General features: G+C 40.5%; 3 protein-coding genes across 3 annotated transcripts; 1 reads left to right on the forward strand and 2 right to left on the reverse strand.

The window, feature by feature from the left end:
• The first annotated feature begins 11609 nt into the window (after positions 1–11609).
• On the forward strand, positions 11610–28925 carry Pgk1 (phosphoglycerate kinase 1). The gene is made up of 11 exons (XM_051141149.1): positions 11610–11777; positions 17207–17257; positions 18306–18461; positions 18578–18722; positions 20661–20764; positions 22360–22479; positions 24443–24557; positions 24951–25130; positions 27491–27668; positions 28037–28135; positions 28472–28925. The coding sequence occupies exons 1-11, from the start codon at positions 11713–11715 to the stop codon at positions 28510–28512; spliced, it is 1254 nt and encodes a 417-aa protein (XP_050997106.1). The 5' UTR covers positions 11610–11712; the 3' UTR covers positions 28513–28925.
• Positions 28926–33029: 4104 nt separating this feature from the next.
• Positions 33030–39947, reverse strand: Taf9b (TATA-box binding protein associated factor 9b). The gene is made up of 7 exons (XM_051141997.1): positions 39792–39947; positions 39111–39192; positions 38467–38603; positions 38247–38381; positions 36795–36870; positions 34440–34550; positions 33030–33193 (listed from the first exon to the last, which is right to left on the reverse strand). Exons 1-7 carry the CDS (start codon positions 39840–39842, stop codon positions 33030–33032), a joined length of 756 nt encoding a protein of 251 aa, XP_050997954.1. The 5' UTR covers positions 39843–39947.
• A 14955-nt stretch (positions 39948–54902) lies between these two features.
• Positions 54903–107708, reverse strand: LOC127184976 (fibronectin type III domain containing protein 3C1-like). Its single transcript, XM_051141466.1, has 26 exons — positions 107592–107708; positions 106779–106883; positions 106382–106457; positions 81900–81976; positions 80070–80343; positions 77858–78559; positions 76227–76282; positions 75766–75905; positions 73771–73830; positions 73192–73330; positions 72889–72942; positions 72028–72149; positions 71751–71925; positions 70676–70762; positions 70336–70474; positions 69658–69729; positions 69096–69214; positions 68866–68971; positions 68334–68440; positions 68012–68125; positions 66911–67060; positions 60735–61009; positions 59798–60010; positions 59124–59290; positions 56212–56333; positions 54903–55253 (listed from the first exon to the last, which is right to left on the reverse strand). The coding sequence occupies exons 1-26, from the start codon at positions 107667–107669 to the stop codon at positions 54918–54920; spliced, it is 4065 nt and encodes a 1354-aa protein (XP_050997423.1). The 5' UTR covers positions 107670–107708; the 3' UTR covers positions 54903–54917.
• Positions 107709–144179: the final 36471 nt, after the last annotated feature.

Genomic DNA, 144179 nt, shown 5'->3' on the forward strand with positions numbered 1-144179 from the left:
GCAGAAAATTCATCTTATTATATTGGTAGGTTATAAAAGAGTTCTATTGAAAACTAACTTTCAAAATGAAATCTTTCAGAATGATGGAGTTTAAGGTCAGTTTGAGCCACAGGGCAAAACCAACAAAGAAATTCTTCCTAAAAAAAAAAGCCAATATATATTATATTTTAATGACTATTAGAGGAAAATATCTTACTTATACTGGCTATCTGAACATTAACAATAACATAAACAAAATAGCATAGAATAATTTCTTGGTAATGTCTTTAATATCATATTATTAGTATTTTTCTAAAAATGTGGTTTTCTAATATGATCTTACTATTTTTAATTTTTTCATGATATTGCCTATAATCTGTTTCATCACAACTATATTTTATGCTTAAAATGTGAAATTATAGACATTTTCAATTGTTTTTTTATATAGGTCATAATGTTTGAATCAAGAAATTATTCTGTGAGGGCCTAGCCCAGTGGTAGAGTGCCTGCACTGCTATGCCCTGGGTTTAGTCCTCAGTATGCTCTTCCCACCAAAACAGAAGGGTTGTAGCTTGATGTGGTAGTAGATCTCTGTGAGTTTGAAGCCAGCCTGGTCTACAAATCAAGCTCCAGGACAGCCAAGGTTGTTACATAGAGAAACCCTGTCTCAAAAAACAAAAACAAAACTAATTCTACAGGATTAGCAAAACCTGTTAAATGGGAAATAGTCTCAATACTATATTTGGATAGAAATATCTAAATATTTCAGCTTCATTATTTCACAGGTTCTATCACTTGTGAATTGAAGTCCCCAAGAAAAAAGGCACAACTATGTGAAAGTTTCTGTCGCACCACTTGATAAGCTTCCATGATGTGGAGTGTTGAAATGTTACAGATTCAGGCACAAATGGTAGATAGTTTCTTAAGAGCCATATTTAAAAGCCCATCTTTGTGTCTGACCTAATGTCCTTTCAACTATCAGGTAAAACCTTTTTGTATGTATTAACAAATATTAATAGAACATTATTGTTACCCAACCCAAAAGTTTAGAATGACTAGGCAGGCAGTGGTGGTGCATGCCTTTAATCCCAGCACTCGGGAGGCAGAGGCAGGTGGATCGCTGTGAGTTTGAGGCCAGCCTGGTCTACAAAGTGAGTCCAGGACATCCAAGGCTGTTACACAGGGAAAGCCTGTGTTGAAAAACCAGAAAAATAAAAAAGAAAGAAAGAAAGAAAGAAAAAGAATGCTATCAGTGCCTGGAATGGTGGTGTATGCCTTTAATCCCAGCACTGATGAGGTAGAAGTATGTGGCTTCAGGGCCAGTTAGACCCTGTCTCAAAAGAAAAAGCCACCAAATAGCATTTGAAACCTTTGGCAGAGACCATATTTATTACTTTCATTTGATCTTTAAGAGTTCATGCCGAGTCTTCCCCTTTTTCCTTGCTATATGGCCCTCTCCATAGACCCTTTCACAAAATGGGGATTTACTTCAGCGCCATCAAGGGAGGTTCCCTAGTGCATACTAGCAAGATGGAGTCCTAGGGCTACCTGGCAGTCTAATCACTGATATGGTATCCCATCACTTCTGATCGATTCTGTTGGGTCCAAGCAAACAATTGATTCATCTCACATTTAAGGGGAGAAAATTATGCAAACATGTAGATGGTAGAATGAAGAGAGCATTGGGTCATCTTAGAATCCTTTCTAGGGTTTATTGGAAAATAGTAGCTGAAATTTATATGGCAGTATATTGTTGGGACCTTCTTCTAGGAACACAATTTGCTTTTGTTTTTGTCTTTTGAGACAGGGTTTCTCTGTGTAGCCTTGGCTGTCCTGGACTCGCTTTGTAGACCAGGATGGCCTTGAACTCACAGAGATCCGCCTGTCTCTGTCTCCGGAGTGCTGGGATTAAAGGTGTGGGCCACCACACCTGGCAGGAACACAATTTGTAAAGGAGCAAAGAAATAATTACAGAGAGGGAAATGTCACATTGGAGGGATCAGCCAGGCCTATAGACAATTCTGACCCACACATGGCATTAGGATTTACTGGCTGGGTGGGGCCAAGTTGTCCACAAAGAGATCACACCACAAAACAGATCTCACAAGAGAGAATTATCTGGGTGGGGGAAGTGAAAGGCCTATTCAGAGTGGGAACATCACAGAGATATAGAGACTGACAGACAGGCAGACAAACAGATCAGAAGAAAGAGAGAAAAAACAATAGAGTGATCTGGGATGGAAGGGACATTTGAAAGAGTTGGTGAATAGTGATGACAAAGCCTCTGGTGTCCTGAGTCCCTGAGGGCAAGCTGGCAAAGTACCTGATTTCTAACATGTTGGCATTTATACATGGCCTGGAAATGAAGCACATAGCCAGGCCTTTGTGATTCCAATGAACAATTGTTTGGTGGATGCTCCTGGGAATGAGGCCACACTGGCAAAGTTGTGCTCTTTGCAATAAATAGAGAATTGTAACTGTGAGCTATCAGCAAGTAGTATTCTTGAAAATTAAGACTTACCCAATTCTGAGCAACATGCAGCATGGAGATTTTGTTTAGTAAACTAAAATATTCCTTCATAATTACACATATTTCCCAGCTCTATGAATAAAAAAACCAGTTGACAAAATTCACCGAACACCAAATATTGACAGCTGAATCAGTATTACGTGTTAGTGAGCTCCCCATCACTACAGCAAATACCTGAGATAAATAGACTCAGAGAATTTCCACTTGCAATTGACTGGCTTTGTTACTTTTGGCTAATGGTAACACATCATATAGATGTCCCACATCCACTCGAAGGGCATAGCTCCAATGACCTGAAAACATCCTACTAGGGTCCAACTCACAAGTGTTCCACTACCTCCGAGTGGCACACTAGGTAAGACTCTTGCCACAGAGACCTTTGGAGGACACAAGATTCAAATACAGCAGGCTACTGAGAAAAAAATTTGGTGCTATTGACCAGAAGGCCAAGCATAGTGGAAGTGGATAAAGTCTGGAGAATGAGAGTTTTTTCATGCCCTTTTAGTAGCATGTAAAAGACCAGGGGAGGTTCAGGACTAAGACATTAAATCTTTCCACGTGAAGGATATATTTCAATAACGTATACTAGAAACAGAGGCAGGATGAACTTTAATGGATGTCAAGTCTCTAAGGTTAAAATTGTAAAAGGGAAGGAAAGAAGAATCATATCTAAATCACAGCTCATGAAATATATGCCTAAGAGTTTTAATTACCTCAGAGTTGATGAGATGGCCAAAGAAAGTGAGAATGCAACCTCAAGCCCACTTAATGAAAATTTAGATTCTACAAATATCATTTCTATATTTGTGCTACCCTCTTCTCTGCCCGGTTCAAGTCACTGATGTATGAATCATGAATACACAGCTCAGTGAGCTTTCACTCTATGAGCGTATGACTGTTACGGCGACCGACTGTTGTGATTCTCCTGGGGTTGTCCTAATTTTAGCCCTACAAATATATCCTAGGAGACTGCTTGGTCCTAGACAAACCCGACAGCTGTTTCCAATAGCCCACCCAGAATAATGGGATATTTCTGGCATCCAGGAAGCTCTTAAATGGCTGGTCAGTTAATACCCACTCCTCCTCCGGAGAGGCAACCACTCTCTTGATGTTCGGCACCACAGATTATTTTAAGACACTGTATTTTAATATGGGTGATAAAGAGCAAAGGTTACAGCCTCATGGCCCATGGGCTGCATCCAATTGGCACACAGGTTTTGAGTCATATAATACTTGCTTGCAAAGCCTGTTTCTCTCTACTTAATGTTTTAGTTGGTGGACAGTTCTCTGTCTCTGTCTCTGTCTCTGTCTCTGTCTCTCTCTCTCTCTCTCTCTCTCTCTCTCTCACACACACACACACACACACACACACACAGCCTCATGTAACAGCTGGAACACTCAGAACAATGAGATGAGGAAGGGACAGGATATTTATACAAACTCACTGCATCTTTCTGCAAATTCCTTACTGGTTACAGTAAGGTAAAAACAAAAGACCAAGGGCCAGGACATGGCGGAACACACCTCTAATCCTAGCACTTGGGAAGCTGAGGAAGAAAGATTGTCGCATGCTTAGGGCCAGCATGCATGGTCTACATAGTGAGTACTACATCAGTCAGAGTCCTATAGCAAGATGTCATCTAAACAAATTCTGGGTAGTTTCAGGGATTGCCTTAGCCAAATGATCAAAGTTAATATTACTAGCAACGCTGCAGCAAACATCATGTGTTCTCTAATGAGAGTGCAGTGAGCACACATCATATTCCTATAACCCCAGCACTCAAGAGACACAGCAGGCGGATCTCTGTGAGTTTGAGGACAGCTTGTTCGATATAGTGAGTTCTAGGCCAGGCAGGATGACATATCTCAAACCAAACCAAACCAAACAAACAAAAAACCAAAATGTCAATCACAGCTAAGTGCGGTGGCTCAAACCTATAATTTCTGGGCTTGGAGGCTGAAGAAAGAGGATTGACATGAGTTTAAGGTCATATTAGGCTCTATAGTGAGTCTCAAAAAAATCTTAGCAACAACAACAAAATATCAGTGAAGTAGACCTGGTGGGGTATGACCCTAGACCTAAGGAAGTTCAGGAGGCAGGAGGGAAGCTGGTCTCAGCTCTACAGTGAGACCAGTAGCATGGAGATATAGGTTAGTGGTAGAGCCTTCATCTGGCATGTTCAAGACTCTGGCCTTGATCCTAACACCACAAAAAAAAGCAAAAAATCATTTTTGTGTGTGTTCAAGATAAGAGTCTTTCAAAAAAAAAATCAAAATTGAGCACTCAGGAGGCAGAGGTTGGCAGATCGCTGTGAGTTCAATGCTAGCCTGGTCTACAAAGTGAGTACAGGACAGCTAAGGCTACACAGAGAAACCCTGTCTCAAAAAAACCAAAATAAATAAATAAATAAATAAATATTGTGTAGAAGTGGGGGATGGATTTGGAAGGGGTCAGCAATGAATATGATCAAACCACACTGTGTAATTCTAAAAGAATTATATTAAAGTATTATACAACTATGTAGTTATCAGATCTAAAATTTTAAATCAAATATTCAGTCAATATTCAAAAATTTCAATAAACATGTGTATGTGGATATAAGTGGACGTTTATGGATGGCTCGTTTGAATTAGGATAATAACAGGAAACACCGCACCATACTCCTTTGAACTGTTTTGTGTATTTAAACATGCAGTTTCCCCACCCTCTTCCTGGCCTTACAATTTTAAAAACCAGGTGATTTTTTTTTTTCCTATTGGGTTTTCTACATTTGTGATTTTGCCAGTTGTATCCCAGGTCATAGGTTAGTATAAGAATTTCCCAATAACTATAACAACGTAACTATTTTTAATGTAGTGTTGACTGAAAATTCAAACTGAAGCTAGATGCTAAGTGTTAAAAACCATCAAAGGTATTTTACTGCAGAGAAGGTAGGAGTTTAGAGCTGTAAACTTTCCAAAGTGACCAAATGGACATTTTACAATTCTAAGAAATATCAGTGCAGGCGAGACATGCATACAAGTGCAGGCAATGGTCACAGGGACTGCATTTTGGTATCTTTAGTATTCCTTATGCTCGTCTCTTTATGGACCAAGAAATATGTCCCTGCAGGATCTCATCAGATCCAGCTCTCAGAAAAAAAGGGGGGAGCACTAAGAAAAGAGTCTGGTGGTTTTCAATATATGCTCAAAGATCTCTAATTTTTACCTTCAAGAGGTGAAACCCCAAATGAAAACAAAACAAAACAAATAAACAAACAAAAAATAAATTCCAGTCACCCTCCTCCTCACTGGCCATCAGATTATCAATTCATTCCCAATGAACAGAATATGGCTGAGATGATGATTTGAGAATGAGTTATAAAAACTATTGTAATTTCTTTTGCTTTTCATTCTTTTTTTGGTTTTTCGAGACTGTGTAGCCTGGCTGTCTTGGACTCGCTTTGTAGACCAGACTGGCCTTGAACTCACCGTGATCCACCTGCCTCTGCCTCCAGAGTGCTAGGATTAAAGGTGTGTGCCACCACTGCATGGCATAATTTTTCTTTCTTTCTTTCTCTCTCTCTCTCTCTCTCTCTTTCTTTCAAAGACTTTTTTATTTAATTATCATGTATACAGTGTTCTGCTTGCAAGTATACCAGAAGAGGGTATCAGATCCCAGTACAGATGGCTGTGAGCCACCATGTGGGTGCTGGGAATTGAACTCAGGACCTCTAGAAGAGCACGGCTGGTGCTTTGGACCTCTGAGCCATCTCTCCAGCCTGTAATTTCTTTCTCGTTCTACCACTTGGACCAGTCATTTGAGAAGTATTCAACTTAATTCTTACATCTTGAGGACAGACACTCACCAGGTGCCACAGTCAGGACCGTGTTGGTAAGAAACCCAGATGTCTCGCCCAGATCCACGTGAGCACCATGTGGAATAGGCTCTTTCCCTCCAGTCAAGTTGTCAGGTGACTGCAATGGACAAATTAGCTCCTTTGACCAAAACTTCAGTCAGGGTCTTCAATGTTCAGTGTTTGACAAGCCCCAACTTTAGGTTTCCAGAGTCGTCACTTAAGATTCAAGTTTCAGCAAAGAATCCTGCTAAATCAGGTCAGGGAAAATCTCTCAAGGATTTGAGTTGGATCCTTGGGACCCACATATTGGAAGGGTCGTCCTCTGACAGCTACACTGGTACTTGTACACATACCAAACATACACACACATACTCACACTCCCACACACATCCCCCACAGAGAGAGAGAGACAGAGAGAGAGAGAGAGAGAGAGAGAGAGAGAGAGAGAGAGAGAGACAGAGAGACAGAGAGACAGAGACAGAGAAACACAGAGATAGACAGAGAGAGAGACACAGAGAGGGAGACAGAGAGAGAGAGAGACAGAGAGAGAAAGAGACAGATACAGAGACACACAGAGAAAGACAGAGACACACACACACACAGAGAGAGAGAGAGAAAGAGAGGAGGTTTTCAATATATGCTCAAAGATTTCTAATTTTTTTACCTTCAAGAGGTGAAATCCCAAATGAAACCAAAACAAACAAACAAACAAACAAAGAGTCCCAGTGACTGTCCTCCTCACTGGTGATTCCTGTGGACACCAGGGTTCAAACTCAGGGTGGCAGGTGCTTTTATATTGGCTCAACCATCTTACTGAGCCCAGACTTTACTTCTTCTTTTCTTAAATCTTGGTTTACTGCCCTTGGTAGTTTTTCAACATTTTAAAAACATCTTTTTTTCAAGACAGGGTTTCTCTGTGTGACAACCATGGCTGTCCTGGAACTGGCTTTGTAGACCAGGCTGGCTTAAAACTCACAGAAGTCCACTTGCCTCTGCCTTTTAAGTGCTGGGATTAAACGTGTGCACCTGGCTCAAAAACAAAACAAAACAAAACAAAACAAAACAAAAACTAACCAACCAACCAAACAAACAAAAACAAAAACCCACTGTTTTTGCTAAGATGGATCAGTGGGATAGGCCTGTAATTTCACTACTTGGGACAATGGGACAGGGGAATCACAAGTTTAAAGTCTGGTTTGGGCTACAGAGTGAGTTCTAGTGCAGCTTGAACAGCTTTAATAAGATCCTGTTTTTTTAAAAACTGGGATGAAGCTGGGTGCAGCATGCCTGTAATCCCAGCACTCAGGAGGCAGAGGCAGGTGGATGTCTGTGAGTTCAAGGCCAGCTTGGTCTACAAAGCGAGTCCAGGATAGCTAAGGCTACACAGAGAAACCTCGCCTCAAAAAAAACAAACAACAACAACAAAAAAAAAAAAACCAAAAAAAAAAAAAAAAAACCAAACAACAAACAAACAAAAAAAACTCACAAAAGCTGGGATGTTTTCCTAGCATATGTGAGGCCCTAGGTTCAATCCTTGGCATAGCTTCCAGTACCTGTCCCTCCAAAATGCCCAGCTTTTCTATTATTGTTTAGTGAAAGATTCAGTCTCAACTCTCGACTCCAATATTGGCAGATATGGAAATTTCTAGGAAAAATGAATGTGTAGTAAGATTTGTATATACCTGTATCCCAGCACTCATGAGGTTAACTCAGGACAGTCATGAGTTTGAGGATGGCCTGGACCACATAGTGAGACCTTATTATTTAAAAAAACTTTTTACAAAATGTAAACCTGGCTGGGCGTGGTGGCACATACCTTTATTCCCAGCACTTGGGAGGCAGAGGCAGGCAGATCTCTGTCAGTTCGAGGCCAACCTGGTCTACACAGAGACACCCCGTCTTGAAAAAAAACCAAACCTGATCATATGAATGCTATTTAATTGCCCCCAATAGTATGGTGAGATGTTTCAGCTGCAAGCAACACTATCCTCAATAAATTAATGCTGGCATTAGAGGTTTGTTTTTTCAAGTGCTAGAAAGGTAGGTAGTACAATGGCGCTGTGGTTGATTAATTTAGAAACCACTGATGTCAACCAGGACTCGGTTATTCTGGAGTTTGAGTTCACTATTCTCGCTGTCTGGGTGATTATTTTGTCTTACAGAACAAAATCATTTTGGAGACTCTATTAATTATGTATTTCTGAGTGATAAAGTATCTCAAAGCTTAGTACTTCAATACAAAAAATATCTCATCCTTTCTGCGAGTGAGGGATTTGGCAACAGCGAAGCTGGTTTTAGTTTGATGCATCTTCTGAGAGTATAATTATATGTGGCCCTTGGCTGCAGACATCTGAAAGCTTGACTTAGGGACAGTAGAGTCCACTTCTAAGGTGGCTTCTTTACCGAGCAGCAGGCAGCAGGACTCAGTTCTATGCTGGCTGTTGAAAGGTACTCTGAGTTCCTCACCATCTGGGACACCCCACAAAAACTATTTGAATGTCCCCAGGATATGGCACTTGCTGTCTTTAGAATGAAGGATCAGAGAGGGAGAGGAAGAAGAGGGAAGGGGGATAAGAGATAAGGGGGGAGGGAGGGAGAGAGAGAGAGAGAGAGAGAGAGAGAGAGAGAGAGAGAGAGAGAGAGAGAGAGAGAGAGAGAGAGCCTCACAATGCATTTTGTGGCCTAGTGTAGAAGTGTTGTCCATGATTACTTCCAAACATTCAGTTAATTAGAGGTGAGTCAATATATGCACAGGTCTTGCTTTTCTCACTGTTCTCTTTGGTTTCCCAGAACAGCAGGGTTACCTTTTTTTTTTTCTTTTATCTCATTGACCTAAGTTGGATCACTGCCCATTTCCAGACCAATGTGTGACATGGGGCCTGTGGGGGATGGGATCACCAGACTCAGCTTAGGTCAACAGTGATTTATCCTTTGGTGCTAGGAGATAAGCCTATCTTTGCTGAGCACTGGTCACTAACCCAGTGCTCTATTAAATCGGATTTCTGTAAGCAAGGAAGGTCGGTGGGGAATAGCTACTGGTGAGGTAACTGACTGTAATGGCTTTCCAGTTCTGCTAGGAATAAAAATGGGTGTCTTTAACATTGCGATAACACCCAAGGGATCTGGTCCATATTTACTGTGCCTCATACGCATAATTGTAGAGTTATCTATTTTCCGGGTTTTTCTGTTGTCACAGGCTTCTCATCATAGGCTGTCTGTTTCTCTCTGTTATTTCAGGCTAATATTGGAAAAAGTGTCCCAAACTTTATAATCTTCAGTGTTCTTGCATTTCAAATAGATACAATGCCTACTTCATAAAGTTCTGTGCAGAGTAGTGACCCATGTCTCAGGGGATCCGGCCCATCTGGAGGTCTCAGCAGTGCCTGGCAAACAGTATCTACTGAACAATTGGAATGAATCAGTGGTAATGGGGCACACCTTTAAGCCCAGCAGTCAGGGAGACAGAGGCAAGCAAATAGCTGTGAGTTCAAAGCCAGCCTGGTCTACAAAGTGAGTCCAGGACAGCCAAGGCTACACAGAGAAACTCTGTCTCAAAAAACAAACAAACAACAACAACCCCCCCACACAAAACAAAACAAAAAGAAAAAAAAAACAACAACAACAAAAATGAAAAAGTAGTTATGTGTATGGAGTTCAGGCATGCAGTTCAGTACTGCTGGCACTGCAATCTGTGGAATCCCTCTCAGAGGGACATAGCATAGCTACTCATGTGCTTCACCATGATTCAGAGTGACGCAAAGTTAGTTTGTACGTAGGACAGAATGGAAAAATGCAGGGCCAGTGAGATTGCATAGCAGGTAGAAGTGCAGCTCCTCTCTCAAATTTATGGCCTCCCCCCTGTAATCAATGTGTGTGTGTGTGTGTGTGTGTGTGTGTGTGTGTGTGTGTGTGTGTGCCTGTATGTACCTAAACATAGAAGTACAACTTCAGTCTGTATAAAGTTACTGTATGTGTATGATTTAGAACTGACCACTGGTATTGGACAACCAACTGGCTGTAGTTCTTTGTCTCTTCCATGTGACATGTCTTCTGGTTTTTTTTTTTTTCTTTTCTTCCCCGTTCTCTTAAAGCTATTTTTTCCCTTTTGTGGACCTGTATCTACCCTCTCCATATATATGCTTATATAAAATCTGCATATGATAGACAACACATGGTATTGTATTTTTGAGTTACTTCTTATAATGTAGTAACTGCTGGAGGTGGTCTGGTCGGTTACTCCTGGGTGTCAGCGAGTGAGGTGGAAACAAAAACTAGGACGGTAAAGAAGGGCTTACATTTCTCATGTGCCCTTCTACGTCCTAAATACTTGTCCTGCCTCAGACTGTGGGTAAGTGCGTTACCACTGAGTAGCATCCTTAGTCAAAATTAGTGTAGGTAGAGATTTAAAGTTTTTTTTCCCAGTGCTGGAGCCAGTGTCTCTAGTATGCACTTTACCACTGAGCTACACTCACAAATCTAAATCCCAGTGGGCTCAGGATTGAAATGATTACTTAAAAGCGCTGCAGTCTTGATAAGACATGAAACTTTTGTCCGCCAGTTATTTCATCTTTAATATCAGACCGTACTTAGGAATTTTATGAGTGTTGTTAGTTAACATGACACATGCTGCATGTATTCGCCACTACAATAAGTGATATAACCACAGCAATTATATTGTATTTTTTATTATGAAAGGGGAAGGAGGATCTGGCTCATTTTTGACTTCTGTGGGGTTTCCGTTATTAAGTAAGGCCTTATGTAGGCTTCCATTTGGGAGCTGAGAAAGCAGAGGATTCTAAAAGGAGATGGCATTTGCAAAGCTCTTGAAAAGGCCCCTGGGAATTACAATGGGTGGGGGCGGCGTTTTTCCTAAGGCAGTCCGGAGCATGCGCTGCTAAGCAGCCGCGCTGGGCACTTCGGCTGCACAAGTGGCCTCGGGCCTCGCACACATTCCTTGTCTACCCCTCCCCGCTAACCTGCTCTCTTCTTCCGGGGCCCCTCCTTCCCACCTTCTACTCCTCCCCAAGTCAGGAAGGTTCTCCCCCGCTGCTAGCGTCGTGCAGGACGTGACAAATTGAAAGCTCACGTCCCACCAGTTCCTTGTAGATGGACATTTCCTCGGAGCAATGGAAGCGGGCCGGGCCTTAGGCGACAGCCAATGGCTGCTTTGCTGCTTCGTTCAATGGGAGCAGCTGCCGGGAAGGGGCGGGTCCGAGGGCGGGCTCAGGGGTGGAGCTAGGGGCGGGGCGGGCGCCCTCGGGTTCTCCCGCGGCCCCGCATTCTGCACGCTTCAAAAGCGCAGGTCGGTCGAAGAGGTCTCCTTTTTCTCAGCTCTGCGCCTCTCGTGCCCACCGCGTTGCCAAAATGTCGCTTTCTAACAAGCTGACTTTGGACAAGCTGGACGTGAAGGGGAAGCGGGTCGTGATGAGGTAATCTTATACTGCTGCCCTCAAACCCTCGGGGCTCTACCGTAGCCTCTCTGGCCTCGGCAAGCACGCTTTTCCGTGCACCCTAAGTTGCGCTTACTTTTCAGCGGGGTCTTAGGGATCCTGGCTTTGTAGGTCAGGGCTGCTCCCCTCGCCCCGTTGGGGCGGAGATTGTACCCGGATTTGATGCTTCCTAACTGCTTTTCTTCTAGCATAAAGAGCGAGCAATAGTGTCCTTTAGGGAGTGGATCTCACTAAAAAAGGGCTCAGATTTTTAGTACTCAGTCCTTTTCTCATTTCTGAAGTGCAGTTTCGGCTCAGGTAGCAAGATGGGACCTAATGCTTGTCTTGCAAATCTCTAGGCCCCAGTTGAGGGACCTTGAAAGGTCATTTAGCTAATTTCCCTTCCCCCACGGCCCTTGGACCATCCCTGACGAATTCAAGACCGCCCATGTTTCATTGGTCCTGGTGCAAAAGAATTTATTTCCCAGAGGATGTTGCTCAAAAATGCTCAGAAGTGGCGCTCCCTCTTACCAAAAAATTGTGGGTAAGAGGGTGAAGCCCACTGGATGAAGCTCTGTACAGCTTATGTAAGAGGCCTCTGCTATCCTACCTTGCCGTTGGACTCCTGGCCCTGGGGTTTGCATCAGGATTGTGACACATACAGGGTGTGGACGCCCTGTAGTTGGAGGCCTGGAACCTCACCCTCAGAGGTGGGTAGAGAAGCAGGATGTGAGAAGTGAGGAAGGCTTTCGCGCACATGGCGCTCTTAATCCGCACACGTGGGTCCCAGGCCATTTACAAAGTTGGCTTCTCCTTTACCTGGCAGAATCAGAATTACTAAGGTGTATGAAAACTTGTACATTTCCGCTTTTCATAATGTCTACTGTGTGCCAGGAGTGATGGATGATGGTAAGATAACAGAAGTGATGGGCCTGGCTGTCCATGTAACTCTAACCCAAGGATGGTAATTTTGAAAGGCCATAGGTAATCTCAGTGACTGCTTGGTGCTGGCTTGACCTTTTTTTTGGGAAGTGGTTGATTGATTGAACAAAATAATCCTGGTTCTTAGTTCAATTTGGGCCAGTTCGTGTGAGGACGTCTTTTAGATACTAATACACATGTAAGGGAGCCTCTTTACCTAGGAGTTAGAGACTGGCACAGCCACTTACTTCATCCTAGCCAATATTACTTGGCAAGTGACTTTACTGTGCAGATAGCCAGAACCCAGTGTATTATGTTCCTGCAAAAACACTTGATTTGTTACCCCAATGGGATAGGCCTTTATAAGCAGGATGGAGTAGAGATCCCAGGCGATAAAGGGTTGGTTCGAGCTAGCTCTTTATACCTCTCTAAGGATAGAAGATTGACCCTGGGACAACCAAAACAGGTAGACTTTGCCTTGCAACAAGCTTAAAAGGTTTAAATTATTTACTTCTACCTCCACTGGCTTGAGGCTGGCCTTTCCAGATGCATGCAGCTGCTTGCTTAAAGACAGTGGGACATTGTGCTGGTGATCTTCCTGTAACTGTAGTTTGAGGTTTTATGCTCTCACACAGGGAAATTGTCTTAAAGGAATTAACCCTGGTTGGGGGTGAGACCGGAGGAAACGGATTTTCTCCTCTGTACCAAATCAAATTTCATTTAACACAGGTTAACCTTGGGCCTTGAGATGATTGGCTAGTCTAGTTTTGCTGCTGGACAATGACACGCTCAAGGTTACTGGAACTTGTGGCAAGTTTGTGGCAAAGCTAGGACTAGAATTCGGGTCTTTAGCTACTAATCAGATTCTCTATAAAGACTTGGACATGATGACCCTGGGACAGAGGGAAATAGACTTTGTGGAAGTTACAATCTCCTTCTGTAATACAGATACATTGTACTTGTTTTTATTTTTTAGGTCACTGCGGTGTTACTTTGTCTCCTGATTATGAATGCATCTTGAATAGGGAGTTGCACTGTAGGCTTGCTTTTTTTTTTTTTTTTTTTGGTTTTTCGAGACAGGGTTTCTTTGTGTAGCCTTGGCTGTCCTGGACTCACTTTGCAGACCAGGCTAGCCTGGAACTCAGAGCAATCCACCAGCCTCTGCCTCCCAAGTGCTGGAATTAAAGGTGTGCGTCACCATACCCTGCTTGGCTTGCTTGCTTTTTAGAGGAGTCTAGGCAGCCATGCCTGGGTGAGCTCAATACCTTTTTGTTTCCTTGCCATTTTGTGGTAGGTGTTGGCAGTGCTTCAGAAATGGGGCCCCCGGAGCAGAGGCTGCTGCGCTTAGCTCCTTTCTGCCCTGTAGAAGGGCACTCTTGTCTTCTGACTTGTCTAGTGCCTTGGCTGGAATTGGCAAGGGAAGTTGATTTGTTGAGGCAACTTAATTTCTGTTGTTCTAGGGACTCAGACACTAGCCATTTTGTGCTTGAGCACTTTACCACTGAGTCACACCCAAGCTCCTTTTGGAGACACTTAAAAATAGCCAGAAACCCCAACAGGTTCCGCCTCAGATTCTCCTGGCACCTGCCCCCCTTCGCTCCAACCCTAGTTGATTTTACAAGGCCATTTGAGTAAATTTCCTGCTGGTTTTTGTCATGTCATTTCCTTCTTTTCACTCATAGGTTACTAGCTCATCCTTTGCTGGACTTCTCTTTTCTTGTACTCTTTCCCTCCCTCCCCCAACATCACTGGTTTTCTCTGTGACTTGCAAAGCAGCAGTCCTGGTAGAAAGAAGAAAATGGAGAGCAGAGAACATCGAATAAGTGTAATTTAGCAATCAGACCATGAGGCAACAGTGGGCATAGTTCCCCTGAGAGTTTTCAGTAGAACTGGACCTAGAATCCTGAGATTTCAATAGACTCGCTACCTGCTTCTGCCTCCTGTGTGCCGTGATTAGAGGTATATGCTGGCGCCACCACCACTTGGCTTAAAAAATTTATTTTGCAATAATATGTAGAAGATTGCAAGAAACTCAGTTTTTTCCCCCAGTGACTCCATAATTGTAGTGCAATGTCAAAAGTAGGAATCTGACATTGTTATAAGGTGGGTACAGTTGTCTAGTATGTTTATCACAGGTTGATTTGAATAACCACTACCACAATCCAAGATAAGGACTGCTTGGTCACCACCATGATGTCTCAGGTTATTTGATTATAATCACACCCTCCATTTCTAATTCCTGATGATCACTGACCTGTGCTCTACTTGTAAAACTTGTCATTTCAAAAATGTCTATAAACATTCATGCAGGCTGTAACTTTTGGGGTCCACTGTTTCACTCAGCATTCATCCAATAATTATCAAATAGGCACATGTACCAAAAGTATATTCTTTTGCATTGCTGGGTACTTTTTTCACAGTATGGGTGTGTCATAGTCGAAGCATTCATCCAGTGGAGGTTGTCTAGGTTGTTGCCTGTTTGGGGTTTTACAATTGAAACTGCTATGGTTTTTTTGGGGGGTGAGGTGGGGTGCAAATCTTGCTGTAGCCACATGGTGCTGGCTCTTGGGGAAAATGCCCAGGACTGGGATTGCCGCCACCAAGCATCCCATCTTTCTCCTTTCCCTCAATCCTTTCCAAAGGTTCTGCATCATTTCACATCCCTTGCTAGGAGGGCATGAGTCATAAGGCTTTCCGCATTCTCATCAGTAGTTGGTGGTAGTGTAACTGGCAGACATGAATATATATTAAGGAGACAAACAGTGGGCTCTAAGAAATTGGAATTTTCCCCAGGAACCTCATGCTGGGAGAAGAAAAGCTTGGTATTTTCCAGCAGTTACAACCTTAAAAGACAAAGATGGGTCCTTGGTGAGTGGGGCCACGCCTTGGCTTCCAGGCTGTTTAGATGTGGGAGACTACTCAGATGTGTGTATTAGAACTTAAGGTTCCTGAAGATGGATTTGGAGGGTCACTGGATTGCTTTGTCTTTCTTTGTGTGGTGACATTGAGTCAATGTCCTTTTTCTGATTTTTCTTCCCTCTATTCATTGGCTTGTTTCTAATTGGCTTATCAGGGGAAGTCAGTCATGGTAATGGGATACTTGATCTGCTTTGGTCTGCACTTTAGGGCTGGCAAGGGCCTGCTCAGGATATTTAAAGAAGATGCCTCAAGTGCTCGAAACCAACTAGAGTGTATTTCTTTGTTCACAGGCATATTGCCTTTTAATTTTATGGTTTTCTTTCTTTTTTGAAGATTTATTCATTTATGTAGATGGGTGTTCCATTTGCATGTCAGAAGAGGGCGTCCCTGTACAGATGGTTGTGAGCCACCATGTGGAAGCTGGGAGTTGAACTCAGGACCTCTGGAAGAGCAGACAGTGCTCTTAACCACTGAGACATCTCTCCAGCCCGAATTTTATGGTTTTCTTAAATCTGCATCACAAGAACTATGTCCCTAAAGCTCCTTGGTGAGGTAGATTAGTATTCAGGGTAGAGGAAGTCAGTGGTCTGCAGGATTTGTGGTGAGTGATGCTGACAGAGAGGAAAGACTAGGAAAAAGACAAAGGGAAAGATGGAGTTTCACAATCAAGGACAGTAGGAGTCTTGATGCCTTGCTGTAGTTCCTTAGTGACTGGTACTAGATGTTTTTAGTACTGATTTTAGGATGGTTGATCTTTCAACTATCAATTACAGTTTGGGGAGTAATTAGCATATAATAGCTAACTTTTGTGTGATAATAGGTGCCACTTCTAAGCCTTTTAAGCATTTACTAACTTGCTTGTAACTGTCAGCTAGATACTATCGTTTTACAGGTTTAAGATTAAAAATTAAAAATGGTCTGTGGGTGTATGGTATTTGGTATCCATTTAATCTCAGCATTTAGTCAGAAGAAGAAAAAAAGCCATATTATATATAGTGTGTCTCAGATCGTGGCAGACAAAAGTTAGACATTAAAACCAGCCACTGTACAGAAGTGAGTTCAGAAGAATTGGTTCCCAATGGTAAAACAGGCCTGGGGATGTATGTATGAGGTGTGCTTGGGTGCCTTCGGCTTCCCTGGTCTCCTGGACTAGTTCTTGTGCTTTGAGATTTCCTTAAAAAGCATTAGCTACATATCTATAAAGATATAAGTACATGCTCAAAACTTCCGATGAAATGAGTACGTTTGTGTAAATGAGCTAAGAAGTAGACCATGAACCCATAGCACAGAGTCCTTGTCTGTCGGCCTATCCGAGTCACTGCTCACTTGCCAATGACTATTAAATAATTTCTTAAAATGACATTGTGTGTATGTGTACATGCCTGTGCCAAGGGACTAGTGCGGAATTCAGAGGACATCTTGCAAGAGTTGGTTTTCTTCTACCTATGGGTGTGCGGTGTCAGGGTGCCAGGCTTGCTAACAATAACAGATGCCTGTACGGCCTGAGGCAGCTTTTAATGCCTCTTATTTTCAGTGTGAGATTTGGCCTTAGGGAACGGGAAGTTGATCATGGCCTTTTTCTTTTCTAGGGTGGACTTCAATGTTCCTATGAAGAACAACCAGATAACAAATAACCAAAGGTAAGATTCCTGCTAAACCTGGCTCGGGTTTAAGATATGGGATTATATGGGATGCAAATTTCTTATACAAATTTTTTATACCGTGGAGTAGAGCAACTGAAGCCATGATTTTTGTATTCACTAACCCACTTTTCAGTGTGAGAACGAAAATATTCTAAATTTATGAAAAAATATTCTATAAACCATCCTTAATCTCAGCACTTAGGAGGCAGAGGCAGGCAGATCTCTCTGAGACTGAAGACAACCATGTCAGCAAAATGAGTTCTGGGACAGCCAGGTCTATAGAGAGACCCTGTCTTAAAAAACTTTAAAAGAACAAAACAAAAAAACTAAAAAAAAAAAAAAAAACTTGCCGTTGTGGTATGTGCCTATAATCTTAGCACTTAGGGGGGTTGGAGTTAGGACAGAGTGCCATAAATTTAAGCCTGAGCTATGAAGTCAGTTTGAGGCCGTCTTAGGCTATAAAAAAAAATTGTCTCAATGAGCCATTTTTGAGACCAGGTCTCAGCTTCTGCTGGGCTTGAGCTTGATCCAGTAGCCTCAGCCTTCTAAGTGTTGGGTTACAGGTGCATGCCTCAAAGCCTGGCTCTTTATTTTAAATTTTTTTTAATATTGACTTTATGTATATGTAGATTTTTGTTTTGACTGAATGATACCTCATTTTTCTCCATTGGTGGGCAGGGAGGGAAAGCTGATGACCATCTCTGGGGTTTGCACATGCCAGGGAAGCCTGTTACCAACTGAGTTACATTCCCAGCTCCTAAAAGCCAAGGGCTAACCCAGGCAGGTCCTGCTGTAGACAGCAGCTTCCGGTTTGCTGTGTTCTCTGCATGCAGAGCTGATCCATGATCCATGAGGAGACTATATAGTTCCAGGTGCCAGGTTTGTGTCATGCTTGTTTTCTGAATCTTCGAATTCTGCAACTGTCGGACTTGGAGGAGCCTTGGAGAAGAAAGGGGGCTTTATTTTATGAGGTCACCAGTTAAAATAGTTCCCACTAATTCCTCCGAATAACATTGTTCTATCTTCTGTCTTCTCTTGCTTGTAGGATCAAGGCTGCTGTTCCAAGCATCAAATTCTGCTTGGACAATGGAGCCAAGTCTGTCGTCCTTATGAGCCACCTAGGCCGGCCCGATGGTGTTCCCATGCCTGACAAGTACTCCTTAGAGCCAGTGGCTGCAGAACTCAAGTCTCTGCTCGGCAAGTAAGTACAGAGCTGTGGTGCTGGTGAGCTCCGGGAGGTGAGTGAGTCACCATTCTGTCACGGAGTCTTAGCTTTCAGCCTGCTCTAGTCTCATAATTTCTTGTCCCCTCCCCCAGGGATGTTCTGTTCTTGAAGGATTGTGTGGGCCCAGAAGTAGAGAATGCCTGTGCCAACCCAGCAGCTGGGACTGTCATCCTGCTGGAGAACCTCCGCTTTCACGTAGAGGAAGAAGGGAAGGGAAAAGATGCTTCTGGGAACAAGGTAGGACTGGAGATTTTGATTTTATTTGGACCTTAGGGCCTGAATTTGTATGAGGAAGCTCATCTTTATTTTCCTGACCTTTTTTTCAAATTGAAGTATAACATACCTGTGAAAAACAGGTACAAATGTGAAGCCACCGATGTAGCTCAGTGGTAGTGTACAGAAGCCTGGGTACGGTCCTTAGTGCTACAGAAACAATTCTATAAATGCACAGCATGATGTGTTCTCAATTAGCGCAGAGTACACACTGCATGATCATTTCCCAACCAGGGAAGGGAATGTGAGCAGCACTGCAGAGGCTCTTTCCTGTTCACATTTTTGAAATACTGTTGAAAAAATACACATTCTCTTAGATAAGAGTATTCAGTGAATACAGTGGTTGCAGTGAGATCACTCAAGGCATTTCTTGCTTGGGTTGCTTGGGAGTGGTTTGAGGCAAGTTCTCACGTAGCTCATGTGCTTGCTCTGTGGCTCCGGCTGCTCTTGAACTTGATATAGCTTGGGATGACTTTGTACTCTTCCATCTTCCAAGTGCTGGGATTACAGGCTTGTCCTCCCTCCCACACCTGACTCTGGGCATTTTCTTATGAAAATGTGTTTTTGCGTATGAGTCTCTTTAAGTAGGTATAGCTGTCTTCCTAATTTGCTTTAAAAAAAATCTCAGAAAGAAGCTTGGGTTTCAGAAAGGCAGTCATTTTGCTGAAGTTAGTGGTACTGTGGGCTGGGCTCCATAGCTTAGTCCATCAGGTCTGCATGCCTTTACTACAAAGAACCACATGGTAAATGTGGTAGACTTCACGTTATATAGTCAGTCATTTGCAGTTTGTACAGTCTCATAGAAAGGCTGGTTACTAGAGCTGACAACAGAATTCAACTGTTAAAACTATTTTTGAGCATGGTTTTGGATTTACCTTTGGTTAGAAGGGGAGCTAAAGGCATTGCTAATATTTTCCCCTCTTTGGTTCTTCAGTGATGTGAGAACAGGATGCTCTGAGGAGGGTGTGTCATCAGTCCCCCTTTGACCTGACATTTCGTAAGGTCATCTGGAGTGCTTGCTTCCAAGTAGTTTCTTTTCTTAGCACTGCAGGTTCTGAGCTTGGCTCTACCTTGCCTTGGTGTGTTCTCGCTACAGTACTACTAGTCAAATGCTGACCTAAAACTTGGTGCCCTTTAAAACTGAAATTCAAGACCAACAAACTCTAGTGCTTAGAAATGTCAGGAGCAACTGGAAAGTGGATGCAGAATGTTTTATTTAGGAATCAATGAGCTGACTATACCAGCCTCAGACTTTCTTAGCCCTCTAGCCGATTTACTTACTATTCAGAGGCTAATGGCTTAGAATGCCTGAAATTGCACAAACCCAGTCATAAGTTCAAACTGGATACAAACAAGATAAAGACAAAATTCTATTTAAAAAGTTTGTGTGTGCGTGTGTGTGTGCGCGCATGTGTGTGTGCGCGCGCGCACATATGTGCACACAGGTCCAAAAAGAGATACAAAGGTGTTGGATGCTCTGAACATGGAGCTGCAAGCAGTTGAGCACCAGTATCGGTTCTGCAAGAAGAGCAAGTGTTCTTAACCACTGGGCCATCTGTCTACTCCAATAATTGAATGTTATTTAGTGAATCTTCATTGTTTTTAGAATTGTCCTGATTGTTAGTTTCTATTGTATCTTTTCCATGAAAAGCTTTTAATTTATCCTATTTTCCCTCAAACATGAGTGTACACTTATATACAATTTTCATGGGGAGGCAAAGAAATGACCTGGAATATATGAGAGGAAAAATATATCCTATTGCTAGTGTAAGACTTGCTGTATTAACTCAGGGTCTCAAAGATGTTCAAGAGGGTTCTTGGTGGCCTGAAATGCTTTTGGAGTTGTTTGGAGCCATCAACATTTTCTGTGTTGGATTTTCCTTTCTAAATTTTCTCCTGCAGATTAAAGCCGAGCCAGCCAAAATCGATGCTTTCCGAGCCTCGCTGTCCAAACTAGGAGATGTCTATGTCAATGATGCTTTTGGGACTGCACACCGAGCCCACAGGTACTGAAAACCCTGACAGTACTGGGCAGAGTACAATGATCTTGGTTCTTGGGCTCAAATTCCGGGCTGTTTTTAAAGATTGCCATCTTGTCCTTGTTTCCTGTCTATTGTAATTTAAGCAACTCAAAATCAAGCAACTTATGATGGGAAGGAAGAGTTTGCTTGCCTCATTGAAAGAGGCTGAGGAGGAACTCAAGCTCTACTTACTGGCTCATTCACTGCTTTGTTTGGCTACCTTTTTGTTTGAGGCAGAGTCTTTTTTTTTTGGCCCTGGAACTCACCGGTACACCAGACTGTCCTTGAACTCAGATCTACGTGTCCCTGCTTCCTGCATGTTGTGATTAAAAAAAGCATGGGCTACCATGCCACCAGTGCCAGCCAGCTTTATAATCCAGGACCACCAGCCTAGGGATGATATTACCCATTATGGGCTGTGCCCTCCTACAGCAATTAGCAATCAAAATAATGCCTCGAGGCTGGAGAGATAGCTCAGAGGTTAAGAGCGCTGTGTGTTCTTCCAGAGGTCCTGAGTTCAACTTCCAACAACCACATGGTGGCTCATAACCATCTATAATGTGATCTGATGCCCTCTTCTGGCCTGCAGGTACACATGTAGGCAGAACACTGTATCTGTAATAATAAATAAATAAATCTTTAAAAAAATAATGCCTCACAAATATGTCCACAGGCCAGAAAGAGGTTCCTTCTGCCAGGGAACTCTAGCTTGTCTCAAGTTGACAATAAAAGCCACGAGATGTATCCTTTTAACTTGGGTCATTGTGTATCCTGATTCTGTGTGGAAATACAGATGAAACTTTTGGGAGTGAAAAAGCTTTTTCTGTGGAGCTTCAAGAACAGGCTTCTTTAACTTTGGATACCTTGTAGAAATTTCCCCCCTTTGGGAACATTTTATCAAGATATCTGTTGTCATCAGCTGGCTAATTATATATTGTGATTTATTTAACCTTTGGCCTATTAAACTATTAGCTAGGCATTTTTTGGTTGTTTCAAGGAAGAGTTTCTCTGTATAGCCTTGGCTGTCCTGGACCAGACTGTAGACTAGGCTGGCCTTGAACTCAGCGATCCACCTGCCTCTTCTTCGTAGAATGCTGGGATTACAGGTGTGCGCCACTGTGCCTAGCTAGGCATTTTTTTAAAACTTTTTTTGTGTATGTGTGGGGTGTTTGCCTGCATTATTCTTTCTGGCCCTCAGAGGCCAGAAGAGGGCATTCGTGCCCCTGGGGCTGGAGTTACAGAGGATTTTGAGGTGTCCTATGGGTTCTGGGAGCTAAACCCAGGTCCTTTGTAAAAACAGCAGTGATCTTAACTGCTGAGCTGTCTTTCTCACCCCTACCTGGGTATCTTAAATTCCATCTTAGTTCATTGGTTTTTTTTTTTTTTAACCCTTGATCATAAATTATTAGTCAGAAAAGTTATCTAAGGTATAAATGGCCTTACTGCAATTTAGGGAATAGAACCGTGGTCTCTTAGTATCTTAGAAGCGATGAAAGCATCTTAGTGGTAAGGAGACGGCCTCTAGGGGGAAATGACTAGATTTTGAATATGAATATATTTGTTTCTCTTTTTCCCCCTAGCTCCATGGTGGGTGTGAATCTGCCACAGAAGGCTGGTGGATTTTTGATGAAGAAGGAGCTGAACTACTTTGCCAAGGCTTTGGAGAGTCCAGAGCGACCCTTCCTGGCTATCTTGGGAGGGTATGAAGAACACTTTTGTATCATCCTTTAAAGAGTGTTACCGTGGTAGTGGTCGGTAGTAGTTGGAACTTCGGTGCTTTGTGGTCAGATGGCACAATCACATTGGGTAGCTGAGGAGAACTGAATAAAGGGACTGTTCACAGAGGTGAGGGTGGGGTTTAGGGAAGGTCCTGCAACAATCTGGGGCTAATAATTAATAGGCGTTACCAACTGAAGACAACGGGAGAACTCCAAGGAGGCAGTCAATGGGAAAAGGACTTCTGATTAAAAATGTAGCTTTGTTTGTTTGTTTATCTTTTGTTTTTTGAGATAGGGTTTCTCTGTAACCTTGGCTGTCCTCCCTCTGCCTCCCTGAGCGCATGCCTGGTTAAATTGTAGTAGCCCTTAGGCAAGGGTGCAGTGGTGATCATCTGATAGAGGGGCCATGGAGAGATACTTCAGTGATTTCTTTAGTTTCCTGCTGGGACACCTCTTGGATGCACCACTTAGTGGCCCAGTTTATCTTGATGTGATCCATGTAGGTCAGCTTCCTGGGACAGAAGACGGTAGAGAAGGGCAGAAAGTGGTTCTTCAGGGAAAAATGGAGAAAGGCTGGCCTTGAACTTGTTTTGTAGTCCGGGATGACCTTGAGCCCTGTCTAGCATGCTTCATCTTGTGCCACACACTCTACCAAGGTGTTTTCTTAAAACAATTTCAAAGCTACACATACAACCTGGAGGGAATATCTATAAAAATTTCTTCTTTCTGTGTAATATATCATTTAGACTTAATTCTCCAGATCATGTAACCTATTTTATGTTATGGGCAAAGGCAGTGTGTAGGAATCTAGTAGTTTAGCCAAGAAAAAAAATAACAGGGGAGGTTGGGTGGATCCATTGCACTTGGATGAGACAGCTAGCTGCCTTTCACTTGGCATAGCTGTTCAGATAACAGCCTCTTTCTGCTTAGAGGACCATGGCCCTTCTGGGCTGTTCTCTGTCCCCCTCCCTATGAGTAAGCACACACAGCACTTCCTGATGGAAGATTGACTCTGAAAGTGGGTGTCAATTTCACAGAGCACAGTTGCTCTCTAGGCTTCAAGAGGCCTGTTTCAGGCTCTTGAAAAGAACCCAGATGGGTGTGGGGGTTTGTGTTGTCTTCTCGAAAAATGGTAAGTTTCCTGGAAACATTGAACCTTTTGTTCACTGAGTTAAAAGCATCAGCCTCTGGTCATTTGAGCTGTTGTATGGCTTTTTGTTGCTGACCTTTCTGAAGATTTGGAATATGGGAGTGAATGCCCCCTGCTGGTTGTCTTCAGGTTTTAGAATAAGCCTGAACTCTACAGCAGTCTTCCTTTGACCACAGGGTATATACTGCAAGACCTCTGAACACCTGAAGGCAAGAAGAGCCTGAACCCTATAGATAGCCATTGTTCTTGATCTACAGGCATCAGGCAGGGAGAGACAGAAACACTGGGCCTGGCACGAGCTTTGAAATCACCTTAAAGCCCACTCCCTGTGACATGCCTCCTCCAATACGGACACACCTCCTCATCCTTTCCAAATAGTTCATCTGGGGACTGCGCATGCAGGGCAGATATTAATCCCTTCATAGCGAAAGTCTGGAGATCATTTTCATTCAAACCCTCAGTTACTAATCTGGCAACCTGGGCCTTGTGAATTTTGGATGGGGCATGGTTAGATAGGGAGGTTTTTGTTTTTCTATTTTTATGGCACTGAGGATCAAACCCAGGGCTTTACACAAGTGCTTTTATACTTGACCATACCCGTAAGCCTAGAGCATCCTTTCTCTAGCCCTTCTTGCTCTGGAGCTATCTTCAAAGGATTTCTTCAAAGCATGGAGTATTGGAGCAACATGGCAAAGTTAGGCAGCCCTTTGCTGCATTGGGCATTTCCTTGTCTCCTACTGGGGCCCTGACTATTAGCACTATTGTGCTTGTGATGATTCTTGCTTTCTCTTCTAGAGCTAAAGTTGCAGACAAGATCCAGCTGATCAATAATATGCTGGACAAAGTCAATGAGATGATCATCGGTGGTGGGATGGCTTTTACCTTCCTTAAGGTGCTCAACAACATGGAGGTAGGGAGCCAATGGCAAGTGGCTGTGAAATGACTAATGAGTGTAATGTTTATATAAACAATGTGGATCCTATGGACATTTTCTTTCCACCTGTGAAGTCTCTTGTCTTCTGTCCCTGTATTACTTTACAGCAGAGGTTCTTAACTTATGGGTTGCAACCCTTTAGGAGGTGTCAAAAGACCCTTTCACAGGGGTTGCATATCAGATATTGTGCGTAACAGATATTTGCATTATGACCTCTAGCAAAATTACAGTTATGAAGTAGCAAAGAAGATAATATTGAAGGGTTTCAGCATGAGGAAGGTTGAGCCCCCGCTTTAGAATGTGTTGTATTGTCTGTCTTGCGAGTCAGTCATGTTTAGTATGAAGGCTGATCTTTAATCTCTTGTGTAGATTGGCACCTCTCTGTATGATGAAGAAGGAGCCAAGATTGTCAAAGATCTCATGTCCAAAGCTGAGAAGAATGGTGTGAAGATTACCTTGCCTGTTGACTTTGTCACTGCTGACAAATTTGATGAGAATGCCAAGACTGGCCAAGCTTCTGTGGCCTCTGGTATACCTGCTGGCTGGATGGTGAGTCAACTGGTTCTTTGGTTATGTTAAGTGATGATGAAATTTGGTTTCATTCATTCATCAAGCAATTTTTTCTGTAGCATTGGAGATTTCATTGAGTGCCTCGCAGCTAGCTGTGAAGTGCTCTGCCACACTGAGCTGCACCCTTGCCATCCAACAGACATTTTATATTCATCTCTATGGAAACTCTGTCAATGGGGACTACAAGAGCTGCAATGGGCAATTGAGAGCAAATCCATGGGGAAGGGAAAAGCAGTGCTATTCCTGTTTTCCTCAATAACTGGGCAAGCCCACCTTGTGTGGGCCTTTTTCTTTTCTTTGTTTTTTTGTTTTTTTTTTTTTTTTTTTGAGACAGGGTTTCTCTGTGTAGCCCTGGCTGTCCTGGACTCCCTTTGTAGACCAGTTTGTCCTCGAACTCGCAGAGATCCGCCTGCCTCCGCCTCCCGAGTGCTGGGGTTAAAGGTATGCGCCACCATGCCGGGCCCGTGTGGGTCTTTTTCAATGCTCTTTTAGCACTATGTGCTGGAAAGTACTATGCACTTGCATGCTCTGCTCTGAGCTGTTCTGGATTACAGTGCTGCTAGTTACAGGCCAGCTAGGCAAGGGTTCAGGTGGGCCTGATGGCTCAGTGGGTGAAAGTGCTGCTACACAAGCCTGATGCACCTGCACTTGGAAAGAAGAGAGCAGACTTCCAAAAGTTGTCCTCTGGCTTCTCCATGGCATGTGTATGCTCCCCACAATAACAATCATGATCAAAATTAAAAGAGAAAACCGTTCTTACAAGACATTAAGATAATGAAAGTGGGCTGGTGGTGGTGGTCTACAGTTAGAGTCCAGGACAGCCAAGGCTACATGGAGAAACCCTGTCTTGAACCACCCCTCCCCCCAAAAAAAAAGAAAGAAAGAAAAAAAAGAATGAAAGTGGCTGGGCAGTGGTGGCACATGCCTTTAATCACAGCACTTGGCAGGCAGATCTCTGAGTTCTAGGACAGCCTAGTTTATAAAACAATCAGGGCAGTTACACAGAGGAACCTTGTCTTAAAAAAAAAAACCTGAATAATGAAAGTGCACTTAATTGTAAGCAATGTATGAAAAATATATGTATATGAGAGATTTATAATTGACTATAGTTTGCCTTCTTTCATTTTCATTTTCATTATAGTCTTCATCTTTTGTATAGCCTAGGCAGACCTTGGACTTAATATCACTGTGCCTATGCTTACTAGGGTGCTAGTATTGTTGATATGCCACTCCACCTTTAGTTTGATAACTGTATAAAATGATACCATGTTGATTGCTGATGCTTATTACTTTTCTTTTGTTAGATATTTTGCTGTTAAATTGTTTCTCAAGGTGTGGCCCTACAAGCATCATTTTGGGAAGTTGTTTTAAGGAGGCAAATTTGGGGTCTGGAGAGATGGCTTAGTGGTTAGGGTTAGGTTCCTAGTACCTACATTGAATGGCTCACACGGGATCCAATGCCCTTTCTGGCCTCTGTGGGACTCCATATACATGTGGCATATACACACGCATGAAAATAAAAATAAATCATACACACTGGGCACGATGGCACTCACCTTTGATCCCTGGACTCAGGAAAGGGCAGGCAGCCCTGATTTTGATGCTAGCTTGGTCTACATAGCTAATTCCAGGCCAGTCAAGGGTATATTGTAAGATTTTTTAAAAGGGAGACATTCTTGAGCCTTGTTTCAGATCTAGTAAATGAGAAATGCTAGGAGTGGGATCCAACACATTATTTCTGAGCAAAGTTTCCTGGAGAATCCAATACATAGCTGACCTTCAATCTACTGGCATCTCAAGTAATTCTAGCTGTGTAAGGCTTTTGTTATACTGTGACATTTGTAAAGTGCCACCAGCTACAAGGTATCAGTGTGCACATCCTAAGTTGTGACAGCCAAAAATGTCTCAACGTTGGCACATAATACTTGGATAGAGAGAACATTGGATTGAGAACCAGTGATCTTAAGATCTTGACTGTCATAGTGACTAAGAATGTCTTTACTAAGCAACATGGGGTTTTTCCCTTTGATCTTCCATAAAGTTGAATGTTTTTATCAAAGGGCATATATCAGGGTACATTTTGATTCTAATAGAAGCTTTTTGAGATAGCATTTCTCTGTGTAGCTTTGACTGTCCTGGAACTCCATAGACTAGGTTGGCCTCAACTCACAGACCACCTGTTTCTGCCTCCTGAGTGCTGGGAATAAAGGCGTGCACCACCACTGCCTGGCCCTAGTAGAAACTTGATGTTCAGCCTTATGTTATGGTCTTGGTGGAGGGGATGTTTAGCCCTATTAAATGTTCTTGACAATGCATCCTCTTTTTATTCTACCCTCCAGGGCTTGGACTGTGGTACTGAGAGCAGCAAGAAATATGCTGAGGCTGTGGCTCGAGCTAAGCAGATTGTTTGGAATGGACCCGTCGGGGTATTTGAATGGGAAGCTTTTGCCAGGGGGACCAAGTCCCTCATGGATGAGGTGGTAAAAGCCACTTCTAGGGGTTGCATCACTATCATAGGTAAGGGGTCCTGATAAGAGTTATGTTCAGGGGAGGGCAGAAGGGGGAGTCTCAACATTGTTGGGTCTTTTGGCTTTGGGTAAATCTTTTGGTTTTTAAGACAGGGTTTCTCTGCGTAGACCTGGCTAGCCTGGAACTCACAGAGATCTACCTGCCTTTGCCTCCCTGAGTGTTGAGATTAAAGGTGTGTGCCACCACGCCTGGTGGCTCTGGGTAAATCTTGAGCTGATAGTTTGTAGGGGTGTCATCCATATGGGGATTCTCTTGAGACAGGACTGGGGGTATTCATTAGCTATGTTTTGGGTTGGGAAACACTGTTTTATAGTTTTGGTGCCAAAACTTCTTTTCCTCTGGTCTTCACTCAACAGGTGGTGGAGATACTGCCACTTGCTGTGCCAAATGGAACACAGAGGATAAAGTCAGCCATGTGAGCACTGGAGGTGGTGCCAGCCTAGAGCTCCTGGAAGGTGAGCCTGTTCTCCATTTTTTGGCGTACTTGAAAGTAGAGTGAGGACTATACTGTAAGAAGTGGGGAAGAGCGAGCGCTTTGGGCAGTGTTGTCACTAGCTGACACATTAGCTAGGTAGCACAAAGAAAGCTCCTGCATCCACATGGCGGGAGGGGTAGGTAGGAACACATTTTAGTTGACCTGGGACCCAGGACACAGGAGTTTTAAACTCCTGCCCTAAAACCTGATTTAAAAAAAAAAAGAGTTGGCATTTTATCAGTAGGACAAAGGGGGCAGACGTAGCTTAGTGGGTCTTACAGTAATTCTGTGTCTCTATGTGCTCTCTCAAAAACAGGTAAAGTCCTTCCAGGGGTGGATGCTCTCAGCAATGTTTAGTATTTTCCTGCCTTTTGGTTCCTGTGCACAGCCCTTAAGTCAACTTAGTGTTTTCTGCATCTCCACTTGGTGTTAGCACAAGATTCAGCTAGTGGCCGAGATGCAGCACCAGGAACCCTTACACAGTTGCACAGCATCTCAGCTCATCTTTACTGCATCGGGATTTGTCTACATCCTTCAAGATCCCATTTAAATTCCTTAGTGACTAAGACCATTGTGCATTCTAGAGTGCATCTCTTTATGTTCAGCTGGTAAAAGGAAATGAGCTGTAAAAGCTTAGCTCTCTTGGATTAGCCTCTGGTTAGCTTTGTCACTCACTGTTCATGACTCGGCGTGGAAATATGATGAAATTCCAGCTGTAGGTTTGGAGAAGTTGATGATCTATTAAACAATAAAGATGTCCACTAAAACTAGTTTTTTTTTCCTGTCATACTTTGTTAGGAAGGGTGAGAACAAACCGCTATCTACTTTTTGTTGTTGTTGTTGTTTTGATTTTTTTTTTAAGACAAGGTTTCTCTGTGTAGCCTTGCCTGTCCTAGACTTGCTTTTGTAGACCAGGCTAGGCCTCGAACTCACAGAGATCTGCCTGCCTCTACCTCCCAAATGCTGAGATTGAAGGCCTTTATCTACATTTTGAGTGGAAGGACTGGCTGCAGTAGTAGGGTGGGATTAAATAACTGCCTGCTCCTTATTGAAGGCCTTATTGCCTTATAATGGTTCACAGTTGGATACTATGATTTTTAAAAAGCCAAGGCTTATAAACAACCACCCACCCAAAGCTAGGTGCCAGCTCATTCCTCCCGTTATTGATTTACATTCCCATTGACCATTGCTTTGCTCTTGATTCCCATTCCATGGTTCTAAGTACTGAGCATTTCAAATGTGTCCCACTTTCACAGCTTGAGGAATGTCACACACACACTTCATCCTCAGGATTGTTTGGCTCTTGTTGTAGATGAGGTCAGAAGTTGACATTGTGAAGAGTCTGGGCACGGTGTCTGCTTGTAATCCCATCACTGGGTATCAAAGACAGAAGGGCAGAAGTTCATCCTTGGCTACGTATGGGACTTAGGCCAGTCTACTCTATGAGATCCTGTCTCAAGCCCTAAGGCTTAAATTATGACTATAAGTGCCATTTGCCTTTTTAATTTACCTCTTTATAATTAATAATTATCTTTTTATTTTTCTGCTGAGTGTGGTACATGGCTTTGGTTCTAGCACATAGTACTTTCCACACCAAACATGCCTGCAAAGTAAGACGTGTTTCAAAACAAAAACAATTCCATTTAAAAAATTTATTTATTTTTTATGTTTATAGTGTTCTGTCTGCATGCCAGAAGAGGGCACCAGATGTTGTTATAGATGGTTGTGAGACACCATGTGGTTGCTGAGAGTTGAACTTAGGACCTCTGGAAAAGCAGTCAGTGTTCTTAACCTCTGAGCTATCTTTCCAGCCTTGGCTGTCCTGGACTCACTCTGTAGACCAGGCTGACCTTGAACTTAGAGATCCACCTGCCTCTGCCTCTTGAGTGCTGGGATTAAAGGTCTGTGCTACCATGCCTGGCAGACTCCCAGGATTTTCTATTTACAAAGTTCCTTCGATTTTTTTTTGAGGCTTTATTTTTAATGTGTATGGGTCTTTTGCATGCATGTACATCTGTGTACAGTGCCCATTTGAGGCCAGAAGCAGGTGTTGGATCATCTGGAACTGGGGTTACAAAATGGTTGTGAGCTGTCCTGTAGGTGCTGGGAATCCATCCAGGGGCCTCTGGAAAAGCAACCCAGTGTTCTTAACTGCTGAACCATCTCTCTAGCCCCCTATTTAGATTTTTAAGACAGGATGAGTAGAGAAACTCCAGTTTAAAATGAGAAAGTAACTTGGCAAGTAACCAGATATTTCAGTATTATATATTGTGGGACACACTGGAGGGAATATGTGATAGTTGACCTGTAGGAATTTAAAACCTAGTCAAAAAAGATAGCTATAATGAACTATTCCTGGGTATGTAAATTAGAATAGTGTAAGGGTGTGCTTCTAGATTTAATACAGGATTACTAAGTTGATAACATGCTGAAAGGGCACAGATTTTATTTTATTTTTTATATTATTTATTTATGTATACAATGTTCTGCCTGCATGTATACCTGCAGGCCAGAAGAGGGCGCCAGTCTCATTATAGTAGGTTGTGAGTCACCATGTGGTTGCTGGGAATTGAACTCACGACCTCTGGAAGAGTAGTCAGTGCCCTTAACCTCTGAGCCGTTTTAAAATTTTTTTTTAAGGCACAGATTTTAAGTAGTCAAATTAGTATGTTTCCACATAATCCCCATGCTATAAATGAGGAATCCAAATTCGTGTATGTGTAGAACTGCTTTTTCATACCCAATGGCATAGTTAATGGTTTACATGTAATTAAAAAGGGTATGCAGTGAAAAGCTACCTTCCTATCTGTGTGCTGGCTTCCTTCCGCAGAAGCACCCTTCCTTCTAAGACCAGTTCAGTATAGAGCTCTGATTTTCATTGGTTTCTTTTATTTATTTCTTTTAATATTTTATTTTTAATTTATTCACATTACATCCCCCTCTCTTATCACCTTTGGGTCCCACCCTTCCTTATACCCTCTCCCTCTCCTAGTCTTCAGAAAAGGGGAGCCCTCCTCCCCTATCATCTGACCTCAGCCTATCAAGTCTCATCTGGACTGCCTGTACCCTCTTCCTCTGTGGTCTGGCACATGGGTTTCTCTACCATGAGTCCTGGAAAAGCATGATGTGCCCAGATGCTGCATCAGTAGATCAGCTATACTGCTGCTTTAGTCGCTTTCCTTGAATCCCTTCAGAAAATGAAAGGGCACTGATAGAGTTAAGTGTTTATTAAATTATTAAACCTTGGGACAAATCCATTAATAATTATATAGCTCTCACAATCTTGGGACAACTTTCATACTTACACCAGCTAAACCCTCACAACATCCCTGTGAGGTAGGCAGGGTAGATGTTAACTTCCCTATTACTAGTGGGAACAGGGCTCAGAGGTAAAGTAAGGTCACATTGTTGGCAAATGAAAGTAGTAATAGAACCTAGGCCTTCTGATATTCTGCCTCCCTGAGAACATTCAAGTAGTGAAATCCGTGTTGTATAATGCACATTTCTCTTGTGCTATTGATCAGATTACCTTTCCCCAATATCCCTAAACATTCAAACCTGGACAGCATTTCCGTCTTGTTACTGTACTATTTTTCATGTGTCAAACACATGCTGATACTTCCTATTAAAAATTGATGATCCATGGCTATAAAGTCTAAGTAACATGAAAGTTTCAGAGAGTTCTGCTTAATGTTTTTCCAGTGTTGGCTATGTGGAACTTAAAACCAATTCAAACAGTTCTTTTTATGCTCATCAAAAAAGCTTTGCTGACTTCCCCCAATGAGTCTTGTAGGTGCATGTAAAAACACAATAGAAGGTTCTTAGGAAGAGGTTGGGAAATTCTGTAGGGCACAGCTAAGTGGAGTCAGATGATGCTAATCTGTTTTCCCTGTTGCCCTGACAGGGAAGGAGAATCCTTAGAATCTATCTTCAGGTTTGATCCCATCTTAACATGTGACCCCCTCAGCAGCAAGCTAGAATGACACCAACAGAGTGGTTCAAGCTGTAGTGACCAAAGCACACATATATATTAAGAAACACAACAGCAACAAAAGGAATCCTTGCTCTGTGGTTTTGGTCTAAGTCCAGTGTAAGTTACCAAAGCAGGTTTTAAGTCATGTCTGTTAATTATTAACATGAAAGACAGTGAAGCTCTCAACTTGGAATGCAGCTGGATGGAACTGACTGTCAATGAGAAAAGCTTAACAGGCGTGAAAGGCAAGGGCTGAGACCCAAATGCTCAGTTATGGATGGAGTGAAAAAGCAAATGCAGACACTCAGATTCACGGAACTGCAGAGTGCCAGGCATGTAGGGCATATTAAAAAGGCCACTTACAGTCTTCTAGATTTAAGTGCAATGGCAAATGACTTAAGGCAATGAATGCGAGGTGGGAACAGAAAACAAAGGGGATCTCGATGGGGAGTTAGAAGACCAAACCCCAAATACATTCAGAGTGGACTTAGTACCCTTCTAAATGCACTGTGATTAAAAAAAAAGTTTCCTAAGTTAAGACATTTGGTCAGAAAGATGACCAAATGTGAATGGTTCACTAACAAAAGAAAGTCCTATTTTAATGTCAGTGAGACCAGGAACTGAAATTCAAGTGCTGCTGTCAGTGACACAGGGCAGAACTGCTTCTAAAAATAGAATTGCCATGGTGAGACTCCACGTGAATGAAGCTGTCTAGCAACAAGTGTGTGCACAGCTGAAGCCTACGGAGAAAACACTGCTACTCCTTACAAAACCTACCAGGTGCAACTAGTGTGAAAAACACTGCCACGGAACTCCTAAGAAAAAACTTATGAAGACCTAGGCTGTTCAGGCATGATATGGGCCTAAATGCACTAAAATGCTAACGTGTAGAACAGACTCCTTACATAGTGTCATTGTCCTCGTCGTCATCGTGCTTCCTCTTCAGTGGGTTTGACTCACTGGCCATGTTCTGTGAGGAGACCATGTTGGTGGCAATGAGGATATTTTTGGGCCCAATCATTGAAGGATTAATCAGAACATTTTGGACTGCAGTTGTTGCAGGAGCTGTAAACAGAAGAAAACACCCCACCCCTCAGATGAGTTACCCATGATCCAAAAGTAGACAACAAAGCAGAATCTAATTCTGTATACGTGTTTCAATAGCCTAGCGTGTAACTACATCATAGAAGACTTATAATTACCTAGAGTGCATTCAATCTTTAAATATTTTTACCGTAAATTTGCTAATAGCGATGTTTACCAGGCATAAGGATGTTTGGATATATATGTATACATAAATATTAGATCTCCCTAAAGCTATCGCAAAGTTAACAATATTTTGTTTTATTTATTTTTACACAAAAATACAATAAATGTGCCTACAGCAAGAAGAACCACAACACAATCAGGAATTATAAATGTTACATTCATAGTGTTATGGCTATTTGTATTTGGCAGCCTTGAAGAAAACATCTTTTCTGTGTTGGTGAGTCTAAAATTCTGAATGTAAATCAATATCTATCATATCTTGTCATTATCTGCTTAAAACATCTATCTAGACCTAAAAACATCTTACCCTCTAAACAACTAAGCTTAATTTAATTGTAAAACTAAACTATCTGGTCTTCAACCCCATCAGAGACTAGCATTCAGTGCACTGAATTCAAATGCAAGGCCAGGAGACATGATTCTCAAATAGGGCCTTTTTCAAAACAATTGCATGTATGTATGTATGTTTGTTTGTTTGTTTGTGTACCATGGGACACATGTGGAGGTTGGAGGACAACTTTCAGGAGTTGGTTCTCTCTTTATACTATGTAGGAAATCTCCATCCCCGCTGGCCATATGCTTCTCCCTTCCCCTCCAGTCTCTCTTTCTCTCTTCCCAAGAATTCTCCCTGTCTCCCCATGCCCAGGAACCTTAGCCACACCTATCTCATTTGCCCTGCCCAGGCGTGACGGCCTTTTATTAATTCGCATCACACTAACAGAGATATGTTTCAAAAGATGTGCAATCTGTACACATTAGTAAACTGCTGCATCAGCAGTCTATCATGAGGTGAATAAAAGCACATTTATAGTATTTTAGAATTTGATAAGCACACTCAATATACCATGCTCCTGAAATTCTAGGTATATGTAAAACTTCACCACGTAATCTTACAGACCTTGCTCAAAGAACCCTGATTTGTAGCTTTGCCTATCACCTTCGTGTTGTGACACTAAAGCAAAAGTCTTCCTAGAGTAGTACAAACTGTTTTACAATTGAGAAGCATTCGTGAATTCTGTTCCCCCCTTCCATATCATGGTACCTGGTTTGGCAGGTGTGGCTTGAGAAGGCGGAATCTGTACTGAAAATCTTTGGCTTGTCACTGACACTGGAGTTGGAACTTTATTCGGAACAGATACTGCTTGTGGGGGTGCTGTAGTTATAATGGACAGATGGTGTTAGATGACATTTATTTGTTTGCTTTTTAACTTTTTTTTAATTTTTGGTTTTTTTGAGACAGTTTCTCTGTGTAGCCTGGAGTCCCTCTGTAGACCAGGCTGGCCTCAAACTCAGAGTGATCTGCCTGCTTCTGCTTCTCTGAGTGCTGGGATTACAGGTGTGCACCACCATAGCTTACAGGCACACACTGTCAAAATACAGAGGGCTGATGGGAGATGAGAAAATATCAGAAATAAGGGCAGAAGCCCAGCTGTTGGCTCATGCCTTTGAAGCCAGCACTTAGGAGACAGAGACAGGCAAATCTCTGAGTTCAGGGCCAACCTGGTCTACAGACTAAGTTTCAGGACAGCAACGGCTACACAGAGAAGCCCTGTCTCAAAACAATAACACCCCCCCACCCCCAAACAAAAACAAGCAGAAAAGAAATGAGGGCAGAGTAATTTGAAAAAGAACGATAATGAGTATTCTTTCCCAGTAATCCCCCTCTTGGGAGTTTTTTTCACTTTAGTATGTTTACTATGCTAAATAAGTGCTTAATTTTAAAGATTGCATCTTTAATATAAATTTTGGGTTAAGACATACTCTAAAGTAACTGGTTCTTCAAATTCGCTTGCCTGTTAACATGTAACTGATTACTATACACTGTTGTGGTTCCCCACCACTCCATACAGGGTTTCTGTGTAGCCCTGGCTGTCCTGGACTCGCTTTGTAGACCAGGCTAGCCTTGAATTCACAGAGATCGGCCTACCTCTGCCTCCCTGAGTGCTGGGATTACAGGTGTGCACCATCGTGCTCAGCTTACCTTGCTGTTTTTTATGTGAGTGGCACGCATCTGCACAGTCCAGCTAGTCTGGTGGCAGAGACAGGCAGAACAATTGAGCTTAGGGTTCAGGACAAGTCTAGGCATCATAGTTAACTTTCAAAAAAAATGATAATTCACTTAATGTGAACTTACACAGATATTATATGCAAAGCTGCTCACAGGAAGCCGTATGTAGATTACTGGAGCTATACATCTGACTGATTACAGTTCTAAAATGCTAACATGTAAATTTATACCCTGAGACTAGAGAGATGGCTCACACTTCAAAGGTCAAAAGCTAGCTAGGCAGTATCCTGCAAGTGTAACCTGAATGATTAGAAGGCTGAAGTAAGGATACAAGTTTAAGACTATCCTAGGTTACAGAGCAAGACTCAGTTAAAAAAAATAATCAGTCTTTTTTGTTTTGTTTTGTTTTTCGAGACAGGGTTTCTCTGTGTATCCCTGGCTGTCCTCGAACTCACAGTGATCCCCCTGCCTCTGCCTCCCGAGTGCTGGGATTAAAGGCGTGTGCCACCACTGCCCAGCTAATAATCAGTTTTACACTTGAAGTATAATGACACCTTATAAGACTCAAGATAAAGGGAGTAAGAGACATGAGATTAATACAAGTGAAGAAGAAGGGGATTTTTTCCCTCTATAACACATGAAAAAATAATCAGAAAAAAATTAAAACATTCCTGGACACAGAAATGTAAGATAGGCTTGGGGTATTGTATGTCAGAAATGTCCCGGGTGTGATGGAGAGCTAACAAATAGGTTATAGGACATAGCTTGAGGATGCTCACTGACCACTATAGGATAATAAGTATCTTTTTTGAGATATGGGGTCTTTCTATGTTATCTAGGCTGGTCCTTGTACTGCTTTTAAAAGGTAAGAATTAAAAATTATTTTAAGAACCCTGAGCTGCTGGGCATGGTGGTGCACACCTTTAATCCCAGCACTCAGGAGGCAAGAAACCCTGTCTCAAAAAAACCAAAACCACAAACCAAAAACCCCAGAACCTTAAGCTTCTTGTATATTTCCAACCTCTTAGAACCTGTACCCAGTTTATCAAGACATTTTCTTAAAGTTCTTAAATAAGTAGGTAGCTGGCATGGGTGTGTTTGGAGACCTAATGCATAGAAGGTGGAAACACAACTAAGTGTTTCTGGAATCACAGCTAATACCAACAATAATTGGGCCAATGTAAGTTTTCTGTGTCTTTTTTTTTTAAACTGAATCTGATTAAAACAGGTGTTCTTTTGTTTTTACCAGAGGAAGAGTAAAATTATCAATGGCAACATATTGGCGTTTCCAACACACTGACTCCCATTTGGACTTCAGTTATGGTTCAAAAGCAAATGCAGAGACATTGTTTTTATTGTTCAGAAAGGCCATTCCCCCCTTTCACTTACCTACAGTGGGAGTAGTAGGTCTGCTACTACCAGCACCGACACTTAGTCTAGGAACTAGTCTTCCTTGGTTAGGTCCCTAGGGGGTTAGAAACAAGTTTTAATGTTAAGATTTTGACACCTAAACTTGAAGAGTGAAGTTGTAATGTTGATGTGGGTTATTAGTGGATGATCCAATCCAAAAACATTTTTTGTTGGTTTTTTCAAGACAGGGTTTTTCTGTGTAGCCTTGGCTGTCCTGGACTTGCTCTGTAGACCAGGCTGTCCTCAAACTCAGAGATCTGCCTGCCTCTGCCTTCCTGAGGGCTGGGATTACAGGAATGGACCACCACCACCACCACCACCACCCTGGCAATAGCTTGTTTTCAATTATTTTTCTTTTTGTCGTGCTACTGAGGAATGAACTTTTCCAGCTGTGTTTTAAATCCAATATCTGGAGTTTTTGCATGCATGCATACATACATAATTATGGCCCTATTAATTCTGTATAATATTTAAGGTAGAGCCTTACAAATGAAGACAAATGCTCTCTTGTATTATAATACTGGATTTTAACTAATCAGTATCTTAACTCTGCCTAAATTAAAACTGTCCTTACAGCAGAATTTCAGAAAACAAATGCAAGTTCCATTTTCAGTGCAGAGAGACTCTTAGGTTATATGTCTGAAAAAGGTCTAATTACTAATGGAATATCATTCACTTTACTATTGGATCTCACACACAAAAAGCTATGGTAAAGCCAGATGTGGTGGTGCACGCCTTTAATCCCAACACTTGGGAGGCAGAGGCAGGTGGATCACTGTGAGTTCAAGGCCAGCCTGGTCTACAAAGCAAGTCTAGGACAGCTGGGGCTGTTACACAGAGAAAACCTGCCTCAAAAAACTCCACAAAATTTAAAAAAAAGAAAGCATTGGCAAAGTGGAACGATTGTGAGGTACCAGATCTGGGAGTTAGTCCATGAGTTTAGGTTCAGTTGTATGATAAGAACAATTCCCACTGGGTTAGATGAAATAATCAGGTTCCTTCTAGCTCTGAAAATTTTTTTAAAAATCCAAGAATTATTTTAACTTTTACTGTGCCATCTACAGGAATTTTGCTTTTTATAAGTTTACCTATTACTCCCACCTTTTTGTTTGTTTTTTCGAGACAGGGTTTCTCCGTGTAGCCTTGGCTGTCCTGGACTCTTTGTAGACCACTCAAGGTGATCCCCCTGCCTCTGCCTCCCTGAGTGCTGGGATTAAAGGTGTGTACCATTATGCCTGACTTACTTCCACCTTTTAAAAAACATAGGCTAACTGAAACTTCACCCTCCCCCCTTTGAGGTTCATATAGCCCAGGATGGCCTTAATCCTCTTAATTAAGAATTAAGGATGGCCTTAACTCTTAATCCTGCCTCAGCATTCCTATTGTTGGGATTGCAGGCATGAGCTACTACACCTGGCCAGAAGTTCTTACCTTTTTAATTAAGGACTTCAACCTATAATTTGGAGCTGTTAAGCAGTATCTGTCAGGCGGCAGTCTAGGTCCTGCATATGGCTTAATCAGTGGCAGAGGGGTTTGATTTTTTTGCCTTGCAATATCTAGTAAAAACTGAAAGAGAAAAATCCTCATTAGAAATAGAATTTTTAATTTTTAAAGTGCAAGTAAAAATAACTGCAAATAAACATTCGCTTACATCTCTCGGGGGAGGAGAGGTAAAAGACTGGTCAGCTCGACACTGGATGGCCAGTCTCACATCGTCTGCATCAACAGTAGGTTTCTTAGCATGACTTGAATAGATTTTTGCATCATCCAGAATTGTAGTCACATATCCTTTAAGAGCAAAATATTTTTTTTTTCTTAAACGAATAAAGACATCTTAACTAGCTCATACTGGCCTCACCGTGTAGGCGAGGGAGTCCTCGAATTCCTGATCCTCTTGCTTCCCCTTCTCCAGGAGTGCATTACAGCTTGTGCCACCAAGACTGACCTGAAGGCATCTTAGTGTTTAAGGCTCCCTGTTTTAAAAGGGCCACTAATTTCTGGAAGATTTATGAATTTGGGTTTTAATAACTAGTTGCCCTAATTCACATGATACTATATTGAAACAGACTTGCCACATATATATGTAATATATGTTATATATTATATATGCAGTAATATATATATTTATTTATTATATTACTGTCCCTTAACTTGAGCTCCTTTTCAGTGCGTTTCTCATTTCTAGATTAGTAGCAACAGAATTTAGTTGAGATGAAAAGATCATTACAATAAATGATCTTTTAAGTCATAAGGTCAGCTTTTGGGTGTATTTATTTATTTATTTATGTAACTTACGGAAAGCAAATTCCAACATTTGATTTATAACCCTTGGCTCATACTCAGTGATTCCCATATCCTTCAGGATCTGTGCCATCACCTGTGGATTCAAAGAAAAAGCAAAAGCCAGATGCACTATGTAAATGAAGGAAATCATGGCTGGACCAGGGGCATATTTTTATATTTGCTACCAAGTCCCAAGGTGCTCCTCCTGGTGCCTTCCCCAGTGAGTGTCAGGGATCACACAAAATCAGTCATATGCTCTTGCTGAAAACTTTTAGCAAGGGTGCAAGCAAAGGCACAAGAATGGCCTTTACTGGCTTTCCAGGCAGAGGTAGGTGTGGGTCCAGCTGGCTGTCATTTTCAGATGTGTCAGTGAGTGAGGGAAGCTAGCATCTAAACCCATTTCGCAATCAGGGCTCCTAGTGAAGCAAGGAGTCTGCGGACTTAGGGGTGGGGAGGGGGGTCGACCTCGTCGGCCAGTGGGACAAAGCCCAGCGGCAGCGCTTTGGAGAGGCCCACCCGGAGCCGGGACAGCGCCCCAGGGACAGGCGAACCCCATTGCCCTTTCCCGGCCAGGTCGCCCGGCTGCAAACAGCGCGCGAGCCACCCTCCGCCCCCCGCCAGGCTTTCGGTCCGGTTTGCCTCACAGGTCCCCACGCCTCCGAGTGCGCCTGATTTCGCATTCCTCGCGCTTACCAAGGCATCTCTTGGAGCGTTCTTGGGAGGCGCCATCTTGCTAGGCTCCATTTTCTCTAGCGACTTGTCAACCGAGGAAGAAGAGCTGCTAGCGGCCGATTCCAACTCGGCCAGGCTCCACCCCTGTGGGGAAAGGAAGGCGGGCCTAGCGTGCCGCTCCTGCTCGCGGCCCTGGGCCGGTTCCCAGGCACTAGCCCCCCACCTGTGTAGGCACAGCTACCCCAGGGGCTCAGGCAGGCTCTGAGATGGAGAGGTGCAGAGAAGTCGCCCTAGAAACGCTCAGCGCCCATGCACTAAACATCTCCAGTTCTGTTCCGCCCATCCTCACTCCTCTTAATGACTACTAGTCTTCTGAGTTTCCTGGGATACCCACAGAGGCCCTTCCTCCACCCGTCTCAGGGCAAACATAACAGCCCCTCACATTTGGATATTACATTAACAACGAATACACTTCTGTAAACACATTTACACGGGCCATAGTGCTACTACAAAATGATTTGCTACTTAGCTGACATTTGAATTTAGCTGGGCATTTTGAATTCTTTTTCAAATCTGGCAACCCTACCCAATAGGCCTGTGGGACACGACCCTTGGGGGTGTGTTTGTCAAAGGACCCTTTCATTGGGGCCACACATCAGATATTTACAATACAATTCATAACAGTTACACAACTGCAGTTCTGAGGTAGCAACGAAAATAATTTCCTCGTTGGGGTTCACCGCAACCTGAGCAACAGCGTTAAAGGGTTGTTGCTTTAGTAAGGTTGAGAAGCACGGCCATAGACACTGTTTTTCACCAGTAGGGCTTTGGTCCCAGCCTACATAAGCACCATCTTCTTCCCTCTGCCCTTCTCTCGGTCTGAGGGGACTCTAACTGCTAAGGTCAAAGTGGACCCTTCCTTGCCTCCCGGATTGCCCACACCTATTTCCCCCTCCCGGAATACGTTAGGCATAGGGATCTGCAAAGAGAGGGCCTAGCACTTGAAGGCTCTTCCGGGAAGACAAGGCCGATGGCTGGTTCTCTGATGTTTACAAATGCTGCGGGCCTTGAGCGACATGGCACTTTGTCTCCTGACCACCAGAACTAAAAAGGCACTAGTTTATGAGTCTCTGGCTTAAAATGAGTCAGAGAATCCTGTTCCTATATTCAACAACGGCTCTATTATCTTCCGCCTTTAAAATGGTTGCTGTGGCACCTAGATCAAGATGCAATCAGGCCTAATATATGGCAAAAAGTCCTGTCAGGGTGACCTCACAAAATTACATCACATCTCTTTCTGTCCTGGTATTTGGTTCTAGAGCTGCAATGTTAACATATTCAGGGCAACCATTTACTAAGATTATAGAACTAGGCCTTGCAAATAAGGCTCCTTCACTTCCTCACAACAAAGGGATCTGTTAGTTATAACAACTACTTCTTTACTTAAAATTCTCCAGTAGTACCCCCTACACATTACACTTTTGGGGCTTAGAGAACCCTTCACTTTGGGTAGGGCAGTTTACCTCATCAGATATCTCAGATGTCTCAACAACCTCATCAGATACCTCAAAGATCTCGTCGGACACCTCAAAGATCTCGTCATTGGGCACCTCAATGATCTCGTCAGAATCAGTAAACCCCCGGGCAGCCATCTTGAACTTTAAAGTGTTTGTGAGGCACGTACAAACATGGCCCCATGCTCCCCGCCACCTTCAGCGTGCACGCATGCGCCTTTGAAGAGCACTATTTTCCCGTGGGAACATTTGTTGTTTTGTAGCGTCTTTCTCTCACTATTAGAATAGCTAAGCAAGGTTCAAAACTAACAATAAGTAGAAACTAATACATGAGTAGTTTGTACATAGTATATAGCAATTAAAAAAAGAAAAGGCACCGATTGACTTCCACAGTTTTGTCTTTAAAAATTGTCTGTGCAATATACAGAGTACCTTGTTTCTATCATCTTTTCCCAGTGCAATTTATTATACTTTATCATATCCAAATTTCCAAAATTACTAATCTCGGGCCTTGGGGCCACGGTTAAGTAAAATAACAGTTATTTGCTCATACACACTGCAGCAGTTCGTATGACAGTTGAAACAGTTATTGACTCATGGATGAATTCGTGTTTAGCTGAAATGCACCAGACAAAGGCATGGCTAGCTATGGTAGGACACAGAACAGCTTGCAATTTATAATTCAAGAATTGTTAATTTATGGAATTTTTCATTTAATATGTTTGGGCCAGAGTTGATAACAGGCAACTGAAATTGGGGAAAGCAAAAACACAGATCACTATAAAGAAATGAGAGTACTGTTTCACCCTGGTGTGTGTGTGTTCATGCCTGCTCTGAAGCTATTTTATTTTCAACTTGAACTTTCTCTCTTTTTCCTTTCTTGCGTGAGAGTTGTTTCACAACTTATATATAATGTCTGTGCTGATTAGTTTTTTGGCAACTTGACACAAGCCAGAGTCATCTTGAAGAAGGAACCTCAGCTGAGAAAATGCCTCTGTAACACTTGCCTTGAGGCAAGTCTCTGGAGTATTTTCTTGATTAATGATTGATGGCTGAGGGACCAGGCCTCTGTGGGGGGTCCACTGCTGAGCAGATGGTCCTTAGTTGTATAGGAAAGCAGGCTGAGCAAGCAATGGGAAATAAGCCAGCAAGCAGCACTCCTCCATGGTCTCTCCTTCAATTCCTGCCCCGACCTCCCTGAATGATGGACTACAACTGTAAGATAAAATACATCTTCTCCTCCTCAAGTTAATTTTGGTCATGGTGGTTCACCATCTCTTCCAAAATCATCAAGCTTTTGTGGAGAAATAGCATGTAAATCTGTTTGAATCGTGTGTATTCTCATCCCTAGTGTATTTCCGAATTAAACACACTTCTTTATTATCCTCCCTTATTAAAAGTTTGAGTGTATAGCAGACCAACGTTTTTAACATCTTTTCAATGGCCAGTTGTTATGATAATCACTTTGCAGGTACACGTCTTAAGTTATTCTTTCCACTTAGGTAAACTAAAACAATTCAGGTACCTTTGTTCATTTTAAGGAAACTGGGAAGTTAACAAAAACTTCCATTATGAAATCCTCAATATCTGAGGCAAGAAAATCACATTCCTCTTCATCAGAATTGTGTACAAGACTTGCATATAGTACATCTAGTTGGTTACTATCTTGTGATTTTTCTTTGCTCATGGTTTATGGACTAAGTGAGTGGAATATATTAAAATTTAAATTTGTGTGTTATTTGAATATGAACACAACTAAGCTAACTGCCCTTTGTTTTTTGGCAAAATAGCAACATTTGGTTATATATTTTCTACAATTTTATTAATATCTTTATAAGTAGGCTTGAAACTCCACTGTACACCTTCCTAAAAATGACACTGAACATTTGTAGAAAGTATGACTGGTGGTGAAATCTGACCCAGTTGGCTCTGTACTGTAAGAGGCCAGCCCAGCTATTATGAGAAGCTTCCATCTTACTTGCTCATAGACTGTTTCAGTTACACCTTCTTAACCAGGAGCAGTGACTTAGCTACATAGAGCAATGAAAGAAATTTTATAGTAATTTATATATTTTGAACCTCTAAACTAATTCAACAACTGTTCTTTTCTTTCTTTCTCTTTCTTTCTTTCTTTCTTTCTTTCTTTCTTTCTTTCTTTCTTTCTTTCTTTCCTTTTTATAGTTTTATAGTTTTTGGTTTGTGACAGGGTCTTGTTATGTGCCTCAGACTAGCCTTGAACTCACCTTGTAGCACAGGCCGGCATTAAACTTGTGATTTCTATGTCTCGGCTGCTTTATTTTGGCTATTGTCCTTCCTATTCTACTGTGTGTGTGTCCTGAAAGAGATCAGAAGGACTAATCACCATCGAGAGTATTTGGCTAGGAGTTAAACACTATTAGGTAAAAGTCATTGAAGAAATATATTAAGTTTGTATTTATTGTCAGCATTCCTTAATGTTTTTTCTATTTTATCTTTTTAAAGGATTGATTTATTATTTATGTGTGCCTGCCTGCATGAGTGTATGTGCCACCCGAGTGCTGGTGCTCTTGGAGGCCAGAAGACTTTGGATCCCCTAGAATGGGAGGTACAGATGGTTGCCAACCATTTGATATGGTCGCTGGTCACAACCAGTAGCAGCAAGTGCTCTGAATGGCTGAGCCATCTTTCTTTTTCTTTTTCTTTTTTTTGAGACAGGGTTTCTCTATGTTATCTTGGCTGTCCTGGACTTGCTTTGTAGATCAAGCTGGCCTCGAACTCACAGAGATCCGCCTGCCTCTGCCTCCCGAGTGCTGGGATTAAAGGCATGCGCCACCACGCCCAGCAAGCCATCTTTCAATACCTGTTTTCCTTTCCTTTCCTTTTAAGTGACCAAAGGCCTAGCTGGGTGGTAGTGGCAGCACATGCCTTTAATCCCAGAACTCAGGAGGCAGAGGCTTTGAGGCCAGCCTGGTCTACAAAACAAGTTCAGGACAGCCAGGACTACACAGAGAAACCCCGTTTCCAAAAAACTAAAACTAAAACTAAAACTAAAAAAAAAAAAAAAAAAAAAAAAAAAGTGACCAAAGCCCTCAGGCACCAGCAGTTGGACTATTTAATTGGCCAGCTATCTGACTTTTTTTTTTGTTTTGTTTTGCCCTGCCTTACAGGCAGCTTCCAGGGAATGGAACTGGGTGACTAACCCAGGTTGAGGCCAAAGGCCAGACTGGAACGATAGCTGTTTGCCCAGGTTTTTCAAGTCTTTCTAGAAGCACACGCCCATTAGCATGGTGGCAAGCACCTTGACTGCTTGGATGTTTTCTCAGAGGCTGCACAAACTACCAACTAAACACTTGCTTCTTAGGTAATTGCTTCAACTGTCATCCAAACAGCTGTGACTGCTGTAAGCGCCTCACAACTGCCTGGAAAACTGTTCTCATTCAGTCATCTAGGGAAGGTCCTGCTCTAGCTACAGATGACCCAAGGAGAATCCCTGCCAGCAATTTAGACCACTGTATTTGTTGTGGCGGCTACTTCAACATTGGGTTTGCTTCAGAAAAGTTTTCTCCAATCCTGGCTTCATTAGACACCCAGAAACAGATCTGGGAGACCTCCATTGGGTCATGACTGATTCAGGTGATCCTTGTATGTATGGAAAAAAGCAATGGCAATCACTATGAAAACGTAGATCATCTGTGTTGTATTGACAGTAAAGACAGTGTTGTGTATCGCTGTTTGCTTCTAGACAGGAACGGCGGGACCTCCAGATCAAAGGTCCAATTTCCCTCTCAGGAGCAGCTTAGGGGGCTCAGAAGAGGCCTGTGTACTAGGTGAGTCTCCCAGTCTCACCGGGGAGGTAGAAATGAGTTTTCCACTAGGTGTTCCTGTTAGCTCTTTTAAAATGAGATTGCTGGTACCAGGTGGCAGTGGCAACCCGGCCATTCCAAAGACCTGTGGTGACACCAGAGTGTTACAGCTCTTTGGTTATGCTGCCATGCTAAGCATGGCAGAGGAAGTGGGCTGATGCTGAAACCTACTGGAAGGCAGGTTCCATGAAAGGCAGGTTCCATGAAAGGCAGGCCCAGCGGGTGCTTCGCTGTGGTCAGCACTGATCTTGAGGCCATGAAGCAGGCTTCAGCGGCTGCCAAGGCCAGCAGTCAAGCCCAGGCATCCAGCAATGATTCTTTCCCAGAATAAATGAGTCTCAGCTGGTCGTGGTGGAAGAGTGGAGTGAGAGAGCAAGCCTTTATTTTCGTGGGGTATTATAAACCTTGGTCAGTGGAAGGGGTTTTGAGGGCGAATGTGTTTGATTCACTGGGGCTAGGGGTGCCAGGGATACTTAATCCACTCATAACAAAACAGCCCTATCATAAGAGGGAAAAGCAGTACTTAATTATCCTACGGGTGGGGGAGAATCTCCTTGTACACATTTAAAAGGTTGAAAGCAAAGACACCCAGACATCTTATTAGCATAGGGTAGGTACATATCTCCAGGATTCTCCAGTTGCTTGCTGAACAGATTTCTTATCAGGGAAGGTTCTGTAATCTTCCCTTTGGCTATGTAATGCTCCTTAGGGGATCTAGGGTTCCCCATCAGATGACGAGGGAACCCCATTGAGAAAAGGAGTCTGTTGTCATATACCGAGCTCAGAGGCTATCCAGAAATGCCAGCCTTCGACTTCAATAGCAGGATTCCACAAGAAGGCATGATGAACAAGCCAGTAAGCAATACTCCTTCATATCCTCTGCATCAGCCCCAGCCCTCTAGGTTCCTGCCCTGTTTGACTTCCTGTCCTGGCTTCCCTCAGTAATGGACTATGCTGTGGAGGTGTAAGCCAGATAAAACCTTTTTATCGGGCTGGAGAGATGGCTCAGCGGTTAAGAGCTCTGACTGCTCTTCCAGAGGTCCTGAGTCCAATTCCCCAGCAACCACATGGTGGTTTACAACCATCTATAATGAGATCTGATGCCCTCTTCTGGCCTGCAGGTGTACAAGTAGGCAGAGCACTGTATACGTAATAAATAAATCTTTAAAACCTTTTTATCTCCAATTTGCTTTTGGCTGTTATGTTTCTTCACAGCAATAGAAACCCTAACTAGGACACTATGCGGTAAGAGAAGGATGAAAGAGTAACCTGCTTCTACGCTAGATCATGTTTACTTGACACTCCTGTTTGACCAGAACAATTTTGGCTATGTTGAAAATCTGATTATACTGGGTTGAAGTTCTGGGGTTTGGTTTTGGCTAAAAGAAGGAATGGTCCCAAATAAGCATCCCTTGATGCCAAGGGGCTTCTCTATTACGGTAAGTACTAAGTGTTGTTAGGAGCTTGCCTGGCACATAGTGAGGGGTCGTATCATTTTCTTGTTGGCCATAATATCAAGGAACACCAGTTTCACAATCTGCTAAAACAAGACGCCACAAGATCCCTTTATAACTTCATCTAAACCCAGAATAAAACCAAGGTCCGGTGCTGGGGAGAGGCTCAGCAACTAAGAGCACTTCAGTGCCTCACAACTTTCTGTAACTTCAGTTCCAAGGGATCTGGAATCTTTTTTTTTTCACCATAGGCACAATGCACGCACCTGGTGCACATACATTGCAAACAAAACACCCATACACATAAATTAAATCTTAAAAAAAAATAAAAAATCTAAATGCCTCCCTTGGAGTAGCTGCTACTTTACCCATTACAGCTTTATTCTTGAAAAGTCCCTCTTTCCACAAATACAAGATTTGTCATGAATCTCAATTGTAGAGTTGTTTCACCTCTTGACAGTACTCTGGGATCCTCCTATAAGTTACCTGTAGTGTGCGCTTTCCCTCCTTCCCTCCCCCCTCTCCCTCCCTCCCCCCTCCCTCCTCCCTCTCCCTCCCTCCCTCCCTCCCTCCTTCCTTCCTCTCTTCCTCTCTCCCAGCTGGCCCTCTCTATTCCTCCCTCTCTCCCTCTCCCTTCCCCATCCCCCAAAACTTTATGTATATGGCTATTTTGCCTGCCTGCATGTCTGTGCACCACATGTGTACAGTGCAATGAACCCCTTGGGACTGGACTTGCAGATAGTTATGGGCCACCACATATGCTCTGGAAATCAAACCCAGGTCCTTTTGGAAAAACAGTCAGTGCTCTTAACCACAGAGCTATCTCTCCAGGCCCTGCTTGCTCTCTCTTGCTACAAGTACTAATGCAACTTTTCTCACTGTTGTTGTGTTCTTGATGTGCACTGGCTCACAGAAAGTTGGCATTTGCTATCTGCATGTTCTTTTGAGTGAAGTAGTTCATCTTTCTAACTCATCACCGAGTTGTTTTACAGAGTTTAAGAACGCTCTTATGTTTTGGACACACATTTTCTATCAGATTTACAGATATTACCTAGTCTGTGTTCTCAGTTTCATTGTCTGTGCATTTGTATGCACATATGTGTTCATATGTTTCTGAGTGTGCATATGTATATATGTATGTGACAATGTGCATTTCTTCATTTTCTTTCTCATCTGAATATGTATTTTCAAGTAATCCATCTTAAAGCTTCATCTTATTGTTTCCTGTTTTATCTGTTCTACCAGCCACACTGTCTGTCATGTTTTAAGTTTCACTTGGTATATACTTCAGCTCAGGCATGTTTGTAGGTCAGTGCAGTGGTATATACATCCCCTCTATACTCTCAGAAGGCAGAGGCCAGTAGATTTTGAGTGCTTTGCCAGGCTGGGCATAAACTAAGCAAAATTCAAAAAACAAAAAAGAAATGGTTTGATTAAAAAAATCATTGTCTAAGTTCCTCCATTATACTATTGGACTATCTCTCTGTTCTGCTAAACTCATTGAGTTTCTCTTTTCTTTTTCTTTCATTTAGTCTTTCCTCCATCTTCTTCCTTCTTCCTTCTTCCTCTCCTCCTCCTCCTCCCTTTCGTTTTTCAAGACAGGGTCTCTCTGTGTTAGCCTTGTCTGTCCTGGACTCACTTTATAGACCAGGCTGGCCTCGAACTCACAGAGCTTGCCTCTGCCTCCCAAGTGCTGGGATTAAAGATGTGCGCCACCACGTCTGGCTCATTGAGTTTCCTTAAAGCAGATGTTTTGAACTTTTGGTATGAGGCTTTTCAGGTATGGGTTATTGTGTAGTCAATTTCTAGAGTCTTACCTTTGTTTATTACGTGGGGTCTTGGTTCCCACAAAGTACTTTTCGTTCGTTGGTGTATAGCAGTGTGTTCAGTGAAAGAGCAGGCGTTTCCCCACCTAATTTCCATGATCTTATTTTGTCAATCCAGACATTGTAGGCAGTTTTCTGAGTCTGTGCACATTTTTGCTACTTAAGCACTAGAGGACACCTTAGTCTTCATTTGTCCTAAATCTGTAGTTGGTCTCACTGAGAATAAAACTGAGGGTGTCTAAGAATGGTAGGCTGTCCTTTCATGCTTGCACTTGGAGCTACATTAAACACTGGTACTTCTTCTCTGGCAGCTGGCCTGGTGGTAGTCATTGCTTATGGATTCTGCTTAGTCCTGGGATTCATCATTGGAGGCATTCACTTCCCTTTTCTCCCCTGCCTGGTACTGGGCATGTCTCGAGGCTTCATCTTAAAATGTCAGCCTGGGAGACAGGGGCCTTTAGGCCCTGTCAGGTACCAAGTCTCAGTGTAGTGGTCCAGGCACTGAGCTCCAAGAAAAAGTATTATCTCTCTTTCCTTCTCTTTACCTCACTGGGTGGGATGCTGTCACTGCTCTGCCACCTGAGGTTGAGATGGGGCTGGCGCAGGTGGTCACTGAGCTACCAGGCTAGGGAGGGGCCAGATGCCCACTCTGAGGATAAGGACTGGAACCAGGGGTCTGGGGTTTCAGGTCTAAGTCTAGATTTAATTCTCTTTCCCAAATGGGAAGTGTCTTCAGCTGAGCTGCATGGAGGAAGGGGAGGAGTGTCACAGGCAGTTCTTTATTTTTTGCTTCCTTCAATGCTGCTGCTTCTTTTGTTTTTAAAGATTTATTTATTTATTATTGTATACAATGTTCTGCCTGCATGTATGCTTGCATGCCAGAAGAGGGCACCAGATCTCATTATAGATGGCTATGAGCCACCACGTGGTTTCTGGGAATTCAGCTAGGACCTCTGGAAGAGCAGCTGATGCTCTTAACCTCTGAGCCATCTCTCCAGCCCTTTCAGTGCTTCTTTTATAGACAACAACATTTAGGCTTCCCCCTGTCCTCCTGGGAGCCTGAGCAAACAGATCCATGCATGGACCACTGTTTAAATTGGTGTGTTTATGGGGGAGATTTTCAGCAGACCATCTCACTCAGTTGCTGTCTTTCTGCCAACACTGTAATGTATTTCTTTCACGGTTCATTTGACTACCTTCAACTGCTATTTCACTTTAACACTCAATAATTGTATACCGTGATATTTTAACACATCTATGCAGTATACACTGATCAAACCATGTCCTTATCTCTTTCACATTTGTTTTCAGCCTCCTCCTCCTCCTTCTTCTTTTCCTCCTCCTCCCCCTCCCCCTTCTTCTTCTTCTTTTTTGAGACAGGGTTTCTCTGTGTAGCCTTGACTGTCCTGGACTCATTTTGTAGACCAGACTCCCCTCAAACTCACAGCCTGCCTCTGCCTTCCGGAGTGCTGGGATTACAGGCATGTGACACCATGTCCTGCTTGTTTTGAGACTTTTTATTGGCTTTAAAAAAATTGCTTATAGCCTTTGAGCATTTCTCTTGTAATTCTTCATAATGTTATGAATATAATTTAGTCCACTATGCTGATGAACTGTTACTTCTGTCTGGCTTTCAAAATCCTTTAACCAACCTCATCTTTCTTTCTTGTCCACTTCTTTTTTTTAAAGTTATTTTTATTTATTGATTGATTATTTATTTTACATCCCAATCATAGCTTAGTCCTTCCTATCCTTCTGGTCTCAATCCTCCTTCCTTCCTTCTTCCCCATATCCCCCCTTCCTTCTCCCTCAGAAAAGGGGAGCCTTCCTCCACTACCCATCCCAGGACTGAGTGGAAGCCCCACCAGGGGCAAATGATTGAAAAGCATGCAAGAAAGTCCTTGTCAGAGTCTTTTCCACTTCTTAACCTCTAGTGCTCTTCAATCGGACTTCTTTAGGTCTTTGTGTATGAGCTACGATCATGTGGTATTCCTCTTTCTGTGTCTAGCCTAAACATTTTAATTAATAGACTGTTATAGGAATATCACATAGAAATAATAAGAGAAAAAGGGTAGCTTATTGAATATGATTTTTAACTTTGTCATTCTCAAATATATGTGATACATTGGTATAGATTTTATACAACGATACAATTTTTTTGGTTGTTTTTTTGAGGTAGGGTCTCTATGTGCAGCCTTGGCTGTGCTAGACTTGCTTCGTAGACAAGGCTGGCTGACCTTGAAGTCACAGCGATCCACCTGCATCTGCCTCCCGAGTGCTGGGGTAAAGATGTGCATCACCATGCCCGGCTCCTAGTGATACAAATTTTAAGTTATTTTTGATACATAAACATCTAGATGGTTCTACTTCTTAAAGCAAAGAATATTTTATAAACTAATAATCTTACATTGCTAAAACTTTTATATATTGATACAAATTTAAGGCTTTCATTGGTGTAAATCTTTGCATATTGATATAAAACTTAAGGTTATTTTTATTACCACATAATTATGTTTCAACTCTTGTATGGTATAAGGTATTTGACCTTTGCAACTCATTTAAAATACAAGGTTTACTTCCAGTCCTTTTAAAAGCTGCTATTACAAACTGTTTATGATAATTAAGTAATATAAGTTAATAGTCAATCAAACTCATGGTCATGTCAGATACTAATTTAGTTTATCACAAAATATATATCCTAGCTTAAACTGATAGTGAACAGCTAGAAACAAGCAACACTTGCTTATTCAGATATACTATAATGATTAATCACTATGTAAATGTAAATATGATCTTCAAAAACTTCAGAGACTTACAGAATATGACATTTAAAGATGTTTTTATTATTTCAAGGCTTTTCTGGCAATGAGATGTGTCACCTTCTGGTAGCACCACATTTGACTTAGAAGATGAACATCAAAGAATCTCCAATAGGAGATGGCTTCAAATGTGGCAGGCTATACACTGGGAAAACAATGCCCTTACTTCAATGCAGACAAAAATGCCGTCTAAAACAGGCAAAAAATTTGATGTAGGCAAAGTTGACTGTTGAGCTCTGCCAAGAGAGGGTAAGCAAGCCCTTTATAGTTCCTGTTTCACAAATAAGTTTGTCAGTTATACTGGGCCAGAAGGCAGAAGATTGATGTTCCAATATTAGAGAGATTTGGATGAGAGGAAATCCAAGCAGCTAGCTGTCTGTCAATTCTTAATATTGGAAGCTGCTTGCCTGAACTTAGATAATATTTATTTCCTTCTCAAGTCTCTGATGGGGTTGAAGACTAGATAGTTATAGTCTGACAAGCTTAATTGTTCAGGATTTAAGAAGATGTTTGGGTTTAAAGAAGATTTTTTTTAGATAGGCAATACAAATAAAGATAGACAATGATTTAGGTACAGAACTCTGAACTCATCAAGATATGATAGATAATAGAATACTTTCTCCTAAGTTGCCAGATGAATATGGACTGGACATTGTGAATGTAAATCTTACCTAATAGCTTTTATAATTGTTTAATAATTATTGTTGTATGTTAGTTTATTATTCAAAGAAAAAAACTGGACCGAAAAGGGGAATTGTAGAAGGAATCTCTTGTGTATTGTATGGATGTAACACCTGTCAATTAAAAATACCTATGGCCTATGGCTAAGGAAGGAAATAGGTAGGGCATCCAGCAGGCAGAAGGGATTCTGTGAGAGAGCCAGGTAGGAGAGATTCAGCTGGCAAGATGTGAAGAGGATGGACACATGGTACCTGAGCTATGGGACAGAGTATAGATTAGAATAAATGGGTAATTATAAGTTATGAGCTAGTCAGAGAAGAGCCTAGCTATATGGCCTAGGTATTTGTAAAACCATAATTGAATCTCATGAGTAATTATCTCCAGGGAACTATGGGGGTAGGAGGAAAAACACCACAACTTAATACAATCGACTGTCTTTAAGTTCTGACAATTTTTCTACAAATGACAGGATTTTGAGTTTCTTTATGGCTGAGTAATATTATGTATCTACACCAGCCACTCACTCTTTTTCTTTCTTTCTTTCTTTCTTTCTTTCTTTCTTTCTTTCTTTCTTTCTTTCTTTCATTTTTTCTTGGGGGGTAGGTTGAAGATAGGATTTCTCTGTGTAGTCCTGGCTGTCCTGGTGGTGTCTTCCCCATCTTAGCCACAATTTCTTAATAAATCGGCCATTATTGTGGATAGGGATGTAATATTGTTTAACAATCTTTTCTTCTGCAAAATCTAATCTATTGCAAGGGTTTCAGTCTAGTCTCAGAAATCAAATGGAATGCATGTAGAACTGGGTTTGCTGTGATTATCTTATAGACCAACAGTTATTTTTTTTAGTGAAAACCAAATGGTATGTATCACATGATGTCAGTCACAGTGCTTATAAAGAAGCAAGACTGTGCCAATGTGTATCAAAATGTGCTAGTACTTTTATAATATCACTTATCAGTGTCCAATGAAAGGCTATACCATAAAATTTGCCAAAATTGTCATTGTCCATTATAAGTGGTTATCTTCATACTGAATTTAACATATACAGTTTTAAAACATTAATAAAACCACTGAAACAGAAGATAGCATTTTAAACATTTTCAGTGGGGGTAGTTTCTTGACAGATTTTGAGTAAAGTTCCCAGAGGGCAAACTGTGGCAACTGAGGTGAGATGCTTCATGTGTCACTAGAAATGGATGTGAATCCATCTATTGTGAGAGAAAACAATTCTAATACTCTGTGTACACATGAATATATATGATTGTGTATGTATACAATATTTGACAATACCAATGTGTGGGTAACCAGCACAGGGTATATTTTAAAGAGTTTACAGTGGTATAGAATTGTTTTCCATGCCCTCATTTCATTCTCTCTAGTTCCTATTACAGCAAAGAGCTATAAATTACTACTACTGCACTATAAAGCTGTATCTTGGTTGTCAACTTTACTGCATCTGGAGTCAACCAAAAACCCAAGGTGATAGGTACTTCTGTGAGGGATTTTCTTTTTTTTTCTTTTTAACAAATACTTTATTCAAATTTACATTGCATATTAAGTAAAAGATGATCAAGAAATAAAGATAAAAATAAAGAGATGAACAAAAAATATTTTATTTATTCATATTATATCTCAATTGTTAGCCCATCCCTTATATCCTCCCATTCCTCCCTCTCTCCTGCTTTCCCCTTACTCCCCTCCCCTATGACTGTGACTGAGGGAGACCTCCTCCCCCTGTATATGCTCATAGGATATCAAGTCTCTTCTTGGTAGCCTGCTATCCTTCCTCTGCGTGCCACCAGGCCTCCCCACCCAGGGGACATGGTCAAATATGGGGCACCAGAGTTCCTGTGAATGTCAGACCCCACTCTCCACTCAACTGTGGAGAATGTCCTGTCTGTCCATTGGCTAGATCTGGGTAGGGGTTCGAAGTTTACTGCATGTATTGTCCTTGGCTGGTACCATAATTTGAGCAGGACCCCTGGGCCCAGATCTGCCCATCATAAAGTTCTTCTTGTAGGTTTCTAGGACCCTCTGGATCCTTCTATTTCCCCATTCTCCCATGCTTCTCTCACCTAAAGTCCCAATAGGATGTCCCCCCCCTCTGATCCACTTTCCTGGTAAGTGAAGACTTTCATGGGACATGCCCCTTGGGCTAGTGTCCAGATATAAGTGAGTATATACCGTTTGACTCTTTCCCACCCTACATCTGGGCCACACTTTCAGGAAGAAGACCATGTCAAAGGACACAGGAAAATGAAACATTTGCCTGTGTTCCCTCATGCTCCCTGGCAAGTTTCTCTCTCCTGTTGCTATGGCCAGTATTAAATCCAACCTCTTTAGGGTTCCAGTGCAGTCTGTAAACCTGCAGCTCTCCAGGACTCCTCACGGCCTCTAGCACCAGCCGTGTGGATGGAATAACTACTAATTCTTGGCCTTTTTGTCATGAGACTGTCATTGTTGGACTATCCAGACCATATCCTGTCAGACAATCCGATAAATCCTGTCCCACACATTCATTCTGTCAGTTTTGTTCTTTCGATAACCCAGAAATACACACAAAGTATATATCAGGGTAGAAACCAATAGCTGAATACATTTTTTTGAACAAATAAGAGTACAAAAGTTTGGTAGATACTTTTTATTATTTCATATAGATGTAGAAGTGATTTTTACCATTTTGTTCTAAATAGAATTCCAAAATACTGTTATCCCAAAGTTCAAAAAAATTTTGGAAAACATTAACTTGGAAAGTTAAAGCAGGTAATAGTTTCAACAAAAGGTCTTAGTTTTACATAAAAATGTAATGTATGTTGACAAAATGATGAAATTCCAGGCACAGCCGTTTCCTTAATAATCTCCCCTACTGTCATAAAAGTTCTTAAAATGAGGGCAGGTTTAAAACTTTTTTTTGCTGTTACTTCTACCAATAATCTTTAAATATGAGTTAAGATCTATCTAAGGTTTCTAAATTTGATGTAATTTACTTTCTTCCTTCCTAAAAGGATAGGCTAGTTGATCAGGAAGTACTGAATTGCAACAGCACACAAAACAGCAATAAGTGCAAATCCGACCAGAAGGATCAGGACAAAGGTATCGTCACTCATCTCTGCCTTGTACTTTTCATCTTTCTCGCTGTGGTGCCCTTTCCCTTTACCTCCACTGCCTTTGCCGTGCCCAGACTGATGCTTGTAAGTTGAGAAAAGTGTGCTGGGGCTATATGGCCCCCAGAGCTCTTGTATACCATCGGCATCTTCATATTGGCGTCCAGCACAGACCTTGAAGCGATATCGTGTATTGGCAAGATAGTTGGAAAAGGAAAAGGAAGTGTTCGGCCCTTTGTAAATCTAAAGAAAAAGAGATGAAATGAAACTTAGTTTCTTTGCAATTAAAATATATTGTATAGCTTTTTTTACAAGAAAAAATTCATTGGTTTTATGAACATGTTCACAATGAAAGTAAAATTTTATTCAATGTTTCTAATGTTTTGAGGGAATTCTGTATTGATTAGATAGTTTTGTTTAAAAAAGCATAGCAAAACCCTACAACTGTTAACGTTTAATTACAGTATGTATTTGAATCATTGATTGTGGCCAGTGGAATTAAGAAATACTAAACCATTCAATGATAATGAGATAATTAAATGAATAAGCTAGTTGTCCCCAAATAAAGATTATTTACAAAAGTGTTACAAATGAGATGGAACTTTGGGATAAGACTTAGTTACTTTATTTATTTTTTTTTGGTTTTTCAAGACAGGGTTTCTCTGTGTAGCCTTGGTTGTCCTAGACTTGCATTGTAGACCAGGCTGGCCTTGAACTCACAGTGATCTCCGTCTGCCTCTGCCTCCTGAGTGCTGGGATTAAAGGCATGTGCCACCACACCCGGCAAGAATTAGTTACTTTAAACACCATTAAAAATAACACATTTACTCCTTGCCAAAAACTCAAACCTTAGCTGGACATAGACCTATATATATTTTTTGAGACAGGCTTTCTCTGTGTAGCCCTGGCCATCCTGGAACTTGCTCTGTAGACCAGGCTGACCTAGACCTCAGAGATCTATGTGCCTCTGCCTCTGAAGTTCTGGGATTAAAGATGTGTGTCACTACTGCCTGGAAGTTTTGTTTTTGTTTTTGTTTTAAATTAAAGATCTATGAGGTAGCCCAGGCTACCCTCAAATTTGCTATGTAGCCAAAGACTACCTTTGCTCTCCTGCCTTTGTCCCACAAGTTCTGAGTCTACAGACATGTGCTGTGCTACCATGCATAGCAGAATGGTAAATACTAAATTTGAGAGAATATACCTGTTCAGCTTTTTTCCCATTGGTGACTTGAAGACAGTAAACAATGGGATCACCTTTAATTGGATTCATGGAATCCCATTTGATCTCACAACTGTTGTTACTCAGTGGATGAAATTTAGGTGCTGGAAAAGGAAAATTACATTTTAGAAGGTTTTAATTTTTCCTAAATGATGTTGAATACATTGAAATGACTCATAAAACTACACAATCATTATAAGAACATAGACCTAATATTATATATATATATATATATATATATATATATATATATATATATATATATATATAATACCATACTTTAAAAGCTATTTCTGTATTTTGAGAGGGCTTCCTATGTAGCTATGGCTGGCCTGGAACTTGCTATGAAGACCAGACTAGCCTTGAAGACATGGATAGTCTCCTGGTGTTGCCCGCCTTGTGCTAACAATAAGGGTGTGCAATATAATTCCCAAGAGAACTGTACTTGTTATCGGAAATAACTTTTGTCATACCATCAGGCATCATGATTATAGAAAAACCTTCAAAGTTATAAATTAATTGTTTAGATTTTCTATTCATATTTTATAAATTTTAATTTTGTCTTGTTCCTTCTAGAATAATCTGCATGGTATGTATATGGTACATTGCACATTTATAATAATTTTTGTATGGATAAATATTTTTATTTTAGGAGTTTAGCAATTGTGAAGGAGCAGATTCTCTAGTTCATGTTGTTAGTCTCTACATTTTAAGAAAACAGGGCTTAACTGTACTGGGACAGTAGTCAGGAGAAGAAGAAAGAATTATTGGCATCAAAGCATGATTAATTTAACTTGAATTTGTTTCAGTTAGCATTACACTGAAGAAGAATGATTTCATGTTAGTGACTGAACATGGAGCCTGGAGAGATGGCTCAGAAGTTAGGAGTACTGCTAGTCTTCCAGAGGATCTGGGTTCAATTTCCTGCACCTATATGTCAGCTCACAACTGTCTGTAACTCCAGGTCCAGGGAATCCAATACCCTTACAGAGATATATGTGTAGGCAAAACACCAATGTACATATAATACAATAACAATAGTTATTGAACTCATGTGGAAAGATTGGATCAAATATTACAACTGGGAAAGGGAAAAATAATCCTCAAACTCAAGGTTCTGAGAACTGCAAACTTGGGACTTATCATTGGTATGATACATAGTATTTTACTTTTCTGATTGTAACAGGCCCCTAGACACTAGCACAACTGACTCCATTCAAGCCATAAAACTCAGCACATAGACAGCACCACCTGCCAAACATGAAACAAAGGCCCAATCCATCAGAGTCCATGGCTCTGGAAAGTCTCTAGATGTACTAACCTTGCTTTTTGGCTTCTGTAGTTCTGTTTCTGGCTAACTGTTCTTGTTAACTGAACTATGTCAACCCAGGACATATTGTTTTTGTGCTTAAAAACTCACCCTGAGAATGGCTAGGTGCTACACTGGGATCCTGAATGCCCTAATAAAGGTTTTCTACTGGCTAAAACCCAGTCTTCTCTGGTGGATACCCATAACACCGCTAAGGAGAGTAAATTCATAGTTTTAGAAAGAAACTTATTAAAGATTACATATAAATTTTAGCTGTAATATGTATAGCTACACCTATCACTATCTTTTCATGACAAACCATTTGAGAAATATAATGTGTAGCAATGAGTGGATATGACAATGTGGAAAGCACACCTTCCTGGAAATCAAGAGCCTGCAGTTCTGATCTTGGCTCTGCTACGGATTCAAAGATTCCTTTAGCCAGTTGCCTTCCATCTGTGGAACTTCCTGTCTCACATTTTTCTTAGTCTTTTAGATTTTTTAACTTATCTTATATCTGTTCTGCTTGCATATAGGTATGGATACCAGTGTGTGTGCTTGGTGTTCACTGAGCTCAAAGAAGGAATTGGGTCCCCTAGAACTCGAGTTATGAATTGTTTTGAACCATCAAGTAGGTTTTGGGACTCGAACTTGGATCCTATGAAAGATAAATACATGCTTTTAACCTCTGAGCTATCACTTCAGCTCCATGTTTTACTCTTAAAAGTGATAGTGGTAAGGCTGGGCGTGGTGGTGCCCGCCTTTAATCCCAGCACTAGGGAGGCAGAGGCAGGTGGATCACTGTTAGTCCAAGGCCAGCCTGGTCTACAAAGCAAGGCCAAGACAGCCAAGGCTACACAGAGAGACCCTGCCTCAAAAAACAAACAAACAAACAAACAAACAAACAAAAAAGTGGTAGTGATGGAATTAGATGATATCTAAGATATTTGAAAAATATTGCTTGTGGGAGTCTTATTAAACTATTTTCCTTCCTTTTTTTTGAGACAGGGTTTCTCTGTGTAGCCTTGGCTACCCTGAACTCGCTTTGTAGACCAGGCTGGCCTTGAACTCACAATGATATGCCTGCCTCTGCTTCCCGAGTGCTAGGATTAAAGGTGTACACTATCTCAACCAGGCCTGAAGTCTTAATAAATCTTACATTGCCCCTTAAATCCATAATTAAGCATTACCTTTGTTTGGTATCAGTGAATTTTAAAAATTAATACTTCTAGGTTTTTAATATTTAATTTCCTTTTTATATTATTTATTTTATGCGTATGGATATTTTGCCTGCATATATGTATGTCTGCACCACATGTATGCCTAGTACCTGTGGGGGCCAGAAGAGGACATTGGATCCCCTGGAACTGGAGTTACAGATAGTTGTAAACTGCCTCTTGGGTGCTGGGAATCAAACCCTGATCCTCTGAAGGAGCATCCACTGCTCTTAACCAACGAGCCAAGAATTAATTTTTAATCAGCAAACAAACCTCTCTTAATATAGTATTTTCTAGTTCCTGCTTGATTTTACATATTTTCTGTAGACGCACTAATAAAATATTTAGTGTCTCTGTACACTATTTACCTTTAAGTGCACCAGGTGGGGTTTTTGTAGTAGTGAATGTGTAGATGCCAGACTCTGGTCCCTCACCAGCTTCATTACATGCCTGGATTTTAAACTTGTATTTTTTATATTCACTTAATTTTTGCACTTTGTGAGTTAGATCAGTCCCATAGTAAATGATAGAAAATCTGAGAAATAAAAAAAGATTAAGGAAGCAATATTATAATCAACAGTTAAGCCCGATCATAGACTGCCAAGTGCTGGGATTTCTCCTTTTCTCTCATAATTTCTATTCTCTGGTACTTATACTGCACTGGGTAAAGAAAAAAGTGGCTAGGAAGAAGGGAAAACACACACTTTAACCATGGACAAGAATTGAAAGTATTGTTTCACACAGCAACAGACTGTTTTCATGCCTATTTAATTCACTGAAACTATTTTGGATTAACTCGTGTGTGTGTGTGTGTGTGTGTGTGTGTGTGTGTGTGTGTGAGAGAGAGAGAGAGAGAGAGAGAGAGACAGACAGACAGACAGACAGACACACACACACACACACACACACACAGAGAGAGAGAGAGAGAGAGAGAGAGAGAGAGAAAGAGAGAGAGAATATGGAGAATGGAGAATGCCTGGCAAGATATAATGTTTTAAACTGCTTTTTATTTTAGTAGATGTTAAGTGGTAAAAGTAGTTACCTGCCAGATCGATCTTCCATTAATAAGTTGTAGCTTATTAAGTTGGCAAATGGTTTTTTGCTTGAGGGAGTGCCCCATTTGAGTCTGAGACTATGGTTTCCATAGACAACACAATCAAGGTGTGGAGGGTCTGGTGGTAGTGGTTTGGTTTTGCTTCTTATTGATGGGCTAAAAGGGCTTAGTCCATAATGATTGATAGCTTGAATCCTTATTCTAGTGGTAAAAATAAATTAAAAGATATGAATTTATATTTAGTAAATGAAAATATTTTCTTCATAAAAGCCAACCCACTATATCTCTATATATAATGATTATCTACTGATCACAGGACATTTTCCAAGGTATAGCTACTATTGAAAATTATTAATGAAAAGCAGAAATGTGTGGCGCCTGCACCACCGTGGTACCGAGTCGAGGGCGACGGCCTGCGGATTTAACACACACACACACACACACACCCCACCCCCACCCATCCACCCACCCACCCACCCCGGGTCCTTCGTGATAAGAGAGCTGCAGCAGCAGCTGTGGCAGCAGTTTATTATTCCCCTTTTTTTCCAGAGTTCCAGAGACCCTTCTTATAGGCAGCAAAACAGGACTCCTCCTCCCAGGTGAAATCCCTCAAGAGGTGACTGCACACAGGAGGACAAGTCTCGAAGAAGGGAGGGGCGCGTTCTCAGCAGTAAACATGACTAGCTAACCAAGATAAACACGGACATGGAAGCTGCTAAAAACAGGACATGAAATAGCAAGACAAGCAGGCAGCCCAGTCGGGCCTGGTTCCTACAGAAATGGGCTCTTACTATTACCAAATTTCATCAATGATGCAGAACTCTTTTCAAAATAAATCCATAGTATATTCAGCACACAAATGTAGATCTTCTCAAAATTCTCAACAGGCTTTCCATTTACCCAAAATAAGATATGAGTGACTTACCTGTATGTAGTATTAGGTTGTAAATTTTTCAGGACATATTCTGTTACTCTATCAACAGTTAATATTTTTTTATCTCCATATTCAATGTTATATCCTGTGATTGGAGAGCCATGGCAGTCTGGCTCCTCCCACTCGATAGCTATGCAAGTTGATGACATTTTGGCAGGCAATTTGTTTTCAACTTCTTGTAACATTGGAACTACTGCTGGTACAGTTGCAGGTGTAGTTACTTTTTCAGTTCCTCCAAACATTCCAACCCCAACTATATTTACAGCCTGAAAAACACATGTTTTGTTAGCAATTCTTTTTAACCATTTTTCTATGCATGAACCATTTTTTCTATAACAAAATAATGAATTTTAAACTTATAGTCTAACAGCTTGGTTCTATGTATTGCAGAAATGCATGCTGGGACTTTCAGGCTGTATCTTTAGTAATGTAAGGAGGAGTGCACATGAGGAAAGTAAAGTCAGGAGTGTTAATATGGATATTTTAGGAAAATTATGCCCCCACAAGACTCACTAATTATGATTCTAAGCTTTCCCCAATTCTTCAGGCTTGAGTTTCTATCTGTTACACTCCCAATTAGTCAATCAAATTCAGTTTTTTTCCTTCAAGGAAAAGAGCACCACTGTCCAGCCCAAGCTAACCTGGATCTTGTGATTCTTCTGCCTCCATCTCCCAAGTGTTGGGGTTCTACCTGTGAACCACAATGCTCAGCATTGCCTCCTTTCTTTTCTTTCTCTTATTGTGGTAGTACTGAGTAGTGCTGAGTCTGACTCCCTGGGCCTTTGCATATGCTGAGCAAATAAATGGTCTACCATTAAGGCCCACTTAGTGATGGCTTAAACTCTACAGAGAGCACATTTCAGATTATTTTAAGTTTGTACTATCCACCCCCCTTGAAAACAGTTAAGTTACATATGTTATAATTCTAGTTCTTCAGAAGGATGGACCACTTCCAGCTGGGCTATGGTAAACATTTATGGAAGAACTGGCTTTGAGGACCAAGACAGGCAGAGGAGTACAATTTGCAGGGAGAATCAATTTGTTTGGAATAAAGATTCTACAGAGGCTTTCTTAACTGTAATAACTGTCTCTTAGAGAGCAAAAATACAGCCATCTTATCTTGAAGGCAGACCCATTCCAACCTGAGCAAACCCATTTTATTTAATTAAAATATAATTACTTTCCCCCTCTCCCTCTCTCCTTTTCAGCTCCCCCTATGCTCCATCATTTTCAAATCCATGGCCTCTTATTCTTTATTATTGTGGTATATAGGTATATAAATTTGTATATATGAAAATGAATGCATAAATGCAAACTTTTGAGTTTAGTTGTGTGTGTGTGTGTGTGTGTGTGTGTGTGTGTGTGTGCTTAACACTGACCACTTGGGATTGCACAAAGTATTAAGGTCTCATCCCTGGGGAAGAATGGTTCTCCCTCTCTCAGCAGTTTTTAATTGCCTGTACCTCTTCATCTAGGGGTGGAGCTTATAGAATTTCCCTCATATATGTTGGCATGTCAACTTAGGTATCATGGTGCAGGTCTTGTTTTAAACAGACATATTATCCCCTTCGTTCATGTAGCTGACAGTTTCCAATTTTCCCAATGTCAAAGAGAGTAATACTATTCCTACACATCTAATTTGACAACCCCATCTCATCAAACTGATAACGTCATTGTGCTCCACCAGAAAATGCCTGGACCACTGACTGACCACCCTACCACCACAAGCCCTATAAAAACCCTAGTCTGTAGAAGAGAAATTTGCTCTATCATTCTCTTCCCCTCACGATAGCCCTCAAGTTTAATCCAGAATAAACGTGTCCCTGTCTTTTCTTCTTGATCTTTTCCCCCAGGGGGACCTCATTGTATAGCACACAAGTTGTTTAATAACTACCCAGTACCCTGAGTGGTGCACATCTCCCTCAGAGATACCTCCTCTGTATACTTCAATACCCCAATACCTATTCTTCCTGTTGGGGCTGTGGATACTCAAACACATCATTCTTTGTTTCTTTGTGTCAGTCATCCTCATCCCTAGAACTCCTTATTGTCAAAGGCTCTTATCTTTGCAGCCTTTCAATCCAAAGACTCCTACAACCTCATACAGGGCCTTCAGATAGGTCAACGGTTCAGCTGTTCTCATCTACCCAATGGACTGAATCCCTTATTCCCTCTTCAAAGTGCCTTGCACTTCCCTATGCATCAAACAAACAAACAAACAAACAAAAACCCAAAAACCAAACCAAAACAAAAAAAAAAACTTCCCTCTCTTAGATCTCAAGGGTACTTTCTTCACTTTATCACCACAGTGTCTGCAACCAGGTCTTAGGCATTCTAGCCTAACTGCTGTGATTACCCTTATCCTGTAGCCTATTTACCTAAATAAACTGATGCCATATGTCAGAGCTGGCGCCTCATGTCTCTAACTTCAGGCAACTGCTGTTCCTGCTATTCCTCACAGCAGTCAGTCTATCTTACATTAACTTGTTTTTTCCTGTCCTCTCCTCCATTTCCTCCTTTTGCCTCCAGTCTTGTCACATTATCCTTCTCTACCCTGCAGCTTCTGTACAGCCCCACCCTCCAGTGTCCCTGACATTCTGCTCCCAGCTACAGATGACACCTTCTGGCAACGCATGCACACACGCAAGCACGCAAGCACGCACGCACATACACACACGTACCTCACGATTACTCAAAAAAGGGAATAGAAGCCCTTAAGGTTTTTGGCCAGCTTAGTTCCACTCCCTTTCCCAGAATCCTGCACTGGTTGACTGAGGGTATGTATCACCCTCAAGTACCCTCCCCCACATGGTTGGGTTCCTGTTGTTGATGGGTATCATAGGAATATCAACTCCTTCCATTCTCAGTGAGCGCAGGAGACAAACTCCCTCCTTCCTGAGAGCATTCCTCAGTAGGCAGAGCTCATTGCACTCACGAGGGTCCTGCCCTCAGCCTATCTATCCTGACTCTATTTATACCTACCTAACCTATGGCATCATTCACTCCATCCCCTAAATTTGGAGAGAATCGGGTTTCCTTACACCTAGGGCCACCGCCACCATCAATGAGAGGCTTTCCTCTCTCCTCTTTGAAGCATTCATATTGTCCAAAGGGGATGCCATCATGCACTGCCAAGGCCATCAGACAGACAAAGGCTTTGTCACCCTGGGGAATTGAATGGCCCATCAGTCTAGGGCCAGGATGTGCCCCCCCTTACCTCTGTATACACCAATAGACTCCTCTCCACACCTCACCCTATCACATAGGCAGAACACCTCAGCTCAGCCAGAGGTTGAATTTCAGGAGCCCTATTTCAGGGGTCCCACTGGCACCTCACCAAAAGACCCAGCCTGATATGCCTCAGCTGTGTCCTGGAGGAGAAGGAGGGCTGATGGCATGCTCTCTGATCCACTTCCCAACCTGTCCCTCCTCTCACTACTCTCCCTCCCCCTCCCCCAGGGGTCCTTACAGACCTCAACTGTCTTACTACCCATCAACCTCAGGAAATCCCATAACTCCTGCATGTTTTCCTCATGCTGGCACTATGTTTACCTGTCCCTGGTGCAGACATGGCTTTCCTGCTCCATATCTGCTTGGCTTTCTTCAACAGGGGAACCGCACCATGCCCACTAGAAAACCTGAAACTGAATGTTGAAACTGAATGTGTGTGCAGGACCACTGGGGTTGAGGCAAAGACTTCTGCAATCAGGCCACTAGAATTAATGTCCAGAGATTTCTTACCTGCCTACAACCCCTCAACATCTCTTTAGGAGGCCAACCCAAAAGGCCCTTTGCCTGGCCTGCCAAGCCCTCCTTCACATCCCCTGGATTTCCTTTCTCCACACCTGGTGGCAGCCTTCACTCCTCTCTGTGCAAGCACAAGTTAACTCTTCCCCCATCTACCACACCAACACACTTTTCTCCTCAATCTCGTGAACTCCTTAGACTAACTGAACTGTCCACCCTTAAGCAATCAGTGACCAAAGCCTGATCCTTCAAAGTCACTGTCCTGACTTCCCTGTGTCCTTCTTTTTGAACCCCTAGTCCTCCCCTGTCTCTCTCCAACTCCACCTCTACCTGCTGTTTGATTCTCACCCATAATTTCTCTAAAATTCTGTTCCTAAAACCCAATACCCTCAGAAGTTAACTTTGGAGGTGCCCCCTTCAGACTATCATGCCAATCTCTTGTCTTTGGACACTCCATCTCCCTCTGGCACATTCACTTGTACCAAATGTGGACACTCAGGGAAGCTCCTCCAAAATGTCCTGCTTCGACCTTTCCTCTGCTTGCCATACACCACTGGCCTATTCTGAACTTGCACCCTCCAAGCCTGGATGTACTACCTTGTTAACTGGCTAGGTGAATGCACTCCTTCATTTCTATCCCCTACAAAGTCTCTTCTCTCCTCTGAGGTACTCATGCTGGCCTCTGGCTCCATCAGGGCCTCTAAGCAGTGTAGACGGTTCCTTTCCTCACAAACCTGAAAGTCCTGACAAAGTTGGGTACAGGGGCCTACATCCTGTGAGTAATCAGTTAACCCTTCTTTCCAAGCAACTGTTAGAGGACATCAACTATGTTGTACATCAGCTTCCTGACAATCCAAGACCAAATCTGTTCCCTAGCTGCTGTTCTCATGCAGAACAGCTAGGGTGTCTCTGTTTTCTAGATGCTCCCCATGGGGCTATGCACAAACTTCTGGGTGAACAGAGCTATTTCTTTACTAGTAAAGAGATGGTGAATGAGGTTTAAAGGCTAGTGGGCTGGAAAGATGGCTTGACAATTGAAAGTGAGTGTTGCTCGTCCTGAGAATTGGGTTTAGTTTCCAGCACCTATACGATGTCTCACAACCACATGTAACTCCTGTTTCAGGGGAACTGCTGCCCTATCTTCTGGCCTTTGTGGGTGGCAGGCATGCTTATAAAATTAAATGAAAATAGTTAAAGGATATAGCCATTGCTCTTCAGCAGTTCCTCTATCTCATGATTAACCTTTTCACCTCATTGGTACTCCTGATTATCCTGGGACCCCTCTTCCTCCCTCGATCTACTAATCCTTTCCAGAAGGCTTTGGCTGGCAGGGTCACCTCACAAGAACGTCTTAAATCTGTCTTCTTCTTGGGTTGGAGAGATGGCTCAGGGGTTAAGAGCACTGAGTTCAATTCCCAGCAAGCACATGGTGGCTCACAACCATCCATTATGTGATCTGATGCTGTCTTCTGGTATGCAGGTGTACATACAGGCAGAGTACTGTATATAATAATAAAAATATATAAATCTTTAAAAAAATCTGTCTTCCTCCTTCAGACCCTTCATTCCTAGGGCCATAACCCCTTCCTAGCAGCAAGTACTATTAGATACTTGGTGGAGCTGTCTTCTAACCAGACCATAGAATTTGAATTGAGAGAAGACAGGCATGAGCATCTTGCCTTGAAGGCAGCTGCATTTTGGCCTCAACAGTGTGCCCTGTCATGAAAGTAACAGTTTCAGTTTCCTGAAACCGGATGCGGTATATTTGTTTGAGACAAGGTTTCACTCTGTACCCCAGGCTAGCCTTAAACTTAATATGTATTCTAGGATGGTCTCAAATCTATGGTATTCCTCCCACATCAGCTTCCAAAATTCTAGGAACCATATACTACAGGCCTGGTTGCAGTCAGGTTTTTTTTTTTTTTTAAGATTTATTTATTTATTATGTATACAGTGTGCTGACTGCATGCATACCTGCATGCCAAAAGAGGGCATCAGATCTCATTATAGATGCTTGTGAGCTATCATGTGGTTGCTGGGAATTAACTCATGACCTTTCGAAGAGCAGGTAGTGCTCTTAACCTCTGAGCCATCTCTCTAGCCCCAGAGTCAGTGTTTTAAATAAGTGTTTTAGGTAATTGCTGAGCTAAGAGAAATCTGAAAAGCACAGAAGTATAAAAGAAATATGGCAGATCAAGCTGGAATGAGAAATACATACAAAATCATGTGGGCTTTAAATAACACAAGAAGGAACTCCAAATGATGCTGTTAAATAGAAGCACTATGCATCACTAGAAACTCCTTTCCTTCTTGAGGCTCCTCTGCCCTTGACATTGGAAATGACACTAGAATTGTGTATGTAGGAAGAATAGGTCAATAGCTGTTGCCATTTTTTATAGTGAAGGAAATATGAGCCCTACCTGCACTCTGCAAAAATATGTGGTTGCTGGAATAAGACCTTTAACTTCATAGCGCAAACAAGGGCCAGTATAGAGGAAATGCATGGAATCTTTAGCCTGCCCCCACTGCAGTCGGTAATCAGTGATTTCAGCGCCATTGCATTTAGGCATCTGAAAGATGAAACACACACAGAAATTTAATTCTTTTTAAAAAAATGGTCACTCTATTAGATACTGTGGGAAGAAATAACACATGAAAGCTTATAATCCGTCAAGTGATACAGGATGGAGATGTGTAGGAACAAACATAGGCAAGACAGTGTAATAACATTAAAAGGCACAAGTTAAAACAAGAAAAAGGACTTCCTTATTCCACATATTAGATCAATGAAAACAAATATATTAATATTGTTTAACATTACCATTGGTTAGTATGCTAAAACTCATGCCCTGGTGAGCTAGCCTGTATAAGTTAAATAATCAGCTCTGCCATGCATTATTAACAGACTAAGCCTTTTGTGTCAATGTTAAAAACGTACACCATTGCTTGAGACTGGGGGAAAAAACAACCTAAATAAATCTATACGTCTAAATAATAAGGCTAATTCTTATTTTTAAAAACGTAGTTTGTAAGACATTCACATGGCTGTAACAGTATGTTTTAAAATTTTGAATGTTGTATATGTACCACATTGTAGTTACATGTTTAGAAAAGAACACTAATCTGGCCTGGGGATATTGGTCAGAAGTAAAGTGCGTGCCTAGCGTGTATGAAGCCCTGGCTTCAGCCTTAGTGCCACAGAAAAGTAAACTTCTTACACATTGCTTTGCCTTCACTGTCTCTTGCATTGGCTTTACAAGTTCAATTAGTTACCTACTGGTGGTCTATTTTGGTCCCCAAATTTATAGTTGAGATCTGAAGAGTAGATGATCAGTTCTGTAGTCTTCATGACCTGAGTGGTATTAGGTCCCAGGCACGTTTTAGAAACCATGGTCCCAGGGTTTTGGGATCCTAATTCCAATGTATGATTCATTTCATTACCCCCGCCCCCCCAAATGCTCCAAGTAATTAACATGTTTGTGTATCAGCAAAATGAATAACAAGTGGAATTGGTAACATACTTCCCAACTGACAATAACACAGGTTGGACCCTTGCAGGTTAGCACAGGTGTACCACACTGAGAAGGAGGGTGCCGGGCGGGGACAGCTCCACACTTCGTTGAATGAGATCCAAGCTACAAATTAAACAAACATACAAATAAACAAACACATGCATGACTGTGCAGGCGTGGCCACTCCTCATCTTGGCAACAAATACAGTGCAAGCATGTATGCATTCAAAGTAAAATAAGTACAAGCGGGCCATCTGAATAGTACAGCTTTTCTACTCCTATTTTATTTTTAACCAGAAACTGTGGGTTCTGCAGGAATTAATTTACTTACTGCACACTTCTTTTCAGAGCTGGGGCACTCCTTTTTGTCATGTTGAGAACCATTTCCTTTTTTGCCACACACAAGTGTTTCCAAGTTCCCATTAACAGAGCGATTGCCTACAAAATATGTAAAATGCACTTAGTTCCCTCCCAATCCCCGCCAATCTATCTTTGTACTAGTGACTGAAGCAAGTGTTTTGTGAATACTAAGCACACATATTATCATTTAGCTTCACACTAAGTCCCTAGTCTTTAGGGATGTTTCTTTAACATGCAACATATAGTAGAGTGAGTTAAGGCAACTCTTTTCAGATGCTTAGAGACTCAAAGCTTCTTGTATCAATTAACTTCATAATTTGACTTAGATATTAAAAAGTTGGGTTTTCAAATACCGAGAGTTGTCTTGCTAAGAATTATTCAATTCTGTACTAAAAGGAAAGTCTAAGTTGATAATATTAACATGTGCACACAAAGCAAAAGCCACAGGACAGGAAGTTTAGGGACAATTGTCAATCACACAAGGAAGGAAGCCTTATACTTACCAACGAGAAGGTTGGCCTTCTTGCGTTTGGTTTTGCCATTTAAGGGCAGTGGTTGACAAGACTCAGGAGGAAGAGTTGGTGTCTGAATTGTCAAAACATCTGAAGGCTAGGAGAAATACAAGGTTTATTACCACTATATGAAATTCAAGATCAGCTTTAGAAAACATTAAGTAACATAACAGTTTATTTCAATACTCAATTTGAGAACTTTTCTTTTCCTGTTTTCTTACCTGGCTTTGTCCTTCAGGTGAAACGCAAAAGACTCTCAGTTTATATGTGGTGTCTGGTTGGAGGTTATCATACAGAAATTCCTGTAGAGTGCCTTTGTAGATTATGTTCCAGAGATTCGCTGAAGGAAGAAGAGAAAATTGGTTCAGTGTATTCATAAGTAATCTATAAATTTTATAGTTCCCCATTAATAATAATACATGCATTATATACATACATATGCTAAGAAACAACCATTTTGGAATAGCACTTGATCCAATAATCATTTTATGATTGTTAAATAATTTCATTCCCAATAGAATTCAACAAAAAGTGTAAGGGATCAATAAATAATTATTTCTTATTAAAACCCAAAGGAAATCAATTACATTCTGGGGCTTGTTTTATAGGTGTGTATTAATACCAATTTTCTGGTTCTGGTAATTGCACTATGATTACATAAGATGATAATATTAGGTGAAGCTAAATGAAAAATTTACGGGGGATCCCTACTATTTTTCATAATTTCTATATGAGTATAATAATATTTCAAAATAAAATCTTTTAAAATTTGTATGGCCTTACCATCATCTGAATTTTGATTAACTTCTAAGATGTAACTTGAAATGTTCGCTCCACCATTATCTTTGGGTGAATCTAAAGGAAAAAAATTTAAGTGATTCTTGAAAACACAAGCCTTTCACTAAAATTTTATTTCCTAAATTATAACTTTTCACAGAAAATATAATCATGGCACACTGTTATATTAATATTTATATATTAAAAATCTCAAAACAATACAAGATACATACATTTGGTATCACTCATCAATCACTTAGATAGTATTTCAAAGTTATTGGGAAGAGACTAAAATGATAAGCATATGTGGAATAATTATCATTTACCTAGTTTAGAGATAATAAATTTATATAAATATAATTTCTGGTTAAACTGACATTTATCTCTGACACTGACTTCTAACTATGGTCCTTATGTTGGATATATATAAATTTTACTTGGAAGAAGGCCATGTAAGGATCCATATAAAGTTCAACAATTTGTTCATGTGTGAATAGTTAAGCTAGAAGAGGAAATTCAATAGCAAATTAAAAAAATAATAGGGTTTACAGCTAAACTTATTTCTATGGCATAATATTTCACAAGCAGATAATATTTTACTTAGGGCAGTTGCAGAAAGATTTCTTCTCAGTAGTGAATACTAATATGGAAAAAGCAAAGTTTAAACATAGAAGCATTATTTACCCCATCCAATTTTCACTTGGTGTGCATGGATTGCTCCCACCACATACAGATTTTTAGGGCATCCAGGCCTAGCTGGACGAGTACTGTATTTCACTTCTCCACTGGAATTGCTTCTTCCTTCCAGATTGTAGGCAAAAATCTGTTTGAGTAAAAGAGAATGTTTTGTTGATCACTGGAAATAAAAGTCTGGTTTAATAGTGTATAGTGTGCCAGCTGAATAAGAATTTAAAAGTTAAATGCAAAGTAAAGTTTCATTTCAAAGAAAAAAAAAAAAGCACTCAGTTTTATCCAGTGATCTTATATGAAAGCATCACACCAATTTATAAGTCATGCTGCATACCCGAAACTTGTATGTAGTATTTCTCTGAAGATTTCTTAGTGTGCAGGAGAGGTCTTCTCCATTGTATTTAGGTTTAAAACCCAATTTCTGAAAATGAAGGACAGTGAATTTAGGAAAAAAGCCTAGGTTCAAGGTCTAGCCTCAATTTACTGTCTACCTGAATGGTCTTGAGAAAGTAGCTTAGTCTTTCTGAACCCCGAAGTGGTTTGCACATAGGTTATAGCTGTTAGCTTGGTGTTCTTGTGAGACTCCTAACAGTGGGAGTGGGGCTATCTCTGATTCTTTTGTGTGCTCGTGAGCCTCTTTTCCTCCTACTGGGTTGCCTTGTTTAGCCTTGCTATGAGGATTTGTCTAGTGTTATTGCATCTTGATATGCCATGTTTGGTTGATATCTCTGGGGGAAAGAGGAGGTTGGAGGGTGGAGTGGTGGGAGTGGAAACTGTGGTTGGGGTTTATTATATGAGAGAAGAATCTATTTTCAGTAAAAAATGGAGATAATTTCTATTTTCAAAGGTTCCATTTTTCAAGATGTAATGAGACAGCGCAAGTGAAAGCAACTAGGCTATTAGCTACAAACCAGAGCATGTCTCAGTGTCATCTGCTTTATTCAAATCTTGATAACGTGTACACAATTCATTTATGGCTGCTTTTGAAACTGGCTAGCTATTTGACACAGATTTGTAAGGTCAGAATGAAATGAAGTAGTTGCCCCCCCCCATGAAGAAACTGAGATGAAGAAAGGCCACAGCTGCACAGAATTCTGTGAAGGTGTTGAAACACATGTGTGACTACAGAGAGTCATCTAGAGCAAGTCTGGGGTTGGACATGCTGACAGGCTTCTTTGGATAGAGACCGAATAGAGCACGGAGGTGCTGTTCTTGCATTAAACTAGTTGCGGGATAAGGAGGCCTGTGCAGACTTGCCCTGTACTGATCCCGTTCAGAACACAGGGACTCAAGGTTGTTTTTTTTTTCCCAAGAAGCGACTATAAAAAGGTATGGAAAGCTCAGGCTAAAGATCATAGTAAAAAAAAAAAAAAAAAAAAAAAAAAACCAAAAAACAAAATGAAACTTACAGATTTTGCTTCCTCCATCTCTAGCACATAAGTAAGAGTGTCATTTGGGTTTGGGTTTGTTGGCGCACACCATTCTAGCGACAAACTGTGGGCTCCTGCTTCTTTCAACTTAGGTGGCAGTGGTGCTGGAGGTGTGTTTCCTGATGTATAGAAGACTGCTATTTCACTGAAATTACTAAAAGGATGTTAAAATGAAAGCATTAGTTTCAGGATCTGATGGCAGTATAGACTTTCAATGGTGCAAAAAAAAAAAAAAAAAAAAAAAAAATCAGTGTACCTGAAGCCGAAGTTATTTTTGGCAGCTAATCTGAATGAATACTTTGTAGAAGCACTCAGTTTACAGATCTTGTGCTGTTTCATGGGCCCGGTGTAACAGCTTTTGAAGTCTTCACCTTTACCCTTTGACAACGCACACAGAATATTAGAATATTTTAAAATATTACGCTTAACATATGTTCACATAGCATTAACCAGTCACAATTAGGTGATTCTTAAAAATAACTGTGAATCAGATCTAAGCCAGATGGGGTCCCGACGCTAAGAGGGGGAACTGGACACAAGCCCCCATCCCTGATCCAGAAGCTGTCTCCAACTGATAACTACTTGCAAAGAAAAAAAGTTAGTTTCCTCCAAGGGAGTCTCCCTGTGTATACAAACCACAGTTAAGGGCAGGCCCCATGCCCAGCAGTAGTTGGCCAATACAAAAAGAACTCAACCGGAATCCTGGAGGTTTGCTGTGTCTGGCATTTAAAAAGCCCTACAAGTCTTTTGCTTATATATTATGGCTTCTGAGTTGGTGTCTTTATGAGATTTCTGTGTGTGTGAATCTGTGTGTCTCAGTGCTTATGAATGTTTCTTATGCTTTTTCACTGGCTCTTTTTGATTCTGTTCTTTTGTTTGTTTTGTCTTATTTATGTTTGTTTTTATCTTACTGTATTGTTTTATCTTACTGTATTTTCTTCTTTCTGTTTTTAGATGCCAGTTTTCTAATGAGAACAAGTAAGGGTGTGGATTTACATAGGGGCGATGTAGGAAGGGGGGCTGTAGAGTTGGGGAAGGTGAAACAGTAATCAGAATATATTGTATGAAAAAAAATCTATTTTTAATAAAAAATAAATTTAAAAATAAATGTGCATACCTCATCCCATTCCAAAAGAAAGCCACTTATTTTGGATCCATTATCATTGCAACCCTAAAAAGATCAGAATGATAAAATTATGATGTTTAACTGTTAGGAATGGGCAGTTCATTTTTTTATTAATTATCAAAATTATATCAATATTTCTCAATTCACTTGGCATAATCTTTTAAGACAGAAGAGAAACATTATGAAGAGTGTTGGAGAAATAAGTTAGGTGAAGTATGTATAATCTACAAAGTTCAAGATACAGGAGAGTGTTTTAATATCACATTGAGATGCTTTTGTCAGTAAAATACTTACTTTCCATTGTAAATTCAAGCTGTTCTTGGTTCTGTTAATCAGTGTGGGTGCAAGAGGAGCGTCTGGTTCACAGCCTGGTGTTGTAAAGCTAACCACTTCAGACACGCTTCTGTGTTCTGCGTCTTTTATGATTGTAACTCTGAAAGGGGAACAATTGTTTAAGCTCTCAAGTACCGAGTTGCAAGCTTGTGATTCCAGATGCATTTTTGTTGTTTCTTTTGTTAGTATATATTGATTATACATAGTAATGGATTTCATGATGTCATTTTCATATATGCTTATCCTCCCTGCTCTCCACTACACTTTTTTGTTCCCTACCCACTCTCATCAATCCCTTTTTTCTCCCTAACTAGTCCCCCACTTTCTACTTTCATGGTTTTTCTTTTTTGCTAACCTAATGAGTTTAAACTACGGTTGCTTACATGAGTATGGAGGTGAGGTTATGTGAAGCTGGAAGAAAAGGCCATGTTGCTGGCAAATAGCTAGGTTGACTCAGCAATTCTAGGTACTAAACACATAGATTAAGGAGTCTTGGATGGCTACAGATTGCTGGTGGGTTGTGTGTGACAGACTTCTTACCTTAAAAAGTAGACCTTGCAAGGTTGTAGATCATGTAGAGGTACAGTAACTTCATCACCACTGTGAAGACAATCTTTGTTTATATGGGATCTCACATATATTTAACAGCTAAGTAAGCAGTCCTAATTTCATAGTAACTGACAAAGAACCACAATTCTTGAACGTTAAACCATTTTTACACATGTGCAGAACAATGTTATGAGTGGGCTGCAGCCTCCATTGAGGGGTAGCAGTGCTTCACCAAGCATAGCAAGGTTTTGAGGGATGATATGATCTGGGAGGCATATAGTTTTCACAGCTAGCAGACACTCTCTGGAGCTGCTCTAGGTCTCTAAGGCGGGTGCTCAAGTTCAGAGGGTGGGGGATGCACATCTACCAAGAGGAAGCTGAAGGAGCTGAGCAAGAAGCTGGTAGTCATCCAAAAAGTAGCCACCTCAAAGCACTGAGTTTGTCTTGTCCTTTCATTCAGTAAATCTTCATACCACACACCAGAAATTATATTACTAATTCAGAGCAGCCAATTTGCATTGTACTACCGCACACATTTAACTGAAATAGTACAGATGTGCTTTTAAGTAGCTCATTTAAAAGAGGGTAGGTATGAAAAGCTGCAAAGAACACCGTATCTCACGGAATTCATTCGTTTTCAGAGAGACGTTTCTGGGTGGGATCCAATCTGTTACATGAGCAGAAGGATGAGATTCCTGCACTTATGTCTGCCTGAGCAAACACAAGCACATGTGTGCCCCACCACACCAGGGACTTCTTCCTAGCTCTAGATCCTCAAAGACTGCTCTAAAAACAGAAGCTGTCGATACCTTTAAGCAAAGGCCACTTAAAAGAGAAGATTATAATCAGAAAGCATAAGCAAGCAGGCAACCTCCTTCCTGTGCTGTGGCCCCTCCTCTTCTCCTTCCTCCTTCTCCCAATGCTGAGAGCTAAGTCTTATTTCTTTTCAGGCTAGTGATAGTTGCAATGTACATTACATACCAGAAACAGATTTCCATCCACGTAAGTTTTCTATTTCCCCGTCTCCCCTACCCAGCAGAGAGAGGATGGAGGGATGTGATTTTTAAATCTCACAATTTTACCTGCTCGTTATTAAAGAAATAAAACTCTACACAAATTCCTGTTTTCACTTTGAGTCTCTGGCTAAAGATGACAAAATTCTAGAAATAAAACTGTGAGAGTTGATTTTTCAAAGTATTGTACATGATTCTCTGGCCTACTTATTGCCTAACTGACCCATGGGTATAAGATTATCTCTTACCCTCTATTTGCATGTCTTTCCTTCCCTGTCTCTCTCAGTTTACATGCTCATCCAGGCCGGTTGCTGTTTGGAACATGTGCTGAGCAGCACATGCTATCTTCCATGGTCTTCTCCCCAGTCCTGGCTCTATCTTTTGATTCACATCCCTGAACTTATCTTGCTGTTGTCAAAATGTCTTTCTTAGAATCAGCTCTGGGAATGAAATTCTTAGCAGAGTTCAAGTCTTGAATTCCCAGTGCAATCTAAATCATCTCACTTGTTTACCCAAAGACCACATCATGTGGCACTATTTGTTCCTAAAATGAACCAAGTGAAAAATGAGGAGGAACTGGAGGGGTTTTTTATTCTCCTTCAGTTCAATTTTGTCTAATAGGAAGCCTGTAGCTGAAAATGGATGAACTGACATCTGTCTGTCTGTCTGGCTCTGGCTGTCCTGGAACTCACTCTGTAGACTCAGCTAGCCTCTAACTCAGAGATCTGCCTCTCTCTGCTTCCCGAGTGCTGGGATTAAAGGTGTGCGCCACCACTGTCTGCTGGTATTTAAATAACATACTTAATGAGCTTTGTGGATTGATTTGGTAACATACTACTAGAAATCTACCCCTGTCAAAAAGAATTTAGGAAAAAAATGAAGAATTTAGCATAAGTATAAGTTGGGGCACAATGACTATATGTTTATACAGTGTATTTGAATTGAATAATGAGAAAAAATGAAAAAGACTTACGTATAAATTTTTTTATAGATTCCATTTTTACCATTGCTAGACAGTGCCAATTCAAATGTCATAGGAGAATTAGTATCATGTATTTCAGTACTATTCAGAGTCCATGAAACAGTAGCAGATCTTGTTTGAATATTAGAAACCTAAAATGAAGAAAATGCAAGGAGTATACTTAAAATTCATAATCTATATATAGCCTTTTCTTTTTTCTCTTTCTTTTTTTTCCAGTCTTTTCTTAAGTCTTATTTGATATTAGATGTAAACACATATTAGGTCCTTAAGTACTGTAACTAAATAATTAGCTACTAATCATATCGTTAATGATGCACAGTGGCTTTTACTGCACTGCTGATGAACATTATGAACATTAACACAGTAAAGGCTTTAAAGAAAAATAGCAGTGAATTTGCATGGTTTATGTTGAAAATGTAAAAGAGCAGAAATTTATCACTTTTGTTACTTACCACAGGTTTTTCAATGTTGAAAGAGCATGGCTGTGTTCTGCATTCTACATTGTGTTCTAAAAGTAAGAAAAAAAATGCACCTCAAGCAAAATAATATATTGGCAAAACCAAGAGAAAATAGTTAGATCTGTTATCTTACTACAAATATTTTATCACTATGAAACTACTAAGACCTAAGTATAATTTATATTAAAACATTTAAAACAGACCCGGGTAGAAATATGTATTAAATTCTAGTAGGATATTTACAAATTTCTTCAATTTAAATAAAATCAGACAAATTAAGTAGGATTGAAATGTGCAATTTTCCATTAGAAGATAACTAGGAAAAAAATTCAAGGTTGTATTTTTTTTTTTTAATGTGTAGTTGTGTGTGTGTTGCTAGGAAATTAATCCAGGGCCTTTGGCATACTACACAAGCACTTTACCACTGAGATGCATTCTAAAATTCATCATGATTTTAGAAGACAGCCTAATTATGACTTTGCTTACACTATGTGGACTTGAAAAGTAGAATAAGAGTATTTGCTACAACATATATAAACCTGAAGGACATTATATTAAATAGAATAGGACAAGCACAGAAAAACAAATAAGTCATGATCTCACTGGCATATAGAATTTAGTAATGTTAAACATCGAACCCCTACTCTGATCTACCCAATGGACAGGACATTCTCCACAGTCATGTGGAGAGCAGGGACTGACTCTGACATGAACTCTGGTGCCCCATATTTGACCCCCTCCCCTTGGTGGGGAGGCCTGGTGGCACTCAGAGAAAGGATAAGCAGGCTATCAGGATGAAAGCTGATAGATAACCTATGGCCATATAGTGGGGGAGGAGGTCACCCTCTGTCACAGGCCTAGGGGAGGGGAATAGGGTGAAAGAGGGACGGAGGGGGGGAGGAAGGAACAGGAGGATACAAGTGATGGGACAACAATTGAGCTGCAATCTGAATAAAATAATAAAATAAAAAAATTTAAAAAGAATTTAGTAATGTTGAAAGAAACATCACAGGGAATAGGAGCGGGGTGGTAGAGAATGGGTAATTGCTGATCAAAGGGAACAGGGTTTCATATAGGAGGAATAGGTTTTGAGAGCTATTGCCTGGCAGGGTGATGCTAGTCAATATAAGGTATATTTCAATATAATGAACATATATTTCAAATGTTTCAACATTATAAAAAAAAACCCCGATTGGTAAGTGAAATGATGGATGTTAATGTCATTTACTAATTCCACATTATATAAGTGTGGGTCAAACTGTCACATTGTACTTTATAAGTGTTGGCTTATTATTTGTCAACTAATAAAAAAGAGACGATTAAAAAAATGGAACAGCTATAATGAGGTAAAGCGGAAACAGAAGCAGAGAATGGCACCTTAATGTTTAATATGCGCTGGCGAGGTGACATGAGAGTTTAGGTGCTTTCCACGTTTACCAGGGCCCTGCATATTTGAAATGAGAAAACAAACTCCCACAAGTTGCCCTCTGACCTCCCTCATTCACATACATACACAGGCTAAATAAATAATTATGTGTAGTAGAAATTTATTTACAAATGCGCTTAGAGTCCAAACTATTTGGCTTGAGTACTCATTGGCAACAAAACTGGGCTCCTGGGTTTACCTTTTAGAGCTGCATTTGACGACTGACTCTTCTTTTGTTTTCCACCTGATACTTGCTTATTGTCTCCACCTCCCATATTATTCTCTCTCTTTCCATGACTGTTTTCAGTATAAGCCCCGGTATTGTTGGAAATGTTGGCAGCACCAGAAGGTCTGAGAGCATTATTAATCGAAGAGGGGATATGAGCATTGTCAGAGATGGAAGTGTTGTGTGCATTCTTGGAAGCATAGCTCGGAGAACTGTAAGTATCCGATGATTTGTGAGTTTTATAAGAGGTGTCTGGATTGCAACTACTTCTGGAAGGGCCTGGAGGGCTGTTATTGATGTCAGAGCAAAAAGTAGTGTTTGAGGTAGAAGTGCTAGGGGCATGGTCAGAGGAACTAGTGATTTTGTCAATACTGCTAATGCCTGGAGGACTGTCAACCATGCTGTTTCTTGGAGTATTGTCAGTCGTGGAAGTGTCTGAAGTGGTGTTATCAGTGTGAGTGACTGGAGCAGTAGCCACAGTATAAGGACAGAGAGTACCAGAAGTACCAGACACGTCAGCGGCTTTGTTCAGGAGCAAGGGGGTGTCATTAAGCGTGGAGCTAGTCTTCTGGTCACCAAATTGGCGATCTCTCATTTTCTTCCTTGAATAGTCTCCCATTTTAATAGTTTTTTCGTCAAATTGGTTGTGATGTGCTCTTCCGGGAGGATAGGTTTCTAAAAGAGATAATGTGATAATGTTCAGTAATTGTAATTATTGTATTCTCTCAAGTTCTTTCTTTCACCTAACCATCAAAAGAGCACTAATAAGTCATACTGTCCTTTAAAAGTTTTCTTACTTTGCTTCAATATAAATAATCAGCATTTATGTTTATGTTCTATGTATATGTATTTATGATATCCTGATAGGCACAGAAAAACCATGAGCAAGTACAGTATTTTCCTAGATAGCAACTTCCCTTTCAGATCTTTTTTTTCTATTTGTTTATTTCCTTTTTAATTTAATTAATTTATTCAGATTACAACTCAATTGTTATCCGCTCACTTGTATCCTCCTGTTCCTCCTTCCCTCCCTCTTTCACCCTATTCCCCTCCCCTAGGCCTGTGACAAAGGATCTTTTCCCCAATGATATTGCCACAGCCTATCAAGATCTTAAGGTCTTGATGATTGTGCTGAGAATCCTCCGGTGTCCTTTATATTCCCAATAGATAGTATAGAGAGTCTAAATTTTTATGATTTTCTAATTTAATTTTATAGACCAGTCAGGAAAATATGTATCAAAAATTACATGCTATAGAGAATCAAAACAAATATTTATAAAAGTTCAGTTTAATGAGTATTTTACCTAGGTCCTAAACTTTAGGCACTGTAAGCATTTTACCTATCAACTCTCATCAGCCCTAACGTATATGCGTGATATGCAATCATTCATGAAAATGTTCTACTCATTTCCATTTTAATAACTGACCAAATCTGTTCACCTTTAATGAACTGAAAATATTTCATATTTTTTTCCACTTTTGTAATGTTTTCTGTTTTGATCGGCACATATTCATTGTATGTAGTGATATGTGTCACAAAAACATTTTCACACAAGTATACTATGTACTTTGCCCAATATCTACCCCCCTACCCTCCTATTTCTTTCCCCTCCCCTTCCTGCTCTTCTCCAGTTTTTGAGATAGCTGTTGTTGTTGTCCTCCTCCTCCTCTTCCTCCTGAGACAAAACTCACATAGATCCAAGGCAAGCCTCAAAGTCTAGCAGAGGAACCCTTCTGCTTCCCCATTCAGAATGCTGACATTAGGGGCAGTGCTCCCATGCCTAGTTTTATGTGGTACTGGGATGAGACCCAGGGCTTTGTGCATGCTAGGCAAGTACTCTACTGACTGAACAATAGTCTCAATTCCCAGACAGTCTCGTTTCTACTTCTATGTCGCATCTGTTTATATCTCAAAGACAGTGTTTTGCACTTAAGAAAAGTATATTCTGCGGATGCAGAGATGGCACAGTGGTTAAGAGCAGTGACTGCTTTTCCAGAGAATCTGGGTTCAAGTCCCAGCACCCACATTGCAGTTCACAACAGTCTGTGACTCCAGTCCCAGGAGATCTGGTGCCCTCTTTCGGTCTCCACAGGCACTGCACACACATGACATACAGATACACATTCAGACAAACACTTCATACAAATAAAAATAAAATCTCAATAGAAGAAAAGCATATACTACCGAGATGCTCCTGGTATAGAAATGATGTCGGTGGTGGTAGCAGTGGCAGTGGCGGTAGTGGTGGAGGTGGTGGCAGCGGCTGTGGAACAGCGTCTTGGATGAAAGCTATTGGAAATTCCACCTGAGTTGGGGGATACAGAAGTTGAGAGGGCTGTGAGTACGTGAGTGATGGTGTTGTTATGCAGGGCTGTTGCACAGGAGCTACCAGAGGCACGTGACAGTCAAGTGTCTGAGGCACGATGATAATTTTTTCAATTCCGTTTTCTTCCACCACCTAAAAGAGAAGATATAATCAAATGTACACATTAAAATTCATAGAAATCATTGTTTTGGATCTATGTCATATGATGTGACTTTAGAAGCGTCAGAGGCCAATAATCAAGAGGGTAATATCATTTTTCTGCCCCCCACCCAGATAGCTTGATTTCTTTTGAGACAGTGTCTCACTGTGACGTCTTTGGAACTCATGTAGATCATGCTGACTTTGAACTCACTAAGATCCACTTGCCTCTGCCTCCTGAGTACTGGTATTAAAAGGTTTGTGCCCTCCATGCCTGCCTTTTTAAAGAAGAGGTAATTTCTTCCACATTTCAAAACCCTTTTTTATTTGTTTTTAAAGATTTATTTATTATTATGTGTAGTGCTCTGCCTGCATGTACACCTGCAGGCCAGAAGAGGGCATCATATCACATTATAGATGGTTGTGAGCCACCATGTGGTTGGTAGGAATTGAACTCAGGACCTCCAGAAGAGCAGACAGTGCTCTTAACCACTGAGCCATCTCTCCAGCCCCACATTTCAAAACCTTAAAGTGTAACATATAATATAAAAGTATCATTCCTAATCCTTACTGTTTGAATACTTCCCAATTGGAAACTACTGTTAATTTCTTATGAGCACTTCTAACATTTCTTATTTCCCTTTTTCTTATTATATCACAATAGCATTATTTTACCATCCCATACTTTTCTATTTTATTTAGTATATTTAGTAATATACCTTTGAAGACTTTTATGTATAGGTGTATAATTTGCCCCTCCCCCTTTGTTTTTGTTGTTTTTCAGACAGGGTCTCTCTATGTAGCCCTGGCTGTCCTGGAACTCACTTTAATAACATATCACTCCAAAGTTGTAAAAATGTCTGTCTGATAAATTCTTTAAAGTGAATTGCTGAGTGCAAGTATTGTGCACTCATATTTCCCTAGATATTTTCTTACAAGTAATTCTGTTTAGAATGGAAGTACATCATATTGATGTGTTTAACATGTTCTGCATCTACACCACTATGCAATATTCACAACCAAATAAGCCATGAAGACAAAGGCTATGAGGAAGAATAACAAGACATTTTCCCAAGTACTATATTTCCAAGGCCATTGAGAATTTTATTAATCTCAATATAAGTGTTATCTGCCTGCCATCTTAAGTGAACAATAAATATTTGAGGAATTTTAAAATAAGTTTTCTTAGGTCTTTAAGAATGAAATACTACTGAGTTTAAAATACTAAGTGATTTTAAAGACTAAAGATTATACATTACCAGAAGCCATTACTGTAAGAATTGTATGGTAGTTAAGGTAGATAAATAAACACTACAGAGCAATGGAAGATTATTAAGTATTAAGTGTCCTAAATTCAGTAAACAATTAGATATCATTTATGAGACAATCTAAGGGAGGTTTGGTTAAAGCCAATCACTTGAAATAATTACAGTTAGAGGAAATATTTAAAGAAACATTAACAGTAAAGTATCTATTATCGTATACTGACACAGTAAAAAATGTTAAATGATAAACTTTTAAACACACACAAAAAAAACACATTAGCATACCTGAGATATGTAACCAGGAGGAAGGTATATTGGTGGCAAATTACCAGTTGGTGCTATGAGAGGTACGTCAGCAGGACCTAAGAGAATTATTAATGAATTTTAAGCAAGTCCATTACAGAATCTAGTTAACTTTGCATAGAGAAAATTAGCACTGAGATTCAACAACAGCCATTTTGAAAGGATATTGCTGTGTATTTACAAAGCCTATTGCCAAATTATAGATGCATCACTGAGAATTTGTTTCAATAATAGAATATAATCAAGAGATGCATTGAGCACGGGGTGAAATGTATATTATAAAAAAATATTGGCAAGTTCACTGAAAGTGAAAATGAACTATCACCTTTCTGGCAGTATTCTCTCACTAAACATGATTATATTGCCTAAAGATTTACTTTGTGTCAAAATAATTTCTTGCAGTGATATTACCTAATAAAATGAATGGAACTGTTATATTAGGTCTTCCTTCCAATAATATTAAAGAGAACACACACACACACACACACACACACACACACACACACACGCACTAACAATTGATAAAAAAAAAAGAGGCCATAAATTTGCAAGAGAGCAAGGAAGGGCATCTGAGATAGTCTGGAGAAAGTAAAGGGAAAAAGGAGGAATTATAATTATACTATAATTTCAAAATAAAAGAAATAATTAAAAAAAGTAAAACAGAAGCCTAGAGGGATGGCTCAGTGGTTGAGAGAATTGGCTGATCTCCCAGAGGACCTGGGTTCAATTCCTCGTTCCTACATGGTAGCTCACAGCTCAAGTTCCAGGGCATCTGATGCTCTCCTCTGGCTCCACACTGGTACACAGACATACATGCAGGCAAAACAATCATACACATACAATAAAAATGAATCTTCAGAAATAAAATAAAGGACAGTTGTTAGGAAATGATTTACTATACAGAAGGACTTATGCAATGCTGTACTTTTATACCACATATTCTTTTTTTTATTAATTTATTCATACTATATCTTGATTGTTAGCCCTTCCCTTGTATCCTCCTACTCCTCCCTCCCTCCCACTTCCCCCCTTCTCCCCTCCCCTATGTCTATGACTAAGGGGGACCTCCTCCCCCTATATATGCTCTTAGAGTATCGAGTCTCCTCTTGGTAACTTGCTATCCTTCCTCTAGTGCCACCAGGCCTCCCCATCCAGGGGACGTGGTAAGAAAAGGGGCACCAGAGTTCTTATACCACATATCCTTAATATCTCAAACATACATTTGCATAGCAGCTAAAAGTTACTCCAGTGCAGATACTTAGGTGTCATTATTCTTTGGAGTATTTGAAATTATTATAATTAGTTATTAGTTCAAACAATATATGAATTTAAAAGCCCTAGAACAGTAATTTGTCTGAGTTCATGATAAACATCACACATCAACTATTTAAAATCTGTTCTTACATATTTTCAAAAATGCTTGAGACATGAGTACAGGGACAAAAATCCCAACAATATAAAAACACAAATTCCACACACTTTAACAATCAGACTCTGACCAATTGGACCTTTACCTCAGTGACTTGAGATGTCTTATATGGACATTTAGTCTCTTTTAAAAATGATTTTATTGTATGTGTATGAGAGTTTATCTGCATGTGTGTATGTGGACCCTGTACTTTCCTGGTACCTGCAGAATCCAGAAAAGGGTGCAGGATTCACTGGAATTGTACTTACAAATGGGTGTAAGCTGTCTCGTGGGTGCTAGGAACTAAACTTGGGTCCTCTGCAATAGTAATACCACCTCTTTTTTTGTTTTGTTTTATGAGACAGGGTTTCTCTGTGTAACCTCGGCTATCCTGGAACTCACTCTGTAGACCAGGCTGCTCTCAAACTCACAGAGATCTGTCTGCCTCTGCCTCCCAGCAGCTGGCATTAAAGGTGTGTGCCATCACTGCCTGGTGACCTATTAACTTCTTAACTAGAGTAGAACTTCTGATGAGCCTTACCCCAAATGGTCAGTCTCAAGAAAGAAAATGAATGCTAAGAAATTTACTACTTAACAAACTAGTGAGATGCTTATGAGCCTATTCGGATACAGACCCACACAAATTGCATGAAATAAGACTAAATAACTTTCCTTTAGAAGAACGCTCATTCCTTTTCAAGGTCTGATACTTTCTCTGAAAACTTTCTTGCTGTGTTTCTGTCTGCAGCTTCTTTTTCCTTTTTGGTAATTTTACACATGTATACATGGTATGTTGGTCATATACATCCTTTCCAATCCCTCCCTCCAGCTCTTCTCACTCTTCCAACATATCTTCCATTTCCTCTTCTACTCTCTTATTTTTTAAAAAAAATATAATGTGTTAAGTCCAATTAATTCTACCAGTGTGTGCACACATGTGGATTCACACAGTGAGGCATGAGCAATCTAGGTGGAAGCCCTCCCACAAAGAGAAGTGGCCTTCTGTCAATTGTTATCAACTGCCATTACTCCTCAGGGAGGGGTGGAGCATTGAAGCTGCACCCTCTCCATGCTGGACTTGAACTCTCTCTTTTGAAAATAATTCATTTAATTTTATTTTATGTGCATTGGTGTGAGGGTGTCAAATCCCTTAGAAGTGGAGTAACAGCTGTGAGCTGCCATGTGGGTGCTGGGAAATGAACCCAGGTTCTTTGGAAGAGCAGACAGTGCTCTCAACCGTCTCTCCCGCCCCTAGAATTTAACTCTCTTGAGCTTGTGAAGGTCTTATGCCATAGCAATAACCACAACTGCCTAGTTCAATGTCCAGAAGCCAGCCTTCACAAACACTCCTCTTCATCCTCTGGCACTTATGTTCTTTCTGATTGTATTTCCAAGATAATTCCCTGAGCTCTTTTTGGTGTGAGTGTGCATGCTTGCGTGTGTGCGTGCACGCACATGTGTGTGTGTGTGTGTGTGTGTGTGTGTGTGTGTGTGTGTGTGTGTGTTGATATAGGGGCTCTATCTACTGCTGAACAGTCAAAATTGCTCATTCTTAGTATTTCGAATTTAGAAATCTCTGCATTAACCACAACCCTCTGCAGTAAAAAAGCTTCCCTGGCCAGGGTTGAGAGCAGCCCAAGTCCGTCACTCCCTGGAGCTAGAGTTTACTGTATTTTCTTTACTAGTTCCTTATCTCTTCTGGTCTGGTAAATATGTTTACCCTAGTGCCTTTGGCTTGCCACTGTTGTTTCTGAAACAACATTATGGTGGATGGAAGGGCACTCATTCTTGCCACTTTTGGCCTTTCTCCAGTCTGGTGATTATGGTTTGGGCTGTTTTCAGTGAGCTCCAGTGACTTCTGAGCTAGGACTCTGAACTAATGTCACTCATAAAGAAAATTCCTTTTGGTCCCTAGTGGAAAGGCTTTCTACTTGTTCATGACTGAAGGACTCTGGCCAAAGCTATTCTTTGGTGGGAACTGAAGGCAGTGGAATAGGCGGGAAGCCCACTATAAATCTGTAAGGCTAAGGAGCTATTTTCAACATGTCTTGTGGCTGGCAGCTTGTCCAGAATGAATTTCCACATAGCGAGGACTCCTCCTTTACCCCTCTCCTTTTCTCTGTCCCATTGTTTGCTGCTGCTTTCCAAACCAGGAGTACCCAACCGGGTTTTTAAGTTTTCCAGGACCACGAGTACTCTCCTTTCCATCACAACTGTTTTATGGTCAATCCTGGTCTGTGAGATTTCCTTTGAAGGTTAATCTAGCCTGACTAAATGGTTGGGTATGGGTTTTGAGTGAAACTCTCTCACCTCTAAAAATCAGAAGGGTCTCTGTTCTCAGAGGATGCGCCAGCTTAGAACATTCCTCAGACTGGTCAGTATGATGAGACTAGATCTCACCTCTGACTACAGGGGAAGTCCACTGCCCTCGAGAAATACCTTCTGGGTGAACATGGCAACTCGTGTCAGACCCACACAATGGTCTTATACCCCCTATATTCTCTCTGACTGAACCTCGGGTTATAGTTTCCAAAACTGGTCTAAATTTGATTCTCACTCTTGAAAAAAATTCTTATTTTCCTTTGTAACAAAATCGTAGATCAAGAATGCCTGCCACAGCTGGGCGTGGTGGCGCACACCTTTAATCCCAGCACTCGGGAGGCAGAGGCAGGCGGATCGCTGTGAGTTTGAGGCCAGCCTGGTCTACAAAGTGAGTCCAGGATGGCCAAGGCTACACAGAGAAACCCTGTCTCAAAAACCAAAAAAAAAAAAAAAAAAAAAAAAAAGAATGCCTGCCACCTTATGACCTCACTGCCATTTTCTTTCTTTTTTCTTTTTCTTTTTTTTTTTAATTTTTAATTTTTTTTTGAGATTTATTTTTTTTATTAATTTATTCTTGTTACATCTCAATGGTTATCCCATCCCTTGTATCCTCCCATTCTTCCCTCCCTCCCATTTTTCCATTATTCCCCTCCCCTATGACTGTTCCTGAGGGGGATTACCTCCCCCTGTATATGCTCATAGGGTATCAAGTCTCTTCTTGGTAACCTGCTGTCCTTCCTCTGAGTGCCACCAGGTCTCCCCCTCCAGGGGACATGGTCAAATGTGAGGCACCAGAGTACGTGAGAAAGTCATATCCCACGCTCCACTCAACTGTGGAGACTGTTCTGACCATTGGCTAGATCTGGGTAGAAGCTTAAAGTTTACTGCCTGTATTACCCTTGGCTGGTGCCTTAGTTTGAGCAGGACCCCGCCATTTTCTTTTTTGACCTCTCTAGGAAATGTCCCACAGTTGACTGACATCCTGACAAGGCCACTGGTCCATGGTCTTCAGAAACCCCTGAAGCCCCATGGGCTTCCAAACCACCCCAATACCTTCAACAGCCCCTTTGAGGACTCTTTTGTCTAACCTCTCTAAATTGGGACCAAGGAGTGAAATCTGACCCAGTAAATGTCCTGGTGCCGACATAAATTGGACAATGTCTCTCTGTGGTTTGAATGGCACATTTGACTTGGCAAATTCTCAGGGACCTTGATCACTTTAGGGCTATAACCAGAAAGTGACGGGAAGCTCCCTTAAAGTCCTCTGCCTCCTCATTGGCCTTTCTTCTGCCAACCCTATTCTCCTACTGAAATTCTCCTCTTAAGCGAGACCACTCCCTTCTCTCTCCCTTGGAGATTCCACCTTTAGAGCTGCTGTTGATCCCCTCCCAAACCACCTCCCACCTGGTGCCTCCGCCTGCTGCTCTTGAGCCTGCTGACTCACCGAGCAATGGCCACAGTAACAAAGTGGGGAATACTTTGGTTTGCTACCTCCTCTTCACGGCTTTCCTGATTCTGGCATGGAAGACCAGCCCAGGGATCCACATATCATACCCCATTCAGTCATTCCTTCTAGGGCATAACTCTCATGTACTCAGTTCTCATCTCCCACCACTGTCCATTTCCTTTACTAGGGAGGGATTTGCGCCATAAGCTTGAATCTGCCACAAGTCTCTCTTAGCTGTCAAATTATTCTCAACTTCCCCTCCTGTGCTGAACCTAAGGGTGACTCCCTCCCATCCTTCAATCTTGTTCTTGTCTCAAAAGTCAACCTCGTTATACGGGACACAAACCACCTGACAACTGCCCAGCACCACCCATTGGTGTTTATTTCCCTCAGACGTCATTCTTGATATATCTCCATTCTGTAGTACCAAGTTTCCCCCTGCTGGCATGCAGGGATTCAAACCCATCCCTTCTCACCTCCCTGTGACTATCCCCAAGCCCACAAACCCACCACCATCACCACCATGTTCATGCTTAGTATTTGAAAACCCAATGTTCCTACCACCTTGTGCAAGAACTTTGGCAGGCCAACTGTCTCATAGTTCCCATCCACCCCCATATTCTCCAACTTTCTACCATCTTCTCTCAGATCCGCCACCCTCCTCCCCCCCAGACATCAACTCCCTTTTCAATCTTGGGCCTCGAACTTGCCTTCTTCACCGTTATCCTGCAGTCAGACCTTGAAACCATTCTGCCTTCACTTGGACTGTCCCTGACTCAGGTTTCTCCCAGCCACTTACCTGGACAGTTCTCTGCAGGGATTCTGAGGCAGCCCCTACCATTTGGGGACTGTTCTTCAGTGGCAGTCAGCCTTTCTTCTTTTTTTTCTCCTCTCTTTCTCTCCAAATCTCCCTCTTTCTCCTCCCAAGTACTCCTCTCTTCCCACAATTTTTTCCTCCGAGACATAGCAGACCTGCTGTACAGTCAATTACCTTCCGTAAGACAGAGAGACCTTTCAGTTTTGTGTCACCGAGGCGACCTGTAGCTGTAGGTCTCCAATGTTACTAGTTTCTCCCAACCTTTTTATGCTGCATCCAAAGATGACCTCATAGTCATCTGGTCTCCACTCCAGACATGCACAAAGGCTTAATAACCCTTAAACAGGCCCTCAGGAGCTCCTGCCCTTGGGCTCTCCAATCCCTCCTGACCTTTTTGTACCTTTACCTCTATTGTGCTCATAACCAGGGCTTAGGCCTTCTAGTCCAACCAGTCCAACTCACTCCGACCTGCTGCTCATTTCTCTAAACAAATTGAACTATATATCAGAGCTAGCCCCCTTGTACCCCAAAGTTCTAGAAACTGCTATTTACTCATCCCCAGAGCCTTCAAAGTTCCTTTCCTTCAGCCCACTGTGCAACTTGACTAGCTTTCTTACACTATCCTCCACTTCCTCCTTTTGTTCCCAGTCTTGTCACACTACCCTTCTCTAACTTGCAGTTTCTCTTCAGCCCTGGCATCCACTCAACCCTAACCACTCTGCTTTCTATAGAAATACAGATGAAATCTTTCTTGTGGCCCCAGTACTTTACAATTATTCCAGCATAGTAGATGAGGCCCTTAAAGTTGGGCACAACTTCCCATTCTTGAACGTCTAGATAGGTTCATTGATGGTGGTTCTCTCAAGAAACCCCCTTATCTAGCTAGCTGTGACAGCAATCTTAGAGAAGTACCATGACGATCTTGACTGCTTCCCTCAGTGGGTGGCAGAGGCAAGTACCCTCCTTTCTCAGACTACTTTTCACTGTACTGATTAGGGGATCCTAAGCCTAGGCAGAAATACCACAGTTAGCAACTACACTCTAAGTATACCTATGACATCATTCATTCAAAACCTCAAACTTGGAGAGAATAGTGTTTCCTCACTTCAAAGGGCACCTTGTCATTAACAGGAAACTTATCCCCTGTCTCCTTGAAGCAGCCCCATTACCAAAAGACTCCACTTTGGAAAAATGGCTACCTAAACCCTGGGTATGCTAGCAGGCCAAGGGCTAGGATGTGTCCCACTATCTTTCTCCCCTGACTATATTACTTATCTTCTTGCCTTTCACACGCATCTTTTCCAACCACTTTCCCCTCTGAAATGTCCTTGGCACACACGTTCATCTCTGTAAACAATGTAACATCTGTCAAAAGGTGTCTCCACAAGCTAATATTAGGCCCCCACCTTTCCCAACTTTATCTACTTATGGTGCAACTCATGCCTCCCTCCCATAAGATGCACCAAACACTTCCTGGTAGTACTTGTAGTTGATACTTTCAAAGGTTGGGTGAGGGCATTCCCCACATCTAACAAATGTGCCTCCATTGTGGCCTCTGGGGCACTAAGAGAAATCATTCTTCACTTTGGGGGACTGGCCCCCATTCAATTTGACAATGGCTCTGAATTTGTTTATCAAATAACTCAATGGACCAGCTCTGTCCCCAACATTTCCAGAAGTTTCTACATTCCTTATCATACCCTGGGAAAGGACAGAGAGTGAATGGCACCTTCAAAACAACCTAGCCTGCTTCTCCCTCTAGGCATGTAAGGATTGGATTTCTTTCCTCAGACTTCCTGATGTTCTTTATAAACCCTCTCATCCTTGGCCCTTCTGAGGTAATGTATAGGCACCGCATTTTGTCCACACATCCTTTTACTTTGAACTCATCAAAAGACTCTCCCGCTTCATTGAGTAACCTCTATTTTAGATACTTAAGACCCTCCCATAGTTCAGTAAGTCCCATGCTCCCGCCCTTATTCCTGCTCCAATAGACTACTTCTTGCTTCTCCTACCTTGAGATCTTGTTTTGATTCTCCATTCAGTGAATTCTCTAAAGGCCACATGGAAGGGCTTGCCTGCCCAGGTCCATTCTAACCACCCTTTGCACATCCAAACTTCAAGATTTTCCCCATTGGTACCACTTCTCCTCCATAAGGCAGGTTCTCTTTGACCCTGGGGACCTGAACACACTAGTTACTAAATACTCTTCCACTTGCACAGGACCTCATCTGCACCCCAGAGGATCTAGATCCTCCCCAGTCTATCACCTAGCCCTGCTCCTGTTCTTTTTCTTTTCCCTTCCTCTCAGACAGGGGTCTGGGTCATTACTTGATACCTAAACCAGCCTGTCTTTTTCACTACCAATCTCCTGAAGTCCTTTAATGATTCCTTCACCTCCTTGTGTTGGGTCTGCCTTCACTTGCCTTAGGTAGCTAGCTAACAAGGTTTTCCTGCCTTCTATCACTGCCTGGCTTGCTTCAGAAGCAGGGCCCCACCATGCCTGACACGACACTGTTGGATCTGAGTACACACATGGGGTAGGCTGGAATAGAGGCAGAGATTTCTGCAAATAGGCCACCATAATTAGTTTTCAGAGATCACTTACTTGCCTACAACCTCCTCGGTGTCTTTTTACTGGCAATAATAAAAAGGCCTTTGCCTGGCCTACCAAGCCCTGCCCACCTGGCCCCCATGCAACTCCTGACCATCATCCTTCATTTTGTTAATGTTGGCATCTTACAACCTGATCTTTGCAACCTTACCCTAACCATGCTTGCCCCGGCTCACTCCATTACCACGCCTCTCCTTGTTCAATCTGAAGAACTCCTTAGACCATCTGAACCCTCACTGTTAATCAGTCAGAAATTGAAACCCAGATCTGTTAACTGCCAGGGAAGAGATTGGCTTTCTGATCCCTTCCTTGTGTCTTACTTTCCCCACCCTCTAGTTTTTTTCTATTCCTTATTACTCCCCAATACATCTCCACCTGCTATTAAATTAATGCCTATAGTTTCCCTGAAATCCTCTTCCTAAAACCAGATATTTTCAACTTAACCTTGCATGTGCCCCTTTCAGATTCTTATGCCACCATATGAGGCCTGTAACAGCCCTTAGCTGTTGGACACTTCATCTCCCTCTGGCACACTCACTCACACCAAATGTGGACACTCAGGGAACCTCTTCCAGATATCCTGCTTTGACCTTTCCACTGCCTGGCACACACCACTGGAATCTTCTGGATTTGCAGCTCTCAGGCCTACATGTGTCTTCCTGTTAATTAGATAAGTGTATCTACTCTTACCTTTCTCTGCCCCACGTCTAACTCTTCCCTCCTGACACACAAATCCCAATCTAGATCTTGACCTCTGTCAGGACACACTGGGCTGTGAAGATGATCTTCCTCTTAGTAATCTTGGGGGTTCTGATGGAAATGGGTACAAGGTTTTCCATCCTGTGAGTAACCCTTCTTTCCAAACAAGTATTAGGAAGTTTCAAAGATGTTGCATAGCAGCTCTTGGCAGTCCAAGACCAGATCAGTTCCCTGGCTACTGTTGTCATGTGGGATCTTGGTTTCCTGGAGGCCACCCAGACCCATAGGGGTATATGTGTACTTCTGAATGATCAGGGATAATTCTTTATAAGCAAGTCAGCCCTGGTAGAGATGGAGTACAAAGATTAAGGGATAGAGCCACTGCCCTTCTTCAGGACCCCAGCTCATGGCTGGCATCTTCATTGTCCTAGATGCTTCCTTTGGCTGATCCCTTTCACCCTGATCATCCTGGGCTCTGCCTCCCTTACTTACCACCCTCTTCCAGAAGTTTTGGCTCACAGGATCACTTTAATTTCTCCTAGGGAAGTAAACCCACAAGAACACCCCAAAGCTGCCCTCTTTTTCAGAGCCTTCATTCCTAGGGCTGTCGCCCCTCCCTAGTAGGAAGTACCATTAGAGCCTTGGTTGACCTCCCTTCCTTCTGAAGCATGAATGACAAGGTCCATGAATTGAGTGACAAGGTTCATGATCATCTTGTCTTGAAGGCAGTTCCATTTCATCAACTAACAGTTTCAATTTCCTAAAGGCAGACTTTAGCTGAATACCCCATTCTTGCACATCCTAGTTCACCTACTAACACCATTTCATCTAACCTATATAAGGGCATTCTGATCATTCAAGAAAATCCCCAGCCCCACCACCAGTAACCACGTTCCAAGCCTAAGCCTTATAGAATCCCTCACCTGTGGAAGTTGACTCTCTTTCCTTCTGATGAGAGCCAGCCCTCAGGAAACAGGCATTGTGTGCCACCTCTGTCCTAGCTTCTTGGCCTTCCAACTACTTTTGCGCTTCACACACTCCAAATTCGCTCCTGCCGCCACCCCACCCCCTCCCCCGTGGCCCTTTGCCTCAGTCCACACCTTATTCACACCCCCTCTGTTACATGACTTCCACTCTGATTCTCCCCATTTCATGCTGTCTAGGACCCCCCCTAAATGAGGTCATCAGACTCTTGAGTACTTTCCTTTTCTAAGTCCCTCTTGGCTTGAATAGAAGCCATATTGTTTTCCCTTTTTGTAGATCCTGCCGACCATGACCATAGACAGTTTCTCCACACCACCCAGCTGTTTGGCCTGACCTGACTGGGTGACTACATTATCCTTTATTCCCCGTTAACCCTGGACGAGATGGAACATTTCTGGGGAATGGCTGAGGCCCATGATGACAGCCATCTTTGTCAGGCGCCTGATGATCACTTAAAGATAGCCATGGCTGTTCCTAGACAGAACACTAATTGGTCTTCAGTATTTCAGCTGGCATGGCTGAACGGGCCCATAAGGTAAAACCATTAAATGCTTAGAGGTCACACAGGCTCCACTTGAGAAACCAGTCCCTTTTCAGTCCAATTAACCCAGGCTTTTAAAATTTGTCAATCTTAAACCTGAGCTTCCTGAGAAGTCTTCCATTTTTTATTTCTCCATCAGCCGCAGCTACTAAGAAGAAAGCTGCAATGCTTTGAGGAGGGTCCAAAGATCCCACAGAGGGACTGTCTCAACTTGAACCTTCATGTCTTTAACAACACAGTGGATGCAACTTAAGCTTCAAAAAGCCAAGAGTTTTGCAAGTTACAGGTTAAATCTCACATGCTTGTCTTGGCCATACAAAGACCAGCCCAAGGGACCTCTAAAAAAACCTGTCATTCCCCTCCTAGTCCAGCTGGGCCACGTTTTTGTTGTGATATTTTGGATACTGGGCAAAGTTTTGTCCAAACCTGAGACCACCCACCAAACCATGCCTAGTTTGTAGTCACCGGGGCACTAGAATAGGGACTATCCCAGACAGGGGAACGTCCACAGACTGGGATCCTCGACCTAAAATGCTTACAAGTCTTCTCTTAGGCAGTTTTCTTCTGTGCTGATGCTGCCAACTGAGGAATGAAGGTACCCAGGATCCTTTGCCCCCACAACATCTAAATCCCCAGAATACAGGGTAATTATGATGGTGTATGACAAAATCATGTCCTTTCTTTTGGATGGCAGTGCAATTGACTACTTCTGCTCTAATCGCCTATCAGGGAACAACTATAGGAGTTTCTCTCCCTTTTGTTGTCATGAAAGGACAGCACAAGATCCCACATATCACATTCTCCTGTTCACCTTTTCTTTCTGTCCACCTTTTCTGTAGGCGCTCATTCCTGTTTTTACCCTCTTGTCCCTTTTGTTTACCAGGGAGGGACTTATTGCATAAGCTTGGAGCCTGCCAAATTATCCTCTCATGCTAGGCTGCAGCTGACAGAGAACCCCATTTATTCCTTGACCTTCACTGTGACTCGTGGATGACCCCATTATATGAGACATAAAGTTATCTAGTATCATCCAATAAACACCATTGTCATGCATCTCCCTCAATAACCCTTCTGAATATATTTTGATAGCCCGATACCCATTTTCCTTTTCAGGGCTATGGGTATCAACCCTGTTATCTTCCATTTCCTGGTTCCTGTTAGCCCCATTTCAGAGAGCTCCTTCCAAAATACGCCCATCCATGCAGTCTGGAAACCCAAGGGCTCCTATTAACTGTGAACCCATCCACCTAGTAGTCCTCAACCCTATCCCCTTTCTCCCCCCCCCCGACCCCCATCACCACTCCACAGTCTTGAACCTCAGAGGTTCTTTCTTCACTATTGCCTCCCACCTCAAGTCCTATAGCTCTTTTGCCTAATCCTGACTCAAATTTCATCCAACAACTTAACTTGACTGTCTCCCCCCAGGGAATCTTAGGATTCAGTGCTCTGGACAACTGCTGCCAAAGCCCCTTGTCACCCCACCAGCACCCTTCTTCAATACATAGCAGAGCTGCTCCTATGTTTCCTACCCGACTAATTGTCTCCTGAAGTCCCTAGTCCCCTCAATTTCCTAGCCAACCTTAGGAAGTCTCTAGAAACAAGACTCAGTGGATCCAATCCCAGGTCACCTAACTGGGCCTGGCAGTCACCCCCATACTCCACAATTCCCACTTCTTGGAAGGAGGAGATTAGCCTAATCCATTTCTCTAATGCTAAGAAGGATTTTCATTCATTTTTAGGGCTCATAAGCTCCTGCCAGTTGTATATCCAACATTGCTATTATTTCAAAACCCTTTTATGCTACATGAAATCACTTGGCTCCCACTCTAGAAATACATAAATCCTTTACAATCCTGAAGCTGGCTCTTCCTTTACTTCCTGCTTTTGGGCTCCCCAACCTATTCTAGCTTTTCCACATTTACCTCTGCAGTGCTTGCTACCAGGTCTTAGGCATTCTAGTCTAACTGCTGTGATTACCCTGAGCTTGTAGCCTATTTACCTAAATAAACTGATGCCATATGTCAGAGCTGGCGCCTCATGTCTCTAACTTCAGGCAACTGCTGTTCCTGCTATTCCTCACAGCAGTCAGTCTATCTTACATTAACTTGTTTTTTCCTGTCCTCTCCTCCATTTTCTCCTTTTGCCTCCAGTCTTGTCACATTATCCTTCTCTACCCTGCAGCTTCTGTACAGCCCCGCCCTCCAGTGTCTCAGACATTCTGCTCCCAGCTACAGATAACACCTTCTCGTGACAGACACACACACATACCTCATGATTACTCAAAAAAGGGAGTAGAAGCCCTTAAGGTTTTTGGCCAGCTTAGTTCCACTCCCTTTCCCAGAATCCTGCACTGGTTGATTGAGGGTATGTATCACCCTCAAGGACCCTCCCCCACATGGTTGGGTTCCTGTTGTTGATGGGTATCATAGGAATATCAACTCCTTCCATTCTCAGTGAGCGCAGGAGACAAACTCCCTCCTTCCTGAGAGCATTCCTCAGCAGGCAGAGCTCATTGCACTCACGAGGGTCCTGCCCTCAGCCTATCTATCCTGACTCTATTTATACCTACCTAACCTATGGCATCATTCACTCCATCCCCTAAATTTGGAGACAATCGGGTTTCCTTACACCTAGGGCCACCGCCACCATCAATGAGAGGCTTTCCTCTCTCCTCTTTGAAGCATTCATATTGTCCAAAGGGGATGCCATCATGCACTGCCAAGGCCATCAGACAGACAAAGGCTTTGTCACCCTGGGGAATTGAATGGCCCATCAGTCTAGGGCCAGGATGTGCCCCCCCTTACCTCTGTATACACCAATAGACTCCTCTCCACACCTCACCCTATCACATAGGCAGAACACCTCAGCTCAGCCAGAGGTTGAATTTCAGGAGCCCTATTTCAGGGGTCCCACTGGCACCTCACCAAAAGACCCAGCCTGATATGCCTCAGCTGTGTCCTGGAGGAGAAGGAGGGCTGATGGCATGCTCTCTGATCCACTTCCCAACCTGTCCCTCCTCTCACTACTCTCCCTCCCCCTCCCACAGGGGTCCTTACAGACCTCAACTGTCTTACTACCCATCAACCTCAGGGAATCCCATAACTCCTGCATGTTTCCTCATGCTGGCACTATGTTTACCTGTCCCTGGTGCAGACATGGCTTTCCTGCTCCATATGTGTTTGGTTTTCCTCAACAGGGGAACCGCACCATGCCCCTAGAAAATCTGAAACGGAATGTGTGTGCAGGACCACTGGGGTTGAGGCAAAGACTTCTGCAATCAGGCCACTAGAATTAATGTCCAGAGATTTCTTACCTGCCTACAACCCCTCAACATCTCTTTAGGAGGCCAACCCAAAAGGCCCTTTGCCTGGCCTGCCAAGCCCTCCTTCACATCCCCTGGATTTCCTTTCTCCACACCTGGTGGCAGCCTTCACTCCTCTCTGTGCAAGCACAAGTTAACTCTTCCCCCATCTACCACACCAACACACTTTTCTCCTCAATCTCGTGAACTCCTTAGACTAACTGAACTGTCCACCCTTAAGCAATCAGTGACCAAAGCCTGATCCTTCAAAGTCACTGTCCTGACTTCCCTGTGTCCTTCTTTTTGAACCCCTAGTCCTCCCCTGTCTCTCTCCAACTCCACCTCTACCTGCTGTTTGATTCTCACCCATAATTTCTCTAAAATTCTGTTCCTAAAACCCAATACCCTCAGAAGTTAACTTTGGAGGTGCCCCCTTCAGACTGTCATGCCAATCCCTTGTCTTTGGACACTCCATCTCCCTCTGGCACATTCACTTGTACCAAATGTGGACACTCAGGGAAGCTCCTCCAAAATGTTCTGCTTTAACATTTCTGCTGCCTGGCATACACCACTGGAACCATCTGGATTAATGGATTCCAGGCGTGTGTGCTATGTGAACAATTGGACGGATGCATGTACTCTTACCTTCTTATAACCCACAACTGCACTCTGCTGATGTACTCATCACAATCTATATCTTGACCTCTGTTAGGATACACCTGGCTGTGCAGATGATCATCTCCCTAGCAACCTCCAGAGTCACAGCCTCTTGAGCAACAAGTCAAGAACAAGTCAAAGGTGTCCTCATCCTTCAGGCCCTTCACATCCCAAACCGATGTCCTTCCGCAGGAAAGAGAGGAAGAGCCAGTGCCACCCAGTTTTCCTTTGTAGCCATAGAGCCTGAGTCAAGAGATCAAGATGAGGACTTGGAGGTCACACCACTCCAGTCCTTCCTCACTATAAAAACTGCATTCCAGCTTGAATGCCCTTTCTTCCTGTGCTTACATTCCAGCTTGAACAGCCTTCCTGTGGCCAGCAGTTTCAACTCCCCATAATCAACTTCCTCAAATCAGCACCACTAATATTCCTGCAGATCCTAGTTCAGGCATGACTGTTACCTGGCACACTGTGACCTCAGTTCCTTCTTTAGCTCCAATAAAAATTCTAGCCTGTAAGCAAAGTTTGCTCTCTTCCTTTCTCTGATGAGAGCCTTTCTTGGCTTTATTTAGAAACAGACCTCAAGACTATATTTTTTCAGGGATCATTTCTATAGTTCATTACTAGAAACAGACCTCTCCCCACCACTGTGGGGTTGCCTCATTGCCTTCCTTTTCTTTTTACACTTTGTTCCCAGTAAGGAAACAGGTGCCTCTCTCACTAAGGACTGATGAGACCCTGTGGTGCTTTGAATAAGAACAATCCTACAGGCTTATATATTTGAGTGTTGGGTTCCTCATTGGTAGGCTATTAGGAAGGATTGGAAAGTGTGGCCTTGGGGTAGCTCTGACTTTGTTGGAGGAGGAGTATCACTGGGGGTTGGGCTTTGAGGTTTCAAAAGCTAAAGCCAGGCCCAGTCTCTCTCTCTTTCTCCAACTTTTGGATATGATGCAACCTTCCAGCTACTGCTCTGCTGCTATGCCTGCCTATTTGCTGCCATGTTCTCTACCATCACGGTCACAGACTCACTGTTTGAAACTGCAAGCAAGCTGCAAATTCAATTTCTTTTATAAGTTGCCTTGGTCATGGTGTCTCATCACAGCAATAGAAAACTAAGATCCTAAGGCTAGACAGACTTTTGTATTCTCTATGTCTATGAATGAGCCTTTAGCAGTTCTAGAAGTGGCAGAGACAAAAGTAATTATTGATAAGAAAGTGAAATGTTGTGTCTTGAGCACCTTCTCAGGTTTGACATTTGGGTATTAGGTCCTCCTCCCTGGTGTTAAGGGCAAGCATGCTTGATAACCTTTTAGACCTGTATGATAAGCAAGCAGCATTTCACTCATTCTTTTTTGCTCCCACCTAGCTGCTCCCTTCCCTTTCTAGGCAGGGACATCAATTTTGGGGGAACCTCATGTTTAAACTTCAGATCCACTTAAGGCTCCAGAGGCTCATTTGTTTTCTTTAACACCATGTCTCCTGTCCTGGAGTGATTTGTTGCTGTCCAGGGCCTCAAAGGTTCTCCATATATTCTACAAAGTAGATGCATATAAGACGTTTCCCCTGAGGTCTAGGATACCTCCATTCTTGGATAGTCTCTAACAGGCACTCTTTTCACAGCTGCCCTTAAGGATCCTAACAACTTTCCTGGGATGCTCCAACATCCCTTAAAGTCTGAAGTAGGGAAAGACTTACAGCCTTTCACTGATCAATTCGGGCCTACTGGGCTACTATACCCCTGTAACTCTGCATGCTACACCCCTGTCTGGGGAGTAAAGAAGTCAAATGGGTACCACAGAACAGCCTAAAATTTGAGGACTATGAGGCTGTGGTTGTGATCCATACCATTGTTTCCAGTCTTTACACTTTCCTAGAACAGATACCCTGTAATATCTTCTGGGTCCCAGAATTAGACATTAAAGATGCTACTTTTGTATTCCTGTTGACACAAACTCTAGGCTCCTGCTTATGTTATAACGGCAACACCGCTCCAACCACGTTATTCAGCAGTCTTCCCATAGGGCTTTGGGGATAGCCCTTTGTTTTCCAATGTTTAAAACATATCTCTACAGGGACCTTTCCTCTCTTAAATGTCTCCCTAGGAATAGTCTCTTTCAGTATGTGGACGTTAATCTGTAACTCAGATATATACAGTTCAGATTCAAAACACTGTTCTAACTCTTCAAAAAGTGTCTTCACATAGCTATAAGGCTTCTTTTTAAAGGCGTAGATCTCCCCAAAAGGTCCATTTATCGGGACTTAGACTAACAGCACAAGCAGCCTTTCCAGTTACTGGAACCATCTTTTTTGTTTGTTTTGCTTTTTTTTTTTTTTTTTGAGATAGTGTTTCCTCTGTGTAGCTTTAGCTGTCCTGGACTCACTTTGTAGACCAGGCTGGCCTTGAACTCACAGAGATCCACCTGCCTCTACCTCCCAGAGTGCTGGGATTACAGATTTGCACCATTGGCCTTGGCTCAACAATCTTTCTTTTACTATGAATACTCCAGCCAAAACAGCTAAACACCTTCTTAGGAATGGTAGGATTTTACAGAATATGTGTTTCCAAGTTTGACCTAATAGGTAAACTTGTCTACAAAGACTTGAGGGAATCAGAGGAAGAGCCATTAGATGAGATCCCTAAAAGGACATGAACAGTCAATCTATCTCTTAAGCAGACACCTACCTCCTGCCCAGCATTAGCTCTGACAGATCTTGATATATTTTTTTTGTCTTTGTAAGTACATGAGCAAAAAGGAGTAGCAGTGGGAGTTTCAACAAAGGCTTTTGGGGCCTCTCAGTGTCCATCTGCTTATTTTTCCAAGCTTGGCTGCACAGGGCTGCTGCACTTACCTCAGGCTTTGGGGCTCCATAGCTCTCTTGCTTGGGAAGATCTCCCAGTTAACCCTGTGCCAGAGCAGGAGGACTCACATGCCATACTATATCCTTGAAAATCTCCACTCAAGGGTTTCCCACTGGGCATCAGACAGAACCAGCAAAAACCCCTAGATGGCATCACCACCTCAACCCTTCAAAGTGTTCTCTTGAGGCAGAGCTCGTGGGTCTAGAGGCTCATTACCTATTTCAGTATACCACTTGACAGATGACCAAGGCTGTCCCTCACTACCAAGCTAAGTACAGCTCAAACCTGAACTAGCTTTTTTGGTATTATTCCCTCATATTAGCTTATATGAAAAAAGAAAAAAAAAGTCAATTTTCAAAACTGCCTTGTGCCTGCATAGGTTCAAATACAGATAATCAGAAAACACTGAACCCCTGTTGTAGTACGTTATTCTAGCTATTTGCACCCCCTAACTCATACTTGACAATCTACCACACACACCCAAACTAGAAGTGTAAAATTGAGAATCACTAATCATAAAGCTAGAAATGTAACAAGGTCATGGATCTTATGTTTTAAAGTAAACAATATATAAAGTACAGAGATGACCACAGACATGGTTTTTGTTGCTGAGTGGCAGAGGGAGATGCTTAGATGCTGTGGAAGTTTGCACCCTCTCGATTACTCACCCAAAGAAGAAAGGGAGGAAGAGGAGTGTGCTTTCTGTGCTTAATTGGCCAACCTGCCACTTGAGGCTGGTGCTCAGATTTGCAAGGTCATGAAAGAAACTGGCTAGCTTTCACTACACAGCATCTCCAGTACACTCTTATTATGATGTCATGGTCATTTCTCACATTAGCCCAGGGGACTGAGCCCATCCTAGAGACCTCCCCACACTTTGAAGGACCCTTTGAAGTTGTTTGGACCAGATTTTATCAAGTGTTACTCATTTCTCCAAAAGCAGCCTGTCTACAAGGCCTATTTCACATGGCTTCATCGGTGCAGTAAGAACGCTGTTCCACCTCTAGAAGCTCATAAGCTTCCAGGAGCCTTTTGGAGATCCTTGACTCCTCTTATAGTAAGACCCAGGAAAGAAGACTCTTAAAGCCCCCTAGATCCCAATGAGTAGCTAGTTCTTTTTCTCTTGCTCTTCTGTGTTGTATAATATAATTTTACAAGCTTTTCCTCATATTCCCTTGATATGCTTTCTCCAAGACCCAACTCAGTTTAGGGAACTCTCCTTTTGAGAGGTTTACATGTATGTATGTATGTATGTATGTATGTATGTATGTATGTATGTATGATTTTTATGTGTGTGAATGATATGTGTAAGTATGAGTGCAGACATGCATGGCTGGAGGTCAGAGAACAATTCCAGGAGTCAGCTCTCTCCTTGCTTGTGCTCCCAGGGAATTAAACTCAGGTTCACAGGTTTGCATGGCAAGAACTTTTTCCTGCAGGGCCATCTTGTGGTCCTTAGAAAAATTGCTTAAACTATTCTTGGATTGAAGTTATCACTTACCTTCACTCACTCCTCACTGTGCTCCTATACAGGGCAGAGGGTTTCTTTTCACCTTCACAACCATTATTAATATACTTCTTACCTGCCTCCCTAAAATCACCCTATGGTGATATTTTTAACCATTGGCATTTTCATTATCCTCTCATTCTTATTCACAGACCCTACAGTCATTTTCCTTTATCACCTTTTCCAAAAGGTTCATGATCTCCTCTAATAATACGACTCAACCCTTGCAAAGGATTTCTGGCTTTGCTTGACAATAACTTCTAGCTAGACTATTAATTATTTTCTTTTCTTTTATTGTTTTTTTTTTGAGGCAGGGTTTCTCTGGTAGCCTTGGCTGTGCTGGACTTGCTTTGTAGACCAGGCTGGCCTCTAACTCACAGAGATCTGCCTGCCTCTGCCTCCCTGAGGACTATCAATTCTTACTTGGCCACTCCGTTTAAATGAACCCAACTGATAGCCTCCATTTCTAGTGGAATCTGTACCATGTGGGACACCTTCCAACATTCTCATGGCTGAATATAAACACAAATGTCCCTTCCTCACATCCTTTCATTTATCAGATTGCCTCTTAAGCCAGATTTCCATTTTGGTTAGGGCCACAGGGAAAAGTCTATTCCTGTGGGCATGATCATGTCACTTCACTCTACTGCTAGCTAGGACAAAAAAGACAAAAAGAACAGATCCCAAAAAAGATCTTCACCAACCCTACATTTGACAGAGATCTAATATCCAAAATATATAAAGAACTCAAGAAATTAAACACCACCAAACCAAATAACCCAACTGAGAAATGGGGCTCAGAACTAAACAGAGAATTCTCAACAGATGAATATCGAATGGCTGCGAAACACTTAAAGAAATGCTCAACCTCCTTAGTCATCAGGGAAATGCAAATCAGAACAACTCTGAGATTCCATCTTACACCCATCAGAATGGCTAAGATCAAAAACTCAAGCAACACCACATGCTGGCAAGGATATGGAGAGAGAGAGGAATACTCCTTCATTGCTGGTGGGAATGCAAACTAGTACAGCCACTTTGGAAATCTAAATGCAAACTAGTACAGCCACTTTGGATATCTATCTGGCGCTATCTCAGAAAACTGGGAATAGGGCTTCCTCAAGATCCAGCTATTCCACTCCTTGAAATATACCCAGAAGATGCTCCAGGACACAACAAGAACATTTGCTCAACCATGGTCATAGCAGCCTTATTCATTATAGCCAGGTCATGGAAATAGCCTAAGTGTCCCTCAGTAGAAGAATGGATAAAGAAACTGTGGTACATTTACACTATGGAATACTACTCAGCTATTAAAAACAAGGATTTCCCAAAATTTGTGGACAAATGGATTGAACTAGAAATGATCATAATGAGTGAGTTAACCCAGAAGCAGAAAGACTCAAATGATATACACCCACTTATATCTGCACACTAGCCCAAGGGGCATGTCCCATGAAAGTCTTCACTTAGCAGGAAAGTGGGACAGAGGGGAGGACATTCTATTGGGACTCTAGGTCAGAGAAGCATGAGAGAATGGGGAAATAGAAGGATCTAGAGGGTCCTAGAAACCTACAGGAAGAACATTATGATGGGTAGATGTGGGCCCAGGGGTTCTGCTCAAACTATGGCACCATCCAAGGACAATATGTGCAGTAAACTTTGAACCCCTACCCAGATCTAGCCAATGGGCAGGACATTCTCCACAGCTGAGTGGAGAGTGGGGTCTGACTTTCACACGAACTCTGGTGCCCCATATTTGACCACGTCCCCTGGATGGGGAGACCTGGTGTCACTCAGAGGAAGGATAGCAGGCCACCAAGAAGAGACTTGATACCCTATGAGCATATACAGGGGGAGGAGGTCCCCCTTAGTCACAGTCATAGGGGAGGGGAGTAGGAGGAAAGCAGGAGGGAGGAATGGGAGCATACAAGGGATGGGCTAACAATTGAGATGTAATATGAATAAATTAATAAAATATATTAAAAAACAGATCCCAAGTACAAGACAACACACAGTTCTCACAGGCATGTATTCTCAACACTTCAGACAAATTTTGAAATTCAAACTTCCCATTCCATCATTAGTCACTTAGTCATCCCAGTCTGTCTCTTTGACAAGACTCTGCCTCTTCTAAGAAAGCCCTTCCTGCTACCTCTCTCTCTGATGATGACCAATAGTTAGTCCGAATTGATCTCCCCCAATTCTATCAGTATTAGAAAGAGTAACAGTCTCATTACTTCAACATGAAATCCCTCAGCTTCAGCTCTTACCTGGAGTGGACTTGGTTCACTACAATTTCTTTTATGCCTCAACTTTAACAATGTTGCAATCACTTACTTCTCTATCTAGTCATCAGCATGCACCTTAATTCCTCAGCAGCCTCCTTCCTATGTAGAACTGAGAGCCCTTGCTGTCTTCTGGCTAATTCATCTGATGCCTGTACCAATGCCTTCACTGCTCCTGATATTCAAGTTGCTCCTTTCAACCAGCTCCACTCTGTACCTTCTTTCAGAATCTCTTGACTAAGAGTACTCATTGGCTTCTTATGCTTATCATACTTGTTGGCCAAAATAGCCTATAGGGTTAGACCACATCTCAATAGCCCTCAAATACCTTCACGAACAGTTTAATTTTCCAAAGGCTTCATTTGGAAAATTGAACTGGTAGAATTGTTTACAGTAGTCCAAGGAGTACCTGCCTGACCCTGGGACAAAAATATCATGTATATGCTAAGTAAGTAGGAATAGTGCAAGATGTAGTTAAAAGACTAAAAGAGGAGGCATGCAATTAAAAGGAGAGAACCTGTGAGGGATGGCTTCTATGGAAGAACACAAGGGACTGACTGGTTTTCCTCTCCTGGGCTTGCTCACTGACAATCTTCCCTCTCATCTTTTCTTACCTAAGCTTCTGGTATGGTTAGTATTTCCCATATTAAAGGTCATTAAGTTCTCATGGCACTGTTGCTGTACCATTACCGCCACTGACTTCGGTGCCTGTCTTTCTCCACCAGGGACTTCACAGTCTCCAAGTTGATGTAGAGTTAGCCCTTCAACCTCCTGAAATAGTTGTTTCCCCTTCCCCTCCAAAATGCTTCTTAAGCCTTGTATGTTTTGCCCATGGCCTTAAAACACTATGACATATCAGCAACATCAATAAGGCTCCATTTGACAACCCTTCTGAGCTCTGAAGAAGGACGTGAAGATGATCTTTGCCTCTTGTCAATGACTTGACCCTGCTGCTTGTCAGCAAGCAAATTTAGAGATAAAAGGATAAAAGAAAAGCAATCTCCCCACATTTTAACCATTATCTGACCAAAGTGCCTTGTGAGGCTTTATATAAATATTTAAAGCCAAAAACATCCTGTTTTTGAGGCAGGGTCTTTCTATGTAGCCCTGGCTGACCTGGAACTCTCTATGTAGACTAGTCTAGCCTTGTAGATCCTCCTACCTCTGCCTCCTGAGTGCAGATTAAAGGCAAACGACTAAACCCTGTTTTAAAGTCTGATAAATCTTAAGAATTCATGCTGTCTTATTCCAAATAACCAAATCCCCAACAACTGGTACTATGAAAGCTAGTGAAATGCTTGCTTATGTATCCAAATACAGACCTATACAAATGGCACATGAGGCAAGACTATAACTTTTCTTAACTGTATAAAAGAACCCAATTCCCTTCCTGGGGTTGGTTTTCAGTCAGAAACTGCCCACTGTGCCTCTATTTCTGCAGATTTTAATCAGTTAGAATATAAAACAATTAGCATAAAACAAAATAACTTAATTTAAAATAGTTAAAAAGTCCATGAATATAACGCAATGTACTTTATTATTGACCATTTGAAATTAAGATCATTTCTGTTTTTACACATAATAAAATGTGTATGTATAATTAAAATACTTATATAAAATTACTGTACAGAAGCTTTGTATGTGTGTCCTCCCTTCTGGACAATGTTATTACTAGATATATAGTACAATGATGGTGCATGTTAGGCATTAAAGAAATATTTGTTGGAAATGTGAATACATGAGCTGTCTGAAGGCCCCATCTGTAGAGCAGTCTAAAGCTGATCAATTAAAACCTCATTGTACGTATATGATACATATTTATATATCTAGTTTTGTTGCTATAGATTTTAAAGGTTGGTGGTTAACAAGAGATGTTACCTTTTATTAGCAAGTAAAAAATTAGAATGTGGATATAGTCTTTGAAGATTTATAGGTAGTTAACTGTTCTTAGAGAGAAGGAATTCACAAGTCCCCATACCTCCTTGAGGAATTATTGACAGTTAATGGTGGTTGGAAGGAGTAGACATTTTCTTCAGTGGTATAGCCATTCCTAAGATGCTCATACTCTTATACAAAGCCCTTTGCCCATGCTCATGCAAGTAAACTTAATTAAACTCAATGGGTCACATAAACAAGCAAGCGCACTCATGAAAGTAGAAGAAAAGACCAGATGGGGAGAGAAAGGGCATCATCAGTGGAAGGGAAGCAAGAAAGAGCAATGAAGGAATTATCACAATACAGTATGTACATATGTGAAGTAAAAAGTATATATGTTTGCATCTTTTTAAAAGAGAAGAGGCCATTAAGAGAACATGTGATGATATTTGCCTTTGAAAAATTTGTTTCATTCTGTGCAGTTATACTGAGCTTTATGAATTCAATAAACCTGAATTTAACTTTGATAAGAATATATGCCACTATAATTCAGATGTTCTTTATTTTTTTCAAATATATTATAGACATATTTGCAAACATAGATAAAAACTACCCCACATATCCTGTTATGTCAGTTTGCCTTTTTGTGGTTTTATAATTTGATGCAAACATTAAAAGTATATACAGTTACTTTCTTTGCCTCTTGGTATTCTCAAGTCTGGCAACTATGCCAAACATTCCAATGGATATAAGTATAGTCCTCTGTACTAACCTGTAGTGCATTAACCACCTGAAAGATTTTACTGTTAAAAGCTTTAGCACAGGTCATATTGGGAGGTAAGTGATTAAATTCCCATATTGAAGTTAGAAGTAAAACTATAAGTAAAAATCAATATCTACAATGTCTGGCTTTCTTCAAATACAATTTTTTCAATTAACTTCCATTCATGTTTGAAAAGTTCATTTTGAAGATATTTGGAAAGATTAGCAAAATTAGCTGGGCTTCTTCTGTTGATGCTAAACTCCTATGAGGACTATTTTAAGAATATTCAGTCTCCTAAACAGTAAGAGCAATTTTACACCAAATTTAGGCTCACTTGATCTGATTGTAAAATAAAACACATCTAATTCTACTTTAACAAACCTTGAATGTTTTGAATGGACCCGTCATCAGCCTTTATGGTAAGGATCTCTCCAGGGTTAACGTGAACGAATACAATCTAGAAATAGATAATTATTTAATAGCATAGATTTCTATGGGAAAAGTTATTATCCCTTTGAATAATATCCGGGCACCCTAATTATGGGGATTTAAAAATGATTAAGGATAAGAGTACAATTGGGTCAATAAATGCTTAGGAGAAATTCAATACCCCTTAGTAATAACAGCTCATTCTTCCACCCAAGTAAAACTTAAATAGGTGCACTGAGATGAAAAGACAACATTCTCCTCTGCATCTACCCCTAGAACAAAACCTCTACAAACAAATAAACAACCCCCTCCCAAATAAAATTTATCTGAAGATAAAATTCAGACATACATGATTCCAGTATTGGGGACAAGAAGGCATCTTGGGCTGAGTCACGATCTGTGGGTAACTAGTATATGCAGCCATGGTACTGGGATCCAGAAGGTGAGACTCTATCTAAAAAAAAAAAAGGAATTTTGATTACATTTTTTTACTTTTGCCATTTTTAGAATAAAACTTATCATAAAATAAAATTTCTTATTATCATATACTAATAAGAGACTAGCCATTTAGACATTTCATGGATGCACATTTCTCAAGCATCTCTGTCTATGTTGTTATGGTAAAGTACCATCTTTGCTTTTTTTTAAATTCAGGAGACAAAAAGTTTGTCATCTTTTTATATTATATATTAAGTTAGGCCTTCTCTATCAATTAAAGGAGCAAATTCTGAAGTTCACTATTTCTAGAAACCAATATTATTCACAGAGAACATAGCCAATCAAATACAATACTTTCAAATATTAGATAATTGAACAAGCCTGAAGGAACATTAGTCTTAAGTTAAAGCCACATTTTCAAAAGATAAACCCTATGAAACTGTAGGTAATAGAAACTTTACAATATAGGACTAGGACTTTTAAATTACGCAAAGGAATATAAAAGAGCAGCTAAATTAATTAAAAAGGAAATATTATGTAGGATAAGCTGGTGTTGGATGTCTTGTTATTTTTATAAGGCCTGCAAGGAAAGCAACCAATATTGAAAAGACAAAGAACAAAACCAAAAACTTTCCAAGTAAGTGATTATAAAAACCAATGCCAGATTTTATAACATTTTAACCAGTTACAGTGAAAAGAAAAAAAGAAGCAAAACTTCTCTTACAGGGTACATGGGATCTCCATTGATAACTGGCACTGTCGGAGGGATTTCAGAAAGAATGGGTGCAAGTTGATGTTCCATTGACTCTAAAAGGATTGACTTTCACATTAAGTGATATTTCTAAAATAAACAAATAAACAGAAACTTACAGATTAATTAAATGTAGTCAGAATCTTGTTTTTAAATGACAAAACATAAGTCACTTCTGAGAAAATCCATCTTAATTTTCCTTTCTACGAATGTTTGACATAAGCTGAATTACGTTAAGACATCATTTAAAGTAATCATTGATCTTCATAAATGACAGAACCAAGTGTGGAGGTGATGGTTTCCGCTTGATTGTTTTCTCTTCATTCATGTGAAGACAAACAAAGATAGCTCATTAAGCAACATGAATAAGGGTTTAATTAAATAAGTCATTGACTATTTGATCTACTTACATCTAGTTCAAACAGTTGTTTTCCAATTTATGACAATTATAAATAAGGTTTTGTATTATAAAGATAGCTGTAAGAACTAACTAGTTCACATTAATTATGTTAGAAATACAGACATTTGCCTTAGCTATCTTGTACACTAAACCAAACAGTTCAAACCTAATGTAAAACTTTAAACCCAAACATTTAAACTTATATATATATATTTAATTTAAATACTTTATCTATAGATGACACTAAACAACAAGCGAAACACTTAGATGAAAAACTGGAAGGAAATGTAGTTACTTTGAAGATAAAGAAGATGCTCAAGAGGAAACCTCTCTGGAGGGAGGCAAGTCTTGAAATGAGGGTCCTGTGATAATTCCACAGCTCTTTCAGTAAAAGAACACTCATATGTCATAATTTAGTGACATCATTTCCTTTCCAAGTTTTTAAAGTGGTGTTACGCTATTCCTTATTTGTTAATATTGTTTTCCCACAAATTAAAGACCAGTATTTTAAAAAGAAAACTGATGTGGAGTTATGAAGTAATCTAGATTGTGTCTCACAGCGAAAAACACACAAAGTTTTAGGTTTGAGGTATCATGACTAGTTACCCCTTTAAGAGGTTGTGCCAAGAAACTTACATTATTCTAAACATCTCTTTTGTAATCAAGGCATTGCCTTAATTTAGGGCAAAAGTCAGTGTGTTGTGGCCTGTTCTGATGGCTGGATCAACTTAAAATACCACTTTAAAGCACAGTTTCTCTCTCCCTCTCTCCTAACATCCCTCTCCTCTCCCATTCCTCTCTCTCCCTGTCCTCACTCTCCCATTCTTCTGTCTCCTTCCTCTTTCTATTCCTCACCTTCCCCTTCTTTCTTTTCCTCTCCCCCTCCTCTCTCCCCTTCTCTTCTTTCTTTCTCTCTTTCCTCTCTCTGTATCTCTTCTCCTTAATCTCCTCTCTCCCCCTCTCTGTCCTTCTCTCTTTGTCACTATTAATGTGCTAAATTTCATAAAACTTGCAATCATTTGTACATAAGTCATCTTAAATTGGTATCATTTACTATGCCATTGCTAGAATCTGTTTGCTTGTGGATGACATCCATATGTAAACAGATTCATAGTGCATAGGCTGAGGGAGAGAATTAGCTCTTCAGTACAAATTGACAAAGAAGTTTTACTTGTTCTGAAATTATAATTGGTATTATATTTTCTAAAACAGAGACATCTTAAAATTCTTTTCCTATTATATTGTATTCAGTTCCTTCTTTGGACTTGCTTTGTTTTTGTTTTTCCACACACACTTTCTTTGTTACACAGAGCCCTGGCTATCCTGGACTCACTCTGTAGACCAGTTGGAACTCATAGTGCTGGGATTAAAGGTGTGCACCACCACACCTGGCCCCTTTTTTTGACTTTTAAATCTTTAAATATTATAGGTTAAGTTATCTCTATTATAAAAGGAATCCAATTCCCTTTTACAGCATGGGTAGCGAATTATGTTTTCTCTTTATAATTGATCATTAATGTCAAAATTCTAGAACTGAACTTCCATAGTTATATAAGTATTATTACAGACAAAAGTGGACTAAAGGACCAAAAATACAGTCTTTTCCTATCTACAGTGTAGTCTAACAACTGCTTTAAATACAGCTTTCATCCATTAGGTACAAGTAAGATAAATAAGTACACAATGAAGGACAATTTGACAAAGGCTTGGTTGCCAAGGATTTTTTTCTAGTGTAGAGAATTTCTAGGCCTGCTTCATTAAATACCTCTTTCCCAACATAATCTACTTTCCACCTCATTAAGTAGGTCAATTAACTACTCTATAAGGTGAAGTACCTTTTTCAATGAAGCTTTAATAGTTTTGAGTTTCCAGGCTCTTGAAATCTCCTGGAAAAATAAATCACATAGATGCTTCCATTTTTCTGTTTCATTTTCCTCACAAAATCACTATTATTCTGCTACTACTTTGTACTGTAGTTGGCTTATGGATGTAATGCATTAACATGAAACAACTTTAAGGAAGAAAAACGCTGTGTCAGAAAGCACAAAAACTGTGAGTGGCATTTGTACAACTACAAATCCCCTGAAATTCATTGCAGTACATTTACTGTGTATGAGCAAAATTTATTAACTGTGGCCAAAATAAGGAATTACAAAACACAGAGAAACAATATGCTTTTCAGAAGCTGAAAAAGCCTTAGAAATCGATTTTAAAAAACACTTTAAAATCCAGACATTTAGGCTTCTTAGCTGTTTTTATACTTTTAATTTCAAGGTAGTTCTAGAGTCATGCTTTTTCAATCTCAGTAGTTCAGAAACTGTTACATTTAAAAAGTGCAATGAAAAGGGGCTGGAGAAATGGCTCAAAGGTTAAGAGTGCTGACTGCTCTTCCTGAGGTCCTGAGTTCAATTCCCAGCAACCACATGGTGGCTCACAACCATCTATAATGTGATCTGATGCTCTCTTCTGGTGTACATGTGTATATGCAGGCAGAGCATTGTATACATAATGAATAAACCTTTAAAAATAAAAAAACAGACTAGTGATTGATATGACCATGATGTGATCAACTGACAATTAACTTGCATTACTAAATTGTCCTAAGCATCCTGCAATAGTACTTTCAAAGTATTGGAAGTCAACCTTGTATTATAGTTGAGTTGCATGGGTACAATACCTGATATTAGAGGAGAAATATAATGAGTGTGAAGAATAATCTTAAATTTGAATTCTATACCAATGTATCAAAATTAAACTTATTTGGCATCGATATACAAAATTCCATACCAGTGAAATTAAAAATAACATTGCAGCAAACCGTCTCTGTCATCTTATTTTGGAAGCTGCTAAGCTGCACTTCCTGTCTACTCATGTAATTAATTTTCTTCCTTCTCAAGTCTTTGAAAGGGTTGAAGACCAGATAGTTTGGCTTTACAGTTAAGCTTAGTTGTTCAGAGGTTAAGATGTTTTTAGGTCTAGATAGATGTTTTAACTTGATAAAGATGAGCTATGAAAGATACTGATTTACATTCAGAATTTTAGATGCACCAAGACAGGAAAGATTTTCTCTTCAAGGCTACCAAATACAAATAGCCAAAACACTAAGAATGTAACATTTATATCATTCCTGATTGTTTTGTGGTTCTTCTTGCTATAGGTAGTTTATATGTGCAATAATATAAATGTATATGTAAAAAAAATAATAAAGAAGGAAAATTAAAAACAGTTCAATAAAGCGTTTTAAAAATCTTACTGCATAAATGTTGAAGATAAACTATGTATCTGGGCACATTTACCACAAATGTCCAATGTAGCAAATGGAAGGATCACAAGGAATCACTTTGCCTTGAGAATTTCTATAGTTCAATTAAATGAATGATCCAATATAAACATTCACTGTTAGTCTATTGTAAAAAAATAAAGATATTTAAAATAGTCAGCTTTTAGAAATGATCATAATGAGTGAGTTAACCCAGAAGCAGAAAGAATCAAATGGTATATACTCACTTATATCTGCATACTAGCCCAAGGGGCATGTCCCACGAAAGCCTTCACTTACCAGGAAACTGGGACAGAGGGGAAGGCATCCTATTGGGACTCTAAATGAGAGACGCATGGGAGAACAGCAAAATAAAAGGATCCAGAGGGTCCTAGAAATCTACAAGTAGAACAATATGATAGGCAGATTTGGGCCCAGGGGTCCCGCTCAAACTAAGGCACCAGCCAAGGACAATACAGGAGGTAAACGTTAAACCCCTTCCCAGATCTAGCCAATGGTCAGAATAATATCTCCACAGTTGAGTGGAGAGTGTGATACGACTTCTCACATACTCTGGTGCCTCACATTTGGACCATGTCCCCTGGAGGGGGAGACCTGGTGGCACTCAGAGGAAGACAGCAAGTAGCCAAGAAGAGACTTGATACCCTATGAGAATATATAGGGGACGTAATCCCCCTCAGGAACAGTCATAGGGGAGGGGAATAATGGGAAAATGGGGGGGGGGGAGGAATGGGAGGATACAAGGGATGGGATAAACATTGAGATGTAACAAGAATAAATTAATAAAAAAAAAAAAAAAAAAAAAAAAAAAAAAAATAGTCAGCTTTGATATCTGACTCTGTGTCTGCTCCAATAACTAGAATGCTTCATAAGTTTACCTATGTACATTATACTTGTCCATGTGTGAGTCATTTCAAAAGAAATATATGAACCTTAGACATTATTTTCAACTTTTGTTGAAAAGCAGAAAAAAAAAATCATCACATGTAACCTGATTAGGAGTTGGTCCTTGGAAATACTCATTGCTATGATTGGCAAGAAATTATTTTAGAAGACATATTTAGAATTATTTTCTTGCCCCAGGTTTGCAGTTTAAATTTAACTTTTAACTTTATATAAATCACAATTTGTATTTCTTTGATATCTGTAGTAATTATGCAGTGAGTTGATAGATAGGGCTTATCCAGTCTTGTTGAAAGAGAACAGGTGATGTTAATATTTTAGTACTTTTGTTTTATGTTAGAGAAGGGAGAGTGCATTGTTTTATAGCAAAGTCTGATGGTCAAAAGACCTGGGGTCAAATTCTTGCTTCGCCCCTTATTAGCCAAGTTCTGTTTTGTTTGAATTCTACATGTCTGAGTACTTAACAGGCACTTCAGAGATGCTCAATAAAGGCTGGAGGTTTTACCTGCAAATGCCTTACTCTCATAGTCAATCACTGGAAAAATAGTCCCAATTACAAAGTGTTCAAAACCAAATGCTCTATTTCCAAGAAAAAGAGCACTTGCTAAACAATACTGCTTTTGAGGATCACTGGCTTTCTCTGTGTATAACATGAACAGATGTGCAAGCTTCAAATTAAAAAGGAAAAATTCACAATTTAGAGATAAACCCATTTCTGCAACAAAGGTAATTGTTATTTTAAGTGGTTAATAGCAGAGAAATCTATTTTACTTAAATTAAAAAGTAAATTTCTCTAACATTATCTACTGAAAATCATTCCAACTACATTTTCTTATGAATACAACAGTTGGACCAGGAAATGGACTCTGAAGATGGCAACCACAGGCATGATGTGATTACCAGTGTTTCTAGCTCTTTACCAAATAAGGGGTATAAAGAGGTCAATTAACATCAGATGACATAGCCAGAGCTTACCTCCAGGCTCCTTTCAGGTCAACCCAAGTAACTGTTTCAAAAGAACAGTTTACTTCTGAAGCTGATGTTAAAGTCCACACCCATTGTGAGGCAATGCTTACTAGACAGTATCCATTAAATGTCCTCATTAAAAATACATTGTATTTTGATGGACAACATCATATTTATACATATTTATGAGGTACAATGGGATACTTTGTTTCATGCAGTAAATCAACTCATAGGAACTAGCATGTCTATTTTAACTTTTATCATTTCTTCTCACATTCACTCACATTCCTTCTATTTTGAGATTCATAATATAATATTATATTATTATAGCATGGTATGCCATATTATGAACCCAGGAAGACATGTGCTTCTTTTTGCCACAAATGGCTTTTCAGAGTATTGCAAGAAGTTATTAAAGAAAACAAACAATAAAGGGCTGGGGAGATAGTCCCATGGGTAACGTGCCTGTACCGCAGCACAAGCGTAAGGACCGGAGGTCAGAGCCTAGCACCAGTGAAGCCAGGTGCAGTACTGCAGGCCTAGGCTCCCGGCACTCTGAGGACCCCTGGTGGATCCCTGGGGCTTGCTGGCTAGCAGTCTATCAGGCAGGAAGCTGTAGGTTCAATAATAAAACCCATCTCAAAAAATTAAGGTGGAGAGAGATTGAGAAAGACACATTGACCTCTGGTCTCCACATGTACTTTATTGTGTGTGAGTACACCTACATGCATTTATTCACACATATTTATAACACACACACACACACACACACACACACACACAGACACAAGAAAACTAACATTAAAAATAGTTGAAATGGCAACAATAACAGAAAATGCATATTGTTCCTTCAGTACATGCTAAGAACCATTCTAAGCATTAGTCACATATAAATCCCTCTAATCCTTACAATAGCATATGAGGTGGGCATTTTATTACATTGTTATTATGCAGTAGTGTCTAACATATTGTATGGAACTAGGGGAGCATTTCAAACTTTAAATTCTTTAGAGGAAGGACATTAAGTTGTTTTCCTTGGCTGCCTCTTTCTCCCTTCTACTCCTCTTTTGCAGTGATGAGGGTCAAAACCAGGCCTTGCACATACTGAGCAAGTGGTCTACAATTGAGCTACATTCTCAGCTCAGACAAAGGGATTTAAAACTAAGATAACACAGAGTGAGAGTTTCATGACCTCTCAATCTTGCTCTGTCCACATAATCTGGAGGCCCAAACAGAGAACTGACTTAAAAATCACTTTCTTTAAGTTCATCTTCAAATCCAATTTACCCTGCAACCTACAATCTCTATACTTATTACCTAATTCACCCACATGAGACTGTGCAGTCTTTTATTTTTTCTGAGACAGGGTTTCTCTGTGTAACCCTGGCCTGGCCTCCAACTCACAGAAGCCTGCTCTGCTTCTGGAATGCTGAGATTAAAGGCGTGCGCCACTACTGCCCGGCTGACTGGCTCACAATTGCATAGTTCCTATTAAAAATTGCTTTCTAACCTGCAGGTCTCAGAAGGGAAACACCTTATCCTAATGTATTACTACATAGTAATGTTGGTACATCTAAAGCAAAGTATTAAATTTACAAATGAAAGTGCACATGGCAAATGAATGCCATCTATTTGCTTACCTAAAAGTTTTCTTTTAATTAAAAACATGATTTACTTATTCTAGTTTATTGGTATGAATGTTTTGCCTCTGGATATGTATATGCACTGCATGTGTGCCTGATGCCAGAAGGTAGGGCAGATCCCCCAGAACTGGAGTTTTGAATGGTTTTGAGTGCCCATGTGGGTGCCAGGAACTGAACGTAGGTCCTATGCAAGTGCAACAAGTACTATTAATCACTGCACTATCTCTCTAGCTCTATCTAGAAGTTTCCTAAGAATTCCTATGTGTGTGTGTGTGTTTTAATTATTTATTTCTTTTGTTTAATTATTTATTTCTTATGTATACAATGTTCTGCCTGCGTGTGTGCCTGCTCGCCAGAAGAGGGCACCAGATCTCAGTATAGATGCTTGTGAACTCAGGCCCTCTGGAAAAAGTGTTCTAAACCTCTGAGCCACCTCTCTAGTCTGAATTGCTATGCCTTAAGGCCTTTGCACTCATGAGGTCAGAGAAGCCTTTCATTGGAGAGGGCCTCACGAACACTGCCCCCTTCCCCCCCCCCCCAGTGAGGAGCTATTGGCAGTTGATAGTTGCTGGGGTAAGGAGAGCCAGTTTTCTTCCAGTGTGTGGCCACTGGCTACTGGTTAACTCCACACCCATGTGCTTTCTGGCAGTACTGATTTGGACTTAGTGTGTTATAAAACAGAAAAGAAAGGACATAACATGTGAGACGAGAGTGGAGCAATGGTTGCCTATGATGAGACTACAATTATACATGTATGAAATCCTCAAAGAATTATATTAAAAAGGAATTGCAGTATCTTAATACTCTTTCAGTATGCTTTAACTTAATTCATTTTATCCCTTAAGTTCCAGCATTCAAAATTCAAGAAGGATTTTAATTTTTGTTAAGGATACTAAATACTGATTTCTGCTATTATTTATTTGTGAAAATGCACCAAAGTTTCCAGATTAATGAATCTACACATATTTAGCACAAATATATTTAAGTGGAGCCATTTACATAAAGAATGCTAAACTGAGTACAGTAAAACATTAAAATAATGACACACTTCCAGAAAGAGTAAGAAAAGGGAGAGCTCAGTGGTGCTTGAAATGATCAATGAATGGTTCTTGAAGTGAACTATGAGCTATGTATTTATATTAGCAAACCTCAAAGACCTAATATTGTTCAAGTATTTAATTAGGTTAGAATATATATACATATGAAGTATATATCTAGAAAAAGATAGTTTATGATTGAATATTATGTATATAGATGATACAGTGTAGAAAAAAATGACAAAACATGGGAACACTGAATGGCCTAATCTTTTCTATATTGAAATCAGAGAAAAGATATTTCAACCCCATGATGTCTTATAAAACAGTAACTTATAGCTATAATTAAAACTCTCATTTTGAATTATTTTCTCTCATAAAATTGGAGGACTATTATTAACTCTTCATTTGTGTCTGTAATAGTAATGACATAAATGTTCAACACAGCTTCTAGTGGAATCCACAATAGTTCTTGGAGACTGTGGAAGATCAATGGCACAGGATCAAGCCAGATACACAACACAACACAACACACACACACACACACACACACACACACACACACCATCACTACTACTACCACCACTACTATTATTTCAAAGTTTCCCAAAATGACTTAGCTCTAGAAACACATAATACTTGAATAATTATGGGTTAACCAGTAAGTGTGATAAAAATATATTTTGTGAAAAAGCACAAAATTAGGTTGAAAATTATAAACAATATCAATGAAATGTTTTCCTAAATATTTGAGAATAAATATAAAAAGTTCATGTAATTAAATTTTGAAATTACCACATTGTAGGGAAGAGAAAAATTTAAAGTTGGAAATGTAGTTTGGTTATAGGGGTGTACTCCTGTAACCCTGGCATTCAGAATGTTAAAGCAGAAGAGTCATGTCTGAGGCCAGCCACAACTATAAAGGGAGACTTTGTCTCAAGAAAAATCAGGGACTTAACATGTTATTTTCACTTTTTATGCATGAAAACAACAACAACAAAAAACCCCACTCAGTGTCCTGTTTAGTAATTTCTGTATAGAATACATCTGCAAAACATGTTGATTACAAATTTAAACATAATTGGAGTACTTCCCAGGAATCAGTTGTTAACCAAAAGACTTGAGCAGACTATATTGTTTTTCAATGAAATAAAGAAACAACACTTCAGATGTAATAAAAAATGATTTGAAATCTCAGTGCTTAAGTACTTTAGGCATGCATACATAAAGACTGACTTTAAAAGTTAGAACTTTAGGATAGAAAGATAAAGAACGATAGTGGTGCACATCCATAATTTCAGCTACAGGAGAGATTAAGAAAGAACGATCACAGAGTTTATAGCATGCCCTCCCCAAGAAAATCTACACATACACAACTCCCTCAAGACACCAAACAACCCCAACCTCAACACAAATACAAACAAAAGAATTTTCAAACAAGCAAAAAATCCAAATAAACATGTGTAGCATACATCCAACCATGACTAGTACTTTTCTATGCATATGTGCAGAAAATAGATTGGATACAAATATAATTGGAGTTTACCAGTGGCTGACTCTAGTTAGGTGGTGTAACAAGTGATTTATATTAAAGAACATTTTCCAATTTACTCTTAAAATTTAAACACAAGTGTAAAAGGAGAAAAGGAGAGAGCAAACCTAGGATAAATGTGCATTTCTACAACATGCATTGAAATACCCAAATCTAGATCCCTCAGGTACCTTTCCATTCCCCATTCATGGCGGTGTGTGCTGAGGGCAGGAAAGTCAAGGCTGAAGCAATGATTTTAAATACAAAAATAAAGTAGAAAAGAATATATAAAGATTTTTTAAAAAATATAAAATGCCTATGGGAATAGAGCATACAAGTAAGGCTAAAAAGCTAGAGAAAATTTTAAAATATTGATCAATTTTGGATTATTAATAGAAACCAAGAGTGTTCTGACACTTACTATAAAAATCAGATTATATTCTTCACAAAACACCTTTTGGTGTCACAACCAGATTTAGACTATGGGAATGGGTGGTCGTTTGGCTAATCCAGAAAGCATTTTTAACACTAAAGTTTCTCCATAAAGAAATTTTTATGTTACATCTTAAGGTAATGCCTCCTAGAGAAGTCAAAACTACAAATGCCAGTCATAATTGAGAAGTTATGTTTAGCTTTGGCAACAGTCAGTGGCATGACATGCTGTGTGTGTCCTTCCTGGACAGACTTAAGAGTCTAGATGTGAATGTTGTCTCCCTTTGACAAAAGAAATGATACTTTCTGTTAAAAATGATTTTTAAAAAATTAAGATATTACAAATTATTAGATTAAAATCTCTATGAATTTGTTTTATTTGGTCAGATATTCCTATTTAAAATGGAATTTCTTATACTGAAGAGCACAGCCTTTCTTATCATAGAAGAATAAGATGGTATTAAAAAGGCTGATTTTTAAAATTTCACTTAGTCTTTAATTTTAGATAATCTACTGGATTTATGCTCTCAAACTCTTATTAAGCATCAAATTATGCTGAACATCAAAAAGTGTGACCAAAATACAATATCTCAAATTGTACATTTCAAATATTTGAACTTTTACATAGTTGAATTATGTTTAATCATTGAATCTTTTAATCAGAAAAACTTTTAGCAAGGTAACAAAGAATATATGTTTAATAAGTTTAAATATGTCTTTTAACTTATTTAATTCACCAGTGTAATTGTGACAGAATGAGAATTTGTGAAAAATTGTCTTCATTTTAAGATGAAAGTTTTGGTGATAGTGTCAAAACCCTTATTCCAAATCTCAGCAAAACAAAGGAAAGAAAGCAAACAAAACAAAATCGAATGAACACACAAACACAAAACTTCTATTGTGTGAAGACTTGAGAGATCATGAAAGCTGGCTAGTCTAAGCAGCAGATCATTGTAAATTTATGTTTTCTCAAATATTTCCAGAATAAATTTCATAATGAACTGCAATTGCAATCTATAGCACAGTTCCAGTATAATAGGAAGGAAGCTGAGATTTCGTTTTCTTGGTTAGTCTAATTTTACTGGAACAGAGCACAAGGAGTTTTGCCTAGAGCTTAAAACTGGATTTGAGGTCCTAGGACGTCAGGATTGTATTAGTGGGCACAGAGCAATTTAAAATAAGAGGTGATACTGCTTTTACAATCAGGGCTTCAAGGGCTTAATAAGTCAGTGCGGTAAAAGGTACTTACTCTTCTGCTAAAATCTGGCACTCAGCAGTGATGAGCTGCATGGAGCCACATTGGTCTGGAAAGATTTCAATACAGCCTTGCTTTGAGGTAGACACAAAACCAGGTGGAAAACAGTCACCTAAAGCTGTGCTTTACAATTCTGCCATTCAGCTTTCTATTTACTGTTGAATGAAAAAGTCGTTATTAGGAATTTCTGAAATAAAAATATTCTCCGGAGACAAACTATCTTTAATTTGTCACCCTTCGTGAACATTTTATGCCTCGATGAATGATTAAAGTGAACATATATTCCATTTGCAGAGAAAGACAGGAGCATAAGATTTCTGAGAACTAATTCTCTGCTCTCTCCAAAACAAAAGGTAACAAATTATGTAAAAAATAATTGTGGTGACCATTTACAAAAATAAACCATGAAAGCTCCCTGGTATTCCCGTTACTCACTCTATACAATACAGATATTACTCTAAGAATCGAATTTCAAGTATATTCATTATGTGGAATGTCAAAGGGGGAGGGGGAGCACGCCAGAGCCAAGCAAGGCACAGGAAACTTTGGTGCGCAGCCCTGAGGTAGCTAAAAGGTTGATTTCTTCTTTTCAGGTGTTTGAGTTTTGAATCAATGTTAAGTTTCTTATCTCTTTTAATCTGTCAGAATACTGAGAAAATAATTACTAATTTCTTAAATGAATTCAGCATCAAAAACCCTTTGAAGACAATTAATTTCCTTTTTTTGTTGTTAAATAGACAAAATTTGGGATGAAAATTTCCAACTATACCACCGGGAAGGAGCCAGACAACTTGATTCAGAGTATTTCTCAAGGTACCTCATTCAAGCAAGCAAGCAAGCAACAACAATAATAAAATAAGTAGAAAATGCAAAGACATAACCAGTTAGTTGTCTTTTATGCGTTAGAACACTTACATCCATGAAAATAACAATACCCTCAAGGCACGATACAAAAATGCAGATATAAAACAAAACACTAATGATTTCCAAACATTCTCTCCACTCTAAGCCATAAATACTTATCCCTTAGGTGGTTAAATAAATGATGCCCAGCGCAGGGCAATCCTCTTGTGTACATTCCTCAGGGAATCTAAATCTCTTCCCCTCAATAAAGTAAGCACCTAGTTCACTTACCAGTCAATGTATAACGAAAAAATAAAAAATAAAAAAAGAAAGAAAGAAAAAAGAAAAAAAGTACTGGACAGAATTAGACAAGAGAGTAAGAGCTCCGAATTCTGTGACTAATTGCAATAGAAAAGTGTAGTTGCTGCAAAGTCAAGGAGCATAGCTAAACAGATACAAAAAGGCTTCTCCAAAAGCGTCACTCTTCATTTAGATACTCCTCGATCTGAGTTCAGATAGCGAGAGTTTCCTCAGCAGTGACCAATTCAAGATTGAGAAAGATAAAAGCCCGGTCTGGAAAACAGTCACCAATACAAAGACAAGCAAGTGAAGCTAAGCGAAGAAAGAGCTGGCGGGACCTATGGGGCCCGACCGCCGGACGCAAGGCACTGGAGAGCGGTGGGAGGTCCATGCGGCACCAAAAGACTGGCGGGGACCTCGCCTTTTAAATGGTCTGAATTGAGAAGAAAGCCCAGATGTAGGAGAAACTTTTGGTGTCCTCTCGCCCTCCCCCACTCCCGATCCCAAACTCAGAAAGTCTTCCCTCCAAAAATATCCCCTCACCTCCTCGAGCCGGCCCCAGCAGCCGTGTAACCCTATCCATCAGCATCCCAGCAACAGGCACATCCAGCCCCTGGGCTGCCGGCCCCGCCCCGTCCCGCCCCCTCGCCCTTCGCCGCCCCTCCCTCGCTGCCTCATGCTCCTCGTCCCGTTCCATCCGGTCACCACCTCACCGTCCATGCCCCTCGGCGCGCACCCGGCCTGGCCCGGGCTGCTCACGCCCCCTTGGCGGGGTGGCCAGCCCGCGTCTCCAAAGACGCCAACAGCCGTTGTGGGGGAGAAGAAAGGCACAAAGTTAGGAGCTACAGCAGCAGCTGTTCTGTGCCCAAAGACTGAAAGGGGAGGGGTGAGAAAGAAAAAGTGACAGGAAAAGAAAAACAAGAGTGGCTGTGGGCCGGCGCCCCCCGCTGTCGACGCAGCAGGGTCAGAGGCCTGCGGCCCCAGGAGGGTACCAACAGACTAGCCAGGCCACCAGGTCAGGGGAAAAGGGAGGGAGGGGGCGGGGACTGGCCGTAGCTCCTTGACCGCCCCTCTCACCCGGTGCTGACAAAGATCCCATTCTTTCCTATTATCCTTGTTGGGTCTTCTCTGTCCTTTAAGCCCCTGAGCTTTTACGAAAGCCCTAGACCTCATTGCTATAATGTGCAAGCAACAAGTTATTTCAGGAACAACTGGGAGTGGTGGATTGAGCACTCCTAGATTTCGATGTCTGAGGTTTTCAGGCATAGAACGACCTCTGCTTCTGAGGTCTCGCTGGGCAAAATGAGTCCAAGTGAGTGCCAGGGTGGGTGCAAGAGAGCTTCCTGAAAGGCATTGTACCCCGGACTCCAACCAGGGAAGGAATAACAAGAACCAAACTTTCTCTACTTACTCTTCTCTTGCCCCTTTGGCATTCTGTTTTAGTTCTCTTAAGCTGAGCCCAAGAACTCACTAGTGACTGTACAGTGGTTCTCCTTTTCTTGGCCAAGTTCTGTCTGTTGAGAGAGGTTCCCATCCCCAAATCTAGATAGTTCTGAGCCTAGTGAGACTCTGCAGGCGGTCCTTAGCCAGTCCCAGATCTGTCCCTTATAGCTGCCAGCCTCTGCAGCTTGGCTTTCTGAAAGGGGGTTAAAACTCATCGATGGACATCAAAGGACGTTGACTCAGTGCATGTCTCTTCCCCCCACCCCCACCGGCCCAGGAATGGAAAGCCACTGCTTCTTTCATATGAGGGCCTTTTACCTCTTTGTATACTACGCTATTCACTCATTTGCGCAATCGTGGGACCAGCCAACCTTTTCTTCCGTTCTCTTGAGAGATTAGCACTCCCAATTTGCAAACCTATCTCCTTGGCCATTTTATTGTGTGGATTCTGTTTCTGTGGCAGCTGCGGCACCAAAGTGAAAGGGTCCAGAAGAGGAAATTGCTGAATCATAGGATTGGACACAAGTGTTCACTAACAAAAGGATTTGTGAGGGGAAAGGGCAGGGGCACTTATAAAATACTAGAACTCACAAAGACCGGTGTGGCCAGGCTCCCTCTTCTCTGCCAACTTCCTCCCCCATCCCTGTCATCTCCAATAAGAGGATTTGAAATTTTCCCTAGCCTGGCTACTTCCAGAGTAAACAAACTGTCCTTACAAGTTGTAGAGATGCTAATGTCTGACAGGAGACAAGTGCCAGGAGCCCTGTTTGTGATATGGTGATTCTTAGAGGGACGGTCAGTCAATTCAATTCAGTTCAGCCGCCTTATATTTTAAAGCCCTTTGATGGTGTCCTCAGATTGCAAGTGATGCATTCCCAACTTCACAAGCAGGACAGCTCTTTGAAATGGAGTGGGAACTACCTGTCTCGGATCAAGGTAAGACTAGTGCAAAAAAGAGACAAGGAGCAACTAAGAGCAAACTGAGCTCACAGAGAGTTGGGATGGGACCTGGAAACTGGGAACTGGAAACTAGCAGGGAAGTTGATATTTAAGTTCTTATAGGAAGCAGTCTATATGATGCAGGGGCAGAAACAAAGTTTCTGGGAGAGACTGAATGGGCCAACGATTTGAAAGAAAATGACTTGACAGATATAACTTAGAGGACAGAATGGGAGAGTCATTAAACCATCCAAATTTGTCACTGAAGGGGGTAGTGAAGACCAGTGAAGGAACAGAGCTTGCTCTTTAGTGGCAAGATTGGTCTCCTAATCATCAGTCTTGTGCTGTCCTCCACCTATGCATTCACAGTGTGTAGGGCACAGAGGCCCACGGTTCAGTTTGCAGCACTGAGTTTGTCTGGTTGAGGGGATGTTTTAGGGCTGGGGAGGGCTGCCACAGTTGGAAGACCATGTCTTACTAAGATTTCTATCCCTTTCATGATCTCCTGGTTTACCTAACTTAAAAAAGAAAGAAAGTAAAGTGAGTCTGTTTAGTGGCTCCCTGAGTATTGTTTTAATCAGTCAGAATATGTGACCTGAGACAGTTTCTTTGTAGAGGCATTTGAAAGCTCATGCAGAGGAATATAATTTATGCACCAGATAAATGACAGCTAACCAGGACTTACTCCTTAAAGGTCTGGGCAACCATGAAACAGAGAATTTCAAAAAGTGTTATGTAGAGACCATATACTGAAAATACCCTTGGCAAAGCTTAGTGGCCAAGTTGAGCCTAAGTAACTCAATAGGCAAAAACTCTTAGAGGCCGGCAGTACTCAATCCTAGAAAATAGTGACATCCTACAAATAGATGCACATGCCTCTCTTTAATAGAACTTGGGTTAGACTTCTGGAAATGTGAGCCTTATTCCAGACAGGAATCGTGTGGCAAGTGAGGGTTAAATTCTAAAGAACCCTAAAAAATTACTCTCAAACTACAGAAAGAAAATCAAGTTAAGATATTTCTTAGGTGTAAACATGCATCCAGAGAACAAATAAGCAGGTTTAGCATTTCTAACAACATTTTGGCTTTTTCTTTTGCTTTGCTTTGTCTTTGAGGTGCAGTCAGTCTCACACTGTCAACTGGTGGCCTGGAATTCACTATGCAACCCAGTCTGGCACTGAATTCTCCATAACCCTTCTGCCTCTGCCTTTAGGCTGCTAATTTTATACTTGAGCTACTAAGCTGGGCTTCCAACAGCTTGTGGCTACTACAAAAGGAACAAAGCCATAGTAAAGATGTGTCAGGTTGAATCGGAAAGAGACTTCATGTAGCAGATTTAGTAGGAAATATCATTTGTGACACCTAAATCCAGGGATCTTACTGCACTTAATAGTAGTTGTTTAAAAAAACATGTCATATAACCCAAAGTTACAGGATGAAATGATTTGGGGATTACTTCAATGTTCTTAGAAGTGGGAATACGTTTTTGTTCTAGTTTTAGTTTTAGTTTTACTGAGGCATACAAGACAAAATTTGTTATTAGTTTTTCATTGCTGCTGTAGAGTACTTGAATTAACAACTTAAAAGAAAAGGAAAGACTTATCTTCGCTCAGGGTTTCAGGAGACTCAATTCTTCATGGTGTAGAGACAACAGCAGAGCAGAGTGATTGGTATGGTAGTATGGTATCTTTATCCTGGTGAGGAATTTGTATCATGGTGGCAGAATAATTGATATTATGGTGGCTCATAAAGAGCAGAAGGAGAGAAAATGAGGGAGAGAGAATGAACGGATATGAATATTTGAGTACACCACGATACCTGGTTTTCTCTTTTATTGGGCCTGAGGACCTGTAGGATGATGTCACTCATATTGAGGGTGTGTCTTCTCTCTCTAGTTTTCTTTTCAGGAAATGGCTTCACATGCATAGTCAGAAGTATGTCTTACTAATTTTCCAGGCATTTCTTCAACAAATGAAGTTGATGAATGAAGATCAGCCATGACAAAATTATATGTATTCAAGGTGTACAATGTGATCTTTTGATATTCTTATATGCTGTAAAGAGATCTACAGTGTCCTCACATGGTTACCATTTACGTGAATGTGTGCTTAAGCACTACTCTTTTTTAATTAAAAATTTTCATATACATTTATTTTATTACACATGCATAAAACAAATGTATGCATGTGTATACAACAGGGAGAACCATATGACAATCGTAAGTTCTATAAATGTTACATTCATAGTAATTTGGCTATTTGTATTTGTCAAACTCGAAGTAAATCTTTTCTGTCTTGTTGGGCCTAAATTTCTGAATGAAATTCAGTATCTATCCTATCGCATCTCTATTAACTTAACTCCTTTATCTTGACCTAAAAAGCTCTTATCCCCTAACCAACTAAACTTGATTGTAGAACTAAACTATCTGTTCTCCAACACCCCTCAGAAACTTGAGAAGGAATAAAATTTAAATTCCTGAGTGAGCCAGCAGTGTAGGTTAGCAGCTTCCAAAATGAACAAAATGACTGAGACAGTTTACTGCCTGAACAGTCACCCAACACTATAATGTTGGAGCCTCATCTTCAGCCTTCTGGCCCAATGTCTTTGCCAGACTTATTAGCAAGTCAGGAACTATTGAGGACTTGTTAAGCACTACTCTTAATATTTCAAGTATATGATAAATTTTTAATTATAGCCACCATAGTATAGGTTAGAATTCCCCAGAATTTATTTTATAACTGAAAAATTGTAATTTGGTATCATCATTTCTCGTTACCCTACCCTTGATTGGCTAACCTGAGTTCTACTCAGCGTTTATGAGTTTCATTTTTCAAAATTCCACACACCAATGAAATCATGCAGCATCTGTCTTTCTAGGCCTGAATAATATGTTATGACATGTACATAATACATACATGTAAAAGCAACTTTTTTTTACCTGTCAACTGATGGGTTGTTTTCATGTCTTGGCTATTGTGAGTAATTCTGCAGTGATCTTGAAAGTGAAGATGTCTTCATGAGGTGCTGATTTTGTTTCCTTTGGACATAGCCCTAGTAGTAGTAGGTTTCCTGAATTATATGCTATTTCTATTTTTAGTATCTTGCGTAACTTCTATGCTTGTTTTCCATGATGTGTTAATTTACCTTCCCACCAACAATGTATAAAATTTCCTATTTCTCTGCATCCTTACCACCATTTGTTGTCTTTTGACTTTTTTCTTTTCTTCTTCTTCCTCCTCCTCCCTTTCTTTCTTTCTTTCTTTCTTTCTTCTTCTTCTTCTTCTTCTTCTTCTTCTTCTTCTTCTTCTTCTGCTTTCTTCTTCTTCTTCTTCTTCTTCTTCTTCTTCTTCTTCTTCTTCTTCTTCTTCTTCTTCTTCTTCTTCTTCTTCTTCCTTTTCCTCCTCCTCCTCCTTTTTTCGAGATAGTGTTTCCGTTTTAACTCTGGCTGTCCTCGAACTCCCTTTGTAGACCAGGCTGGTCTCAAACTCACAGAGATCCACCTGCCTGTCTCTACTGAGTGCTGGGATTAAAGGCATGTGCCAACATACCCTGCTTATCTTTTGATTTTTGATAATAGCCATCCTAATAGATGTGGTGTCTCACTATGGTCTTGATTTGCATTCCTGTGATGGTAGTGCATTTATGTACCTGTTGGCCATTTGTGTGGGTTTCTTTTAAAAAATATCTCGTCTTCCATCTATTTTATTTTATAACTAGGCTATTGGTACACACACACACACACACACACACACACACACACACACTGTATTCACTGTGAGTTGTTATGTATTTTGGATATTAGCTCCATATTGGGTTCATGGTTTGCAAATACTTTCTCCCATCTTATATGTTGTCTTTTAATCTTCCTGTTTGTTTCTTTTCTTTTTATCTCTTTTTTAAATTTTATTTTATTAATTTATTCATATTACATCTCAATGGTTATCCCATCCCTTGTATCCTCCCATTCCTCCCTCTCTCCCATTTTCCCTTTACTCCCCTCCCCTATGACTGTGACTGAGGGGGACTTCCTCCCCCTGTATATGTTTGTTTCTTTTACTGTGCAGAACGTTCTTTTTTAAAAATTTTTATTAATTTATTCATATTACATCTCGATTGTTAGCCCTTCCCCTGTTTCCTCCCATTCTTCCCTCCCTCCCATTTCTCTCCTTCTCCCCTCCCCTATGTCTGTGACTGAAGGAGACCTCCTCCCCCTATATATGCTCTTAGAATATCAAGTCTCTTCTTGGTAACTTGCTATCCTCCCTCTGAGTGCCACCAGCTCTCCCCATCCAGGGGACATGGTCAGAAAAGGGGCACCAGAGTTCGTGTGAGAGTCCGATCTCACTCTCCACTCAACGGTGGAGAATATCCATGCAGAACGTTCTTACTTTGATGTAATCTTATCTTCTTTTGCTTTTGTGTCTTGCTGTGTTTCTGGTGTCATATCCAAAAGAGCACTGCTAAACCCAAAGCTATGGATCATATCTTCTGTTTTCTTCTTCAAATTTTAACTCTTAAGTATTTAATTCATTGTAGGTTGTCTTTTTTTATGGTATAAAGGACTAATTTCATATTTTGCTTATTATTTATTTATTTTTATTTTTGGCAAGATTGGGCATCCCTCTCCAGTTTTTAGACCATAGAAAAAAATCTTTCTGGTTTGTGCCATTGTCTTTATCAGGCTTAGAAGAATTCATCTTCTATCTGATTTATGAGTTTCAACAATGAAAGGGTATTGTCTTTGTCAAATATCTTTTGTTCACGTATTGGAGTGTTCAGATGGTTTTTGTCCTTCATTCTGCTAATGTGGTGTGTTTTGCTCATGAGTTTGCATATGTTAAACCATCCTTTTATCCATGAGCTGAATCTCTGTTGATCAAATGTACTATTGGATTTGCTTTGCTTATATTTTTCCTGGTATTTTCATATTTGTGTTAATGAGAGAGAGAGAGAGAGAGAGATTTTTTTTAGTTTGTCTTGTAGTGTTCTTGTGTTTTTGTCTGGCTTTAGAATCAGGATAATACTGGCCTCATAAACTTAGTTCAGGGGCTGGAGAGATGGCGCAGAGGTTAAGAACACTGTCTGCTCTTCCAGAAGTCCTGAGTTCAATTCCCAGCAACCACATGGTGGCAACCACATGTAATCTAGTGCCCTCTTTTGGCCTGCAGGTGTATACGCAGGCAGAGCACTGTATACATAATAAATAAACAAATCTTAAAACAAAACAAAAAACCCCTTAGTTCAGAAGTGTTTTTCCTTGTTTCTTTTTTGGAACAGTTTGAGAAGGAGTGGTATTAATTAATTTTAAAATGTTTACAGAATTCTCTTCTTTTCTTAATTAGCCTGGCTAAAAATTTATAATGTTTCTTGCTCTTCTCAAAGAAGCACTTTTGTTTTTAATAATTTTCTGTGTTCCTTGCTTCTAGTTTCGTTGATTTGTGCTTAATGTTTGTTTGTTTGTTTATTTATTTATTTATGTATTTTGCTTTCTTTGAATTTAATTTACTCTTCTTTTTCTAGTTTCCTAGAGTAGAATCTTAGGTGGTGAGTTTTTGCTCTTTGCTCTTTAAAAAATATACAAATTCAACTTTATAACTTTTTAATACACACAATTTTGCTGTATTTGACAAATCTTGGTAGGTTGAGTTTATTTATTTTCAAATATTTTAAAATTAATTTAGTATTTTCTTATTAACTTAGACAGTACTTAGAAGTATACTGGTTGATTGGCTAGATCTGAGTAGAGGTTCGAAGTTTATTACAAGTATTGTCCTTGGCTGGTGCCATAGTTTGAGCAGGACCCCCGGGCCCAGATCCGCCTGTCATTTTGACCACGTCCCCTGGATGTGGAGGCCTGGCGGCACTCAGAGGAAGGATAGCAGGCTACCAAGAAGAGGCCTGATACCCTATGAGCATATACAGGGGGAGGAGGTCCCCCTCAGTCACAGTCACAGGGGAGGGGAGTAGGGGGAGAGCGGGAGGGAGAGAGGAATGAGAGGATACAAGGGAGGGGATAACAATTGAGATGTAATATGAATAAATTAATAAAATATATATTAAAAAAGAATTATACTGGTTGAGATCTATGTATTCGGAGATTTTAAGCTATAATTCTGCTAATGATTTTTATTTTAATCTCAGTGTGGTCTGAGAACATGCATCTTGTGATTCTGCTATTAAATAAAAATTTACAACCTGGTATGTAGTCTATCTTGATGAATGTTCTGTACGAGCGGAGAGAATGTGTATTCTGAAGTTGGATGAAGTAAAGCGTGTGTGGATGTTCAGCATAGCTAGCTGAATGATGGTATTGTTAAATTTAAGAATATGCATATTGATTGTCTGCCTACTTAATCTTTCCATTCCTCACATGTAGTTCTATTGCCTCTAAAAATAATGACGAATTTACCAATTTCTCTTTTAAGTTGTATTATCTTTGCATCAGCTATTTTGGTGGTATATTATTAGGTACATATAAGTTAAAGATTGCCTTCTTGGTATATTGAGCATTTTGTCATTACGGACTGCCTATTTTTTTTTTAAATCCCTAGTGACTTTACTTACATCTAAGTTTGCTTCCTCTGGAATTAATATAACTAATATTCTCCCTTTATCTGTAGTTTCTTTTACCAACCTGTGAAAAAAATTTAAAGGGAAGAATGCTTTGTTTTATTCATTTTGGTTCACAGCCTCCCTGGCTCCATTCTATCATGGTGGGGAGGGTATGACTGAACAAAGAAGCTCACAGAGGGAATGCTTGTTCTAGGCCTTCAGTGTATGGATGCTGCCATGCACATTCAGGGCAGGTCTTTTCCTTTTAATTGATTTTGCCCTCATAGATATGGCCAGAGGAGTGCTTTACTAATCTCTGATGCACTTCTTAATATAATCATGAAAATAAAGAATAATTGTCACACATACAGCCTATTTTCAGCATTAATTTGGGTATATTTTTGGGATAACTTCCTACCATGTAGCCTAGGCTGGCCTAGAACTTTCTGTGTAGACCAGACTGGCCTCAAATTCAAAGATTTGCTTGCTTCTGCCTCACTTAGCCTCCATTAATTTAGTTTCAATCTATATGTATGCTATATTTCTAAAATATATTACATTTATATATGAATATATGTATACACCTGCCAAGATGGGCATGTGCAATTTAGAGGACTACCTGCAGGAGTTGACTCTTTCCTATCATGTGGGCTCTGGGGATTGAACTTGGGTCTTCTGGCTTGGTGCCAAGCATCTTTATCTGCTTTGTAAAATTAGGCTAGTGCTATACCACTGAGACACATATATATTGAGCTTTTAGTGTTTTGAGGCAGGGTGTTACTACATGGCTGAAGTTGACCTTGTGCTGGGCTAGTCTCAGACTATGATACTTTTGCCTCCACTTCCTTCATCTACAAGTATAGATACAACCATATCTACTTGTCTTTGTGATTTTAACTCTATTTTTAAAAAAATTGTTTTTTCTTTTTTCTGTCAGGGTTTTTCTGTGTAGGCTTTGTTGCCTTGGAACTCTGTCTGTGGACCATGCTCACTCTTAATCTCAGAGATCTGCTTGCCTCTGCTTCCCAAGTGCTGGGATTAAAGGCTTACACCACCATGCCTGATGTTTTAAAAAGTATGCATTGGTGTTTTGCCTGCATGTATGTTTCTGTGAAGGTGTGAGATTTTGGAGTTATAGACCATTGTGAGCTACCATGTCGGTGCTGGTAATTGAACTCAGAACCATCTCTCCAGCCCCAACCATGCTAAAAACTGCATTTTTAAAAAGTAATCTCACCTTTGTTCCTTTCTTGTCATGTTAGTTATATTTCATTTCTATAAAAACGTATCCAAATTTCTTCCTGTTCTTTGTATCATTGATGTCTTTCATGCTGTTTACATATGAACATCATATATACAGTGATGATTAGTTTTAGATGTCATCTTGTCACGATGTAGAATCACTTGGAAGTGAACATGAATAAAGGATTGCCAACATCAGGTTGGAATGTTGGCATGTGTGTAATCATTTCCGCTCTGATCTTTGTTTCTTTTCTCTTGCTAACTTTGTGTTCAATTTATTCTTTTTCTAATCCCTTGAGTTTGAAAGATTGATTATTTATTTGATAGCTTTCTTCTTTCTTAGTGGAGGTGTTTATCACTGCTCACCCTCCTCTTCATATTGCTTTGTTTTTACCCTACATCTTTGTATATTACATTTCATTTTCTTTTCTTTTAAAAATTTTTTCCTTTTATTTTTAATTTGTCCACTTTACATCCCAATTGTAGCCCCCTTCCTCATTGCTTCCCGTTCCCACTTACCCTCCCTCATACCCTCCTCTAGTCCTCAGAAAGGGAAACCCTCCTCCCCTAACATCTGACTACAGCCTACCAATGCTTATCAGGACTGCCTGTGTCCTCTTCCTCTGTGGCCTGGCAAGGCTGCCCCATCAGGGAGAAGTGATCAATAATAAGTGGGCACCAGAGTCCATGTCAGAAGTAGTCCCTACTCTCAGTATTATGGGACCCACAAGGAGACTCTGTGGTTTATCAACTACATCTGAGCCCAGGTTCTGGTCCATATCATATGTGGTTCTTGGTTGGTACATCAGTCTCTGCAGCAGCCCCTCCTCTGCTTGGATTTGTTGGCTCCAATGGTCTGAAAGTGTTTTATAATTTGCTTTCATTTAGTCTTTGAATTACCTCTTTTATCCTCCATACATTTGTGAATTTTGGGTTTTCTCATGTTAATGATGTGTGGCTTCATTTCATTGTGTATCATTTCCACTGTAATTTTTTTTTGCTTATTAATGACCTAACTTATGTCTAGCATAGAGAATGTTTTTACCTGGAGAATATTCTCTGTACACTTCAGAAGAACATGTATTATTTAGAAGAACTTGGGTAGAATGTCTTGTGTATATTTCTTTCTTTCTTTGTTTCTGTTTCTGTCTTTCTTTCTTTCGTTCTTTGTTTTTGTTTTTTGTTTTGTTTTTCAAGACAAGGTTTCTCTGTGTAGCCTTGGTCATCCTGGACTCGCTTTGTAGACCAGGCTGGCCTCAAATTCACAGAGATCCACCTACCTCTGCCTCCTAGAGTGCTGTGATTACAGGCATGGGCCACCATGCCTGGCTTGTGTAAAAATTTTAAGTCCTTTGGTTTAGAATGTAGTTCAAAGATGCTGTTTCCTGAGTGGTTTTCTGTTTAAAAGTTTTGTTCATGGTTGAGACTGAATATTGAAGTTTGCTGTTTTCATGTTATACATTTATACTTCTACATCTGTCAATATTTGTCTGATATTGGATGCATATGTAATACATGACTTTGATGGAGCTTTGCTGAATCGTCCTTTTTTACCTTAGCACAATGGATTTATTTGTCTTTATTCTTACATTTGATTGTTTGATAAAGCACAGCCACTCTTTCTCTCTTTTGGTAGCCATGTGTATGGAATATCTTTCTTCATTCCTTCTCTAGTCTCAGACTACTTCCAACATAGATAGCACATAGTGGGAGCTTGTCTTCCTTATGTTTACCTGTCTATACATTTATTGTTTTTTAAAAAGATAGTTTCTCTGGTTAGCCTCAAGCTCCTAATCCTTTTATGTCTGTTTCCTGAGTATTGTCTGTATCTTTTTATTATAGATGTTAATCCTTTTGTGTTTGAAATAATTATTGATAGATAAAAGCTGTTTTCATTACTTCTATTTCATTTTTTGGTCCTTTTATGGCCATTTTCCTTTGTGACTTGTTGAATGGTAATAATTCTTTTATACGTTTATTTATATTTTTGTTCTTCCATTTTTGTTGTGACAAGCTTTTAGCTGTGTATCCCATGATAAGTTGAAACTCATGATTTTCCTGTCTCAGCCTCCTGCCCAGCTATAGGCTTCCTATAGTGATGGATATTCTTGGTTATCAGCTTGTCTATACTCATGAGAGAAGTTTTTAGTTAACTGGATCATTTGAGGTAAAAAACTCACCTCTATATAACTTGAGGTCAAAAGACCTACTTTTGATCTGGGCCACACCTTCTGGCAGCCTATGTAAAGGACAAGGCAGAAGGAAGCTTTTGTTTTTCCCTGGCTTGCCCTTATACTCCATGGCAAATATGTTCCTTCACTTTCATTAGAGCCTACTTCTGTTATATATACTGCTATATTTGTCATATACTTATATGTTATACTATATATTATATGCTGGTATGCATGTATGTATATATGCAGGTATGTATGTATGTATGTATGTATCTATCTATCTATCTATCTTTCTCTATCTTATACTGAAGACCATTTGAGACATTCAGCCTCAAGGCCTGAATAATTACTGGATTCTTGGACTGTCCATTGGAAGACAGCCATTATTGGACTAGCTGGACCACAGACTGTAAGCCACTTTAATAAATCACAGTCCAATCTATATCTCTCTCTATCTCTACATTTATCTTCTCTATATATTCATTCTATCAATTCTGTTTCTCTAGAGAACTATGACGAATACAAAGGTTAAATGGGGATTACAAAAATCTCCATAGATGTAATTCTATTTTAATCTAACTATAGCTTTAATAATATACAAAATTTCTATTTTACTTCCTCTAATATTTTATGTTGGATATAACCAAATTTTAACTTATAGTCATTATATTTATATTTTATTTAAATTAAAAAGATGAGAATTTCTTACATGAGTACTGTTTTACATCATTTCCACCCTTTTCTCTCCCCACTGCAGCTCCTCCAATGTCTCTCCAATTTTCTCTCAAATTCATTACTTCCACTTTTTCCATTATTCACACACACACACACACACACACACACACACACACACACACACACACACACAAAGCCTGCTGAGTCCATTTGGTATTGTTCATTGGTATATTTGTTTAAAGTTGACCATTTGGGATGGATAATTTATCAGGGAACTCATCCCTACAGAAGACTGATTCTTCCTCTCTCAGAATCCATTAGTTGCCTATAGTTTTTCATCTAGGGCTTTGTGAGAATTCCAACATCCATGGTGGCATACCAACTGGTGTTGTTGTGTAGGTCTTGTTTAGGTGACCATATTGTTGATATTTCATGGGTGCTATCTCACAGCAGACATACTTGTCCTCTGGCTCTTGCAGTTTTCCCATCCCCTCTCCCATGATATTTCTCCAGCTTTAGATGTAGGAGCTGTGCTGTAGATAAATCATTATATGGATTTAAGGTGAGTCTTCCTACCTCAAATGATCCAGTTAACTAAACAATCTTCATGAGTGTATCCTGTGAGATGTTCTTAGCATTTTGACCAGTTGTGAATCTGTAATAGTGTCCATCTTCTGGATAAATCTCCTTTGGTGAGGAATGAGAACTACAAATATCTGTGGGTATAAGGATAAACACTTAGAATGCAATTTGAAATTAAACTGGTTTAGGAAAATGACAATCGTGGGTTCTCCTCTAGTGTCCATGACCTCACAAGCCATTAGTAGGTACTTGGCAAGGCTTATAGTAATAGGTATCATTTTCCTCCTGCTGAGCTAGCTTATATCTGCTTAGGCAGAGGTTGGTTACCCTTAGAGTAATTGTTGTTGGTGTATAGAAAATTTGCTTTTTGTAAATTGGCACTTTGCTGAATTTGTGGATCATTTCTAAAAGTTTTCTGGTGGAATTTTTAGGATCTCTATTTATAATATATAATTTGTAAATAGAAGTAGCTTTACTTCCTTTCCTATTATCTCCCTTTAATTTCCTTCTCTTGTCTTATTGCTCCAGCTAGTGCTTCAACCACGATATTGAAAAGGAGTGAGGAGAGTGAAAAACCCCATCTCATTCCTGATTTTAATGGAATTACTTAGAGGTTTTGTTCATTTAGGGTGATGTTGGCTGTGGGTTTATTGTCTTTATTATATTTAGGTATATTTCATTCATTCCTATTCTTTCTAGGGTCTTCATTATGTTATGAAGGTATGTTGGATTCTGCCAAAGGCTTTTTTAGCATCCATTGATGCGATCATGTGATTTTTGTCTTTAAACTCATTTGTATGATCTATTGCATTTATTGACTTACGTATGTTCAACCATCCTTGCACCTCAGGGATAAAGGCAACTTGATCATAAAGGATCATCTTTTTGATATATGCCTGTACTTGACTTGTATTTTAATGAGGTGTTTACATCTATTTTCATCAGGGATATTAGTCTGTATTTCTTTCTTTTTTGTGTGTCATTACCTGGTTTTGTTATTAGAGTTATACTGTCTCTGTAGGAGTAGTTTGGAAGTTCTCTTTCTGTTTCTATTTTTTAGAAAAATTTAAGAGGTATCAGTTACAGTTCTTTGAAAGTCTGGTAGAATTCTGATATAAATCTATGGTTTTGTTTGTGAGAAGGCTTTTTTATTATTGTTTCAATTTCCTTATTTGTTAAAGGTCTGTTTAGGTTGTATTGGGCTAGAGAAATCATTCAGCAGTTAAGAGCACTGGTTGTTTTTTCAGAGGTCCTGGGTTCGATTCCTAGCACTTACATGGTGGTTCACAACCATGAAGAACTCCAGTTCCAGGTGATTCCATGCCCCATTTTGGCATTTGTGGGCACTGTGTGCATGGGGTGCACAGACATGCGTCCATAATATACACAATCAAACATTTTTAACTTGTATTATACTTTATTTGCTTACTTGCATTCCTGCACACACATTCCATGGCACACATGTAGATGTCAGAGAAAAACTTGCAGGAATCTATTCTCTCCTTCCACCATGTAGGTCCCAGGGATCAAACTCAGCTTGTCAGTCTTGGTGACATGTGTCTTTACAAATTAAAGAGATCTTTAGCAAGCAATGAATCTGAAGCATCAAAGGAAAACCCACGACTCACTAGGGTCACTGCTAAATTCAACCATAACTTTAAAGAAATTATATATATATATATGTGTGTGTGTGTGTGTATATATATATATATATATATATATATATATATATATATATATATATATATATGCACACTTATATTTTAGGAAGCTTCTGCTGTTATTGTTTTACATATGATTTTTTCAGAAGGTATTTAGTGTTAGTTACACCTCTCCAAAATCCCTCCTTTGTCTTGCCTGCCCACCCCCCAACCCAGTTAACCCGTCTTGTTTCATCATTCCTCTTTCCTCTTGCTTTTTTTTTTTTTTTTTTATCACTGTGCTCTATCTTCCCTCCCTTAAAAGCTCCTTCTCCCCTGGCCCTTTTCTAATTGCCTGACCTCCGTGGGTATTCCAAATAAAGCACACATATCTGAAGGTTCAAAGCCAACATCCACAAATGATGGAAAGCATGTGACATCTGTCATTCGGGGTCTGTGTTATGTCGCCCAGAATGATTGTTTCCAGCTCTAGCCATTTACCTGTGAATTTCATTTTTCTTTAAAGGAAAGTGTGTTTATCTTTAGGAAATACAAATTCAAGTACTCTGGGTAAAGGAGTTACCACATCTGTAGTGAACATTTAATGGTTCAGAACAAAAGCATGTTTCTAGCCTTATTATACGTGACACACAATCTCTTCATTAGAGACAAACAATAAATACACAAGGAATTGTGGACTTTACAGAGTCACAATTTTACAAACATTCTAGTAAGAATTGTCCAGATAAGAACCATCAAAAGATGCTAAATACCGGAGGGGTGGGTGTGGCAAGGAGTAGAATTAACATGCCTGAAAGATCCTTCTCACGAGTTATGAGCCACCAAAAGGATCACAGTAACTACACAGGGGTGTAAGTGGACCCCAGTCTTACCCAAATTAGCGCCACCAATAAGAGCCATTCTGTGCACCTGGATATGATGCTTAGTGAGTGAACACCACTTGACATTATTTCCATGCACACTGCACAGTCTAGCCACCAGGCCCAACAGAAAGTGGACAGCTATTCTGTGGTTCTTAGCTATTTCTCCAGTGCAGCAGTATTTAAAAGTCACAGAACGGCAGAGCAGCCTTTGACCATTAGAGTCCTGACAGGCATCATGCAGTCCTGGTTTGGATCCCACTGCTGATAAGAAATGGGACAGATGGAGCTGGAACACAGACTGCCAGCTAGACAAAACTGTTACACAAATGTTCAGCCCCTGAGTCGCCAACGACACTTCGGTGAGATCTTATGCTTATTCTTAGGAAGGACATGTGTAGTACTAAAGGGTGAAGGGACGGTGCCTACGCTCTCTACTGTCAAATGGATCAAAGACAGAAGAAAATTAAGGAAATAGAAAAATAATAAAGTGAGTGCAGCCAACATTTCAAAAAGAAGTCATAGAAATGACTAAATGTTCTACCTGAAATTCCTGAAACAGAGAATCCTATGGTTAGTCTCCCAGTATGTTCTCTCAGGTACGGGAGCTGCAAGCAAAGAGACATCAGGGAGTGGGCAGGAGGTGGTAGAGGGCTAAGCCTCTTCCCAGAGAAGACAGCAGTAGCCTTGTCAAGTTTTCCCCACGTACACACCAACTTCTGCTCACACATACAGCTCTGTCATTTGGTGCTGACATACACTGTAGGTTTTCATTACTTTCAGACTTTGCCAAAACATATTCTTGCCTTTGATTCCACTACCTTGTTTCGCTGTAGTTGATTTTTTGTTTGTTTGTTTTGTTTGTCTTCTTTTTTAGAAAGTGTTTGATTTTTACATTCTGTTTGGAACTTCTTCATCTGGTAGCTACATCTGCACAATTGATGAGTCATGCTATTATTATTCATCAGTGTGATGATTATTTGTCCTCACATCTGTTCTGAGGCATAATAAAAAATATTGGGAGCATTTGTATCTAACCATTGGGCCTACTCATGTGAACGTAAGAGGTGAGTTATATACCTTTCTCAAAGATATTCAACCTAATTTTGAATGAATTAAAGGCATGTGCTACCAGGCTCACCCACCCACCCCTTTTAAAATTTGTTTCCCATTTCAAAGTGATCACTCAAAAATTACAGATTTGTTGTTGTTGTTGTCGTTGTTGTTGTTGTTGTTACTTAAGAACCCAGGCAGATATGTCATGGACAGTGTTCTCTGGGTAATTTCATGACAATTTGAATTCACGAGAATGTGGTTAATATGTACTTCTCTGAAATCCAGTGCGTCCATTCGGACTAATGAATGCTTCTTGGGTTCTTGTTCACATGACAAAGGAACTAGCACTTTAGCTTCAACAACAAACTTAAAAGAACAAAAAATGCAACTTGTCTTTAATATGGGTTTGTACTAATTACTGAGGAGCCATTCAGTGGTAATGACCTCAAACACGGAAATACCTCAGGAAACGGCAATCAATCAAGCGACTTTTGGTTCTAAGAACTGTAGCATTTGTGAAGAATGAGGGAGGAATTCTAAGTGTGGCTGTTAAGTTCAGAGTTAAGCATTAGTAATGTCACATATGTAATATCCTATATAAAATACATGACTTGGACAAGATCTATCAGAATAATGTTAAATATAACATGCATACAGAACTCAGGAGTATCTTTTTCTTGAATTCTGTCACTTATTCTAGTTCAATAAAATGCTCACAAGGAAAGTGACCACATAAGGCCCAAGTCTGTTAACATCACTGTTCTTCAGAATTTCTTAAAAACAAATCAACTTCCCTGGTTTAAACTTAGTCCTCTTTGGGGCTGGAGAGATGGCTCCCTGGTGGAAACTATTTGCTGCTCTTGCAGAGATCCAGAATTTGGTTCCCAGCACCCCATGGCTGCTGACAACCACCTGTAACTCCAGTTCTGGAGGCTCTACTGCCGCTTTTGCCACATAGGGTACAAATGCCCTTTTTTGTAGCCCTGGTAGTAGTGGAAACCTGGCTGGTATGGAGAACTTTTACAAATTCTGCAAGTGGACAACTTATCCTTTCTGTGTGGATAAAACCTTGTTAATTTTGAAGCCAACCCTTTTATTCTGTTCCACTTTCCCTCACTACTTTCTGTGATGTTCTTTGCATTGGGTTTTAATGTATCTGGAGTGGCGAATGAACCAGATTTCCTTTCACGTTTTCCAGATGCCTTCCTTCCACAAAGTATTTGCTTGGCCACAGAAGCAGCAGCAGCAGCAGCAGCAGCAGCAGCAGCAGCAGCAGCAGCAGCAGCCGCTGCCGCCGCCGCCGCCAGCTAGCCATGATTTCAATTTTTTAACAGTCAAATAATTTTCCACTCTGTAAATGTACCACATTTTTATTATTCATCAACTGTTGGGCATCTAGGCTGTTTCTATTTCCTGGTAGGTAAGGACACAGCAAAATAGAAATACTGATTCGTGTGATGAGCACAGACACAGGGATTCTCAATAAAACACATACAAACTCAGCTGCATCTATCTGTTTCATATGCTGGAATTTGGTAACTGATGAGTCACACTGCCTTACTTTTTATGTTTCCTGTGTTTCTCTGCTGTGATATGCACAACTGAAGTAATGATATTTCTTTCAATTTGCCATCCCAGTGAGCAGCCCTCACTTGAGCACTTGCTCCTCAGTATCATGCAGAGGAGACAAAGTTAAACCCTGCAATAGCAGCAATGCTGAAGCAAACAAAACCTAGACAGATACTTTAAACTGATTACAGCCAGCTCTGATACCACCAGAGACCATAGGAGAGAAAATGTCAAAAATAATGTAAAGGCTAGAGAGATGACTCACTGGCTAAGAGCATTGGTTGCTCTTCCAGAGGAAGCGAGTTTGGACCCCAGCATCCATGTCATGTGGCTCACAACTGCCTGTAACTCCAACTTCAGTGGACCTGACTCCTTCATCTGCGTCCCTCATTTGTGTACCTGCGTACAAATATATACATAACTTAAAAAATTAAATCTTTGAAAATGATGTAGAGTAAGATATAAAGTTGAAAATTATTTAAGGCAAAAATAGAAAGAATAATGAAGCAAAATAAGGAATGGGACAAAGGGAAAATGAAAGTAGAATCCCTTTGAAGTGAAAAAGAAACAGACAGACGATAGAAGAATGCTGTGAAGAGGGAGATTAAAGAGGAAAAGATAAAAACACACACACACACACACACAACTGACAGCACAATAAAGAAATATATAGGCAAATTACAAAAACTTAAGAGGAAAAACCTGCAAGCTGCTTCTGAAAATAAAATTAAAATGTTTGTAAGAGTAGAATGAAAATGAAAACATACGGCAGGAAGGGAAAACCCCAAATGGATAATAAAGCAATCCCAAACAGAGACAGTGCCTCAGAGCAGGTTTATGTCTCCTCCAATATTGGAGCCTGTCAGTTGCAAGGGCTTCTCGGTGCAAGCTGTACACTCTTCTGATTTGTCCTAAAATACAGCACATTCTTAGGACCACAACCACCTATCTTGAACTTATTCTTCCTATGCAACTCAAAGTTTGTGTTCTTTGCCCGATATTTTCCCAACAGTCTCTTTTCTCCCCTACCTCTGATGTTTACCATTTCTTAACTTGTACCTGTTCAACCAGTTTAGATTTAGCGAGGCCATGCCATGCTTGCCCCTGGGACCATACTGTATCTCACTTAATTATTTACTCTTATCCATGGTGTTGCAAATAATAGAATATCATTCTTTTTTTTCATGCCTTTCCCTTTTTAATATCAGATAGAATTCCATATATCGTATTTTCTTTATATATTAATATATTGACAGATATATAGGTTATTTCTATTTCTAAGTTTGTGTAAGTACAATGAACATGGAAGTATAGCTGCCTCTTTGAGATATTGCTTATTTCCATTTGGCTGTACATATTCCATAGTGGAATTTTCTGGGATATCTGGCAGTCTGGTTTTAATGTTTTTAGGAATCTCCATGCTGTTTTATATGCTGAGTGTACTCATTTACATTCTCTTCTATAGCGTTCAGGGTTCACAATTTTCTCCACATCTTTTTCAGCACTTATTTTTAATTATTATAGTATCTTGGTGAACTGAGTTCCCTAACGGCTGCTATGGTTTATTTTATAGGTTTTGAATTAGCCTCATTTATCCATTATAAACATGTCTATTCTTGCTTTCTTTTGTTGTCCATTACTGTGAGACATCATTTTTTTTCTTTTTCTTTTCAGTCTATGTGAAGTCAGTCCTTGCAGATTGCATGCAGTTGTGACCTTTAAACAACACCCTATTCATCCACGTTAGGTCTTTTGATTAGGGAACTTAATTCACTTAAGTCTCAAGTAAACAACTGTCACTTTGTTAATTATTCTCTGGTTGTTTTGTGGATACTTTGTTTCTTTTTACTCTTTTAGTGTTTTCATTAAAAGATTTTGATTAAAAGATTTCTATAGTTGTAGGCTTTGGTTCATTTTTTTCAAAAATACCTATGATAGTTTTTTGCTTAATATTTACCATGATGCTTAAAAAAATAGAGGCATAAGAGAACATTGCAAGCTGATAATAACTACTCTTACAGTACAAAAAATCTACTTGGTTACACCATTTTTTTATTTAAAATCTTAGATGTCATAATTTGCTTAATTTTAATTGCATATGGTTTAAATTTATTTTAGTTATTATTTTAACTATGTTCAAATCTTCTTACTAAAGATGAATAATCTACATACCACTTTTGTAGTAATCTAGTAATCGAATGCTATGAATTTGACTCTGTATTTACTTTTACCAGTGAATTTTATATTTTTTCTGTTTTCCTGTTATTAATGGCATCCAGTAGGTCAGCTTGAACACCCCTTTTTAGCATGGCTTGCTACACTGTTCTTATTGTGAAGAGCGTCTTCAGGTTTTATTTCTCTGAGGAACTCTTTGTCTGTCCTTTTAAATCGGAAGGACAGATGTGCTACGCTGATAATAAAAGAATTTTTTGTTAGAAGGTATTTCCTTTGGTGCTTTCATATGTCATTGTACTCTGTTTCAGTTATGGTAACTGTTGAAAAATCTACTGCCAGTCTTGTTGGAACCTAATTATGTTACTTGACTCTTTTCCTTCCTTCCTTCCTTCTTTCTTTCTATTTTTGGTTATTTTTTTAAGACAAGGTTTCTCTGTGTAGTCCTCCTGTCTGGGAACTTGCTCTGTAGACCAGGCTGATTTTAACTTAGAAATTCTTCTGCCTCTGCCTCCTGAGTGCTGGTATTAAAGGCATGCATGTGCCATCAAACACACCTCTTTTCCTGCTTTCTTGTTTTTAATCATGTCTCATAGAGTTTATAAACATTCTTTATACCCATTCATTCCCTTTTATCCTTTAACTGTATTTTAAGATATTTTATTGTCAGATTTAGAATCTATCTTTGAGTGATTCTGCTACTGATGCAATTTGTTTTAAAATTTATTTTATTTCACTCATTAGCCACAGAATTTCTCTTTCATTTAAAGATATTTTCTGTCTCTGAAATAGCTCATTTTGTTTATTACCATTTTCCTAACTTTAGTGAATTGTTTCTTTAAATTTACCAAAGTTCCTTAAAATAATTGTTTTATTGTTAAGGGTGGAAAGTTGGTTCAGTGGTTAAGAGCCCTTACTGCTCTCACAGAGAACCTGGGTTTGGTAGCTCAACTATAACTCATTTCCAGGGGATCCAGTGTCCTTTTCTTACATCCTTGGGCACAAGGTATACATGTGATGCACATACATACATGTAGGCAAAACATGCATACACACAAAATATAATAAATACATTTAAACAAATGCAATTGTTTTGATTTCATTGTCATATAGTATAATTAATTTCTTTGGGGTCAGCTGCTGGATGATTAGTGTTTTTGCCTAGACAAGAACCAGCAGCACTCCCAGCTGTGAACCCTTCAAATAAATACATTTGTTTATTAAATCACTTGTTTGTTCCTCCATAAAATTTGTGTGTACTTATGGGCATCCAGCTTAGCTTCCCCAATGTCTGCCGCCACGTGGAGAGACATAAGTTTTTCCTCTGTAGGCTATATCTTTCTAAAATATTGGAATGTTTGTTATATTTTTCAAAAGTATAGTTTGGGTCCAGGCCTGATGAACCTTTAATCTCAGGACTCAGGAGGCAAAAGTAAGCAGATCTCCGAGTTCGAAGCCAGTGTGGTCTACATAGTCAATCCTAGGACACCCAGGGCTACATAGTGAGATCCTGTTTCAAAAAAAAAGAAAATGAAAACCAAAAAGTATTTTTTAAATGTTGAAACTGCTAGAAGAAAACATAAGAAAGACTTTCTGAATAGGACTCCATTTGCTCAGGATTAAAGCCAATAACTGACTGTATAAAACTAAAAGTCTTCTGTACAACAAAGGAAATAATTGAATGAAGAGGAAGCCAACATAACGGGAGAGAATCTTTACCAGCAGCCACACATCTAATAGAGAATTAATATTCACAATATACAAAGAACATAAAAATCAGAGCTGAGAAAGATGGAATTAAAAATGGTCTATGGATCTGAAGAGACGGTTCTCAAAAGAAGAAATTAGAATGATTAAGAAATACCTTAAAAAGTGTCCAACATTCTTAGCAATTAGAGAAATGTAAATTCTCTAATAGATTCATCTTATGGAATCTTAGAATGACTAAGCTCAAGAAAACAACTGACAACAAATGCTGGTAAGGATGTGGAGGAAAGGAAGACCTTACTCAGTGTCAATAGGATTGCCAATTAGTGTAGTTAATCTGGAAATATCATTGTGGCGAGCTTTTAAGATAAAAATAAGTCCATCATATTACTCAGATATACCACTCTGTGGTATGTGCTCAAAGGAACAAACATCCTACCCCACAGCTACTTGTTCAGCTATGTTGATTGACTCCTATTTGTCCTTCAGTTAGTGAATGGGATATCAGACATCTGTAAAGAAAAATGAAATATGAAAATTGAAAGTGGATGGATGGAACTGGAAAGTATGCTGAGTGAGGTAACTAAGACCCAAAAGAAAAGTACCACATGTGCTCTTTTTATTTCTGGATCCTACCTACTTGTGAATCTTTAGATGTGAGTATATAAGTTGGAGTGATTGCAGGAATCAGGAAAGTAAAAGGTCCTTATGGGAAATGGAGTCTTTAGAGAAAGGGCATATAGTATATAGGTGATATAAAGGGGTAGATGGAGAAAGTGGGGGGGGTGTTTAAATGGGAAGTGGGGAGGAAAGAAAGAAAAAGGGAGGTAAGAAGGATAAATAGCACTAAGGATGTTTGAAAAAAGATATGGAAACATGGTATTTTATGTTTTTTTTTTTTTCAATTATGGGGCTGGGCTGGAGGGATGGATCAGAGGTTAAGAGCACTTGTTGGGTTACACTGATAGATTTTCGTGTGTTGAACCATCCTTGCATTCCCTGAGATGAAGCCTGATTTATCATGGTAGGTGATATCTTGATGTGTTCTTTTGCAAGTATTTTAGCGGACATTTTTGCATGAATGTTCATGAGGGAAATTGGTCTGAAATTATTTTTCTTTGTTGAGTCTTTGTGTGGTTTGGCTATCAGGGTGACTGTGACCTCATAAAATGAATTTTGCAATGTTTCTTTTGTTTTTACTTTGTGGAATAATTTGAGCAGAATTGGTATTAGGTCTTTTTGAAAGTCTTGTAGAATTCTGCACTAAAACAGTCTGGCACTGGGAGAGAAATGGGGGAGGAGTAGGGAGGAAGCAGAGAAATGGGGGAGGGACTTTGGGG

Source organism: Acomys russatus, chromosome X (assembly GCF_903995435.1).
Source record: "Acomys russatus chromosome X, mAcoRus1.1, whole genome shotgun sequence".
Taxonomy (NCBI): Eukaryota; Metazoa; Chordata; class Mammalia; order Rodentia; family Muridae; genus Acomys; species Acomys russatus.

What these genes read in the sequence shown, in the direction of transcription:
- Pgk1 (XM_051141149.1), top strand. Translation starts at nt 11,713, where the DNA reads ATGTCGCTTTCTAACAAGCTGACTTTGGACAAGCTGGACGTGAAGGGG. An exon ending in GTATACCTGCTGGCTGGATG is followed by an intron (nt 25,131 to 27,490) that starts GTGAGTCAACTG and finishes TCTACCCTCCAG; the next exon opens with GGCTTGGACTGTGGTACTGA. An exon ending in GGGTTGCATCACTATCATAG is followed by an intron (nt 27,669 to 28,036) that starts GTAAGGGGTCCT and finishes TTCACTCAACAG; the next exon opens with GTGGTGGAGATACTGCCACT.
- Taf9b (XM_051141997.1), bottom strand. Translation starts at nt 39,842, where the DNA reads ATGGAGCCTAGCAAGATGGCGCCTCCCAAGAACGCTCCAAGAGATGCC. An exon ending in ACCTACTACTCCCACTGTAG is followed by an intron (nt 34,551 to 36,794) that starts GTAAGTGAAAGG and finishes TTATAACTACAG; the next exon opens with CACCCCCACAAGCAGTATCT. An exon ending in AGCCACACCTGCCAAACCAG is followed by an intron (nt 33,194 to 34,439) that starts GTACCATGATAT and finishes TTCTGTTTACAG; the next exon opens with CTCCTGCAACAACTGCAGTC.
- LOC127184976 (XM_051141466.1), bottom strand. Translation starts at nt 107,669, where the DNA reads ATGGAACATCAACTTGCACCCATTCTTTCTGAAATCCCTCCGACAGTG. An exon ending in TGCAAGGTCTACTTTTTAAG is followed by an intron (nt 73,331 to 73,770) that starts GTAAGAAGTCTG and finishes TTCCCCTTTCAG; the next exon opens with AGTTACAATCATAAAAGACG. An exon ending in CATATTTTTGCAGAGTGCAG is followed by an intron (nt 61,010 to 66,910) that starts GTAGGGCTCATA and finishes TGTGTTTTTCAG; the next exon opens with GCTGTAAATATAGTTGGGGT.